The 144,179-nt window shown below is 49.0% G+C and overlaps 2 protein-coding genes across 2 annotated transcripts; one reads left to right on the forward strand and one right to left on the reverse strand.

Annotated features, from left to right (window-relative positions):
* Positions 1 to 2,371: 2,371 nt before the first annotated feature.
* Positions 2,372 to 7,423, forward strand: ccne2 (cyclin E2). Its single transcript, XM_018762896.2, has 11 exons — positions 2,372 to 2,493; positions 2,837 to 2,915; positions 4,580 to 4,636; positions 4,811 to 4,956; positions 5,368 to 5,503; positions 5,714 to 5,860; positions 6,026 to 6,121; positions 6,205 to 6,339; positions 6,437 to 6,548; positions 6,748 to 6,905; positions 7,173 to 7,423. Exons 1-11 carry the CDS (start codon positions 2,480 to 2,482, stop codon positions 7,278 to 7,280), a joined length of 1,188 nt encoding a protein of 395 aa, XP_018618412.2. The 5' UTR covers positions 2,372 to 2,479; the 3' UTR covers positions 7,281 to 7,423.
* Positions 7,424 to 13,169: 5,746 nt separating this feature from the next.
* Positions 13,170 to 116,950, reverse strand: LOC108940568 (neural-cadherin). Its single transcript, XM_029260063.1, has 33 exons — positions 115,880 to 116,950; positions 65,509 to 65,697; positions 61,290 to 61,515; positions 60,649 to 60,853; positions 59,204 to 59,315; positions 55,832 to 56,081; positions 54,854 to 54,996; positions 53,698 to 53,870; positions 52,408 to 52,576; positions 51,068 to 51,238; positions 49,269 to 49,441; positions 46,964 to 47,131; positions 40,057 to 40,306; positions 38,228 to 38,355; positions 37,828 to 38,014; positions 37,542 to 37,685; positions 31,659 to 31,942; positions 29,299 to 30,916; positions 28,699 to 28,792; positions 25,842 to 26,026; positions 25,324 to 25,559; positions 24,435 to 24,712; positions 23,771 to 23,985; positions 21,781 to 21,908; positions 21,424 to 21,551; positions 21,214 to 21,337; positions 19,722 to 19,902; positions 19,193 to 19,359; positions 17,344 to 17,608; positions 17,066 to 17,246; positions 16,640 to 16,893; positions 15,731 to 15,888; positions 13,170 to 14,712 (listed from the first exon to the last, which is right to left on the reverse strand). The coding sequence occupies exons 1-33, from the start codon at positions 116,733 to 116,735 to the stop codon at positions 14,257 to 14,259; spliced, it is 8,496 nt and encodes a 2,831-aa protein (XP_029115896.1). The 5' UTR covers positions 116,736 to 116,950; the 3' UTR covers positions 13,170 to 14,256.
* Positions 116,951 to 144,179: the final 27,229 nt, after the last annotated feature.

The raw sequence follows: 144,179 nt of genomic DNA on the forward strand, positions 1-144,179 counted from the left end.
GTGGTGTAGGAGGTAGACCCACCACCTTGGATTTGGAAGGTTCAAGTGCTTTTTTTTTTTTTTTTTTTTTTTTTTTTCCCTGCTAAAGTGTCCTTAAGGTACTTTACATAATGTAACAGAGTTTCAATAAAAAAAAAGAACCTGCTGAATAAATGGGTAAATCAATGTAAGTAGCTTAGTGCAAAAACCTGTGTGAGAGTGACAGAGTGTGTGTTCCAGTGATGTATGGATGAGTGACCCAGTGTAAATAATGTATCTAGCAGTGTGAGTCACTGCGGTGAAAAAAGGTGTGTGGGCTGATAACACTACAAGAGTTCCAAAAGCACTTCCAATGAAAAGTGTCAAATTTATGGTTTATACAAATGCTTTACATGACTTTCACAGTCATACTGAGGGTCTAATAATATGACTTGAAACTAATAAAAAAAAAAATAAAGGAATATCAACACGCAAAGGAGTATTCAGTAAATCAGTGTCTGCAACGCAAATCACATGACTTTGCCATGGCGACTTGACACACACATTTTCTGAGCCGACTTGACATTCAACACACACACACACACATTTTCAGAACCGCTTGTCCCATACAGGGTCGCGGGGAACCGGAGCCTACCCGGCAACACAGGGAATAAGGCCGGAGGCACACCCGGGACGGGACGCCAGTCCGTCGCAAGGCACCCCAAGTGGGACTCGAACCCCAGACCTACTGAAGAGCAGGACCCGGTCCAACCCACCGTGCCCCCCTTACGACATTCAACACATTGTTTCATAAATACGGCGACTGGTAGCGTGGTGATTAGAGCTTGGAGCCAAAAGGCTGCAGGTTCGAGTCCCACCTCCAGCTTTCTATAGTTATCCAGTTGTTTGAAATACATTGGCGTGTCTTTTTGGGCAACAATAATAACCTCGCAGCCTGTCCCAGCTGCCGTCCACGGGGAGCATGTGTGCCGCGTGACAGGAGCTCTCGCGCCTCAGCCTCGCTTTGTTTACATTCTGCTCGAGCGCACGTTGTTCCGCGCTACCCGGAGCCCCATTGGCTGCCGCGGCGGAAGCTCCTCCCAGGGGCGGAGGCTGTTCGTTGCAATATTCCCAGTATGAGTAAAATTGAGTGGAAATGGCGATAAAGGGAAGAGTTCGGCTCGAGAGGGTGCGGGAGCGCTTCGGCGGAGGCTTTCCGAGGCGTTTGCGTTTAACCGCGAAACAAAGAAAGCCCTCCTTTTTTCAAATCTTCAGCAAGAAATCCCTCCTTCGGTGAATAACACCCACACACCCACCACCCCCGTCCGTTTGTGAAAACAGCTTTAATAAAATAAAACACTGACGTCGGCGTGGACCCGATTCCACAAGGTAAGTTCAGCGAAGAGTCGCCGTTCTTTTTTTCTGGTATGTAAATCCGTAGTTTTACACCGAATGATCAGATCCCTCCACCTACGGAGTGGCGCCGATGCGCATGCGCTTGGCGCGCGCTTATAAGACTTGGCGCCGGCGCCAGCTGATGCCTTCATTCATTCCCTCTGCTGCACTGGTAAGGAGCATTAGATGGCGCCGATACAGTAATATTGGCTGTGTTTTTTTTTGGTACTGTAGAGTTCAACGGAATTCCGATATAAAGTAGGCGGAAGAATATATTGTTAAAATGTATAGCGACGATAACGGTGATGTATTCGGATCTGTATTTGGGCTGGTCTCCGGTTGTGATCAGTGGCGGTTAAATTAATTTAGGTTAACTTACTGTGACTCCATATTTCCGCATTCTCCATGTTAATATTAAAAATTCAATTTTGTTCTAGTTTGTGTGTGATCGGTTGTCTTCTTAATTTAATTTCCTATCCCCGCCTAACTCAGACTGTGAGGGCGCGTTTTTTGGCGGGGGGGACACGACAAACTGAACACTTACAGGATTTGGCGCTCTTTTCTGTTACTTGGGACTCTCTCGGTGGTGTGGATGGTTGTGAGAGGAGTGATGAAGCCCAGATGAGCGGTGTGGCTCGTACTTTGTGCGGTAATCGGCCGTTTGGACACCCTCTCTGTGGAGGGAAACGTCCCCGTACGTGACAAAGGTTTATTCCTCCCGCCCGGCGAATTGGCGCGCAGCGCGCGCTCGCAAACCCGCAAAAATATCCCTCTTAAAGTTCACATTTTCCACACTTCTCGCGAAAAATGTGCCGTTCAAAGTGCATATTTCTCCCGGGGTTTGCTGTTAACTTTGTTAATTTGTAAAAGTCGCCTGCATTTTGTGTGAAGAACTGCGGTCCCGATATACCGCCACACAGGACGGAGGGCAACTTTGAAACTTTGCCGCCTAAGAAACAACTGACTGAAATCTAAGCTTAAAATATTACAATAACTGTACTTGTTGTCGAACTTCACTCACTGCGATTATTTTATTGCCCTTATGATAATTTAAGTATAATTTTTCGCGGTATTTAATGCATTTTTTTTCCCTGTCTTAGGAACTTCGGTGACTGAGGCAGTTAGAATGTTAAGACGGAGGTAAGTTTTCTTTTTATCTGAACTCCCAGGCTATTTTTCTTTTCTTTTTTTAGCGTTAAGTCTATTTCTTTATTACAGTCTGTTTAAACGTGTTACACGGAGGTCCACGTCGTTGTAACGTTTTTTTGTTTTTTTTTTTTTTTTTTTTTTTGTTTTGCGACACTTAATCCCCACTGTGTTTCGTTTTGTTGCTTTGTAACTTCTCGTTTTCTTGCCCGGACTTGTTTCTTCTTAAACTACTCAGCGATAACAAACATGTATTTTTTTTTTATTTATTTTTTTTTCCTTCCTTGTTCTCACACAAATATCGTTGAAACTTATAGCTTCTCTCTTCTTTACTCAGTGGTCGTGTGACACTGCAACAGAAGGATGGAAACAACGTGGTGCTCAAAGTAAAAGTGGCCAAAAGAAGGAAAGCAGGGGTTTGTACAAACATCTTACACTTTTTTTTTGTGTTATTTAAACAATTCAAATTCTCACAATGCAAGAAGACTAATTTATCCAGGGGGATGTAAATAAAAATTACAAAACACTCCAATAATCAGACATTAACACCTTAAAAATATTGCAATTATTAGTCTTAATGGCCTTATTACACTGTGTGCATATACTGCTTAGATTCTTTAGGAAAAACAGAATTTTTAAATGTGAAAATCTGCACCCATATATTTGGCTGAAATGATTGATAAATTTGATATAGGCCCGTTTCTCTGTAATTATATCAAAATGTGAGAATCCAAACGGCATATTCATGGTGCAAAGCAAAATTCTTGGTTTAGCAATGGATTTAGAGACATCTCTAGCTTTTTGGCCTAACAGTGCCAGAAGAGGTGAGGCACAGTCTGAGTGCAGGTTACAAAAAGAACAGTTTACACCTACCCCATGCTTGAATTTTTTGAGAAAATACTTTACAGGGTAGAATTTGTGTATAATCTTAAGATATTTCCTTACTCTTGCTGGAGAGTACAGGCAGTCCCCGAATTACAAACGAGTTCCGTCTGTCTTTAAGTCAGATTTTGGCATAAGTCGGAACAGTTGGGTATGGGGGGTATCCAATGTCAGTTTGTCAAGTGTTTTACTTAGTGTATAGTGTACCCTTCTATGCATTAAAAAAACAGTAAACACTTTGGATACACTAAAACATCTTTAATATAACAATACAGTAATAAATCTAAGTACAGTATTTGTAATAGACATGGAAAGAGATGATGATGATAAATGTCACTTCTCATGATGAATAGAGGACTGTCATGGAGAAGGCTGGACCCAAGTGCAGGATCATCTTTTAAGAGCCAAAGAACTAAATGTGTTCTCTTGGTCGGCTTGCGAACTGAACAGAGGCAAAGACCTGAAATCCTTGAGGAGGGACAAGGCGGGTGGTTGTTATCACAGAGAAAGTGTGTGTGTGTGTGTGTGTGTGTGTGTGTGTGTGTGTGTGTGTGTGTGTGTGTGTGTGTGTGTGTGTGTGTGTGTGTGTGTGTGTGTGTGTGTGTGTGTGTGTGTGTGTGTGTGTGTGTGTGTGTGTGTTCCATTGGTGTTTCACTGTACGTACTCTTTAGTTTAAATTGTGATTTGTTTCCTTTTCCTTGGATGCATCACCATCACATTTATGATTTGGAGGGTAAAAGCAAAAAATTAAAGCCAAATAAAGTAACACGACACTGTTAACGGGAGAAGAAGGAAGTCTGTCCTACCTTGGGCACACACGTCCTGCCCATGAGCTGACAAACTGCTTTAGATGTGCAATGTTTTGATGTTCTCGCCAAAGTGGCGCCTCTTTATTATGAACTATATATATTATATAATAATTCCAAAAAAAGTTTTTATATATATATATATATGTAACTTTTTATATCTTAAGTTTTCATTTGATTGTTACTAAAGGGTGACAAAAAAAAATGAACTTCTGGTTCATAAATTGGATGTTCATAACTCAGGGACTGCCTGTATTTGTGAGTCAGCAGCCAAGCTTTCTCCCATGAAACATTAAAAGTATCATTTATTACTCTTATTGCTGGTGCATGTACTTGTAATATTGGTTAAACTTGGGAGAATCATTTAAAAACTGATGTCCATCTTGTTTCAGAAGGGTGGCAGAAAGAAAGTTCAGCTTTCCAAGAAAAAGCAGAGTTACGAGATCCAGGTTAGACCTTTTTGTTTTTCAGTTAAATATTATTTTCACTTAAATCCTCACTACCTGTAGTGATTGCTTTGCATTTTTCACCGAAACTAATGTCCACAAAGGATAACGTTAAAGACACTGTCATCTATAATAAATATTGTGTCTGTGTCTGTGTCCTTGTCCTTCTGCCATCAGAACCTGTGGTCTGAAGAAGGGGCTGGCCCTTGCATCCTAATGGAGACCCCATACAAAGAAGTGAAGTCAACAAATGACCTGTCAGGGTTCAAACAGTTTAGGTTCAAGAACCTGTTTGTGAAGCCCTCACCTCTTCCCTGTGTCAGGTATGCTGTGTTTTCAATCATCCCAGCTGATGTTGTCAAGTAGTGATTAAAAAAGACCTCAATGGCTTCTTGGTGACATACTCAACCGAACAATGTAATGTAATCATCCCTGGTGATAGCTTTGCAATTTGATTATCTTGAGCGTTTTGACCTTTTTACACTGATCAGAGACATGTCCCAACTGAAGACTAGTTAGCTCAGCACTTCTGTATCTATGGGGGGGTGAATGACTGTTTCACATATTTACTGTTCCTCAGCTTTCTAATCTTGTCTTTCCGTTGTCAGTATGTCATGCTAATAAGTATTTGAATATGTAAGGAAAAGCTCATTTGATAGGTGTATATAATTCAAACTTAAGTTCACATTTTTAATGAACTTTTTAAAATTTCCTGTGAACTTTGCTTTTGATAGCTGGGCCAGCTCTGATGATGTGTGGATTAAGATGCTGAACAAAGAACTGAAGTATGTCCATGACAGTGGGTTCATGGAACAGCATCCCAGTCTGCAGCCAAGCATGAGGTCTATTCTCCTTGATTGGCTTATGGAGGTAAGAAAAATGGTGACAAACTGTTCACTGGACAAAATTGGGACTGCAAGTAGTCTTGCGGTGACTCCCCTCTGTATGGTATACTCCTGCAGCACTGTTTCTAGTTCCTCTGTTTAGGAGAGAAACTAAGTTGCTGTGCATTTTAATTGAAAGGCAGAATTTTTTTTTAATGTACCATAATGGCTTTTTTTTTTTTAAAAAAACCACCAGGTGAGTGAAGTGTATACCCTCCATCGAGAGACCTTCTACCTGGCACAGGACTTTTTTGACCGGTTCATGATGACGCAGAAAGACGTCCAGAAGAACCGACTCCAGCTCATTGGAATCACATGCCTCTTCATCGCTTCAAAGATTGAGGTGAAAGCTCTTTTGCATTACTTGATTTGAGCTGTTTTAAGCTCAGTGATCTTTTGGCCTTTGCTTAATGTAATCAAGATGTAAACCTGGAGTAACTTTACAGTCATCCCCCAAACCACTACAGTGTCACATACTTGCTACTAACTGGCCTTTGCCTTCCCCCAGGAAATTTACCCTCCGAAGCTGCATGAGTTTGCTTATGTCACGGATGGGGCATGCGATGAAGAGGAAATACTGGAGATGGAGCTCATTGTGTTGAAGGTATGCCTGTCACTTATGAGAGTTGCATATATGAACTTGTATTTTGTGGTTTGTATATCTTTCTTCCCCCTGATCAATTTCAGGAATTGAACTGGGATCTCTGTCCTGAGACGGTCATTTCATGGCTGAAGTTGTACATTCAGGTGGCTTCCTTGAAAGATGATGACAATCTTCTAGTACCTCAGTTTTCTCAGGAAACATTCATACAGGTCACACAGGTGAGTGGACATTGCTAGTGTTGTGCAAAAAACAATGATCTGAGGTTCTAGTATATCATCTAACTGGGCAGTAAATGTTCTCTTCTCCCTTCTCCAGCTTTTAGATCTTTGCATACTGGACATAAATTCCCTGAAGTTCCAGTATGGCATATTGGCAGCTGCTGCATTTTGTCACTTTACCTCATTTGAAGATGTTAATAAAGTTTCAGGTAAGGAAACCCCTTCAACAAATGTTCAGATTTGGACAGCAACAGTACAAAACTGTCCTTCTCACCAAAATGGGACTGGCTGAGAAGCAAGTCTCAATTGCTTAGTTGGGAAGTTTTTGTTTTCAAATGTTTTGTATCTGTTTGGGCTAAATACTGATTAGGGTCTTTGACTGTGTCTCTTCCCCTCCCTGCTAAAAAGGTTTGAGTTGGGACAGTATGGTGGACTGTGCAACCTGGATGCTCCCATTTCTGCGAACCACTCGGGAACGTGCGCGTGTACAGCTGAAGGACTTCAAAAAGGTGGCCCCAGAAGACCGACACAACATCCAAACCCACGCAGACTACCTGGCCATGCTGGTGAGGACCTTCTCTATACTCTTCTCCAATTGGCACATATTATGTAGGCCACTCTGTCAGTGACCATCTTCTGTTGGTGTCCTGTATATCAGCAGGATGCTGAAGTGCTCCTCCTGCAACATGTAGTTTGCCAGCAAGTTCAGATGGGTTTTCTTCTCACTGATCCTTTACCCATCTGTCTCCTATAGCAGTCTTCAGCTCTGGTTCTGAAGTTTTTGGTTCTTGAGTTGATCAGGATTCCTCTTAACCCATTAATTCTCATTCCAGAATAATGCTCACCACAAACAGCAGGAAAGTGAGGCCCAGCTGTCACCTCTGCCTGTTGGTGGAATTCTGACTCCACCTAAAAGTACAGAGAAGACCACCATTCACTGAGCCTGGAGTTTTTACAGGGAGACCATCTTACTTGAGCAGGGTGGCCTTTGTGGCTCCCCCTGCTTGAGAACAGTTATTCCAGCAGCTTCTGTTCTGAAGGCAGCTATTTTAATTTTTTTAATTGAAAGTGGGAAGATTTTAACTGTATACAGTGCCTCCAGTCAAGACGACAGTTTTTATCAGTTTACTGACATTTACATTCTTAGGCAAAAGCATAAGAAATGTGCTCAGGAAGACCTGAGCTTTTCATGAAATGTGTCCCTTTGGATGGCAGGTTCTCATACCCAGATGGGTACAAACACCTTGTTTCCATACCAGGAGTTGAGCCTCTGGTTTCCTGTTTCACATGCAATACTAAAATGCAACCTGTTCCACTAGAGGTGTGAATGCATCAAATGCTCAAACTTTGAGTGTTTAGCAGTTTCTCTTTGCAAGCAAGTCTTTTGATGGGAGAACTGTAACACTAGTGTCTTTAAAGAGGATTTTTGGAAGTTGAAATCCATTCATACAGAAGTTTATTTTAAAATACCTCATTGCAACACAGCAAAACTACTTCAGTGCATGTGCCAATCCTGGGCTTTCTGTTCATTGGGATTTCAGCTTCTTAAGAATTACTCAGTTTTTAAATCTTCACTTTACCATACTTGTGTTAAAGGAAATTTACTTTATTTGAAGAAGGTGCTTATTGGGGAAGGTGTGACAAAGAAATTGATCTACACCACCTAGAGTGGATTGGGGTCCTTATCCTTTGGGAACAGAGTTTCCTGCCTAACTTACTGGTAACTGAATTGGAAGTTTATACAAATTTTTTTTTTTTTGAGCTGCTGGCAGACCTTTTCTTTACTGCAGTGTTTTACAGTATTTTAAAAATCTGCCTGGTTAAATTGCCACAAGCTTTACTTTTTACTTAGGGTATTAAATTGGTGAGCTGTTACTACTGCTGGAAAGGTGTTGATGTGAGCTCTCAACAGGTATGCAATGGTGCTTTGCATTTTTGTGTTGTAACATTCCTGTAAGACTTGACTCTTTTCCTCCTTATTGGAGAAGGTTAAATAGTACAAAATTAATACATCTGATATTTATTGCTGTACCTATTCCATATTTGTTCATCTGTAAATGTAATACAATATGAATTCAATTTCCCCATTTAACACTGCCAAAGGCAACTATTTAATAGCAAGTACTCATTATTTATGTCTTTCTGTGACTGGGCTGCAGTCTGAGGTGCGACTCAGTGCTGCGCTGTCGGTTTATCCGCTCAGGGCTGCTTCTCTCTGCCGCAGCAGTCAGGTTTCTACATCTTGTACCGTTTTCAGAGCTGGAGTCCAAGGATAGGAGCAAAATCTCAATAAGCAATACACTCATTACTAAGCTAAGCAGCATCAGTGCCTGCTCACACCACAGTAAATGATATGAACCATGTAAATACAATGTATATTTGTATAATGGGCAAATGTGAAATTGTATATTTTAAAATGTAAAAAAAAAAAGAGCTTTAAAGATTTTGCATCTGTGTTGCAGTGGTCTTTTTTTTTTTTTTTTTTTTTTTTTTTTTTAAAATTAAAGCTATGTTCTGATTGTCCATCAATGAACCTGATGGGGGGACTTATTTTCCACATGTCCACTATCCATCCCAAGAAAGCTGGGAAGATCTGTGTTTAGTATCTTTAGCCTTTATCACAGTTCTCTGTAGTCACCCATCTGTATAAATTTTTTTTTTTTTTTTTTTTTTTTTGGGGGGGGGGGGGGGGGAATGCTACATGAACTTGTGGTTCAGTATATTCCTTAATGGTACCAGAAGAAGAGTTGCTATTTTAGACCAACTCTTGAGTGTTTTGTGCCCTAATAAATACTGCTATACTATAAATGCACCCAGAGAGCACTTTAGTGTCGGCGTTCTTCCTGAACAGTCTGTTTTTGGCATGTGGGAGGAAACCCACAGGAAGAACGTACAAACTGCACCCGGACAGAGGGGGAGCCACATCTGAACCTGCAGCCGCCCAATGTGAAACCTTTTCATGGAACTTGTCAGGCATCAGTATTTGCCATCAGGTGTGTGGGTGTGTGTGTGTGTGGGTGGGTGTGTGTGTGTGTGGGTGGGAGAGAGACATAGGTTGGGGTCGTGGTGATCTGAATCTGCAGGCCTGGCCTCCTACTTGGAAGTCCCAGCGCAGCATGGAAGGGGCAGCCGGTGTCACGGGTCGTGCCCAAAGGAATCGGGATTGCTTTCTGAGGGCAGCTCTTCCTGGGTTTCCCTGCAGGGGGTGGGCATGGATCTCAGTTGTAGCGGTTGTGTGTTTGGATCAAACCCTGACCACCTTTCTGTGCCTGTGCTCTGGCTCTGGATGTTTGATGTGGCCTAAATGGGTTTATGAACCACCTGTGTACTTATAGATATTTTAATTGGTGGCTATTTAGAAAGAATAGTTTTTATTGAACAGCTTGTTTAAAGGGAATATTCTAGAACTGACAGCTGAGTTTTAAAACTGTGGAAAGTCATCTGATGTTTTAATCTGGGAAGGAAACTATGAACAGATTATCATTTAATTCTGCATATTTATTTTTAATGAAGATTTTTAATGTACAAGGAAGTGCTTATGTGGCATGTATTTAATTTTAGTTAAACAAGTTATTTTTTTTTTTAAAAAAAAGGAAAAAGCAGAGCAACTGGTAATGTAGTGATTAGAGCTGCTGCCTTTGGTCTGAAAGGTTGCAGGTTCAAATCCCACCTGTAGCTGTAATAGCCTTGAGCAAGGTGCTTACCCTAAAAATTGCTCCGGTAAAAGTACCCAGGTGGGTGAGTGTAGGTGGGTTGACACTAAGTCCCTTTGCAGAAAACTACTGGGTAAATGTAAGTTTTTTTTTTTTTTTTTAAACCTTCTAGGTAAAAAGAGTACAATACAGTACTAGTGGAAGGAAAGTGTGAGCAGATTAGATGAAGGTCATTAAAGCACATATAGGTTACAAGGTACAGAAAGAGGAAGAGCTGCGGTTACAGAGGCGTCGGTGCCGCTCCCTGCTGCCTTCGCATGTCCAGACAGGAAGTGTGTGTTCGTACTGCGGTCGATTCGAAGGCGAGATGCGACTGCGAAACCGACCCAAAGTGTCTTTTCCAAGCTTTGACAAACCAGCGAAAATCCATATGGTTGGATGGAAAACACTGTTGGTCTTTTTCAATAAAGAGCATCGAATAAGGGCGAGCGCTGGAGGGAGGGGTCATCGGGTCACACACACGGGAAACGGGTCGTGTGCTGTGCATCATGGGAATTCATATGTTGGTGACGACACCCTGGATGCCGCCCTGCATACTTTGCCTGCTGGGAACTTTGTCTGGGGGTGTGGAATAGACATTTATGAAAACCGGGAAGGTGATGGGGGACGGGTGACTGGGGGGGGTTTCAACAGCCGCCCCCCACCTCCAAACATCTTAGCCCCCGACAATGACTCTGTTGTTTGTATGTTATTGCGAAGCGATGCGAATGAGGGTCACCCCCCCATGGTGGGTGAGTTCTAACCCCCTGTACACCAGCGATTGCAGACACATTGCCCCCTCCACACCCACACACACAAAAGACCCATAAAGGCAGTGAATATGCACACAGTTTTCACAGCCATTGTCCTCATTCAGGCCGACTCAGAAGGAAAGTGTCCCGTGAGGAATGACGAGTCTCTAAGGGCACAAGTGTGAAGTCCAAATGTTGCGACGCCCGTCTTCAGGCCACTTGGAAATGTTTCGGAGGAGGAGGCAGAGGGAGGAGTGGTACGGCGGCACAGCGAGTAGCGCTGCTCTCTCACAGCCCCTGGGTGGTGTGAGAGGATGTGGGTTCAATCCCCTCACTCTGTGTGGAGTTTGCATGTTCTCCCTGTGTCTGAGTGCTCTGGTTTCCTCCCACACTCCAGAGACATGCTGTTCAGGTTGAGTGACAGAGAGAATATGCTTCACCGATGTATGGATGAGTGACCCAGTGTAAGTAGTGTATCTAGCAGTGTAAGTCACCACGGTGAATAAGATGTGTGGGCTCATAACACTACATAGAGTTCATTGGAAGTTGCTTTGGAGAAAAGTCTCTGATAAATAAATAAATGTACATTATTTCTGACGATGATCATTTCATGGGTCTGATGTGGGGGGGGGGCAGTGTGTGTGACCTGAAAAGACCCCTGATTTACTTTCTGCAAATTCCTTCCAGCTTGTTTTTGAACTTGTATTTAAATTGTCATAATGATCTGACAAATTGTTATAATGATGTGTTTTGCATATATGTTTCTGACAAATTAAGATTAATTATATTTTACGTCATTTCTATTTTGTGATGTTGTATCAATATGTAACCACTAGGTGGTAGTGGGTCCTTGTGAAAAATCCCACTTCCACGCTTGGCCATGGTTCAGGATATCCCAGTTTCCCCCCCAAATCATTTTCTATTTTTCATATAACTGGCTTTATAACGTTTTGACCAATACGGTTACGATATCGAGAAAATTCTTGTATTTTGTCTTCTTTGGTTACCGATTTTGTCGCGTGTATTATTATTTTTGGCTGCTCTGCATCTTTTCCAGGAGCTTCGGCTCAAACAAAGGTCTGACTCCCATAAATGGCCTGATCAGTATCTACTTGAGGTACAGCCAAAAATCCCCTCTTCACATAACCACCTGAGACCCATCCAATCTTTTTTGTCCACTGTAGAGGACATGTCTTAGGTGTGCCCTCCAAACTGTATGTGCTACAATACTAAAAGTCCCAATGCATCTTATAGGAAACTTTGTGTACTTTAAAATGATGATGACCATGATTAGAGGGTGGGAGGGCTTGGATCCCTTTATAGCGATATATCCAAAAACTGTATTTTTTTGTGATGGGGCTCAGGAGGATATGAACCTGCAAGCCTTTGGTTCTGTTCTTAACCACCACGCCCTGTGTCTCTGTATACATTTTTGCCAGATGTGAAAATTCATTCCCTGTGGAGGAACGTCTCCAAATAAACCCAGCAACCACCTTGAGATTCTTTCAGGAAAATGTTTTTATTAAAATTCATATACAAAAGGAAACATCTGATGTTAGGCTGCTATAAAATAACAGTATGTACACGATATAGAAGAGTGGAGCGGACTTGTCCCCACGTGTGAGAGGAGGATGGTCACCAGGCAGGGAAGCGTCACCGGGAGACCGACAACAGATGACAGTGTACACAGAGCATGCATCGGAGGCTGGCCAATCATAGGTTCTGAGTGCTGCAGAGTGGGCAGGGCTCAAGAGATGGCTGGCCAATCACAGGTTTTGAGCGCTGCAGAGTGAGTAGGGCTCAAAATATGGCTGGCCAATCACAGGTTTTGAGTGCTGCAGAGTGGGCAGGGCTCAAGAGATAGCTGGTCAATCACAGGTTTTGAGTGCTGCAAAGTGGGCAGGGCTCAAGAGATGGCTGGCCAATCACAGGTCCTGAGAGCCACAGGTTGGGCTGTACTGTCCACGGAGGACAGAAAGCTAGACTGGTTCATGGTGTAGGATGTTTTTTTTGAATGGATAAAATATGGAGGAGACAGAAGCTTTTAAGTCGAAGCTGTTGTGTTGCAAAGTTCTCACCTGTTGGGAGACATTGAGCTCTTTGTGTTCACAAGGTTGTGTGTTATGAGCCCATGAGTGTTGAGTTGTACTGTACACCTTTACACCTCTGTGGACAGTTACTCCTTTTTCTCTTTTTAATAGTAATGCAAAACATTTTCTCAGAGTAAAAGTTGGTATAGATTATACATTTTTAATAAAAATATAAAGGGTAAACACTTTGGGACAACATTTATCAAATTTCAAGTATATGCAAATAAAAATATATGGATTTGATACCTCAAAACAAATTGTCATTAAATAGATTTCTGTGATTGTGTTTTCCGCCTTTTCATCAATTTCTCCGGGAAAGTCATGGAGCCGACGTGGTCTCCTTCGGGCTCCCGGGCCACCAACATGCGGCACGTTTGTCCGTGACGACACCGCAAGGTGCAACCGTCACCAGAAACAGCAGCACCTTCATCGACTATTTACACACATCTCTGCACAGGAGGAACAAAATTAATGGTCATGAGGAAATATTGACACAGTGCACATCCAGGGAGGAATGTATTGGAGTATAAAAATAAATCACAATGCCACAGGTGACACTGCGTCATTAGTGTCGGCAGCTGATCTTCTTCCCGCTCCACCTTTACGTCCATCAGCATTTGTAAGTCAGTATTTTTGGCAAACCGGTTGAGCAATTTGTTCGCCGGAGGTCGACCGTCCTTCACTAGCGCTTCTGGACACAGATGAAAAGGAGGAGTTTGGAAATGGTCACTGGGGGGGTTGGGGTGGGGATGGATTTAATGGGTGGTCCAGCAGGGGAGCTGTGCGAGTCGCTGTAAACACTGGAAACTGAGGGTTTGGGGTCTCCCAATTGGTCAACCTTCCACCACGTGTGGCAGACATCGGTGTGGCCCACTCTTGCCTAACAAAGGTTACATCACTTCCTCCCTCTGAAATACATCCTGGCCCTCTTCTCCATCCTCGAAAAAAACTCCCGTCCTAAAGGCCCACGCAAGAAAATGAGAAGAAAAGTCTTTGATTCCCCCCGAAGGGATTAGCCAGCGCACGGCTCCTGGTTTCCTCGGGCTGCTCAAAGCTACTGCCTCCAAAAAAGGATTGTGGGATACTTTCTGTGTCCCTGTTTAAATGCCAAAATAAATACAGTACATTAACATTTCACCGGTAAAAAAAAAAAAAACTCCATAAATTAGACCGCGCCTGATCCCTTAAGCTCTGCGTGCCGACGAAGCCCCTCACAGATAAAACTCTGGTGCTTCCCTTGCGGAAGAAGAAAAGAAACTAAAATTCGTTCACAGGGAAGATTTCTCGCCTCTCATCTCAAACGAACAGCGAGGATCTAAGTTTAAAGAATAATAGAGGACGCAGGTAGCGATGAGGAGGTGGGTGCCCCGGCAGACTGCCGCATCAATGGGGGTCCTGGCTGTGGCTGTAGTTGTGGACGGCATCCCTGTAGGTGAGCACGAACTCAGGCTGATGGTACAGCTCTCCCAGCACCTCGAACTTGGGACCCCATTGGCGCAGGCAGTCGTAGCTGAAGGCAGCGTCGGGCGCGATCGAGCCAAGCGAGCTGAGGCTGCCGGCGGGCGAGGCTCCGCCCTCAAAGCAGTACATGTGGTAGGTGTCCGCCGGGAAGGCCTCGCTGTCGTTATCTGCCTCCCACACGATGCGGGAGACGTAGCCCTTGAAGTCCATGGGGCAGCCGGCCGAGTGGGGACAGGCGACGGCGGCGATGGCTCCGCCCGGGTGCACTTCCTCCTGGGAGCCCTGGGACGACTTGATGAGGGGGGCAGTGGTACAGGAAGAGGACTGCGATAGGCTGGAGCCCAGGGGTCGCTTCAGCTCGGTGATGTCGTAGGCATTCTTGAGCAGAAACATGACATGCTTGAGACAGCATCCATAAGACAAACAAAAAGCTTTAGTAATATTAACAGATATAAAATGCACTTTGTTCCATAGAGTTCAGTCTTTAGTACACCCATTGCTCCCTAAATGGGTTCATTCCTTCCACAAAAACAAATTCTCATTGTCAGGGGGTTCCACTAGTGAAAAACCTGGCTCTTGGACGAAGAAGATGTCAACTAAACTTAAAAGTTAACCAAAATACAATGATGCATGACAATGATAACTCCAAGATATGTAACAATATTTGTATCAAATGATTCAATTCTGTAACTTAACGTTTTTAAAAGTGGTATTGTGTTGTGTGGGAGAATGAATAATTTTAACACCATTAAGTGTCACCTTTGCATTCTTACTTGTAAACTGCAAGAAAAAAACTAAAATAATGTATTCAATTTTACAAAGCTGTACATGATTTAAACAATTCAGGTCATATTTACATCCTTATACACTTAATTTCTAAAAGTCTGTGTTCAGTGTGCTATTTTGGTTGTGAGCTAGGTTTACCGCAATCAGCGCTCTGATTGGTCGAGAATGTCAGTGTGACAGGAAGTAGGAAGTAGGAAACAGGAAGTATGTACAGTAATTGCTTTTGTGCACGTTACAGAGCGAAGTACACGGTAGGCAGAGAATAAATTGTTTTGTATGTAAAGTTACCATGTTATCGGGAAAAAAAATGCTGTTACACTGAATAATATGCCTGTCGTATAAAAAAGGTGTGTGTCGTAAGGTGGTTTTTTTTTTTTTATTGTGTGTGTATGGGACCCCATTGGAAGAGGGAAGGGTATGCTGAGGCCACTCCATCAGCCATCTAGTGCTGCCATCTAGTGGTCTCAGAAAACTGCTCTGTAAGTAAGATAAAGACTAGATTTTTTTTTTTACCATGGTTAAAGGTTCAGCACCATTTTAGAGGATGCTGGATAATGAGTATCAGCTGTATCAGACTCATTTGCAGATGTTGTCCCGTCGGTCGGCGTACCTGGTCCTGCTCGCCCCCGCCCTCCTCGTTGTAGTTGAGGATGTTCTCTCGGATGTCCTCCCAGCTCTCGTGCTCCGCCGGGATGTGGTACACGCCTCTCTTCTGGAACTTAGTGCGGCTGCCCTTCTGGTTCCACACGGTCACGGCGACCAACACAGCTGCGGGGCGGGGGGTGTAGAGGATATGACACATCGCAGCGGAGTGGAGTGTCCCTGCCTGAACTCTCAACCCAAATGCGCAGCCCCTACGGGATGACAGCAAGTGCTCCTTGTTCTTCGCACCCCCCCCCAAAAGCGCAGGCGCTTGTTTATCCACAGCTGCTTTACGGATGACAACACGCATCTCTTCTCTTTTTCAATTAGGAGCGGTGAGAAGCGGCAGCCGACAGTCCATGGGGGGGGGGTTCACGGAATCAATCGGATTACCTGGTGAGGAGCGCCGCGCAGCCCAGTGCCCTGGATCAGCTTTCTTTGCATCTCAATCTTACTCATGTGGCGGTGAAGGGAGAGGGACGGAATTACTGAAACTGAGAACAGAAGTCCTACCCACTGGTCCCCCACATCGGTCCCACTCATCAGTCTCACCAACTGGCCCCACCAACTGGTCCCACCCACTGGTCCCCCACATCAGACACCATCCATCAGTTCTACCCACTCATCATCCACATCAGTCCCACTCACTTCTCCTGACCCATGGTCCTAACCATTGCCTCCACCCATCGGTTCCACATATCAGTGTTACGTTTCTCAGAGTTTACCCAAAAACCCCTGTTCTGCGCTTTTGCACACACACCTCAGCACTGTCCCAGTCTTTCTCCTGTGTTATCAAAATGACCGCGCTGCCTTTTATTGCTGCCGTTTCGCTACCAGGTGAGGGAATAAGGGTCGAAGCTTTTGTCTCCATAGTTACCGAAGAAGACGAGCAGGCACATGCTGATGGCCAGGATGGAGCTGGGGCTGAGGGCGGCCAGGCGGAGAGCCTTCACCTGGCTCACCTCGCACCACTGGCCCCGGAAGCCGTCTGGGCAGCGGCACTGGAAGCGCTGGGGCGACTGGGCGAGGCACGTGCCTCCGTTTCGGCAGGTAGAAGGTCCACAGGGAGAAGGGGCGCAGCGTTGGAGCCCCGACGCCTCATCGGGCACCGTCACCTGTCCAGCTGGGCACCTGGGCACCCAGCAGGCAGGGCAGAAAGTCATGAAAGTAAATAAGCAGGAAGAGGTAGAGAGACTAGATGTTTATTAAAAAGAAGCTGACAAAAATGCGACGAAGCGGCGCCGTGTAATTGTACTGAATGTTCGGCTCAATGGGGCCCCCCTCTGGCGGCCCTGGGGCTCACCTGCACTCATGCTTCCTCCACAGGTCGACGCAGTAGAGGGGGCTTCGGCAGGGTGCGGCGCTGCAGGCGTTCGAATGGCAGCCGGGCAGAACGCCGCGACGCTCCAGCACGCCGCTGAATTCCGTGCTCTGGCCGTCCAGCGGCAGCGAGTGTCCATTGAGCCTCACGTCTCGAAGGCAACCTGGGGGGGACACGCGCTCAGCCTGGCCTCTGAAGCTGCCTCTGTCTACAGACCACACTCAGTGCACCGTGGGGAGGTAGTCATGATGACAGCTTACCCTGGAAGTCTCCCTGGGGGTGGCGGAAGGGGCCACTCCCCAGCTGAGCGCCGGAGGGGTGCAGCGCCGCGTCACGGTCACGCCCCAGCACAGCACTGGCCTCACGCGCCCCGCCGCCCTGCTCTAGCCGCAGTGTGAACAGGTTGTCATAGCGCTGGAGGCTGACGAAAAGCCACTGGCCACGGTCCACCCGCTGACCGGGCAGCTGCAGAGTGTGGTCGCCATTACCCAGGTTGGCTCGCACGCCCAGGTGCCCGTCCACCACCTACCGAGAGAGAGACAGAGAGAGAGGAGCTGGAAGAGCAGTCACTGCATGGTTAACATCATACGCAACCAAAGACAATGCACTTTAACAACCCTGCCATTTTGGACTGTCTTGGCTAATGCTTACTTTAGGGACCGTGCTCATACGCACAGTTGCTGCTCAACCAAACCTGCCTATACTTTTAAAATAGTTTTTTAAAATCAATTTAGGCGGCATGGTGGCACAGCAAGTAGCGCTGCTGTCTCACAGCGCTTTGGTGGTGTGAGAGGGCATGGGTTCAGTCCCCGATCAGTCTGTGTGGAGTTTGCATGTTCTCCCTGTGTCTGTGTGGGTTTCCTCTGGGTGCTCTGGTTTCCTCCCACACTCCAAAGACATGCTGTTCAGGTTCACCCACAGTGTGTGAATGAGAGAGAGAGTGTGTGTGTGTGTTCCGCTGATGTATGGATGAGTGACCCAGTGTAAGTAGTGTATCTAGCAGTGTAAGTTGCCACGGTGAATAAAGTGTGTGGGCTGATAACACTACACAGAGTTCATTGTAAGTCACTTTGGAGAAAAGTGTCTGATAAATAAATGTAAATTTTGCAACTCTGCTGCTTAATTTTAATGTGTGACGTTATCTCAACAAATTTATACGAACATAACTATACTGCATATTGCCTTTTCCTCACTGCATCCAAAGAACTGAAACGGTACCAGTTGTGTCCCCCAAGTGAATGGTTATTGGACAAGTGTGGTCGCTGGCGATGGTTCTGTTCCTGACACTGACATTAACGGGCCAGTGACTGTTACGTATGATAAGAGGGAAACACATCTGTAGACTGTCTATACAAAGAGAAATGTATGAAAGCAATAGTTCTGTTTTTGTCATTGAACCCATCTGCCATTCCTCTTGGCACGGCTGTTAGGACCGTGATCTCTACAACTGTTACCACACTTAGCGCTCCCCAATAAAATCCTGTTTCACTGTTAGATTCTGAATTCCCTATCCAAGTCTTGCCACCTAGGGCTTTTGAAGGATCACTTGCAGGAAAGAGGGGAGAAGATAAAAGCGCAGGGAGAGATTATGGTTGTTTATTTATTCTGCTTTTGTATTATGCAGCAAAATGAAGCGAAGCAGCTCAGCAGGTCAACACCTCGTAGCACAGAGTGACCGAGAGGGGACACGCAGCTACACTGACTCTCCAGCCTACGGCCAGAACTGGAACTGGAACTCTGTTCATAACTTGTTTTGTTTGTAACTCCAAAGTTACAAGTCAAACGTTCAATGATACAGATTTCCCACAATTTATCGTTTTAAAACCTCATATATACCTATAATAAAAGGTACTTTCTATTATTATTATGTGGGGGGCGCGGTGGCGCAGTGGGTTGGACCACAGTCCTGCTCTCCGGTGGGTCTGGGGTTCGAGTCCCGCTTGGGGTGCCTTGTGACGGACTGGCGTCCTGTCCTGGGTGTGTCCCCTCCCCCTCCGGCCTTACGCCCTGTGTTGCCGGGTAGGCTCCGGTTCCCCCGCGACCCCGTATGGGACAAGCGGTTCTGAAAATGTGTGTGTGTGTGTGTATTATTATTATTATTATTATTACCTCCAGAGTGATGTGCTGGTTGGCTTCCCTTGAGGACAGGGTCAGCAAGCTGCCATTGGGGCTCCGGGTTCGAAGCAGCAGCTGGGCGTGAGTTCGTCTCGAGGTGCTGCCACCCCGCAGTTGGTAGCGCAGCATGCTGTCCCTCTCAAAGGACCACTCAGGGAGGGCTGGGCACGGGAGCAGACAGGATGGGGTGCGGGTCAGGGTATACTGCCCCCTAGTGAACCGCAGTCACAACTACTTCCGTTTCCATTCACTTTTTCCTCCAAAGCAATTTAAAGTGTTAAGCTAATAACACTGATTTACCAATTTATACAGCAGGATTATATCTTACTGTACTGGCGTAAGTACCTCGATCAAGGGTATTCCAGCATGCTGTGGGATCCAAACCCTGTTCCTAGCCACAATACCACATGCAGCATATATGCTATGCCCTTCTGCATCCTTGGTAATGTTAAAGATTAAAAAACACTACTGACTGAACACACGTACATGTACACACACGCATGCTAGGAGTTTGAGTACTCACCTTGCTCGCACTTGTGTCCACTGAAGCCTGGGTGACAGTCACAGCTAAACGAGCCCCACTCCCCCAGGCACTTGCCATGGATGCCACAGGAAGGCCCCCCAGCGGTCAGACACACCCCGTCCGTGAGGCTGCACCCTGGAGTGCTGTTGAGGCTCTCGGCAGGGCTGCCAAGGTCATATATCTGAAGAGCAGACAGAGCAAAACCCCAACGGACCCTTTAGCTTTGCCGTTAGAGCACTAGCCTGGTGATCTTGTACACCTGGGGCATCTACACTGGCTCCTTGTGTTATAAATAACTGAGTCACCATTTTCAGAGATTCAAACATTTTTCCGGATATTTATTTACTTTTAATTGCATTTCCTTCACTTATCTGCCTAAAATTTCTTCTTTGTTGCAGAGTGAAAGTGATCGCTGTGTGCCCACTGAGCCAATAGGTGGCGGTAAAGAGAACTTAGTTATTTTAAATTAGTTTTAATTTACATTTATTCATTTAGCTGACACTTTTCTCCAAAGTGACTTACAACGTTAAGATTACAATTATTTACACATTTAAAATGCCAGGTAATTTTTCTGGAGCAATTTAGGGTAAGGATCTTGCTCAAGAGTACTACAGCCTGAGGTAGGGATCGAACCTGCAACCTTTGGATGTAAAGGCAGTAACACTAATTATTACACTACCAGCTATTCCTGTTCAATAAACTGAAATTTCGAAATGTAGTTTTCTTCCGTTAATGTTACTGCTACACCCATTGCTCACCCGATGGAGTTAATTTGTTCCACTCCATTGACCCATCAAGCAAATTCCCCTTCTTAAATGGCCAAATGAGCCTTTTCCATTGTTTGACTTTTATTTATTTATACACTTATCATCTAAATGATAAAATGATTATAGCCAGTACCAAGAAATGCGCAGGACAGTACAGCAGTTTTGCAAGAGAGGTGTCGAATTCCCGTTATTTCTAACAGAAAAAAATAAGCGAAACACTTTATTTAAAAGACTAAGACCTTTCAGGTTATAAAAGCTGTTTAATTATTAAACAATTGAGCTAATACTTCCATGTTTATACAGTTCATTTCAAAAGTATTCAATATGCTGTTTTGCTGTTTTAGTAGTGAGTTAGGTTTACCACAATCAGTGTTGTGATTGGTTGACACTGTCAATGTGACAGGAAGTAGGAAGTAGGAAGGTGTTGTTATTGGTTGACCCTGTCAATGTGACAGGAAGTAGGAAGCAGGAAGTACGTGCAGTAAATGGTTTCCTTACAGAAGAAGCAGTGAGTGAAACACCCAGTAGGCAGCGAATAAAACACTTGTTGTGGATGTGAAATTACCGCATTAGCGGGAAAAATGCCATTGAACTGAATAATAAGCCTGTTGGATAAAAAATGCTCTGCGCTGTATTTTTGTTAGACATTGTAGCAGTTTCATTGCGCAGGATGCCTATATGAAGGAAGGGTGCGCGATGTGGTAAGGTTGCTCGGGTGGAAATACCTGGCTGTCCACGACCAGGTTCCTCACGCAACCCGAAAAGCTGCGAAAGTGTGGGTGTGTGTGTCGGAACAGGGAGTCCTCCTTCACCCCACCCAGCTGCAGGGGCTGGTTCACATCTAGGAACCTGGTGGACGTCACGATGCTTAGGAGGACAAGCAACACGGCATAACGGGGTCCAGAATGTGTCCAGCAGGGGTCAAGGTCTCCTACCTGGCGGAGCCGGGGGTCTCTCCGGACGCCCTGCAGGTGGACTGGTCCGCCTCCAGCGCATCTGCACCCTGGCTGTCCGTCTCGCTGAGCGCGGAACCCGCGCAATGGTCCAGCACAAGCTGCACGGTCTGCAGGAGGACGAGAGCCCTGTTTTGTGACACCACTCCCTTGCGCGAGGACTGAGTCCAGCAGGGGGTTTGTGGCCTTATTTTACTCTACTACCCCTTACAGGATACGATCCAAAGGCAAATCGCCCTTGGTGGCCCCACCCCCTGTGCTATGCCCCACCCCCTGTGCTAAGCCCCACCCCCCAGTACTATGCCCCACCCCCTGCTGCTCCCTGGTGTGGAAACCCACCTTGCCATTGCTGGCGATGTCAAGGCGGTGCCAGCGCCGGTCGGTGATGGCGGCCCGGGAGGGCAGCTGCAGGGTCAGGGTGCCCGAGCCATGGCTCACGCTCAGGGACGGGACCCCGTTCTTCAGCTCTGGGTGGGGGGGAGACAGAATAACATTTACCTTTATTCATGAATGTGACGCTTTGGTCAAAAGTAACTTACGCTGTTAAACTGCTTACACTGATTTACCCATTTATGCCACAGGGTAAGGTTCACTGGAGCACTTTAGGGTAATAAACCCACTTACTGCTGCTCTCAGCCCAGCTGAGAAGGAAACCAGTAACCAGGCAACAAAATGTACATTTCATGTGCACATGACTGGACCACAGGGGACCGTACACTGGAATGACCACGTAGTCCAGTACGTCACAATATTATTTTTTAGTATAGTATTTTTAGACAAGTAGAACAAAAAAACATAATTAAATAGTGACTTTTGCACATAGAACTCAGAACATAATATTTTTTGCAGATGCACAATTTTTTGTGGTATGGTATAGGGCTAAATGCTGCACATTGTGTTAAAATTACTTAATTTCAATGTTTCAAGTGATCTGCAAGCAAAAACACCAAAGAACACAACACACTTTTTTAAATTATACATTTATAACTTAAAAATTAAAACCTGTTAAAAACTGTAAAAATAGGTATAACAAGCTACAATCATGGCAAACTGAAAGAAAATGAGATAATTGAGTGATGGATCACGTGACTGGACCCCCCCACTCCCACTAGTTTGGTCATGTGGGGTTGAACTGTACTTTAATATTTCTATTACGTATGCTGTTTTGATCAGGAAATCTATGAATACACACTGCCCTGCTGATACTGAGTGCGGTGCTCGGGGGGCCCTGTATCGAACTGCGGCCGTGGAGGAGACCTTGCCATGACCAATGGCGCTCGCGTTCGATTTTCTGTCTGCGATGCGGCAGCCTGTGCTTGGCTCCGCAGACACAGAACACTTAGGGACCCCGCGGCAAACTGGCCGAGTCGGCAGGACATTACCGCGGTGCAAATCCTTGAACCTCCTTCAGTATTTATCAACACAGGTGTCAAAGCAAAATTCTGTGTCTCTGTGTATTTGACACTTTTCTCCAAAGCAACTTATAACATTAAGCTGCTTACACTGATTTATTAATTTATACAGCAGGGCAACTTTTACGGTATCAGTTCAGGGTAAGTACCTTGATCAAGGGTAACACAGCAGGAGGTGGAACTTGAACCTGGGTCCTTTGACTGAACGGGCAGCAACTCTAACCACTGGCTTTACCTGATTCCCCAGTTATTATCGCTCTTATTAGTAATGCTTAGAGCTGCTGCCTCTGGATCTAAAGGTTGCTGGTTCCAATCTAACCTACTGCTGCAATACCTTTGAGCAAGGAGGTATTCACCACGAATTGCTGCGGTAAAAAAGAAATTGCCCAGCTGTATAAATGGGTGGCTCACCATTATAAATCACTTTCAAGAAAAACATTAAGTAAAATGTTATTAATTGTTTAGCTACTTTGATCCAAAGAGACTTACAGTATTGTCCCTTCTATACAGCGTGGTATTTTTATTGGGGTAAGTACTACAGCAGGGTGTGAGAAATGAAACAACAGTCTTTGATTACAAAATCAACATTGTTAAATGCACTACTAACACTACATGGTGCTCAGGTGCTCTCTATTATATTATTTCTATTCATGTCTCATTCACTTTTTCCATAGCGACTTACAGCGTTAAGCTACTTACACTGATTTACCCATTTATACAGCAGGGTAGCTTTTACTGTATCAGTTCAGCATAAGTGCCTTGCTCAAGGGTACTACAGCAGGAGGAGGGATGTGAACCTGGGTCCTTCCAATGTTAATTATTATGCCACCTGCTGACCTGTGGAGTATTTGGTTACCGTGGCGATAGTGTGCCAGTTCGTGAGACGGTAAACATCACTTCGGGTGTGGGCTCCTTACCCAGGGCTATGAAGTCCTCGGGGTCACCAGCCTGCGGGACCCCAAGGGGCCCATTGTAGAACAGCAGCCCATCAGGGGACTCGGTGATGAACTCCAGGGAGATGCGACTCTGAAAGCAGGGTTTCAGTGGCGGGAACCAGGCGTAACCGTGACCGCGGAACGTGTGCTTGGTCTGTTGGCACTCGGGCCCGTCAAACATCGGTGGACACTGGCACCTGCAGGGGACGAGGACGCGTCACAGTGAGGCCCCCCTCGCCCTGCCCTCGGACCGTAGAGTCTCCGCTGACGAAGGCGCCCATAGGGGCGCGGTCACACGCGCACAGCGGCGCTCATCGGCGCTCCTCGGAAATGCTCGCGTATCACAGAATGCGGAGAAACAATTCGACAAGTTGGGAAGTTGCGAAGTTGAAGAAGGCAGTTTGGGCCACTGAGGAATTTGTGCTAAAAATGCACGAGATGAGAGGACGAGCGAGGCACCGGCAGTCGTTGTGCTGATTCACCTGCCCGGGTGCAGTGCTGCGCACCTCATGAAATAAACATGTGGCTGAATGCGCTTTGAAAAAGTCTGCTTCCTCAGCGCACTTCCTGCAGTCCAAAGAGCCCCTCGAACTTGGGCAGAGATGGGGTGGGGTGGGGTGAGGTAGAGTGAGGTGGGGGCGGTTACCTGTAGCCCAGCTCGCTGTCGAGGCACGTGCCCCCGTTGAGGCAGGGGCCTCCGGGGTACGAGGAGCAGGAGAGGTGCTCTCTGTCCCGGCCCTCGCACCCGCACCGCGCCCTGACGGAGGGGGCGAGCGACACCAGTGCCGTGGCCCCCCGGCTCAGCGCACTCGGGGCGTCGGCGAAGCTCACGCTGCTGCTGCAGCCCCCCGTCTGGCTGCAGTCGCTGTAGGCGCACTCGTCCACGCCCACCTGGGTGATAGCCACGCCCAGGGCGGCCTCCAGCTGAGGGCAGCAACATGGGGTGAGACTTCATAGTGGCAGCGAGATGCAATACCCCATTCAGATGGTATTATTATTATGATTATTCTTATGATTATTATTATGATCATTATTATTATTATTATTATTATTACCTTTTTTCCAACATGCCTTACAGTGTGAGATATGTACATAAACCGATTTACCAGTTATATGGCAGAGTAATTTTTACGCCATAAATTTGTACTAAGTACCTTAAGGGCACCACAGCACGATGTGGGATTCGATCCCAGTTCCTTTGTAATTTGAAATCTCTAACCAATACGCCACCTGCTGCCCCACTTTTTAAAAAAATATATCATCATATTGGACATTTAGTTTCAGTGTCATCACTGTTATGTCTCAGTTGTTATTACAAAGTAAGTTATTATTATTATTATTGTTATTATTATTATTATTATTATTATTATTATTATTATTATTGTTGTTGTTGTTGTTGTTGCTGCTGTTGTTATTGTTATTGTTGTTATTATTTTTATTATTAAGGTATGGAAAAGTGCATCTAAGGGTGTATTCAGTGTGTGTGTGTGTGCGTGTGTGCTGTGTGTGCGTGTGTGCGGTGTGTGAAGAGGTACCTTGGCCTTGTACACGGCCACGTTTCCATTCAGCTTCTCCGGCTTGTAGTACGGTGAGCCATGGGCTGCATACCACACGCTGACCTCTCGGGGGCGCCGTCCGCCACCGCCAGCTGCGCTGAAGACGTGCACGTTCTCCAGGTCTGCGCGCAGGATGCTGGAGAGGAGTCGGCGCAGGTGTGAGAACCTGCTCTCCTTGCCAGGAGGCGCCGAGAAGAACTCCTCCACCGTGATGTCTGGGGACAGCAGAGAGGAGTCACCACTGGACGGTGAGCGGAGTCCCGACCTTGACACGCCCATTCCCTTCTACCTCGTACTTTCCCAATTTTATCAGAAATATGATGATCTGAAAACAGCACAGCCCTCACTGCCCAGACCTACTAAACCCAATTTCATGGTGTGGAAGACTGCAACTGTAAACTTTCAGAACCCCTCAGGCCTGTAGGGCCAATGGGCGTGGCTTGCTCCGCCCTCAACGTCAGGAGTGGGAGTGGGGTTCGAGAGTGGGGTCCACTCACTCGCTAGGCGCAGGGAGCCTGCATTCCGCACCGCCTCCTCCTCCAGCGCCATGACGACAATCTCCACGGTGGAGGTGACGTCCGGCCAGATGCCATCCGCTACTCGGACCTGCAAGCTGTAGGTCCCGGGAGGAGTGCCGGGCTTCACGCTGAGCTGACCGGAGCTTTGGTTCAGAACGAAGTGTCTACGAGACCATGGGGGATGATGGAAAAGTACAGATAAACACACACATACACACACCTTTACTGCACATGACATTACTTACAGAAGTCAGACCAGGTCACACAACACAAACAGTACTAATGACGCAAAGGTCAGCAGAAATGCTCCCATCGGTCACATCAGACTCAAAGATGTGTTTGTGTTCAGGGTTTATTGGGTTTTTCTTGCTAAAAATGTTCACGAGATCATCATCTTACAAGCAAATTTGGGACAGGATTATATCAGTTGGTAACTCGATTTGTTGGTAACTCGATTTGTTTGTAACTCGATTTGTTTGTAACTCCGTAGTATTTTTTACCACCAAGTCACAGTCAATAAAAGCTGAATAATACACATGTCCGTCCAGCTTCTTAAGGGGTTAAGTTCTGGGAGAACCATCAGACGACGGTGTCAGTGTCAGCGTCATCAGCAAAAGGCAGGGAGAGGTAAAGTACTGCACAGAGGACGTTTAGTTTTACTGTAAAGGACAACTGGCCCTGCCAGCTCGTGAATCACGGACGTTACATCGAAGCCTGACGTGCATTTATTACCAAATTTGGGCCCAGCAGAGGTCTTCAAGGCGACCTGGGCACGTATTCAAATGAGGTTTTAAAAAGTGCCATCACGGTTTCATAACGAGAACTGAGCTTCGATGTGGCGGTGACCTTCGGGGGCTGAGCCAAATTAAGTAATTAACTGTCAAGTAAGCAAATAAAATAGGGCCCAGATCGAAGAGCTGCAGCTGAGTAGGACGGAAGGTGCCAAGTCCGGTAGGAGACGGAAACAGCGGTACAGTAATACACTAATGAGCCCATTACCCACATTAAGTGGGACAAATCCTTTCATCAGCACTCAGAATGCAGAAGAGCGGGTTCGAGAAAGGAGCTCTTCTGACTGTTATTTAACATGAGGCTAAAGAGTCACAGACACGGTGCTAAGCTATGCTATTAATATGCTGAAATTGTAAGATATGAATTGTTTGTATGATCTTATGAGGGTATTGATGTGTAACAAAAAAGAGCGGTTGAGCAGAACACGAACGTAAATGGGACCAGGAGTCGGTTCATAATTCATTTTGTTTGTAAATGAAATGTCACGTTTACCGCTAAGTCACATTCAGGAAAAAGTTCAGAATGCAGACACTCCTCAATTTGTTCACAGGTTAGGTTCTGTTTCACATATATTTGTAATAAATAAAAGTACGTTAATATTTTAATTGATTTTGAGTTACATTCAAACTCATTTTACATGACTCGGAATAAAAATGTGTCCTCTGCCCAAATTCCTGCTATGTGCTGATTGCTGACCAATTCATCCCATAATCACGTACAGCATTTCTCAACCCCTTATTGATCACGGACCCTCGAAGGCTGGTCACGAGCTGCGAACACTGCAGAAGTTAAAGCGCTCACACACTCCTATTGTGTTTGGGTGCTCTTCACCGCCACCTATTGGCTGGGAAGGTAAACACAGGTTGCGTTCACTCCACTGCAAACTGAAATTTTACATAACGGAAGAACACAGTTAAAAAATTAATTAATGATCCAGAAAAAGCTCTTATATTTAAAAATCCATAACTCAACCATTCCTGATGTATAATTGTTCAAAAAACAAATATGGTTATAAAGCACACTGAGTTAAGGACAATGACAAATATTATTACATGTAGGTGTTAATTTAGCTGACTACGAAGGGAAACATCCTGATGGCAAACTGAAAATTTTGGGTTAAAATTTATTCCAAATATGTTATTCCTAAACATTTTTTAATGCTATTGTTAGGTAGTTGTCTTGTACTTCTTCTACAGAGGCTGAATGGACATTTAGTTCACTAGTTATTTACAATTACCCTTCACAATGAGGTTCATAACGTCATAATATCTTCCATCCCTCTCATCTGAGAAGCGCACATTATAAACCATATGCACTTTTGAACGGACACTAAGATTCTGCTCTCGGTATCCAGGTCTTTTTAGCCAAGGACAGTTAAGACTTTGCACTGTTAACGCAGAATAAATCCTAAAGTAATATTTTCTTTAAAATGTCACCTAGTAGACTTGTTTATATTTAGCGCTGCTGATATTTTCACGTTTTTTTCCTTCATACCACTTAGATATGCTCATACACATTCCTATAAATAAGTGTAACATTTGGATAGTATTTATAGCATTTTCTTCAAACTTCAAGAGCAACACTTTATTACTTTGATGTGATGTAATGTTTATAATCTCCATTGTTCTTTGTGTTCAACGTGTGTGTATGAGCATCCACCCACACCAAAAATCTTGCACATGCAAACATTCTTGGCCAATAAAGTGTTGTATTATTTTGGAATAATTTTCAGTGAAAACCAGACATTTGTACTCAGTTTTTTTTTCATATATGCAGCACGCTGCACTCCTTGACGGATCAAGGGTTAGGGGTTAAGGGTTAGAGTTAGGGTTAGGGGTTCAGGTCACAGTTGTAATGGATGACAGGCTCTGCAGAGCGAAGCACGCAATAAGAGTCCCTGTCTTGCTGACGGTGAACTCATCATCCGCTAATGTGTGTGCCTGACGTCAGGCGTCACATGCTTTCCCGGGCCACATCTGAGCTTTCTGCTAAGTGGCGGGTTTCATCGCAGGCAGATTCGAACTACAGCGAGAGGTCAAAGCACCTGGAGGGTGTGCCTTCCAATCTGTACACCTTGTCATTCCAGTCGTCGAGGTCCGGGGACTGGACCTGTCCAAGAGCGCCACTGGGGAGGATACCTGGGGAAAACGCATAATGGGGTTACAGAGCAGAATCCCAGATCGTCCACCAAACACCCACCACCTTGAAGATAAAAGATAGAAAGAAATGAGGTAAGGTAAAGGGGGCATTTTGTATATATCAACATGGTGAAACATTAGAGCAGGCAAAAAATACTTCAGCATGTCGCATTCTTCGTTGTCCAAAAGCGAAATGCAAGGCTGTAATCCTGTTAGGCATGAAATCAGCAGCTTTTAAAACAGGCCCTGTTTATGTGCCTATTATAACAGAGACTTAAGTAAATTGTGTGCTTCATGGCAGTTTAAAAAAAACAGACAATGAATTATTATTAGGAGGTTTGATATTTACGTCTAAAAATACATCCAGCAATATCTCCTTGAACCAGGTGCGGTGTAGTCAGCGGGTAAAAAAGGGCCGAATAAAAAAGAAGAGTGAATAAGGGTTGAAAAAATAGATTTTCCACACCGTTGAACAAATAAGCATGGTAAAAAGATCTGACACTTACCATTATAGCTGTACACTATAAATTCAGTGTGACCTGCTGTATGAGGGTGGTCATTGCGGTCTCCAATGGTGACGGTCAACGTGCAGGTGGAGCTCATCGGAGGAGTCCCACTGTCAATCATGAGGATGGGCAGGAGGTACTCCTTCTGCTCCTCGCGGTCGAAGGTGCGCAACGCTGTGATGATGGCGCTGCCGTTTCTCAGGTCGGTCAGGTTGAAGCTGGCTGCATCGCGGTTCGACGTCAGCAAACGGATCGAGAAGGGCCCGGCGTTGGGTGCGGAGTCCTTGTCGGTGGCATGCAGCGGGATGGAGGTGTCGTTCATGCGGACCACCTGTGGTGCAACCGAGTTCTCCCACACTATCGGCTGGTAGGGCGCCTCGAATTCTGGGCCATTGTCATTGACATCCTGCACGGTCACCAACACGATGGCGGTGCCCGTCAACGCTGGGTTGCCCATGTCCGTGGCATGAACCATGAGGCGATGCTGAGCCATCTTCTCCCGGTCCAAGGAGTCGGCCACCACTACCCACCCATTCTTGTCCACCAGGAACTGCTCGTGAGGATCAGACTCAGGTGCGATGCTGTAGAAAAATTTCCCGTTCTGCCCGGAGTCGAGGTCGACGGCAGTGACCTGAGCGACAATCGTTCCCATGGGAACATCCTCGAACATGGTACCCGCTTCATAGAACTGGGGGAAGAAAACCGGGGCGTGGTCGTTGGAGTCCTCCACCTGGATGACGCAGTAAGCCAGGCTGAAGAAGTCCATGTCCTCCACTTTGACAGTCAGGTTGAAGGTGCGCTCGTGGGGCTTCTCAAAATCAATCTTCTTCTTCAGCCGGATGGTGCCGCGATGGTTCACCTTGTCTGTCTCGATGAAGAACTTGCGGTCATCATCGCCGCTGATAATGCTGAAGGTCATCAGAGCGTTCTCTCCCTCATCTCCATCCGTTGCAGACACGACCAGCACCTCGCTGTTGATGTCCAGGTTCTCTGTCATGGACGCCATGTACACCCTCTGAGTGAACACGGGAGGGTGGTCGTTGATGTCTGACACAACAATGGTAGCAGTTCCAGTACCTGAGAGGCCTCCTCCATCTCTGGCTTCCACAACCACAAGGTAACGGTCCTCCACTTCCCTGTCCAGCGACCGCAGCACTGTGTAAATCGTGCCAGTTGAGGGGTTGATGGAAAAGAGGTTCAGATTGATCTCGTTGCGCACGTTTTGTACAATTCGGTAGGTCAGGACTGCGTTCTTTCCTGCCTTGGGGTCGTCCAGATCTGTGGCCCTCATTTCCATGATGGAGGTGTCGGCAGGGGAGTTCTCGGGCACGTGGCCCACGAAGCAGCCGTCCACGGAGCACAGGAACACAGGCGCGTTGTCGTTGACGTCTTGCACTTCCACAATGACGTCAGCAAAGCCCGTGAGCCCTGCCCCGTTCTCGTCGGTCGCCAAGACCAGGAATCGCCACACGGAGCGCTCTTCGCGGTCAAGCTTCTTCCGGGCATGGATCCGGCCCGTCCGTTCCTCGATGGTGAACTCGCTCCCCGCACCCTGCCCGTGCAGGGAGTAACGCAGAGCCGTCTGGTCGGCCTCCTGATCCGGATCGGTGGCCGACACCTGCGGGGCAAAACATGAGAGGCAAACTGTCAACCGCTATCTTCCGAAAGGGAAGCGAGGAGAAGAGCATTCAGTTTCAAAATACCCACCACAAAGCTCAAAACACAATTAAAAGTTAATATGCACTGTAAAAGAAGTTCCGTATTTTTTTTTTTTTTTTTTTTTTGCCATCTTTCGCCGGAGGGTTTGTTTACGCAAACCTTTGAAGTGTTTCCCTCCGAAAAAACACAACGCAAGACATGGAATGGTGGAGCACGCGATGGATAAAACCGAGGAAGCCAGATGATTCGTTCCAAATTGGAGTTTCAAACATACCCGGGTGCATTAATAAACAACGTGGAACACTTCAAGGGGCTACGCCAGCAAAGACAGAAACAATCTGGTGCATTATTTGAGCGCACAGCTTGGCAAATCACATCTGCCTGAGAGGAAACAGCTTGGACTGAAGCATTCTTAACTCACGATTCCGTTCTGCAATGCTTCTACCCTTCTCCTGTGCTTACTTTCTGGCCGTCCTTTCCACAGAGATCAGGGAATAGATTTTTTATAACGCTTTGCCCTGGTCTCGTGTGCTAGTTGAAATAGTAAACTAAAAACGAAAGCAAAAATTAATTGATTGTGGAATTTCCTGTGAGACCCTAAGGCTTTGAATAAATCAGAAAAAAAAGCTCAGGTTTTTGTTAATAAAACCAAAATATAGCATTATGAACAGTGCCTTCTAGGGACCTGGATGACCACTGACCTCGAGAACCAGAACGGGAAGCTCGCTCAGTTCCTCCATGACGGCTGCATGGTACTCGGTCTGGCTGAAGAGTGGTGCCTCGTCGTTGCGGTTGACCACATTGACGATGACCAACGTCTGGTTTTCCCACTTGCCGTCGGAGGCGACCAGGCGCAGCTCGTAACGTTGCTCCATCTCATAGTCGAGCCTCTGAGCGATGAAGATGGTCCCCACCTCGGGCTCCACGTCAAACGCACCCATCGCATTGCCCGACGTGATCTGGTAGCGCAGCTTGGCGTTGGCCCCTGTTGGAGCGAAGGAGACCGACAGCTGGTTTTCCACTTGAATGAGTGAATCTTTAACCAGATATGTGTTCGCCACCTGCACACGTAGCACACGTTAACATTTTGAATAAAAGCGGACAAAAAAACACAGAAACTGGACTTATGAGAAGTGGAAGTTATAGGGAAATGAGTCAAAATTTGTAAGAACCGACCAGGCACTATTTGTAATACACAAAGAGCGTGAGCGCATGAGTTGTGCCTCCTTGGCTCCCACTCTTTAGCATGGTGGTGGCAGTGTCATAGTATGGGGCTGCTTTGCTGGTCAAAATGTTGCTAATTTTGACATAGACCGTGACAATATCAACCAACACTGGTACTGCAGAATTGTTCAAAGGCCATTCAATCAGCATTATGGATAGTCGGGCAGAAATTCCTTCTTCAGCAAGATACTGACCCAAAATACCCCTCAAAGTTGTGGAAGAACTATCTGGTGAAGAAGAACAGTGAAGGATAACTCAGACTACTGACGTGGATGACAAAAAACTTTCAGAGAAAAAACTAGTTTTCAGGGGTTGTATTCTTGACTCTGTTTCAATTTAAAAGAAACCCAGAGTTTCTCCCAACTTTCCAACTGGACCCCCTTCTGTCTCTGGCTTATAATGATTAATCTGGATTCAACCTTCTCTTAATATCATCAAAAAGAGACTGGTCATGGTCAACTTTAATTTTTCTCAGAGACAAAAAACATTTCACGAGGGACAGCTATTATCCTACTCAGCACCATAGCTGGATATTTTACTGAGAATTTCATCACACTGGGCCTTATTGTAGAGAAGTGAGAATCATATTTTACTTGGCCAACCTCTTCTCCCCTGCTGTTCTTAATCTGAGGACTCAAGAAGAAAAGATGCTCGCTGAGATTCTCCGCCCCTCCAGAAATTGGATTTCCTTTGTAATTTTCACTTTTATGCGGTCTGTTTCACATGCCAGGAACAAAAGCCTTATTATTGTTAAATGTAGAATTCCGATTGGGAATTGGCTACTTACATTTACATTTATTCATTTGGCAGACGATTTTCTCCAAAGCGACGAACAGCTCAGCGTAAACAAAACAAATTCAACAACAGACTTTAGACACAGGATCAAAGCACAGCTTGTCTGTCTGATACTACCATGTTGCTGGATCACATCCCTCCAGTAGCTCCTATAGAAGTGATGTTCAAATAGCAAAGACAGATTGAAATATCAAATACATAGGTAATCATAGCAGATGATGTAGCTGTCAGGAGATCGCGAGAGAAGTGGCTCTGAAAGAGATGAGTTTGAGACCCTTTTTGAATGCTGGGAGGGATTCAGCAGCTCTGAGGGACGGAGGGAGCTCATTACACCAGATTGAGGCGAAAACTAAGAACTGATGGACTTTCAGTTGTGAACCCTTAGTAAGTAGGGCCACCAGACAGCCAGAGGTGAAATTCTTCACATCTGGCTAAGAAAGACTGAAGAAATCGCTTAACCTCTCAGGTGAGGTGATCTGGCCTTAATGAGATCATCATGCAGAAATCAAATGAGAACCTGAGCTTTGGTGGAGTGGACTAATTATAGCCTAAAAAAGACTAAGAGTGACTCATGTGTGAAGTGTCTCACAGCTGCTAGGCCCAATCCGGTGGCTCCTTCTGGTCCCTGGTCAAGGAATGCCTGTAGCGTGGAGCAGATGTGCTCAAAACGGAGGCGGTGTGGACCAGCTCTCGCCGCCTCCCAAATGTCCTCGTGATCGGTGGTCCAGGAGAACGACAGAGAGGGAAACCGGTCCTTCTCCGACCTGGTTTGCCGGCTGAGATCAGATTCTGTGAGACACGCGCCATCTGGGTGGGACGCACGGTGGCTCGGCGGGGGAGCATCGCGGACGCCGTAGCCCGTGTTCGTCAGAGCGGCGAGCGCGATGCGCCGTGACACTGGTGGACGGGAGCTCCGGCACTTTCGCCAACAGCGGCCCGCTTAATGAACGGGCAGGCCATATGGTACAACCCCAGAGCGTGAGCCGGGCACGTGGGGGGTGGTAACAGCATCTTCGCCCAATTCTTCCGTTTCTCTCCCCGCCGCCCCATCTCCCAGAACCCGTCTCTGCTTCGCGAAGCAAACCCATCCTCTTCAAGTTCATCATTCTGCAAATTTTCCACCTTTGATGAAACTCAATCCCTGGCTAAATGGAGATTTGACAAAGAACGTGAAACTAATAAGCTTTAGGAAACATTTAAAGGGACCATAAAATTCCTTTATTCCCTTTGGATCCGTCCCTAATTATTCCAATCCCCCTTTTCCACTCTGACTGTAATAAGAAATATTTAGATTTAATGGAAAGCCATTTGATGTGCATTCAGCGGCGGGTGGGGGTAAAGGGTGATACAGGGGATCTCATTCCGATTAGCATTTTGCTCGTGACACCCATGAAATATTAGCTGATTGGCCACAAGTTGGTTATACTTGCCGAGCATCTTGAAGGAGAGCCCGAAAATGGATCGTGTCCAACGGGAAATGTCCCAGAGTGCACCTCATTCACGGAGCAGCGCCGCTCACCTGACTGCGACACGAAAATGCAGCTAATATGCACGTATTTATTTCGTGCTTGTTTTCCCCGTGCGTTTAAGTCACCCTTAGCATCGCAAACACGGCGCTGTTTACGTTAACAGAAATCACAGATTTCTTTTGTGCGAACGCAGAGATACCCCGGACCTGCTAAGACTGGGTAATCCTATTATGCGCGCGCCTCTCGTTGACAGCTAGCACACTAGCAACGACGTGGAATTGATGTGGAGGTGGCGAGACACGCAACGCGTCAAGATAATTCCTCCCGGAGCATCCGCGCACTGCATTGTGGGATACCGTGCCACGCAACAGCACAGGAGCTCGTCGGTCTTTATGCATCTGCTGTTATTTAAATGTAAATAGGTACGCTATTTCTCACATGTTAACTTTTGTTTAAAGGTCTTCCAAAAGTTGCACTTGACAGCCTTCCCTTCCCCTTCAAGGGCTCGGGGAATCGTATCTGGTTTTCGGGGATCAGCCGATCCCGTGTTTTTGCGGGGCTCTGAACAAAATGAAAGATACGCCCTGTGAATAAAATGTAATCGACTGAGTTGATGGAGTTCTGCACGGGACGGGGAGAGGGCCCCCCGTGGACCGGGACCGAAGGGTCCCTCCCGAGCCGGGCTCGTCCCTCGGAGCTCACGCGTCTCCCGAGCGCGCGGGAGCGGCGGATGCGAGTGAATCAGGCATGCTCTGTTATCTCAGGACCTCGGGGTATCATGAATAAAAGAGGGACGCTTCGCTTCAGAGGTCAAACAATGCGACGCGTCGCTCTATGTGTGCTGTCAGCCGGCCCCGCCGATCGGTTACGTCTCAGCGGCCCTCGCGCACCGTTCCCCCTCCTTTGCTCCCATTTTCTTGTGCAGCTGCTGTGTCACCGATCTGCAGCGGTGCTTGAAGAGTCCGACGTCCCCCCCGGGGAGACGACCGAGGGAGGTTGCCGTGACTACCGTTTGGCAAACGGGTCATCGCGGCGGTCGACCAGGAGAAGGACCTCGTGTGGAGCAAACGACCGTGTTCTTAGTTCCGGTCCGCAGAGCAGATTTGCCCAGCGATGGGCACCCCCCCCCCCCGGAGCAGTTTCCCACCGCCTCCGACGCAACAGCAGAAAGAGCGAACCCACGCGGGGCCCCAGAAAAGCTCAGGAGCGCTGAGACATGCCTGATCAGCAAACGCACCGCCTAATGGGATCAGATCATGTTTTATGGATTATCTCCAGCTAATGCAGATCATCTGCCTCGTCGGACACCTGGGCTGGGCAGCGGGGGCGAGGGAACCGTGGGCTTCGGGAGACGTCGAGCTCCTCTTGAAAAGGGGGCGATTTCGCCGGCGAAGAGATGGGAGCCCCGCTCACGCTGCAGATTTGGCGAAGCGTAGGGCGGTGGGGCGAGAGCCGAGAAGCGGGCCTACGCCGGAGCCTTCGCGAGGCTCGTTTACCCATCCGGCGTCACCTCGGCTCTTTAGCTCTGCAAATCTACAGAAAATGAGGGAGAAAAATAGTGCCTTTGTCCCGCGCTCAATACCGCTGCGAACGCACGGCACCATTAGACCTTCCCTCCGTGTTCGGCGCTGGGGAAAGGAAAATGTTTATCCAAATTTGCACGCTTTTCCCTCCCTCCTTCCCTCCTTCCCTCCTTCCCTCCACCCCCCGTCTCGCTCGCGTTTCGCAACTTTGCGCCAAATCAGATGTCACTTCAGATGCCACACGGGCGTCACGAAATGTGACATCGCACAAAAATAAACCCGACATCGTTTTCACACAGGATTTACCACTGCCATTAAAGTATGCGCTCTTATTTATTTATTAATCTCGCCAGACAGCTTGGGACAAAGAAAACAAAGAAACATCAAATAATTACCTCGGGGGTTTGAATCAGTAACTCCTACATTCACCGGGGAGATTTGCTAACAAGCTCCGAGGAAAAAAAAGGAAAAAAACTGTTGCTTTGCCAAGGTTTCCCTCACTTCATTTCAGAGGCTCTGTGAAGCCCGTTTGCCGGCAGGATCAATTTTCACCTCCACGAATCCACCTGGCAACGCAGACAGTTTGCCTCGTCTGCCGAGGCTCCGTCGCCCCGACAGGATCGCGTGTGGTGCGACACCGGGAATCTGGGCGCTTTTGTGCTTTCCGTGTCACCGAGAGGAAGACGGCATGCTGAGACCCCTGCCAACTGGGACCTAGATTGTATTCAGGCCCCCCTCCAACCTTCAGGCACCAAACACCTTCGATCGCAGCCTTCTTTGTTCATGCAGAACACCCCTGACTTCGTTCAGACTCTTCTAGGTTCTTTCAGAATCTTCAACTTCTTCAACCTCGAGTTATGTTCCTAATACTTTCATTCAGACCACCCTAAACCTTCAGCCAGACCCTCTCCAGCCTCCGCTTAGATACCTACACCTTCATTAAAACCATCCGATACTTCCAACCAGACCCTCGGAAACCTTAAATTTCACACCTACTCCTTGACTCAGACCAGCCTGAACCTTCAACCAGACCATCTCCAATCTTCAGTCAGATCCCCGGAGCTTCATTTAGAGAAACCTAGACCTTCAACTGCACCTTCTTCAGCCTTCACTTAGATACCTCCACCTCCGCTCAGACGACCCTATGCCTTAAACTAGGTGTTCCGCTACTGTGCCATCATTTAGACAGCATATAGCACCTACATTCACACACTTTCCTACCATCATGCAGACCCCCTTTGTCTTCATTCATACCTTCTCTTGCCTCCAACATGATAGCATATACCTCCGTTCAGTCCCTATCCTATGTCATTCGGACAGATTATACCTTCATATCGACGTCACACTACATTCATTAATGCACATGATTCCTTTATTCAGAGCCTCTCTTAGTTACATCATCCCGATCACCTCCTGGCTTCAGTTATATTCACTAAACCTGCAGGGAGAACTACCTGCACCTCGATTCAGACCTTCGCTTAGATTTAATGATACCCCTCAGACCAATCTATACCTCATTTCCAACCATTCCCAACCCTTATTCAGACCTGGCCACCGTGTGAGCCAACCCTACCTTCATCCTCATCATTGGCAGTGACGGTGATGACAGCGAAGCCCACTTCCACGTCCTCCTCCACGCTGATCTCATAGACGGGCTGAGAAAAGGCAGGGGCGTTGTCGTTGACATCCGTGACGAAGATCCGCACGTAGGCCGTATCTGCGGGATGCACAACGGGCCATGTGACACGTTTCTGAATATTTATTTCATAAACTCATAAACCCCTCTTTGCACATCTGTGCTGGAGCACCACCTACGCTGGGAGTTAAAGGTGTGAAGGGTGACTGGGTGAATCACGCACCTGTGTTGGGCTGCCCCTGCTGGCCCGGTCGTGCTGACTCAGAACTGTCCTGAGACTGGACCTCGATCAGGTAGGAGCTCTTCTGCTCCCGGTCAAAGGAGGCACGTGTGTGGATGACCCCCGTGTAGGAGTTGATGCTGAAGAGCTGCGAGTCTCCACTTTGGTCCTTGAGGATGATGTAGTTGATCTAGAGCCAGTGGGTCAAAGCACAGTCAGACTTGTCACCCGATGTGTAACGTGGGTCATAATGTTATAAGATAACATTTCTGTCTGTTGGGGGAATGTTTATAAATACAACCGATATTAAAATGTGAACGAAATCGAAAATCAAATCTCGATGCTGTATTTCCTGTGCCCTGTCCCACGGTATTTCAATGGAGACCCAGTCAAGCAATCTCACCATCCCGTGGAGACCGGAGTCCAGGTCTGTGGCGGACACCTGGACCACCGATGTCCCAATTTCTGCCCCCTCCGGTACAGTCGCCTCGTATGTGGCGGACATGAAGAAGGGCACGTTGTCGTTCACATCTGTGGAGGGGGGGGCGGGGTTACGCAAAGTCGCCCCAAACATTTCTGCCTTTTCCGAAGTTACCCACATTCGAAAGCATGAAGTGAAATAAATGTGTATAATTTTTTTCTTACAATACGCATTCAAAGGCGTGGAGATTAAAGGTGACTCGGGTGCGACCCATTGAAAGGCTTTTAACTTTGGTTTCGGCAGATTTGAAGACCCTCGCTTCGTGCCGCGTGACTCATTACACTGGCGCGCTGGCGGGGTCCTCCCTGCGGACCGCTGATTACACCACATCTATAATGAGCTTTGAGGCTCCTTTGTCTTCCTTTTCATTAGATTTCAATTTCCATTCTCCCCTTAATTAATGATAATGTATTTTCAAGTGCGGGGCCTTGCTGGAAAAAGTGCCCCCTTGGTTCCGGCGGCCCGCCACTTCCTACAGCGCCCCCATCCCCCAACCTTCACGCGCCCTGCATCTGAACAAATGCCAGCGAAGGCACTGCCACCTTATCACTAAAACATGGAAAAAAATTACATTTGGTACAAAATAGGAGAGATTATGCCGTCGCTTTCAGGGTGGCAGGTAGGGCACTCGTGGATTTTAGCGGATTTTGTGGGAAAGACTCACAAAGGGCTCGGCCTGGGTGGTGCCAGCAATTCAGGTCACACTTTTCCAGCCCTGGCCAGAGGTCGGCTGATTTTGTTTTCTGAATAAATTTTTTTCCACAACAAGTGATGGAATGTGCTCCTTCTGATAGATCTTATCATATGCTTTTTGTGAAACGAACCTACGGCGAGCTCATCAAGTGAGTTCCCATGAAGTCCAGATACAGAAGCTCCTCATGTGGAAAACCTTTGAGTTAGGAATTTTTGAAGATAAATAACCTTTTACGGGTTATTTATTTATTTTTAATAGCCTTTTCCACACCTCTCTGTTGAACTTCCGTCTTCTGCTGTGCAAAACCTGTGATTCCACTTCCTGCCATTAGTTGGCAGCAAAACGCACCCGAGCTGAACGGGATTCGCTCGCGAGTTTCCGTAATCAATAACAAGGAACGTGTTACTGGGAAGAAGTTTTTGGAAAGAGTGTATTTTTATTTTCAGTCATATTAAATGAATTTTAATTTGAATGCTCTTCAAACTTAATAAAAACATAAAAATATAAACCATACAGCGTATTTCACATTTGCATTAGCGCTTTGTCCGGTATTATTAGAAAACCTAACCTGTAAATACAGTAAATTCACCAATGCTAATTTTGTCAAGCTTTTACGGATTATGTAGATAAGAAAGAAAGCCCGTAGTGATCAGAAGCTGATGAACACGGAACACATACAAATGTGTCATCCATTAGCACTGATTGGATGATTGTGGAAATGGTGCATTTTTATTTTCAGTAATTTAACTGTAAAGTTTATGTTATTTGGAGTTAATAAAAATTTTTAAATCAGTGTAACCCAGTATTTTTCATGCATTACAGCTTTATTCAAGGTTTTAACAAATCCTACCAAGCAGATAAACGGAGGGACGGATGGATTATTAAGATCTTGCTGATTGGTGATTTAGTGGTAAAAGGGACTTTGGATTACCAAAGAAATCGAGTTACGAACAGTTCTGGTTTTGTTCATAAGTTGAGGAGCTGGCGTACCTAAATGTGTCAGCAGGCCGCCAGGAGGGACCGTTAATGTCAAAGGTCAGCGGGCAGCATCTCTCACCTGTGAGGTTGACGTAGACCGTGGTGAAGGAGGCCAAAGGGACTGCCGCCACATTCTGCACACGGACCCGCAGCGTGAAGAACCGCGTGGTCTCAAAGTCCAATGGCTCCGCCACCAGGATGGACGCCGAGCCGTCCGAGCGATTGGGTTTGATGTAGAATCTCACGGGCATGTTGGTCTCGGGGACCTGACCCTCCTCCAGGTTGTAGGTCACTCTGGGGTCACCAAGGGGCGAGGTGGCCTTAATTGTCTGTAAAGGTAGCGAACAGGGGGCGCGTGTGTGAGCACGGTAAAACTGGGGCAAGAACTGCTTCTTGTGCGATAATCACTGGAGGACATTTTCAAAAAGAAGTTTTATTAAATAAAAATAGAAAATGACTCAGAAGTGCAACTTCTGCCAATCCTTACTTAAGATAATTAGCATTATTAGTGAAAGGGCTTCCTAAATCAGCACAAATATCAATCACTGCTCTGCTGACTCTACCGCATGAATACATTAGACACACACCACGTGATCCATCTAGCGTCTCACTGAGCTCATATCGACACGTATGGAGTTCCCTTCAGCTCAAACGTGCCCTGCTCTCGTTCCCGGTCCGGGCTGTAGACGGGCCTCTCGTGTCCTTCTCGTCCCGCGATTCGTCGCGGGGTGGAACTGACGTGACGGGCCGCGACACGAGGAGCCCTATCGCCGCACCGCACACCTGGACACGGAGAGTTTCGCCAACAGGATTTCGCTCTCCCGCTCGCCTTAATGCCAAACGTAGCGAGCGCCGCCGCCACATGCTCGCATGCAACTGAAGGGGGGCTTAGAAACGTGTTGGCGTGTCCTCAACGCTCCCACAAACCCAGCAACCTCCCAGCGTCGCTCAGCTGGAGTGACTCCTTGGTTGGGTGATCTACCACGGAAAGTGACAGAATACCCTGGTATGGGCTACGGTAAGACAGCGAACGATGTATTAGGAAAGAGAGCACACTTCAGTGTCTGCGCACAAGCAAATCCCTGCAGGTACAAAATGACGGCAAAAACCCGCTAATCTCCGCCTTCCCCGACATTCTCCCTCACCTGCTCGGCAGGGAAATGTATATCATTATTATTATTTCATTGTTTTGCTACTGTCTTCCTCCAGAACACTTATTTACGACATGTATACAGCACGATCCACTAGCTCCTCTAGTTACAGATGCCTGAGTTATGAATTTTCCAAGTTACAAACATTTCCCAATTTGTTTTTAATTCTATTCTCATATTTCGGTTTTCCACAATTCCTGCTTGCTGCGCATGTGTGCGAACGCGACAAGTTTTTCACATCGTTTGTGCAATAATATATGAGGTTGACGTGTTCAACGATAAAAGCGTGGGACTGCCTTCGATCAACTCATCGCCACAGTGTTTACAGCTCATGTCTGGGGTTTATGCAATGTAGAATGATATAGTAAAACGTTATACAACGCACTGTCTGTACTGCTGACCTAAAGTGGTAAATAACCAGGATTTACACAATAACTGAATCATCTGCACCAAAGCTGGGTTCTACCCCGCAGAAATGTACTTGAACTATTTAATCCATAGCACACAGTTTCTGTGTGGATTTCGTCTTGGTGCTCTGGTTTCCTCCCACACTTCAAACACATCCTGTTCAGGTTCCCCCATAGTGTGTGAGTGACAGAGTGAATGTGTGTGTTCCACTGATGTATGGATGAGTGACCCAGTGTAAGTAGTGTATCTAGCACTGTAAGTCACCGCGGTGAAAAAGGTGTGTGGACTGATAACACTACACAGAGTTCATTGGAAGTCGATTTGGAGAAAAGTGTCTGATAAATAAATAAATTTATCAGGGTACCAGGATGTGACCGTGGCACCGGGGCCTTCCTGAGCTCTCAGTGGTGCCACCTTTCTAGCGCAGGGGACACCAGATGGTGCTTCTGTCCAGCTTCACGGGTCAGTGGCGTTGCAATGCTTCTCCCCCCCCAGAGCTCCGGTTCGACCGCCGGGCGGCCGACTCGCTTCCTTCTGCTTCGGCGCACGGCACGCGCACCGCAGACCGGACGAGTCCAGCGTGTCACGCAACTGGTCACAGCAGTTGCACGGACACAGCGTGGGGTCGAGGCCAGAAAGTGCATCCGCAGCAACTTACACATCTTATGGTTTCGTCATGTACAGAACTGGACATTCACATCAGGAAAGGTACAGATGGTCCTCAGCTTGCGACACGTGACGTCCAACCACCAGGACTGTCATTTTTTTCGAGTCCCGACCGACCGCTCCATCGATACCGTCGATAAAGCTTCCATATCTATTACAGATGGCAACTGCGTATCATTTGGAAAAACTTTAATTTACAGAACGTTTTCTTTGTGATTCCATTCAAAAGGCTATTTAAAGATTTTGCATGAGCTGTAAAGTGAAAATGTGAGTGTTTGTATTATTTTAACATTAATAATGAGTGCAATTAGTGAAAATATATAGCGAACCTGAGTATACAATGTAGCGTTTGTTTGTTTTGTTCATATATTTCTATTGTTTGTGTTTATATTCTTACTGTTTATATAACACAGTATAAGGGTGGCTGTGATTTACCACAAAGGCCATTGGAACGAGAACCACCTGCCCCCCCTCTAGAGTACAATAGCAATGCCCAGAGGAACCTCTCCACCACTGCGCCACCTGCTGGCCACAAGGCATTTCTACACAGAGTAGCACCAGGGCCCTTTACCACTATGGGGTACAGTTCTTTATTCCGTTGCCATGGTTCCGAGGTAAAGCAGACGTACTGCCTGAGCACAAGAACACACACCTAAGAGTGAGATTATACGTTATGTATGCCGGCTTGGAAAAAAAAAAGCGTTTGCTAAGCAAAATAAATAAATAAATAAAATGCACTGAAACGTGAGGGAGTATTTGATGGGAACGAAAGGCGACGAGCGCCGACGCGCGCTGTCACATTCACCTGCGCGGGTATGACAGCGTGCGCTACCGTGATTTTTTTTTTTTTCTCATTTTTTCCGGCCTGCTCCATGAAAAGTCAAATTACACGCCACGTGATTCAGTTTGGAAGAAGAGCGAGTGCTGAGCAAATAGGGAGTACGAGATGCTTTGTCGTAGCTGGGAAAGAGCGCGCCGGCGTCTGTAGAAAGAAGTCGTGGGTTCGTGGCAGGAACTGACAGGAGGGGGCCTTGACCTAATAACCACCTCTTCATGCTGCTTTACCGACGGGCTGAGGTAAAGCTCAGCGCTCTGTGGCACCATCATTCAAGTCACTGGGCAGAAGGGGGCGCAGTTGTTAGAGCCATCACCATGCAGCTGAAGGACATGGGTTTGAATCTCACCTCCTGCTCCAGTACCGCTGATCAAGGTACTTAATCTATGAATTGATACAGTAAAAATGATCTTACTGTATAAATGGGTAAATCAGTATAAGGCAGATTAATGCTGTGAGTTGTAGTCAGAAAAACGAGTGGAGCTCTGGTTAGAAAAGCTGAAAATGCTCAGTTAATTTTCTGTAGTTTCGGCATGTGGCGACTGTCCTTGAGAAAACGACATTTTATACAACAGTGAGACATAAAATTTATATTTTCTTATTATCAGACGGTTTCCTCCAAAGTGATGTACAGCTCAAAGTAAAAAAAAATGTATCAGTAACAGATGAAGAGCTTTAGACACAGACACAGGATTATAGACACAGCTTGTGTGTCTCACACCACCATGTTGCTGGTTCACATCCCTCCAGTAGCTCTTATAGAAGTGACATTCGAATATCGTAGCAGTTGGTGTTGGACTCATTTATGGGGCTGTCAGGAGGCCAGGAGAGAAGTGGCTCTCAAAGAGATGGTTTGAGACCTGTTTGCAGGAGGGATTCAGCAGCCCCGAGGGACTCATTCCACCGCATCGGGGATAGAACTGAGAACCTACCGGCTTTTAATTCTGCACCCTTGTGAGTGGGACCACCAAGCGGCCAGAGCGATCGGGGCCGGTTGGTATCGGGGTGCAAATCCTTCGACCGTCTCGCAGGCTGTAACCAGAGCGTTGGGCTTCCTGTGGACCACCAGCTAGAGCAACATCTCCTCCTCAGTTACCGGGGTTCACTATTCAAGATACAAACCTTCCCGGCCCTCCTTGTCCAGCTTCACGCTGCTGACCCTCGATTATTAATTTTGATATCATACGCAGCCGGACAGCGTGTCTCTCCGACACCCCCGCGCCCCTGAGCTCCAGGACTCGGCCGACGGAGCTCTTCGCAGTTATCCGGAAGGTTCCTCCTTTCCACCCGAGCGCTGCATTTACTCCCCGGTGCGGAGTAAGTGCGGAAAGCGACCGTTAACGCGCGCGCTGTGGTTTGGGAGCCCTCGGTAATTCATCCTTAGAACTCTAAATACAAATTAGGCTTGTTAAACACCATAATGCATTCATTTGCAACACGGCGGCCCCGTTGTCTGCGCGCCGCTCCATTCATCTCCCTTTTTTTTCGCCCTTCTATCTATTATCTGTGTCTCTGTCTCCTAATTAAAATTTTAAATATCAGCCGTCTCGATGCGGAATAATCTCGAGGAGCGGTGATTAGCAAACTCCAAGCGCCATAATTGCAACCTTGAGTAAATAATTAAGAGGCGGCGCTGCTCTGCACGCAGCGGATGATATTGTTCCCGCCGAGTGGCCGTGGCGCGATGCGCCGAATAATGGCGGGGGCGAATTAACGAGGCGGGCTTCCCGAGGCCGGACAAGTTTGTATTTCGCAGCAGATAATCTAAATTAATTATTTAAATGAACTCTTGCCGTTATGAATATTTAAGAGTCTTCTGAAGCAGAGGTTTAAAAATACATTCTGCCAAGCGGTGTTGTGGCAGGCCGCAGATGTGTGTGTGTGTGTGTGTGTGTGTGTGTGTGTGTGTGTGTGTGTGTGTGTGTGTGTGTGTGTGTGTGTGTGTGTGTGTGTAGGGGGGGGGACCGTGACTGAACTCCCACTCAACTGGAGGCTGACATCTAAGAGCTTTTCGGTGTAACGTTTTTTAGGTGTTTTCCGTCGTTAATCAAGCAGAAGGAATAACCGACATGCCCCCCCAAGCCCCCCGCTGCCTAAAGCGGATGTTTCCGTTGGCGATTCGCACCGTCGTAAATGTGCTTCTCCGTCTGACTGAGGCATCGCCCGTGTGGATCAGAGCTCCAGTCCAGACCTTGTCCAGTGGGCATTTTAAACTGGACTCGTCACCTAAACCCCACGCTGATCTACCGTCACCCCCGGTGCAGAAGAACATCCGTATCAATTCATGCGTCTCACCTTTTTCCCAACACAATATAGTGTCAGGTGAGGGGTCCTAAATCCTGAAACAAACTGGAACAAACTCCCTCCGTCCCTCAAGGCTGCTGAATCCCTCACAGTGCCCAAGAAGGGTCTCAAACCCATCTCTTTCACACCTCTTTCTTTACTATATCAGTTCATGATAAGTGCCTTGATCAGTGGTACTATAAGAGGAGGTGGGATTCAAACCCAGGTCTTTCAATTCCAAGGTAACGACGCGAACCACTGCGCCACCTGCTGCATAAAGGGGAGGGGAAGACACTTCCTGACTGGCAGCCCCCATCGCTCATTTCGTAGCACCTGGGAATCCATCCGAAACTGAAGCACCAAACCGCTTCGCACCCTCCCCGGACCGAAAGGCCGACCTCCCACCTCGGACCCCTGCCGAGACGCCAAACCACTGCGCATCTGCATCTCACCCACGTGCCATAATTAACGCATCACATTAGCGCTGCTAAATTTAAACAACGCTCCACCTTGGTAATTAAGGCGCGACGGCGGCATTTGAGCAGAGGAGGTAGTGGGAGGGGTGTGAGGGAGGGGCTGCGATCAAACACACCGTCGGAGGCCAGCGGTTGGAGAGCGTCAAATGCTGCCGTGGAAACGGCATTTAACGCATGATACGAGCCCTTAGTGGATTAATGGGCCGTTCGTTATGTTGAGCGGGGTACCGACAGGGGACGCTGACAGGGGGAACTGACGAGGGGCACCGACACTCAGCCCATCACAGAATGATCACAGGAATTAGGCCCTTTTCTTCTACACGGTCCGGCACTCTAAGAGCCCGTTGTGGAACTCGACCCAACGTACAGACCACTAAGCAGCGGCTGCCGGTGCGAGGAGTAACGCTCTCACTGGCTAATGAGACATACAGTTAGCGATTAGTAAGAGCGCCACGACTGATGTGCCGTCTCGGATGAGTCGGACGAAGGTGCCCGGTTGTGTACTCCGAACGATATTTAGCTCAGCCCACCCAACACGCTCATGCGGCGGAAGGAAAAGAGCGCCGGAGGGGGGCTCCTCCTGGCCCCGTTTCACGATGAATCGGCAGGATGTGGGGACAGGAGCCTCGCAGGGCTCGCTTAAATAGAAGGGGAACTTAACAACGTCTGCACCGGCACGCTGACGTCTCGATCGGGCCGGGGTGCGAGGTGATCGGGGTGGGGGGTAGGTTCCGGGAGTGACGCAAGAAGGCTGCGGCACGTTTTTCAAAGGGGGGGAGAAAATATTTAAAAACAGCAGCTATGGGCTCACATTTTAACTGCGCGAGCAGTCACTTAACTCACCTGCACATCTGTTTTCCCATTAAAGCCAGTACTTTACCTGCTCAATGTGCTGTATGTATTAAACGTGCATTTATATTTCTTTTTCATCGCTTAAAATGCAAAAAAAAAAAAAAAAAAAAACAGAATGCTGCGACTTTTGTCTTTTGATCAGTTAGTTTTGTTTAATCAATTATTTTATTAATTTTGTTGCAGGCTGGTTCTCTTGCAACCCTGTAAGTTGCCTTGGATGAAGGAAACAGCAGCATTATAATGATGATGATGATGATGATGATGATGATTGTTGTCGCCATCCTGTTGCAGGGTGCGACCGGAAGAGCCACTCACCACAATCTTGGTGTCCCGCACGGTGTTTTCCGGAATGGTGACCCAGTACTCGGCCTGCTCCCACTGCGGCGGCTGGTTGTGCACGTTGGTGATGATGACGGTGAGATCCACCGAGCTGCTGCGGTTCCCACCGTCCGTGGCGATGATCTGCTGGCTGATGCGGGACGTCTGTCGGTTGGGGTTGGGGTTGGGGTTGGGAGTGGTCAAGCGGTCAGAGACACCCATGTAAAGTCAAGACAGCCGCCGCAGCATGTTTTCTAGAACACTCTACAACTGACCTGCTGCACCCCAGGCCTCCCACACAAAGTGCGGCTTTTAGCCAGGAGCGACTGCGCCGTGATGAGTTACCGCTCACAGGGGCGTCCAAACCTTTCGTTAAAAATCCCATGAGAGCGGAGAAAACACTGACATTTGGAGCTGGGAAAAGGCGGCTTTGCCCTAATGGGCAAACTTCAGGAGGGGCTGCGTCGTGGAGCTGCCGCCTTCTTCGCTTCTTCATTCGACTTTCAAGACCAAAGAAGAGCAGAAGGAGGAGGAACCTCCTCCGGTGCCGACTTTCACAATGGGGGCAGCGTGGGCCAGCGGTAAAACCCGGTAAAACCACGGTTACTAATCTGATCATCATGCGCTGTCCACCAGCCCCCGATTATATTTCTACTTATGCATGAATATTGCTACTGTCGTTGGAGCTAAGCTCTGAAAGGACCCGGGTTCGAATCCCACCTCCTGCTGTAGCACACTTGATCGAGGTACTAACCCTGGACCGATGCGGTAAGAATGACCCTGCAGTATAAATGGGTAAATCACTGTACGTAGCTCGGTGTACAAGCCTATCGGTGTAAGTCGGTCTGGAGAAAACGCATCCTCTAAATGCATGAAAAAAATAAAGAAATAATAACAGGCTGAGGAAATCAGAGTAAACTCCAGGGTGGGCGGTGCTCTCTCCCTCGGGGGCCTGTCTGAACCAATCAGAGTCTCCGCAATGGAGACGACCTAAAAGCTCAAAGGTGTTAAATTTGAAATCTGTATGAATTCTGACCAGATTGAGATGATTATAAGAGCTGAACGGCGAGGAGAAAAAATGGTCCGAGTGAAAGGCTGACAGGTCAGCAGCGGGGTTCGAGGGCTGACGAAAAGGCTCATGTGCCCTGGTTGGGTGTTGTGGTAACATGGGGGGGGTGGCGTCAGGTGGGGGGGCCTATACAGGAGGGCGGCAAACACATCATAGTCCCCCTGGACCCCGTACACCCCCATGCTGACGGGAGGGGCCGCAGCTCAGCTGAAAGGAGAGGGCGCTCGCGTTTCCAACACGCCGAACGCATGCACGCCCCCCCACCCCACCCCCGAACCTGGAGAAGTGAGTAAACAGCGAGCGGCGGAAAGAGGCCACGCGCAAACCCTATAAATAAAATGTCAGAGCGCAGTGTCACTTCCCTGCCGCCCACAGCGAGACGACGAAATGTCGGAATGTGCGCTCATTAGCGTGTCTTTCTGTTCGAACGCAGGCTCCTGCGGCTCCTCGGGCGAAGTCTGCGTGTAACACGTGTATTCCGGCTCCTCGGCTTACAGATACAGCTGGGATCGGAAATGTGTTCCTAACCCGTTTTGTTCGTAAGCGCAACACCATGTTTCCCACGTTGCGGATCTTGGATATAGATCTTTACAAAGCAGGGGTGGCACGGTGGTGGTGCGGCGAGTAGCACTGCTGTCTCATAGAGGTGCAAGAGGATGTGGGTTCGATCCCCACTCGGCGTGTGTGGAGTTTGCATGTTGTCTCTGTGGCTTTTTTCCAGGTTCTCTGGTTTCCTCCCACAGTCCAAAGGCTTTTCGCTCGAACACTTCTATGAACTTTGAGTCAAAACAAAACTAATGTGAATGAAAATAAACGGTGCCAATTAACAGCGAACTGATCACTGACACTCAGGAACACCAGACAGGAGCCGTAAACACTGTGGCGGTGAGTTGAATCAAGGCGGCCCCACAGCCCCGTATCCAGTTTGGATGTTCTTTACTGCCATCTGTTGGCTTGGTGGGTAAACATCACTCACTCACACTGCTTTGTCGCAAAATTTTAGGAACGGGGTAATTGAAGAAAGTGCAATAAAAAAACAAAGTGGAAAATGTTGGCATTTTCTAGAACTCATAATTCGAATTATGAGTTCTAACAGAGTCCAAACACAGCGAGAAAGAAACAGGACCGGCGGTTTTCTGTGCTGCGCTCGACAGGAGTCTGCTGAGGGTGAGGATCCGGCCGGCAGACTCGGGTTCGAGCCCCGGTCAAGCAGACAGGCGACACTTGACTTGCCTGCGAGATGGGGTGATTCACGTAGACCCATCCTGTGCTCGGGTTGATGTGGAAGTAGGCGGGGTGTTGGTGCGACAGCGAGTAGCTGATGGCCGCGTTGGTCCCCTGGTCGTCGTCGTGGGCGGCGGCACGCAGGAAGCTCGTCCCCACGGGCGTGTCCTCCCGCAGGAAGTCTAGGGACGGGAAAGGGCCGCATGTCATCAGCACCCCCACAAAGAGTTGAGAAAGACACCCGCGTCCCAGAAATCACCGCGACCGTCCCGTTAAATACTTAATGAGCATTTCTTCATCAGCAACTCAAACTGCATATTTTTCGCATTTTCAGACATCAATCTTAAAAACCATATTTTATGCACATGGCAAATGAATGCGGTTGCGGAGCTAAACAGCTCTTGAACCCCACTCTCCGACGCGCTTTCCCACATTCCGGGGATTAAAATGTTCCAGCCGATGATATGTCTTGATAAACGCTTCCCCCACGCAAAACATTTTGACCCAAAAAAACATGCAGATGAGGTACCCCCCCACCCCACCGGAATGGCAACGCTGTGATTTCGGAGCTGCTGATCCAGCAGAATCCCGACCTTGACTCGGAGCTCCGGTAAGAGGTGCGCCTCTAAATCTTTAAAGAAAGAGTGCCGAAACCCATCTGGGAGCTCATGCATGAACTTTCCAATCAGGCCGTAGCGCCAGTTTAATACCAGCGGTCAGAGGACGGGTCATATTTACTCGCCGCATTGTTTTTGTGTTATAACATTAAACTTTAATCGGGGGGGCACACACTCAGCAGTGTGCGGCGGGACAGGAGCGAACAAGGGTCACGGAACAAATAAAGAGTAGAGAACCTCTGTCCTTCCAGTGGCAGCCAGCAGGTGGCATACTGGTTAAACGTTGAAGGACTTGGGTTCGAATCCCTGTTCCTACTGTAGTAACCCTGATTAAGGCTACTGATTACCATAACTGACAGCAGTAAAATGAAAAAAACCCAGCTATATAAAGGGATAAATCACTGGAAGCAGTCCAACATTTTAAGTCACTTTTAGGAAAGTGTGAGTAAAACAATGAGTAAAAAAAAGAAAGTAGGTATCTGAATATTGTAAGTCACTTTGGAGAAAAGTGTCAGCTGAATGAATTCATGTAAATGTAAAAGTGTTTTTAAAACTGTTTACAATTTTATTTATTTTGTAATGCTAATGTAAGCATTTAAAAAAATATTTAGTTCATTATTTTTATTTATTGGTACTGTAAACGTCAAACAGAATTTTGCATGCTCCTAGCATGTTTATAGTAAGTTAAATATTTAAGAAGAACTAAATACACTCAAAGTGTTGCTGGTGTCAAGTATTTTGCTGCTTTACTGGAGAGCTGCGGGTGGACAGTTAATTCTAGAACTAAGTTCTACAAAGTTTGAAATATATTTTAATAAATGCCAGTTGATATGCTGAGTGAAATGCTAATTGCGTTTGCCTCGTAAACTAGAGAGCGCAGTCAGCAATGGCAAGTATACAGTGACTGGGTAGATAGCGTGTTTCGGGGGGTAGCCACACACACACACACACACACACACACACACACACACACACACACACACACACACACTATGGGCAATTTAACATCACCACTTCACCTGAACTACATGTCTTTGGACTGTGGGAGGAAACCAGAGCAGACACACCGACTTGCTTTGGAGAAGAGCATCAGGTAAATCAAGGTACGGTAAGAGTGAAGAACTGCAGAGAGAATGAAGGATCGCGCCGACGTGGGACGGGCTGGGCTGCGAACCCCGGGTGCCCCCTTACACTGGTAGCGGCTGTTCTCGAACTTGGGGTCGTTGTCGTTTTGGTCGGCGATGAGCACGGTGATCTGGCAGATACCGATGAGCGGCTCCTGGGCGAGGTCTGTGGCGGTGACGGAGAGGGTGTACTCGCGCTGGCGCTCGCGGTCAAAGCTCACCGTGGTGCTGATCGCACCTGGGGTGGAGTGGGATTTGGGGGGGGCACACAGCACAGTTGCATAAAAACATCAGATTACTTGTCTTGTTATCGCCGAGCTGTTTTACCTCGTTTTACATGCTTTCCCCTTCACACCAAGCTACCACAGCACAGTTTACCTCACGCTACCACTAAGGTACTTTACCGCTGGCCACCGTGGTACAATACCCCAACACTCCTACACTCCAGTACTCCAGTACAGCTGAAGTGCTGAGTTGCCACCATGATGTAAAAACACTGGATATCCAGCCTTGTATTTCAGCAACAATACTTTGTTTTACTTTGCTACTCTTTTACAAGCAGGGCAATATACACACACACACACACATTTTCAGAACCGCTTGTCCCATACGGGGTCACGGGGAACCGGAGCCTAACCCGGCAACTCAGGGCGTAAGGCTGGAGGGGGAGGGGACACACCGAGGACGGGACGCCAGTCCGTCACAAGGCACCCCAAGCGGGACTCGAACCCCAGACCCACCGGAGAGCAGGACTGTGGTCCAACCCACTGCGCCACCGCACCCCCCTGCAGGGCAATATAAATATATATTTATCCAGCAGGGTAATGTTTACTGTATCACTTCAGGGTAAATACCTTGATCAAGGGTGCTATAGCAGAGGGTGGGATTCGAACCTGAATCTTTCGAGCAGGTGGTTGCAGCTCCAACAAGTACATCACTATAATTACAGGAGCATATTAGCAAATCATGGGAGCTCACGAACAAGGCATCGAGCTTTGGCGACAACAGAGGGTTCGAGTCCCTTCGTGGTCACTAAGGTGTCTGGAACCTCCCTGGTACCGTGTTCAGCAGTAGAGATTTCATTAAGAGCCTTGCGATACACTGACTGTACCACTTTGGGGCAGCAGGGGGCGTAGTGGTTCGAACCATCATCTCTCACTCCAAGGGCCTGGGTTTGAATCCCCCCTGAGCTGAAACAGTATACATGACCCTGTTGTATAAATGGGTAAATCAGTGTATTCGTATAGCTTGGTGTACAAATGTAAGAGTGTACGGTGGTTTGGGGGGAAGAAAACATCTGATAATTAGTGATAATAACAATCAGTGTCAGTAGTTTTACATTATAAGTCACTTTGGAGAAGTAAGTAGATGTAAATGTGACATCGGTACGACGGCACATCCGCGCACCTGTATCGGGATCGATGGCGAAACCGGAAGACGTGCCGTCGCGGTGCATGATTCCGTATCTGACCTGGCCGTTGACCCCGATGTCAGCGTCGTGGGCTCGAACCCGCAGCACAAAGGTACCGGGGGGCTGGTTCTCCAGAACCCAAGTGCTGAGGCTGTAGTTGTGACACTGAGGCGGGGGTAGGAAGGGCAGAGGGTGTGTTGGGGGGGCTGCGGAGAGGGGGACCTGCTACAGCCTTTCAACATGACCCCCCCCCACACGCACACATACACTGACAGCTCCAACCTCTGGTAACCTAAAAACCTCTAGCCAGACCTCGTAGAATGTTTAGAATGGGTCGCATTAATATTTCAGGTAAAAGAGCGGTAATTTATGAAAAAATAATTGTGCGGCAGCAGGCGCTGCATGGCGCTGGTCCACCAAGATCTCGAAGCCTCTTTCCTCCTGCCAGCCCCAGCGATGCTGCGCGTTCCCATCAGAACATTGGAAACCTCAACGGGGAGTTTGCGTTCACCAGGAGGTCGCTTAATGGACCTCGACCGCAGCGAGCGACGATGCTCGGGACGGTGAAGCGGAGAGGGGAAGCCGATGCAGAGCTCACCTCTAGTTCACCCAAGTGCCTTGTTCTCCAGACTCGAGTCAACAGAAGGAAGATGGATCTCTGCCAGGTTCTTCCCACGATCCTCCTGGCCGCACTCTCTTAGTCAGTTAAATTCTCGGGTTCAGCTCGATTCTACGCGATTAGAGCGACGAACGAAAATCCATCAGCTCCTTCCTCCCTAGATGTCTTCATCCGAAGAGATGTGCTCTTTCCTCTCTGGTTTACGGAACTGTTTGTCCGCACTCCTTGGCTCACGCGGGCAGCTCCTTAACCACTGCGCCCCCTGCTGCTGGACTTCCGTCACTTACGGCCTCTTTTCAAATTCATCCGCTGCGGCCCTTGGTGATTCGCCGCTGAAATATTCATCCCCCCCGGAAGCGGTTGGGGCATCTCCAGCCTGGAACCTCACATGTCGTGATGAAGCTCCAGCACAGAGACTCCCAGTAGGGTTGGGGAGTCGCTCAGATGTTTCCACCACCAGCTGTCACCGCTGCAGTTTTAGCCACCCCCCCCAACTCCCCAATGGGCCCAGAGCGAATGAGGTCCAAGGCTAGACCCTCATTGACAGCAACCAGAGCACATCCACATTGCAAACACACTCAGATCCTTACTGCGTGTGTGTGTGTGTGTGTTTGTGCACATCCTACTGACCATGTGCCTACGTCTGGACGTACGTGGCTCATCTCACCTCGTCAAAGATGGGCTTGTTGTTATTGATGTCGTTGATGCCCACGATCACCTGGGCGGAGCTACTGAGGGGGTGTGGCCCGCCAGAGGCGTTGTCGTCCGTGGCCGTGATGTTCAGGACGTACCGGGGCCCTCGCAGCTTGGGCGGGGGGCTCTTTCGCAGCTTGATGATTCCTGGAAGAGGGACGCGCTTAGACCGATAGGGTTTTCCGGCGCAGCACCCCCCCCCCCCCAATCCCCCCCGGCCGCCCGTCCGCTCGCCCCCCAGCACAGGGCTCTACACGGCCACTCCGTATCAAACGATGCTGAAAATTCCAAATCGAGTCGGGCCTCGGCCTCCGAGGATCGCATTAAATTGAAGGGGGGGAAACCCACACAAAGGAAAGTGTTTACTGTGAAGGGGAAATATTTGCCTTTATATAACATCCTTTACAATCTGGTACAACAGGCACTTTGGCTCGGTACATCTTTGATGCCTTTCCCCCATGAAGCCTCTGCGGAGAAATAAATAAATATGTGTGGGGGGGGCGAGAGGGTAGGAAAATAAATAAAACGCCGCTAAGTCTTTGAAGTGACAACTTTTCACAATTTAACAGTGAGGAAGCCAGGGGCCATCTGTTTTGTTGGCCTGTAATAGGCTGGATGAGGAGGCAGCGGAGCAGAGCCGCCGATAAGCAAGGGAGAAGCTTAGCATAAGGTACGGCTTCCATCTCTCCGGCTAAGGCGCTCGTAAACAAACGATAACCAGACGCCGCCGACAAATGCAGCCTTGACTGTGAAAAGTGCGCGCGCCTCTTCCCTTTAGCCGGCCGCCGAGATGAACGGCTGCGGCAAACGAGAGCGGGCCGAGGTACGTGCGCATGGAAACACACGGGAAGCACGTCTCTGGGCGAGTTCCTTCGTACAGCAGACAAACAGGGGGTCGATCGGTCAAAGAGACAAAGGTGGCGAAGTGGGCGGGGCCCGAGGGACGGGAAGAATAATGTGCGCGAGTGGTCGGGATCAGATGGGCGTCATAACCGATCGCTGGTCCCGGAGCAAGTGCGGCGGCTCACAGTATCGGGAGGCTGTGGTAACCGCAGCAGGTCTCGCCGCAAGGGTTCGAGGAAGCGGGGACCCTCTGTCGGAGCCACTACTTCACCTCCTTTTTTGCTCACCCTTCTGGTTGTCTAGCTCAAAGTTGCTGTCTTCGTTACCGCCGGTGATGGCGTACGTTACAGCATCGCCGTCGGGATCCTTGGCGTGGACGATGGCCACCAGAGTGTCGGGCCCAGCATCTTCGGACAGGAAGGTCTTGTAGCTGTGAAAGGAAGCGAAACCTCAGACTCGGTGTCCGCAGCAGAATGCGAGGAGTAAAAAAGGAGTAAAAAAACGCAGTGCCAGCTCCGGTGCACCATGCCCCCGAAGACCAGATCCCCCTCTATCTTAAACACGCCTTCGTTACCCTTCAGACAGAGCAGAAGCCTTTTTATTTTGGAGCCCCGATATTTCCCAGTGGCTGCAGTTGGCATTTTACATCAGGTTATTTTGAGTGTTCGTCCAAATCGCCCCCCTTCCCTCCGGGTGGGCAGAGCAAAAGCGGACCGACGGCGGCAAACGGGAGTCGTGCTGCAGCAGCGCCGGCACGATAGTTACAGGAGCGGTGCATCGCAATGAGCAGAGGATCAACGCTACGGTCACCGCAGGAACGCTGTTACTATGGCTACAGGAACAAATCTACCAAGGCTACATGGACAATAACAGCTAGAAGTGCAATGTAACAATAGCTACAGTAAAAATGTTACCATGGCAACGGGAGTAATGTTGTGATGACCACATGAGCAATACTACACTCACCATGGGAACGGTGTTCCTATGGCTACAGCGACAATGTGATGATGGGGGGTTTCACAACTCAGCAATGACAATGTTACCATGGTTATGGGAGCAATGTTACACACTCTACGTGAATAGTGTCGCGATGTCTGTAGGAACAATGTCACCATGGTTACAGAAACAACGCTGCAAGGGTTACGCGAGCGATGCTACGGCGGCGACAGGAACGACGTCGCGAACGAGCGCGGAAGCAGAGGTCTGATGGCGGCAACATCACGTAGCAAAAACCTCCTAAAGAGGCAGAAAGGTTGAGGACTCACACAGCCTGGGAGAAGACGGGAACCTCATCGTTGGCATTGGCCATGCGGATGCGCACGGACGCGGTGCCGGTGCGGGCCGGACTGCCCCGGTCCACGGCCACCACTACGAACTCGTACATGTGGTTCGGCCTCTCGTAGTCGAGCCGCTGGCTGGGGGTCACCACGCCCTGCGCGCTGATGTCGAAGTCCAGGCTCTGGATGAAGTAGGAGATCTCCGAGTTCAGGCCGGTGTCGCAGTCCCGAGCCAACACTGAGGTGGGAGGAAAAGCCAGACATTTTTCATGAGGTATTTTTTTGGAGAGATGTGACCGGGCTGATATTTACTCAATATTTATTTAATACTCTGGGAAAGCAGCAAGACATCTCAGAACAGGTTACGAGGCGGCGGCATCCAAATACGCAAGGAACGTGTGAATGAAGCTCCACGCTCCACCCAGCAGCACTCAGAGCCACCGGTGGTCAGTCCTTATCATCACAACGTGGATGCGACACGGAGCAGCGTGAGGACCCCCTTCAGAGCAGGGACGTTTTCATTCTCCTGACGCACTGCGGCTTTGTGAATTTTTATCGGGAGGGAAACGTCGGGTTTCCGAAGCACGCCGTCTCATGTCCCCCGATCGGACAGGAAGTGCTCCTCAAGGGTGACGTGGGTCCCGGAGGCGGAGGCCCCATCTCTATCTGCCCTTCTCCCACCGGTATCTCCTCTGCCGCTCGGGACGCAAAGATCTTTCATTTGCAGCAGGGGCTGCTGGATTTGTACAGTAAGTGCTTTTTTAATTAAGTACTCTGTCATGTTAAAAGAGCCAATATTAATTAAAACTGTGTTGCGAGGCCAATTCTTTATTTGATAAATTTAAGGGCCCATCTGCCGGAGATGCGGGGAGAGCTGGTGTTGACTCTCGCAGATCAAAAGTGAAACTTCAAGAAGGGTTTGCTGTCATTAGGCACGGAGCCAGAACCGGCGCCAGGATCCGACGGGCCTGGCTTCATTATAGCCCGGGCAAGCTGTCATCGGACCCGGCCAGCACAGTCGTTTGGTTCATGCAGATGAGGGCCCCTAATCTCCAAGGCAAATGCCGAGCTCGGCACCCACAGATGTGGCCGGCGCACACCCGACCCACCTCTCCCCGGTACGCGGGGCAGGAACGTGCTGCAGGTGGAGGCGTCGCGCGTGGTGGTGGTGGTGGGGGGGGCATGTGGACAAGGGGAGGGAGGAGGCTGGGAGATATTGCGCACGGGAGGAGGCGGCGGTGCAGCAAGGGCTTCGGGAGGAGGTTCAAACAGAAGGTTCATTAAAAATACACAGACTAATATAATATCACTTTGGGCTACCTATTACCATTTTTAATGCATGTGCTGTAAAATTGGAGTCGCCGTGGAAACTAAATTAAACATCGGAGCCGAAGCACGTTTGGAGAGAACTGAGGGATGGCGTTGGAGAGACAGGTGGAGGGTGGGAGGGGGTCAGTCGTGGGGGGTGGGGGTGGCATGAGCGACAGCGCTTCTTTAGTCAGTCCTTTCTTCCAGTTTTTCCTTGATAACTGGAGTGCGTTTTCAAACCTGTCCCCCGTGCCACCCATTAACGGCACAGCCCGATTTACTGAGCCAAATCCAGGCTTAAAGTAAATATCAATAATAATCTTCCGCCGTGCTTTTCTCCAACCGGTCAAGGGCCGCCGATTTGGATTGTTTTTTATTTTTTTACAGCTTGAATTTAACAAACAAATACCCAGGTGGTGTTGCATCCACGTGCCGCTTTCCCTGTTACGTGCCTCGGCACCAGCGCCAGAGGCCAGAGACCGCTGCTTTGTGTTGCAAGGTGTAGCGAAAGCGATGTTGTGAAGCCAAATGTCGGATCCACCACATTTGCATGCAGATGCAGAAACACCGCAACACGTGCGGAAAAGGGGTATAGGCTGTCGTTACAAGCTGGAGGCTGAGTCGCCGTAACCGCAGCACCAAACTGTGCAAGTGGGGTGTCCGAGGGCTTCCGGATTTTTGACATCGGAACAAGAGAGTATTTACAAGCTTTACACTCTATGAATACTTACCACACTTTTCTTAGGTATCTGGAAAATTTTTTCACGATTTGACATTGCTCGGAACACAGCTCTGATGTTCTCCTCTTCTCTTTCATAAAAAGCCCAGAATGGTCCCACTAGCACAAAATACCAGTTCCAGTCCTCAGTGAAAATTCACCGCTGTGTGAACACTCACCGTAAGATGTTCCCTGCGAAGGCTTGATCTATCTCCCTCTGCCTCTCGCACGCGTACCTGGACGTCTCAATGCCGACAACGACTAAACTGGCAGAATAAAGTGTCTATCTAGGTGATTGCACATGTGTGCGCATCCCTGTATCTGTGTTTTGCGTGCATAAAATATGAAAGGATGCAGCTATCTGTTCAAATGCCAGAACTGCAGGCCAAACCCCGGGAGGAACAGAGCTGCTTGGAAACACAACACATCATCCATTTTTTAACAGACATAAAACACTTTCAATTACTCAGATAGGATCACGGGTGCGTCGGGGGCACAGATAACCGGGCCCAATCCCATTAATGCTTTAGTTTAGAGCAGTGCCGCTTGTCCTCTGCCCCTGCTCACAGTCCAGTCCCGTTGGCCCAGTAATCTCGGTGCGTGCGGATCGGCGCTGTCGGTTGTCGTACCATTTGGCTTCTCCGGTGCCCCCGCCACATCTGAGGGTTTTGAGACGGCTAAGTGCCTGGCAAGCCACCTTCGCCTCGAAGAGTGCATGCATGTACAAGGTGTGTGGGGAGAACCGGAGCAACGCTGGATGGTACTACGATTTAAGAGAAGTCGCACACGCACAGCCAAGCCACGGTGACACGAGTGCTATTGAGAGTATGTCTCCGCAATGGAAGTGATTACGCATGTTGTGAGAACGCAAGAGGTCTTCAGCCAGATTGGAGTCATGAGCAGGCTTTGATTGCATCCATTTGCCACCCAGAAAGCCCTGCTGTAATGAATTATTTCTTCATTATGCTTTGCACGACACCGTTCCTGCGTAGCTTGGTGTTTGGGAAGCCAGTGCGGCCCTGTAGTTGCACCTGCTCGGGGTTGAGGAAACCCAGGCTTGAAAATGGATCCAATTTGGTCCTTATCAGAGTCCTACTGTGAAAAACAAGCTCAGGATTCGACTTGAGCGCGGCTGATTGTCTGCACAAAGTTGTCCCTAAAAATAACCTGACGGCATTTTAGTCCATTTTTACTCTTCAAATTGACATACGTACCTTACCCATTGACACTGGTGCGTGGGCATAGAAGAAAGGTTTAGCATCCCATTCAAGGGTATAGCGACAAGGTCTGAACCCACAGGTTTGCACCTACAAGTTTAGGACACATTATGGTACCTTGTAGTAAAGAGGTTCCGGGCATGGTGGTCTCTGGAATGTTGTCCCGGCTGTAGATGGAATGCATGAACTCCGGAGTGCAGTCATTCTCGTCAGTGATGTGCACCACTACCTGCAACGGGACAGAAGCAATTGCGTTACGGGGTGGAGGCAGGGGGCATGTCATCGGGCCGAGTCCCCTCCTTCCGCATCAGTTCAGGCCACCGCGTCTCACCGCATCTGTTTTTCTGGGACGTGTCGATGCGGTCAATGCAAATTAGCGCGTGGGAGCCGGAGTCCGGAGACCGTGACCGACGGGCCCGGCCGTTTGCCCCAGGCTTTGCCTCGACACTTTGCGCATCCGTCAGCGCTCGCCCCCGGCCCGCCTCCGCGGCCCGAAAACGCGCTGGCCAAAAATGCGATTTCCTTCTCTCCCTCTGGGCCCGACCCCATCCCCCTTTCTAACTTCTCTCTTGTCTTTCGGTCCCTTGCTATTTGGACGGCTGTCAGCGTGCTGCTCCGCTGAGCGGGGAACTGGGGGCGGAGTCCAAAGCCAACGTTAGTCATGCTGGTAGGAGACTCCCGGTCGGGGGCTTATCGCAGAGCAACAGCAGTGCCAGGAGGGGGGTGAGCCCCGGTCAAGACTCATTGACTGAGGACTAGAAAAGTACACTTTCTTTCAGTCTCACTCAGTGTCGCATTCTTAACCCAAATATACAGTTATTGCTATTTATTTGGCTAATTTGCATGCGGTTATTCTAAACGTACGTTGAATGTATTTCCGCCGCTAAACTCAGCCACACACTTACGTTGAAAGCTCTCCTTTCGAATCGTTTAGATCCGTCACGACCATTGCGGAAGGGTGGCAATTAGAAACACCTGGCCACAGGCGCCGCTAGCGACGGACAGGTGAAGGCAGGTCCCGCACTGCCAAACGCGTCGCCAACCTACAATTAACCCAGGTGGCCAAGAGGGTGAATTTGTGATGAGATTGAGAATTCAGTGTGATTTTGAATCCAATTTGCGATTGTGGATTTAAAGTGTGATAACAGGTGTGATGTGCGCTCTTCTCACGGTTGCATACGACGGCTGCGGAAATATCTCCTGAGCCACGTTGCTGCGAATGAGAAACCGTACAGCTTGGACTCTTGTCTTGTTAACAAGTGCAAACACGCCTGAATCCCGTAGAGGTGAAAACTTAAGCAACCGCTGGGCCGATAGCCGTTGAAAGCTGGGGGCTATTTCGGCAGGCCGCACCTGAGCCCTGCGGTGGCGCTGCGGTGACTCCATCATTCATTAACAAGCTCCGGAGCTGGAGTTTCTGGTCTGCGTGGCCGGATAGAGCGCCGAAAGGGATTCTGGGATAGAGGCCGGGCCTTTCAACGTTTCCCTACGATGTATGAATTTGCCACTCAGCGGAGCGGTGCTGGTTTGCGTTGCTCTGGGCGCGCGTGCCGGGATCCTACCTCTGCCACGTTGCTCAGGCCAGTGGACGACTCCGACGCCCGCACCTGCAGGTGATGCAGGTTGTGGCCGCCCTCGTAATCGACAGCCTGCGTCAAGCTCACGGCGCCGCTCTCCTGGTTCACGCCGAACAGGTTGCCGGGGTTCACCAGGAGCATGTAGGAGAGGGCGAGGCGCTGGAAGGATATAGCCTGCACCACCAGCACACTGCAGACACACACGGGAGACATGTGGATCGGATGACATCTCCGTTCACCGAGACAGGTGATGCCCAAAATGAGGAGCCGCCAATTCGCCCGGGGGACTTGAGAAGCGAGGGCGCTAACCACCTGTGAGCACATCCCTTCCCGGAGACGGTCAAGGAGACCTTTTCTGGCAGCGTACGTCACCGAGCCGCTTTAGCCCTCATTAAGCACCCTGCTGGCGGTGCCTAATATGGCGCGTTTTCCGCCAGCGGGTCCGTCTCAGACGCGTCGCTTGATGTTCATCTCCAACGGTCTTTTCATAAATGCTGGAGCTCGCAAGACTTTGGAATCTGGAGCCTCGAGATGACAGTACATCTTAAGCCCCTGCTTCGCCCTCATCGTCTCCTCCCACCTCTCCCGCTACCCTGCCCCCCCTCTGCCCGGTAGCTGGCACTCACGCCTGGCCTGCCGCCGTGTTCTCGGGTACGAAGGCCGCGTAGGAGGTGTTGCTGAACTGCGGAGGGCGGAGTCCTGCCAGGATGGCCACGTTCGCCACGGGACCCTTGCGACCCTGCGTGTCCGCTGCTTGCACCTTCAGCACGTACTCCTTGTTGGGGGCCAGGGGTCGACCCGTGGTCCGTATCTCGCCCGAAGTCCGGTCTACCTCGAACCGCCCCTCGCCCCCTGGGTCAAACCAGCAGGCGGAGAGAATAAAACACAGTGAGAAAGGTCTGAAGGTGCACAGAGTGTCAGATGTTTCAGCCTTCAGTGCAACAAACAATGGCAGCGGTGCTGAGTTCAGGTGTTGCTGATGACGAGTCCAGGCTTTTTGGAGACACACTGAAGGTCGTGGACGTTTGAATTCGACAGATATTTACTGTGTTGCACCTTTCCGCTCTGAAAAGTACCGTGGGACAGCTGGTAGCGTAGGGGTCGGCGCTGCTACCTTCGTGCCCCAAGGTCACAGGTTTCAGTCTCCCTTCCAGCTGCGGTACCCTTGAGCAAGGTACTTACCCTAAATTGGTGCAGTAAAATTACCCAGCTGTATAAATGGGTAAATAATTGTAATTTTCTTTGGAGAAAAGTGTCTGATAAATGAGTGAAACTAATATAAACATGAAAAGACAAGACCCAAAACTGTCTCAGTCACAGCGGTGTTTCATTTCCTCTTATTGCTGGGGGGCTTTGTCTCACTTCCACACACACGCACACACACACACACACACACACACACACACACACACACACACACACACACACACCTCTTTTACAGCCCTGCAGCCCACTTCCAAGAGTTTACCTCTTACGAACCTCCTGCTTCTTGGACATCTTGCAGAAACACCACCGAATGCAGAACAACAGCATGTAAAGATACACTTGTACATACAGTAAATCCTCAATTTAATGCCACATTTTAAAGGATTTTGGATTTTTACCGGCAAATTCCCTAGGTTCCTAATGTTGGTACTTGTCCTTACTATCTGGTTGATATATCAGTATGTACCGCATTTACTGTACCTGAGTTGTATGCATCCCGGAGTAATTCTGAGCAGACTACATAATGTCTGTTTTTTTCCTTTTACAGCAAAGTAGGTAATTTGTGGTAGCAGTACGGTGGCACAGTGAGTAGCGCTGCTGTCTCACAGCACCTGGGTGGTGCGAGAGGACAGGGGGTCGATCCCTGCTCAGTCTGTGTGAAATTTGCATGTTCTCCCTGTGTCTGTGTGGATTTCCTCTGGGTGCTCTGGTTTCCTCCCACAGTCCAAAGACATGCTGTTCAGGTTCACCCATAGTGTGTGAGTGACAGAGAGAGTGTCTGTGTGTTCCACTGGTGTATGGATGAGTGACCCAGTGTAAGTAATGTATCTAGTAGTGTAAGTCACCGCGGTGAATAAGGTGTGTGGGCTGATAACACTACGTAGAGTTCACTGGAAGTCGCTTTGGAGAAAAGCATCTGCTAAATAAAAGCATGTAATGTAAATTTATTCATGTTTACATCTACAGCATTTATTGTTTATATTTATTATGTTTATACATATATATTAATTGTTTATATTTATTATTTATTGTGTAGGTAGCTCTGAGTTGTTTCTATGTAGCACCATGGTCCTGGAAGAGCGTTGTTTTGTTTCACCGTATACTGCACCAGCTGTATATGCTTGAAATGACAGCACTTTGACTTTGATTTTCAAATGCATGACATGTAATACATGTAGTAAAATTTGTAAGTTTTGAAGTAAATACAGGTAACATTGTGCTTTGAAATGTATCATCTATGTAAAGCTTTTCTTCAAAGCCACTTACAGTGTTAGGGTACTTCAATTATTTACTCATTTACACACCTGGGTAATTTTACTGGAACAATTTAGAGTAAGTACCTTGCAGGGGTACTACAGCTGGAGGTGGGTTCACACCTGCAACCTTTGGGTACAAAGAAAGATCTCTAAGCACTGCGCTACCAGCCGCCCCGTCATCTGTCATTTCACAGACTTTGCTTCATATAGACATTATTTTGCAGCCTTAACATCCTGCAAAACGGGGCACCCCGAACCCCAGTTATTCTGTGAATCAAACACCTCCTGTGTATATAAACATATATGATTTAAAGGAAAAAAACGTCCATGACCATGGAATAAAAATGTGCAGGATTAGGGAGAAATTTATTAAGGATTAAGGATAATTGTTAGATAGTGAAGAATTAGATTATTCTCCATCAAATCAGTGTTCTGTTGTTTGCGGCAACAAGTGCAAATGTCCTTGAGATGCATTCGGAACGTGACCGGTCAGCCAGCAGGGTATTTATAAGTGTAAAAACACACATGAAAGACAGGAGAACATGATCTCCGCTCTGTGATTGTCTTGGTCCGGCTGCTCCCCACCTAGGGGAATGGGTGGGTGGGGGAGGGGGGTCTTGTAGGCTCCCATCTGGCAGCTGCTACAGTGTCGATGGCGGGGGGGGGGGGGTGAGGACGGTGGCAGGCAGCCGGGTCGTTTTAACCCCACGTCCCTCAGGGATGGTCGACAGCACACGGAGGTGAACAGCTGCTTCCTTCCGAACCCGACTGCAGAGCCCGGGGGTCCGGCCCGCTTTGGAGCGCTTCGCCACCGGGGCCCTCATCAATCCTACCGCGCCGTCCTCGCGGTCCAAGTTGGTCCCAGTTCACAAACATAGCGGCGCCGAAGGTCCAAATTGGTCCAGTTTCAAAGTCATCGTGATACCAGGGATCCGAGCTGGTCCAATTTCACAGTCCCGTCGGCACCGAAAGTCAGAGCCGGGCCAGTTCCGCAGCCTGCGGGCTATGGAATATGCTAATGAGGCTGCTCATTACTAACCAGATTCCTCTTTAGTACCGGGAGGCAAACATCTCTGATCTCCGCGTCCAGTCAGGCTGGAGAACAGCACAGGACATAGTGACAGCGAAATTTATGATAACTAGAATGAACCTTGGATATGATTACTGTTCATCAGCCTTTTTTAAGCAGGACTTATACAAGTACAGAAAGCTCCCAAACTGTTGCTGTGATTTATTTTCTGCGAATGAATGAGTTCTGAAGAGCATCGCGGAGGTACCAACACGGCTAGAGAATCCCAGCATTTGTGGTTTCTCGCGACCAGATAAAAAGATTCCGAATCGGCGAAGGCAGCAAAGTAATCAGTTTAAATCTTGGGCACGCTGACAGCCCCCATTAAACAGTGGTGCGAGCGGTTATTAAAAATGAAACATAAAAATTCCCTCTCTGCCAAGGTGCCTGTCCACAGCTGTCACACAATAATTAGCGGCTGGCGTTGCTGCAGAAATTTCCGGCGAGCCGGCAGGTCCGGGAGCGGAGCGTTTCCCCCACAATGCAGCGCTGGAGCACCGGGAGGCCGCGTCTGACAGCTCGGTGCCGCACTGAACAGCGGGGGAAATTACTGGGAGCGTTTAGCAAGGACAGCAGGATGTTTACCACTCTTTACCCCGGTTCGGTAAGGAACTCAATTCAATAGTCAAGGTAAAGATAATGTGGTCTCCGCTATAAACACATCATCAGAGCAGCGGGCGACATAGTAGTTATGGCCACTGAAGGAGCAGGGTTTGAATCCCACCCCTGTTGTGGTACCCTCGATCGAGCAACTTACACTGAATCGACGCAGGAAAAATGACCCTGCTATATAAATGGGTAAATCAGTGTAAGTAGACTGCCGTGGAATAAAGTGTTAGATAAATAATGATTTAGATTTGTATATTTGGCCGTGGAAAATTAATAATAGTGGTAACTATGACACACAACAGGTCCTAAGATAATTACCTCATTTTGGTTCATTTGCATTAATATAACTGCTTAATATTTTTAAAGTTCTTTTAATAGTTTTACAGTTTTAAAATTCTCATGGCTGCTGTTGGGTCTCTGTTACTGCTCTATTACACTAATTTACCACGATTTCACCATTTTTCTTATGCTTCATCCATGATGACTACAAACTTATGAGTTAACGGTATCATGTTCTAGACACTCGGCGTATGTATATGCGTTGCTACGGCGACGGTGTGGCCGCCTCGCTCCGCCCACTGTGTCTCCCTCGAGCCTCGACAATCGCATCACGGAGCCGAGCGCGTTCGCCTCTTCATTGGACTCACATCCTCCCTTGTCCGGTGCCGGACGGCATTCTCACCCCCCATTCGCCAAAAGTCTTACCCTCCACCAACAGGAAGTGGGAGGCCCCGGGGACGGAGTCGGCGCGACGGAGAGAAAGTCGGTAGACCGCGGAGCCGGGGGCAGCATCGGGGGCCACCGCCGCCAGGTAGGGGTGGGGAAACATGGCCCACTGGAGGTCCGACACGTCGGGGATGCTCAGGGCCAGCCGACACAGGTACCACTCGTCACCTGCCGGGGGGGGGGGGTGGGACGCAGGGAGGAAACAGAGTGAGAAAGAAATTTTCAAAAAAAAAAAAAAAACATGTCAGCATGTTTCCGAAAGCACTTCCTGCTTGGCGACTTGCCCAGATTCACGGGGCCTAACTGGGGGCAGCAGGTGGCGCAGCGGTTAGAACTGCTGTAAAGCATCAAAGGTTCGAATCCCCACTCCTGCTGTACCGGGGGTATTTAGTGTTTACGTTTACATTTACAGTCATTCATCTGGCAGATGCTTCACTCCAATAAATAATAACTGAAACCTTTGAGGGAAACACCATCACGTGCCCCCCAATGTGCTCAGGGGGACGTGTTTCGTCCAGCGCCGTGGGGCGCGAAGCGAACGTTTGTCCTCTGTACCCGCTTGTCAAACGCCCTGTAGCTGCAGCGAGAGTCACCTCGATTTTTACACCACCCGTGTCTCAGCTTGGCTTCGCTCTTCCCGTAGCGCCGTTCCCACGGCGTTCCCTCCAGGAAACTCATCAGGATTCCGGTCGCCCGTCGCAGGCGCCCCCCCCTCCCCCGCTGTAGGCCGCCCGGTCTGGCGCTTGGCGCCCCCCGCGGTCGCCTGCGTCTTTGTCGTTTAGCCCAAGGACTCTTTTGTGTAGGAGAACTGACATTTCTGTAGAGCACATCAGGTCCTTCTCTGTAACATTTTCTGTTTTGTGCTTTTTTCCCTTCGAAAGGCAACATGATAGATGCCGCCAGCTCTCTCTCTCTCTCTCTCTCTCTCTCTCTCTCTCTCTCTCTCTCTCTCTCTCTCGTGATTTTGGCAGATCAGAGGACACCGGGGGGGGGGGGGGACCGATTCAAACTGAGGAGTTGGCGGAGAGGGTTTTGTTTCCCGACTCTCGGCACCCCGCACGGATAGGAGAGGGGCTCACATCCCGCAGCTGAGGAACGGCTTCAACAGCAGCCGGTTGAAGTTGTCAGCAGAGACAGAGACGGAAGACCAGAAGAACACCTGACTGCGCACCTTTCATGCCAAATTTCGAGTTCGGGGCCTGGGGTGCTCCTTCCAGGGGAACGTCTGCGGCCGGCACGTGCGGGAGAGGGTTCCGGAACAACTGTATTGAAGAACCTTGCTGTGGGGTGACGGCACCTACTGCAGATCCACTATCAACTCCCAGCAGGGGAACCGATGTGAATTCCCACAATAAAATTCCCATCAATAAGCAGGACAATGCAGTGCAGGGGCAGCAGGGGGCGTTGCGGTGAGAGCTGCCAGTTTTAGATTCAGATGGGTCAGGTTTACTTCCCACCTTCTGCTGTACCTCCCTTAACCACGGTACTTACCTTGAAACGATAGCGTAAAAATGACCCAGCTGTATAAATGGGTAAATCAGCACTAGTAAATTAATGCTGTAATATAATAAGCTGCATTAATGCATATATACTATGTACAAGCAGTCATGATGTGCCAGTAAGAGGCAGTACAGGTAATCAGACTTGTGAGTTAACATGGGATACATAATATGCACAATATACAATTTTAACAGTATACATGTATTGCACTAAGCTGTACTATTAACAATTTTCAAATATTATTAATTATTCATTTTCCTGAATCACTTTTCTCAAATCACCTTGCAGTCTTAGGTTACTTACAGTGATTGAACCCTTCATACACTTGGGTGATATATTTAATGCGTCATTTCCTAGAAGCACCTACTCAGGGGTACAGCGGCAGGAGAGGGAGTCAAACCCAGGACCTTCAGAGGGTAAAGCAGCAACTCTAATCAATAACTGCTAAATACCTTGGAGACTTTGGATACAAGCATCTGCTAAGCAGAAAAAAGAATCCAAGATGGTTTCTGAGTGACTGATGGAGAGATAGGCTCCAACACCGCAACACACACTTTCTATGCAAATATATATGCAAATGCTGTGTATTCTGCATTCTGTGTTACATATTTGCTATTCAAATGGGAAACGTCACATCTCAGTGGTTAATCGAGCTTTGATAATACTTTATGGCGCTGGGAGATTCGGGATCTGGGTGCCGCACAGGCAAGGAAACACATATCCGAATGTAAATAGACATGCGTGCCATGCTTGCGTGCAGCATCTGCAGGCTGCGCTGTCAATCCAGGGGGACGGGGGTCATAACTCATGGCAAATGATTCATCACCCAGGGTGATGAGGCAACTCACGGGGCAGCTTTGTAAGAGGCTGTAGGGGAATGTGCCGGATTCGTAACCGAATACATGAATAAGGCTCCCAGGGGCCTGGCGGAGAGCCCGGTCTGTGGCCGCCGGCCTCGTTGGCACCGTCTCTGCAGAGCGACCGGGCAAGCGCTGTCCCTCAAAGTCACAGTGAGGGGTGCCAGGACAGGGGGAGGGGCCGGGATGCCTCATCGGAGCTCTGAAGAGGGGATCTAAATGCCTCTTTGCATTCAGATGTAATACACCCCCGGGTCACATGACTGATCTCCATACCTCTCAGCACCACCCTGCAGCCACCAGCTCCTGAGATTGCACTGGACACCACCCAGAATGAAAGATCTCCAACAGGTTTTTTTTCGTTTAGGGACTCTGGATAGAGTGAGCTCATCATATAATAAAAATAATAGAGTCATAACATTTAATTATCTGACACTTCTCCCTGGCAACTCACAGCTATTTACCATAATTTACCCATTTATAAAGCTGGGTAATTTTTACATTACAAGTTCAGGGTAAGTATATTCATTAAAAGTGCTACACCAGGAGGTGAAGCCAGAACCCGGGTCCTTCAAGCTGAAGGCATCAGCTCTATCCAGAACTCCAACTTCTGCCCCAACTGAGCTGTAAATTCTCTATAAATATAACTGGGAGATAAACTGTGGGTTCTTTTGATTGATCACCGGACAAAATACGATCATCGACGTCCAAACAAACAAAACGGCCTCAGTGGCCTCCTCACATTTGTAACATATTTACATTTAATCATTCAGCAGATGCTTTTCTCCAAATCGACTTGCAATGCGAAGTAAACAAAAACAATATATTAATATGTCCATTTCATACGTGCCCAGACGATGAGGAACTTTATTAAAGTACATATGAAGAAGCAAGCGATGGCTTCTGGAAGGACTGGGTTCCCCATCATTCGGGAGGCTGTCATCCCCCAACACACACACACACACACACACACACACACACACACACAGCCCCGATCTAAACTATCAGTATTTGTGAAGGGAGATAAAGAGCACAAAGGAACTACAGAAATCACATGCCATACATGTGTTTGTTTATTCCTCTCTAATCCCTTTAAGCCTGAACGGCAATGAAGCAAAATGCCGGATATAATATGGACTATGTATAAATAGCGGGTGAATTTAATCTGAGACTGTCCAAAGCTCTGTTCTCATTTGAATATCAATACAGAAGATGTCATGGATTGTTATGCAAAAAAAAATGGAAACGCGTTTGCCGACTGCCTTTTTCTGTCCACTGATTCGATATTCACTGAGCTGGAAAGACTGCGCTGCAAAGACAACTATGTATAAATGGGGGGGGGAAATTACACCGCATTCTAATAATGTTCAGAAAGCATCTGATACAGAGATCAAACAACATGAAGGAGGGAGCGTGAGCCCCCCCGCGGAGCGCAGCGCAGTCTAATAAAAGCATTTCGTTTGCAAAAGACTTGGACTTGCGGCCACGAAAAGGTAGCGTAACGATTGATTAACGAATACCGCGGTATGGTGACCCCGAGCGCAAGGTAAGAGTCGGAGCACCACGCTCCAAGAGCGTCTCAGCGGCTCGACGTTCCATTTGCATTCATTCTTTAACGTTTCATTATTTTTATTTAACGACGCGACGTACTATAATTTACCTGTATGTACAGGAACGTGACAGCAGGTGGCGTAGCGGTTAGAGTCCCACCTTTCGCTGTAATCCTCTTGAGCAAAGTACTTTGTGAATCGCTCCAGTAAAAGGTGACCCAGTTAGCTGGATGAACAAACTTAACATCGCATGGTAATTTCACAGTATCAGTTCAGGGTAAGTACATTGACTAAGGGTACTACAGCAAGAGGTGAGGTTCAAACCCAGGTCTTTGAGGCTGAAAGCAGCAGTTCAAACCGCTGTGCCACCTGCTGACACTGAAAAACAGAGCTATGGATTCTGTTTGCCTTTAAAGTTCTGTCCTGAGGAGTCGTACCCAGACTCGGTGTCTCGGCTTCCTCGACCACACGGCCCCCTGCAGGCAGGACATCCAAGACGGTAAAGGATCTCATCGAGCTCCTCCAGCCTGGCTGCTGTCGCAGTCTTTCCAGGGCTGGAGGGGAGAGATGACCGAAGCGCCGCACTCCTCCCACGCAGGTGAGGCCACGGACAAGCCGGGCACTGCCGTTCCGCATAATTGCCCCTTCAGCGCTCAGCGTTTCGGTAAAAAAAAACCTCCTTCTCACGCTCAATTAGCTACTCGATGATATATATCTCGCTGTTGTTCTGATGACACGCATGTGCGGGGGGGATGTAATTAAGTTTTCAAATTAGGGCCTTTTGTCATGTTCGGTTGTTCTGCTCTGCGAGCGCAACGGTGGGCTTCCAGCTCCGGGGGGGGGGGGGGGGGGGGCAGCCAAGTGAAGCCTCCCTTCAGAGAGCGACACTGCGAGACCCCACAACATAATGAAGAATAGCGTGGTACGGATGATGAGAACGAGGAAACCCGGTGTCCTTCTACCGGTGCGATCCAATCCATCCATCAGGGGAGTGCATTTTACACTGTATGACCGCGGTAAGGCAACACCAGTGACAAAAGGGACAAAAAAAGAGTCTTTCTCATCGCTGAAGGCAGCGGTAGTCCTGAATGTTGCTTCTACGCAGGTTACAGTGTGGACTGGAGGTCTGTTTGTAACTCATTTTGTTCGTAACTCCAAAGTCACTTTCACCACTAAGTCACCGTTTCCAATCCTGACCGTCGCTTCAACCCATAAACATGTACAATGTTTTTCATCATGTTACCAGTCGCATAAGCTGAAGAACACCAAACAAGCGATGTAAACACTGCGGAAGTGAGTTGAAATAAGGTGGTCCCACTCTTCTATTCTATTTGCTGTCATCTATCAGCTGGGTGATGGAAAGCAGGATGAGTTCATTTCACAACAGGCAGAAATGTTACCAAACAGATAACTGAAGAAAAAAAACAATTGGAACAACTGGAAACTCGTGTTTGTAAAATGTCAATATTTGTATTTATTTTTGGACATGTGTTCATAACATGAGGAGCTACTATAGTACTGCACTTGGAGTATTCGTACAGCATCCCATGGTTCAAAGGGCACAGAAGAGGAGGACTGTGAGGACACAGCCCATGTGCGGTCGTGGTGGTGGTGATGGGGGGGGGTCCAGGAAACCGGGCCCTCCATCAGCACCCTGGGAGCCCGCGGCCCGGAGCGCAGAGCACCCTAATTAACACCGTTATAGACCGGCCCGCTTCCCCGTCCGCACTGCTGGCTTCCTGCAGGCGTCCGGCTAATTAAGCGGCATCTCTGACCGCTGCTCTTGGGAGCGGGCTGGGGGGTGATGTTTGTGGGCCGGGGGATGGGCAGAACGGTGGGACGGGAGCAGAGAGACGTTTCAAAGTTTCGAAATAACATTTGCTTAGCGGTCGTCGCCCCGCACACGGCGAGACGTCCGCAGGGAGCGGCGTCTCCAATGTGAGCAGGTTTCGGCAAACACCTGAGCATCCGGCAGTCCGGCGGCAGGCGACCGCGACGTCCTCAGCCGCACCTCAGACCCCCAGCTACCGCACACTAATATGTCATAACCACACTGCTCACTGTCAGCAGCAGCAATACGAGCCGCTCAAAACCGTCCGCCAACTTTTTTTTTTAAATCCCAAATTATTCAGAGATATATTTTCACTGTAATCATTTTGTTAAACAATTAGAGAAGGGAAATCTCGGAGGCTTTCGGATGTGCTTTGAATGAAATGGGATTTGGAAACAGGAAAATAACGGTGATAAACAAAAGGCAACGGAGCAGACCGCGGTGGAATAAAAATAACTCGGAACGCGGAGAAAGATGAATATTAATACAGTGGCAATTTCACAGCTGAGAGACGGAGCGTCCGTGTTGGCGCACTCGCTCGTTCCGGGAGCCCGGGGCTCCTCCTGCCCCCCTTTCGAATCGACTTATGAACACGGGGGTGTGGGGCAGGGGCTCGGGCCGCGCCCCCTCCTGTCCCCGTCCACCCCCACCCTGCCCAGCGGACGTCCTTTCAAACGGGTCGCATGACCACGTTTTTAGGGCAGCTTGTCCGATTGCTGATGCTCGTGAGGTGATCGGTTGTTCGGGAGGGTGGTGGTGGGGGTGAGCGGGGGGGGGTCAATCTCAGACAGTGCCCCCCCCCAACTCTCCATCACCACCACAGGTAGCTTTAGTGTCCACTGACACCCTGACATATAGAGCACATCAGCAACTGGGACCTGTACTGGTGGAACAGTGGCTAGAACTGGCGCTCAAAAGACGGGGGTTCGAATCATTTACATTCCTTTATTTCTCCAAAGCATCTTACACTGTTGAGTGGATTACACTAATTTACCCATTTTAACAGCTGGTTAATTTTTACTCTGATTTCAGGAGGTACCTTAAGCAAGGGTGCCACAGTAGGAGGTGAGATTCAAACCCAGGTGTTTCGAGTGGAAGGAGGCAGCGCTCACCACTGCGCCACCTACAGGAGGGCTCTGATCAAGGCGCTTACCTTGAATTGACTTGGGAAAAATTACCCCATGGAATAAAGGGGTAAATTAGTGTGAGCAAACTGAGCTGGCTGTGCGCTGGGAGCGTCTCCGTCCCGCTTGAGGAGACCACGCCTCCCCCTTGCTGTGCAACAGGTCTGACACCGCGGGCCTCTCTTGGAGCGGTCGTCACCGACTCAGACGCGGTCGAACCACGATTCTCGTCGAGGTCAAAGGCTTTTTCTGGGTAGGCGCTGGGTGTGGGGGGGAGGGGGGGCGGCCGGGGCACCGCGGTGCTCAATTACAGCAATTCACCGCAGTGAGCCGGAGTCACGGCTAATGAGGGCGATCAGGCCCATTTCCGTCGGAGCGCTGTCTGCGCTAACCTCCGACTCCCTTGTCACACCCGAGCGGTTTGTCACACGCGGGGGGTTGAACTTCTTATCAAAGGGCTCCTTATTGAGGCTGATGATGGTGTTGGTATTCAGCGGGGCGGCGTCACACGAGGCGCCGCTCATCTACACAGGGCTCACGTCGGGCTTTCTTCCCCACGTTCACGGGTTCGACCTGTTTCATGTGGAAACGCCGAGGTGTCACTCAAAGTGACGCGACCTGCCTCGGCGAGCGTTTGAACGTGGGAAACGACGGGATTCTGCTCAAACTGAATCGCTATGGCAACGGCGATGTGTCCCACGCCGCTGTGAACGTGAGCTCCCGGGGTTGGCACTTACATGCGTTTCACCACCCAGCGGAAGTGACCGGACTGTCGGGCGGTGTGGCGCTGCAGGAACTGACCAGAAAGGGCACGGGTTCAAATCTCAACATCTGAACAGCTTCTTCTGCATTAATCAATGCTGTTCAGCTGTAAACAATTAATAACTCAAACCTGTTTCCTCAGTTTCCCAAAGACGGAATTGGTGAACTGGGCAAAGTTGAGACAATCACGCCCCCCCCTCTGCTGTGCCCACCGTAGTGCTGCACGCTTATTCATGCAGGAACTCGGGTAAAGAACTGCAATTTATCGTGTGTTATTGCCAGGAGCACATGGCAGGCATTCGATAATGCAGCATACAGGGTATTCCAACACGGTCACCAAATACACCCTCTATTCCGGTAATCAAACACACTCTATGCAAATAGTCAAACACACTCACCCATCCAAGTAATCATACACACACTTCAACCCAATAATGAAATACTCATTCCATCCCGGTAATCAAACACACCCTACAGCCAAGTATTAAAGCAACTCGTCAGCTCAGTACTGAAACACACTGACTCACTACCGTAATAAAAAACACCCCCAAGATCCACCGCACTTAACTCCCTACAATCATTCAACTACCTGTACAGCATGGCAATGTAACACACATAAACACACAAGAGTAATACTGAGTCGCCAACTGATCTGAAGCATATGTCTCTGGACTGTGGGAGGAAACCAGAGCAGCTGGAGGAAACCCATGCAAACACAGGGAGAACACGCAAAACTCCACACAGACTGAGCCAAATTCAAACCCAGGTCCAAAACCGCAACACAGGAGAGGTGAGGCACCATTGCTACAGTTACATTTATTTAGCAGATACTTTTCTCCAAAGCAACTTCCAACTAACTCTATATAGTGTTGTCAGCCCACACGCCTTATTCACCACAGTGACTTACATTGGGTCACTGATCCATACATTAGTGGAACACACACACTCTCTCTGTCACTCACACACTATGGGGAACCTGAACAGCATGTTTTTGGAGTGTGGGAGGAAACCAGAGCAGGCAGAGGAAACTCAGCAAGACACAGAGAAAACACACAAACTCCACAAACACTGAGCAGGGATCAAACCCACATCCTCTTGCACCACCCAGGCACTGTGAGACAACAGCGCTACTCGCTGTGCCACCATAATCCGAAGGACTCGGTGACGCAATGATCAAACTCACTGCAGCTACAAAACTCCCATGGTTATTAAATTAAATACACCCTCCAACCAGAGTAATAAAGACGCCGACTTGCTAATCAAACTAAGTGGTGCAGTAATCCAGCCGAAGCGCCCACACTATCACTGCTCTCTGAGTCTCTATATGGTCCTTCTTTCTAAGATGTACAGAATTTTGCTGGAATAATAATAATAATAATAATAATAATAATAAACATTTCAAACATAGCGATTGTCCGATTTAAGGACACACAAACTGACAGAGGAGAGTATGATGTGACCGCAGAAACGAGCGAAAAACAACCCTCACCCGCTGGACCCTTGGTCATCTTATCCCCTTCGCTGACTTTTTGATGGACGTGAAAGGCATGGTTACCTTAAAAAACACATCGGCTAAGAACGGGAGATTCCCGGTCAGTCAGGATTCCGGGCCATAAATATGTCTTCTCAAAAAATATATAAATTATAAAAGCTGGCGTGTGGGAAGACCTCAGGAGGATCCCTGTGGACATGGAATGGGGGGTGGACCATATTCCCCTGTCTAGGGACAGATGTGGACATCGGAGTTGGGAACGTCACCCCTGATCCTGGATTCGAACCCAGAGCTCTGCGGCTGTTCCTCTTTGTGTGAAAACACAACAGCCGTCTCTGGCGGTAACCGAGGAGGTCCAGGGAAAGACCACGTCACCCACCTTCTTGCTCAGACCCGCCGCGATCAAAGAGCATGACGGTCAAAGCTCCAAAATTCGTGTCGAGATGCGAGCAAGAACTTCCCCAAAATTTGCACGAAAACACAAAATGAGTCATTCCGACATTCCCACGGAAACCTGCTACCCCAACAATGATTTCTTGTTACTGAGCATCTCTGAAAGCCACAGGGCCTCCCTTCGTGTGCCTTTCGAGAGCACGCCGGGGAATTTCGACGGTTTCATCACAGGTGAACCTTGACCACCACTTATTTATTTATTTTGTGATCATATTCGAACTTCCTGATAATCCCATCCGATCAAAAGAAAAGAGAGAAATGACGGGACTAGTCCTCGCCCGTGTGGCTCGATGCGGAGACGGGTTCGCCGAGATGAAACGAGAGAAAAGAAAGAGAACTTGAAAGCGCAGATAAGACCTTCCAAAGCTCAATATTCTCACCATATGTAATGAAACTGGCTCTTTTTTCCACGCAACTTTTTCAAGTTTTTTTTTTTTTTTAAAGTCACCTCAAAGGGAGCGGTTCAGAGAATGCCTTGGTGATTTTGAGCAGAGGTACCCGTTTATTGTACGACGCCTCTGTTTTTACAATAAATCACCCTGCACCCACAGGACACATCTCAATAATTCACGGGCCTCACATTTAAAATAAGGGGTCCGTGTGTAAAAACTATTTTGGATCTCGTTTCGATCATTAACCCGGTGTCTCTGTAGCACCTTCTCCGGCTCTGAAGAAACAGACTATCTGAAATATGGAAACTGTCATTTAAATTATGAATATCTGAGGACTTTTGTTCGGCATTAAAAAATAAAACTTTCAAAAATTTATGCGCAGACTCATGTGTTATTCATGATTTGTGTCAAGAAATTCTTTTTAAAACTGACAATCGGGAGCGCTTGCGGTTGGGGGTTTGGAGGGGTGGAGACGTTGAGTGGGAAGGGGTGGGGTGCAAGGGTGTGGTGAGCTGGGCAGGTGGAGTTGGGAGGTAGATATGGCTTGGGTTGGTAGGCTGTGGGATGTTGGAGGGGTGAAGACAGGAAATAGAAATGGGTGGGTTTGGTGGGGTGTGTGGGACTGGGAAGGAGACAGGAAGTGAGAACGGGGGCATAGGGGGTGTGGGCTGCAAGGGTAAGTCGTGCCGACCCCACGGACCTGCAGGCCGCTGCGATGCCTCCTCTAGGGAAAACTGGCCTGGTTGCATCAAGTCGCCTTTTGGTGAGAAGAAACGAGACCCGTCTGTCACCGGCACGTCTGCCCCGAGCCCGGCGGGATCGTGCAGCCGGCCCAGCTGCTTGCCCAGAGACTCCCCCCACCCCCCTTCCCGAACGCAGACCGCACAGCTGAGCTCTGCATGGGACACTAGTGACCAGGCTTTGGTTGCACAGCTGTGGAAAATGTGGAAAATGCGATTAGAGAAGAAGTCTTTTCTTCCATGATCGCCGTCGGTCACCAAAGCCCTCGGTCAGGCTCAGGTGAGCAGGGAAAATCACCCAGAGGATCCATCAAACCCCCCCAGGCCCCCTGACCCCTGGGTCCCCACAAGCAGCGAACATCCCTCCGACTATAGGTGGAGCTTTTTAATCCTCTGCAGAACAGGCCGAAGGTCTGCTGAGTCGCACGTCCATGCAAAGCCACTTTGTTCATGTCCAAGGGTTCGATGCAGGAGGTTTAGGAAGAGAAAGAATCCCCGTCCAATACTCCGTCTGCAGATTCTATCCAAGTTGTCATAAATTCAGCGAAATAAAACGCACAGGAGGAGTGAGGCTGTGCTCCGACACAGCAGGAGAGGCACCGGAAGGTCTTTGCATCTTTTGTTTTTTTCCAAAGCTGCAGGGAAGCAAGGACCTACTGCCGGTCATCCTCAGGTCGATTCCTCTTCTCTGATCGTCCCCCCGACTCTGGACAGAGCGTCCCCGTGGGCACCAACCTCCGCCACCCTCGAGCTGAGCACCTTTAAGCACGTACCACTGTCAGCTGAAAGAGATGACAGAAAGAGATGAGAGGAAAGAGGCGAGCGAGGAGGAGGAAGGGAGCCTGGTGGGGCACTTGTGATGCATGCTGGGAAGGGTCTTGGCTTTCCATTTCCTGCTGCCCTGCAGGGTCCCCTGTGCACTAGCGCTGGAGCTCAAGAGCTGTTCAGGGTAAAAAGCTCGAACCCAAAGCAGATTTTCCACTCAAGTAGCTCTGTATGGCGCCGGGGTGCCCCGGACCCCGGTGGCGTTGAGTGCCAACGTCCCGTCTGCCTGCAAAAGAGCTTGAACCTCTGCCCCTCCACTCCCGATGCGGAACACGCACACAGCCGCACAAGCAAACAAAACACACACACACATCCCCGGGAGCGAGGTTATGGCCCAGCGATCAGAAGAGAAGATTTATCCCATTGTTGGGATAAATGTCCTGCAAAAGCTGTTAAAAAAAAAAAGCTAAAGCCATCCCTAGGTATCGGGGAAAAATTCCAGAGCATTGTTGCAGCATGAAGACTGATTTACCGGCAGACAACAATGGCCGAATGAATCGGTAAATCTCCTTTGACCGGGCGAGCCGCCACACCAGCTTCTCCTTCTCCGGAGGGCCGGTGTACCACGGGAGATGTTGAGTCCTTGTACCCAGAATGAGTTTCCCTCCCGCTCCCGAGTCTTCGCTCGTTGACCGAGCCCTGCGGAATTTTACCGCGATTACGAGTGCGGCTACACACTGATAGCGTATAACCGTTTCTGCTGAAGAGAAGGACCCCCCCCCATCTCTTTGCACCCTTTCTCACCCTCCGGAAACCCTTTTTAGTTGTTCCCCGCACATCTCGCTAAACTCTTTTTCCTTTTTTCCCCAATTCCAGCCATAGCTGCAGTTCAGAAGCATACCGCTCGAGAAGAGACGCTAATTGAAAACCTCAGTCACATTCGCCTATTTAAAAGATCTGCACCCCCACCGGGGAGAAGGCTGATAAGAACAAACCATTTGCACATCTCTCGCCCCTTTTCTTCTTTCGCGATAAAACTGTTTACCCCCCGTCCCTCGGCCCAGCCGCGGCCTCCCGTGTTTTCCCTTCCTGCAGCGCAATACGATCGAGCGCCTGTTTCAAGCACACCCTCCTAAAATATACTTGTCCTGGGAATAGCAGCATTACGCTGCTCCTGGCATCTACACATCAAAAATGTTCCTGAAGCAAATAATTAATCTTGAAGCACAAGATGATTAAAAAAGCTGAGAGGAATGCATGTTCTCTAATGAGAGCAGCTGTCTAATGGCGGCCTTTGATACGTCGGGCTCCCTCAGTCCTGGCATCTCTGCAGAGGCAGCGCTGCCACAAATGAATTCCCTCAGTTACTCTTGACCAAAGAACCCACGAGTTCTCTTAACATGTCCACTGCTTGCCAGTGATGGGAAGAGATCCTTGTTCGCTGGGCCTTCTGGGAATGAAAGCCTCCGCAGAGGGCCTTCAGAGAAAGAACGTGCCTTCAACAGGCCTTCTGGGAAGGAAACATCTTTGTTGGCCCTTATGGCAAGGCGAACCTCCTCGATGGGCCTTGTGGGGAGGAAAATATCCTTACCAAGCCTTCTTGGAGGGAAAGTCTCCTCAGTGGGAAGGTAAACCTCCTTGCTGAACTTTCTGGGAAGGATAGGTTCTTTAGCAGGCCTTTTGGCAAGGGAAGACTACCCCGCTGAACATTATGGAAAGCTAAGTCCTCTCATTTGGCCCTCTGGGGAGGAATACCTCCTCACTGGGGTTTCCGAAGGAGAAAGCTTCCTCACAAAGATTTCTGGAAATAGAAGCCTTCTTGCTGCGATTTCCAGGATGCAAAGTGTCCTTGTTCATGGTAAGGGAAGCCTCCTTGCCAGGTCTTCTGGGAAGAAGTAGAGTTCTGTGCTGAGAAAGAGTCCTAAGATTCTGCCTTGAACTCCATTTCTCCTTCATCACTCTACTCTGTGTCCTGCAGCATTGGGGAGAACTTCCCATAATTCATCAATTATGCTGACGCTCGTTGGCTAGCTAAGACTTGGCGTGGCACGGTTGATTTAAATTCGTACGGGCCTCTGATCAGATGGCTGGAGACAGTCGAGCACAACGGGGATCTAGCTGTCTACCAGTAGTTGGCGTCAAATTCTCATCCTCTTATCAGATCAATAGCAGCACAAAGGCAACCCAAAAGGCCAAGATCCCAGGGAAGTGCAGTTAAATCCTGTGCCACTCCCTGGGGAAGTTACCACATACCCAAAACCGCGGGTTCCCGACCTGTTCACTGTTCCTGAACCCAGGCTGCTTCTGCAACTACACCACCGCGCACCACAAATGTGTGCGAATGTGAGTAGCAAGTTGCTCCGGATATAGGCGTCCACCTCGGCGGAATGTTATGCCATGTAGCCGATAGCAGGGAGAAGCCAAAGCTGCTCGGAGACCTTACATTAGGAAGCTGTGCGATTCCGTCTTTGTAATTGCAGCCCGGTGCGGCTCCGAGCCGTTGAGCACACGGAAGACCATCGGAGGCATCTATCACGGCAACATGTGGGACCCAAGGTGGAACGAGCTCGCTGGCATAAGGCGCATTTGCAATTCAATCGCAGCTGGAGACGAGTGCATTTAGCTGTACGCTTTTTTCCCCTCCTCAGGTGCGAGGCGCGAGCGAGCAGGAGATAAAAGCACGAGAGAGAGAGAGAGCGAGAAGAGAAAGGGAGAGAGACAAAAAGATATGTTAATGGAGCTTCCTTCTGGAACTTGCTGCTCGCTGTTGTGTTAATGAAGACTTGATTAATGGCGGCCGGTGCCCGCGCTCGCTCGACATGCGGCAGGATGCACGTGCCGACGCCCTCGCGGTAAACAGCCCTTCCCCCGCCGGTGACACGCCGATGCTGATTAGAGCGGTCCGGCCGTAAAGCGGGAGGATCGCTCGCCGTTTCATGAATTATTGAGTGCGGTGTTAGCAATTCCCCTTCTTTGGGGAGGTGAGCGCCGCGGACTCGCCGTCCGTCGTCTCGGATGCATCTCGTTCCAGAGCGCCCACCCTCAAGCGCTTCCTCTAAGTGGCGTTGATTAATAACGGGGCTGCACCATCCGCGTGGGCCCATCCATCTGCATTAGGCCGGCGTTTGGTTTTTTCATCCTTTCCGCTCACCAACTAGCCCCCCGCCTCCCCCTGCCTCAACCCCCGCTGGCTGACGGAAGGCATGGTCTTCAAAGTGTGCTACAACAAGCGCCTTTTGTTCTGTAAACAAACTACGGGGATCTTCTTCAGGATGAACTTTGCTGTCGCCTCCCACTTAAATTCTTTCCACAGGGGAAACGGTAGGGGTTTGTCGGTGGGGTGGGGGCCGAGGGGATGCGGTTGAGGAGACGGCGAGGGTGGGAGGGTGGGACCGCAGCGAAGGCTTCCCCCACCGAGGTAGAGGACGTGCTGGAGACGAGTCAGCGTTTAGAAGAATCGCCTCCGAATCCCGTCCGTTTAATCAGGCCTTTTACTGTATTATTTCCGCGCCCGAGTCGGGTAATGAATTGCTCCGGATGGGCCGCGTTCGAAAACAGCCCAGTGACAGGAGAGAGGAGAGGGCTGCTCTCGAAGGGGTCTCCGGGTCCCCGGAATCCGACCATTAAAGTGCTCCCGTGTTTTGTAATTCACTATATTAATATTCAGCACCTCTGTCGAGGTCACGAGTGTCCGACCAAAACAGCGCTAATGATTAAATGGAGTTCCCTCCACTTTTCGTACAACTAATTATCCCTCCATAATTCCACTATCTTGACGAAAAAAATAAAAGCCCTCTCACCGTTTTGCTCGCGACTCGAAATGAAAAGCGGGAGCCCTCGTTAGAGGAGGCGCGGTGCTCGGGCCGGCCAGGAAAAACACACACACACACACACACGCGCGGACACACACACACGCGCACACACGCGCACACACGCACGCGCACCTTTTCCCCACTGTGCCGAGCGCCTGCTTTGTTTGTTTGTTTGCTCGTTTGTTCGGCTCCGAATCTCAGACACGTTTCCGCGGCGAGCGGGAGGAGCGCGCGTTTGGGGGGGAACAGAGAAACCGTAAAACAAAACAGAGGAGAACTCCGCCGCAGTGCCGCATACCTGTTCGCCCTTCTGTTTACTTTGATAACAGGAGGAAATATTTTTGCATATTAGTTTAAAAATAAATGTAATAGGCCTGCAGCTTTCGCCAAAAGCCTACAGACACCATACTTAATTTTACATATATTAAAGCCGAGAAAGTGTAGTGTATTATTTATCTTCATTCTACAGAGAGGGGATTAGCTGTGATTGATGTGTGTTTGCCTTTGGGGACACTGCCAGCACAACAAGGTTTGAATAATAGCGCAACAGCAGGTTCGAAAGTGAATCACAACTAAGGAGCCTCTGTGCGGAGGGGGCGGGGGCGGCGTCCAGCTCCAGCCCAGGGTCCGAGCGGCGGCCCGGTGCGGATTTCAGACGGGCTACCCGGGCTTGCATCATGCGGCCCGTGGCCTCACCTTGGAGACACCCACCTGTGCGTCTGTCCGCGGGGAGGGCGCGCGCTCTTGCTTTGATATTTATCGCGGCGCGTGCCGATTGGCAAGCCTTCCCGTTTCGCGCTTGTTTCCCTTCATTAAACATCGTCTCCCCCTCTTTCCGAAAGAGTCGACGGCTTCCGTAATGAGTTTAGGGAGCGTTTCTCTTGCCTGCTGATATGCGAGATCGATGCTGCTTCTTTTATGTCGGAGCTGGAGAAGAATAGAGGCTTTCGCTTTCCCACGGACATGCGGGCTGCGATACCGTGAAGGATGGCTACCCGGCAAGGAATGCATGGCGGTGAGGTGCGGTGTGGTGCGGGGCGGGGCCACCAGCGAGTGCTGCGACCTCTCTGTGTTCCGGTCCTTTCTCAGCAATAGGCACCCTCTGGGGAGAGCAACAAGGCGGTGATGGGGCGGTGGCGATGAGGTGCGGCGGTGACAGTCTCTGACAGTCGGGCTCACGTCTCCTTCCACTCCGTTGTGCTCCAGGGCGGAAGGTCAAAGGTCACATCACATGGACGGACAAATAAGGGCCGAAAAGAAACTAAAGCGTAGCTGTCAGGCGCCAAACGGCCGCCAACAGTTACAGTCGCTGCTCTTCCATTATGGGTCAGTGTGACTTGCACTGGGTAAAGTTCCCAGACGGCTTGGCCGAGGCCCTACGGGAGAACAGCGCTCTAAAACTGCGCTTCTCAAACCACGTGAGAAGGAAGCAAGTGGTGTAGCGGTTCAAGGTTTCACCCTAAATTAAAGGACCTGGGTTTGAATCCCATCTCCATGCTGTAATACCCTTGATCAAGGTACCTGTATCCTCGATACCTTAAAAATTACCTGCTGTACAAATGGGTAAATCATTGCAAATATCTAAGAGCTCAACCCTCACAGGGTAAGTCACCTCGGAGACTTAAGTATCGCATTAACGAACAAATAATACTGGTAGTCCTCGACTTATGACATATGTGACTTACAATGACTCAGATTTATGAGAGCTGTCACGTCAAATTTCTTCTATTATTTTCGAGTCTTGACGTTTAGTTGTAATGTCTAACGACGACCACTCCACCTGCTGTACGATACCAGCGTCTGGTTCTCATTGACTCAGTCGGTGTGTCCATCAGCGATTCACTTTTACTAACAAAAACCTGACTGTTTTATTTACAGAATATTTCATTTTGGATTAAAGATCCTTTTTTTTTTTACACTGGGCACCAACTGAAGTGAAAAAGCAAGTGATGCAGAAAAGAAAAAGCAAAAGAAAACTGTGAAATTAAAAGTGCAGCACAAAAATATAATACTGTCCTGTTTTTCTATCATTATTATTCTGTTACTATTGTTTGAACATGAATAATGTGTGAAGCGACTGAAACAACACACACACACACACATTTGCTGAACCGCTCCTCCCATACGGGGTCACGGGGAGCTGGAGCCTACCAGGCAACACAGGGCGTAAGGCCGGAGACACAACCAGGACAGGACGCCAGTCCGTCGCAAGGAACCCCAAGCGGGACTCGAACCCCAGACCCACTGGAGAGCAGGACCCGGTCCAACCCACTGCACCACCGCAGCCCCTCTGAAACAACACAACAGAGCCCTATTACACAACGCGGCACTGATGCAAGTTAATTGTTTACATATCCTGACAGTTGACATAATACAGCATAAGGGGGTTTACGGTGAGGTCAAGAACCACCTGCAATAATAAAACCACTGGCAGTTTCCACCGTCGTCGCTTGACTTTTCCCTTCAGCTCAGTGCACTTCGGGTTTGTGCGGCACAACAGGCGGCTTCAGAGCACTTAATAAATAATTATAGAAATAATCAGATTTGGCGCCATGCTGATGTGCAGCTAGAGCTGCGATCGGTTGTTTCCCGCGAAGGCGGTGAAAGCAGTGTTCGGCTCCACGCCCCGACGCGACCCACAGTTATCCGGCTGACCGGTTTTATTCCTGAGCCCCCGCCTGTCTGATGGCCTGCCTCGGAGTGACAGGTACACGCACCGCAGCACGGAGCCTCTCGCCCGCGGGGCGGGGCGGGGCCCACGGATCCGGCGCGCGCCTCCGTGCTTCGCATTCCGTGAGCACGAGTGCCGTCGACCGCCGCCGCTCCTTTTGTTTCCCCTTAATGCCGCTCTTCGTCTCGCGCTCGCTCCTCCCAATTACGGCGAGGCCTTTGATCTGGCCATTACCCCGCGCATCAATTAGTCAGAGCCGGAACAATTCAGGTGAGGATTGATCCGGCGGCGGAGTTACAAAGTGGAAACAAGGCTTTTAATTCTTTTAATTAAACTGGGGCAAAACCTTCCGTGTTTTGTAGCCAATACTGCCGAGCGCCGCGATACCGGCGGGAGCTGAACGAGGAGGACCGGCGGCACCCTCGGCGCGATCCGCCGCCCACCCGGCCACCCGCCTGCTTAACGAGCCCGGAGAGAGCCGGCGTTCGCCTGCACCACTCAAACCAAAATCGAACGAAAGCGGTGCGAACGGCGGACCTTGCGTGGGGGGCGGACTGACCGCACTGACCGCACAGACCGCCTGCGACCGCTGCTACGCTTATCGGCGTCTGGCAGCTGCCACCAGGCTCCATCTGCCGGGTCCCCCAAGCGGGATACCGCCGCTTCCCGAACCCGTCATTAAATCTAGAGCCGCTGAGGGCGGCTGGATGCCCGAGGCTTCGCTGCTCTTTGACTTTTGCGTCAAGGTCTCGGGGCAACTAAGAGGAAAGCAGTTAAGGAACCGGACTTATTTTTAAAAAATGCACTCCCTCCCACTGTACCCTTGTAACGAGGCAGCTGTGATTGGCCCATTGTTTCAAGGGGAGGGGCATCAGCATTCACCGTTTGCCAGGAGCTGCACCCGGGGTGCAGGGTTAACGGAGGGTCATTAAAGCATGTCAGCGCTGCGCCCGGACACAGGATCCTCCGCTTGACCCAGCAAAACGAAGGTTACCGATGGATCGGGGGACCTCTGGGGGCCGCTAGGTCTCACCACAGCTTCCATGCTGCCACTCACACGCCCTCCCCATTAAACTCCCTGTCACGGACATTACCCTCTCCTTCACGCCTGTCATCCAGCTCCCACACATCTAGGATATGAGTGACTCTGTGGGGCTGAAAGGACAAACCGGCACATAATACGGGTGAATAGAGTAACGGCGGGGGTCTCGTTTGTTTCGGGGAGTGGAAAGTGTTTTACATATACGACATACACAAGGACACAAATAGCAGATCCAGCCTACAGACCAACCTCTCAGACGTGACATGTATTGACAAATGTTGAGGAGAATCTTCAGTTTCTGACTGTCACGAACCCTAGCGACCTTACTTGAACAGCCGAGGCCCACGTTCCTGGAGTTCCAGAAGCTTCTCATGCACATGTGGCACCTATTGCGCAATGAGTACCGCCTTTAAAAGGGAAGCAGGCTGCAGAGGCTCCTTGCAGAACCTTGTTTTCACCGGTAACCCTCACGGAGCATCTTTGATTTCGTCTTTCTTTTACAGAAAATATTTTTGCGGGAGACTGCACCGCGTTCACCAGAAACAAAAACTCCGCACCTGGACTCACTCTTAACTCACCTGTTTCAAATCATTAAACTGACTCGTTTTGCTTTGTTGCATGCCACTGTCACCTATCGCTCTCTCTCCTGCACACACACCCACACACACTCACACAGAGGGAAGAAACCCAGTTTTGCACCCCGTTGCCTCCTGTCCATGGCCCGTTCTGTTTACCGGTATTGCTGCCAATGAGAAAAGAGGCAGGAAATCCCTGCAATGAGACTGGGCAGCACTGGGAGATTTACAGTGGAAACCAGTCCTGACCCATCTGGCGCGAATTGTGCGCGAACCACCGAACGACACGACTCACCGTGGACGGCTCTTCAAACGGCAGATGGGACCGAGCCTCTCCGAGCACATCGAGCCTTCGAAGAACTCTCTCCGTTTGAACTCACCTGCTCGGACTTACCTGTTTTCTGGGTGTTTTTACATCACACACAACAGACATTCTTCAATAACACACTGACAACAACTCTATGTTTTGTATATATGGTACCGGCAGCAAACATAGGTCTAGCTGGGCAACCTGGGCAATACTTGTGCGGAGTGATGGTGTCACAGTGATCGATGATCAGGTTCTGCTTCATGGGATGGGAATGAGTCAGGCGGTCAAGGAGGGATGGTGACGGAGACGTACGTTTTCGTCAACGGGAGGCTTGGTGCATTCACGTCATAACACCACACCACCTAAAGGGCTCCGGTTTGCTCTCCTCCCTCTTTGTAACTTTTGCTTTTATATTATCATGATTATTACCTTCAAGCCCTGTACTGCCCTTTGCATTCTTCAATTTATATTATGTGCATTATTTAATTATTGATCTCTCTTCTGTTATGTTTGTCCAATAATTATGAAATCATAACCCATCACTTTGTAGCTGTCATGTCTTTTTACGTAGTCTATACCCACGGTGATGGAAACTTCCAGCTGAAATCTTTCTGTGCAGTGCTGCCCCCCCCACCTTTTTTATTCCAGTACCTGTATGGGGCGAACTGGACAGGAGAATGAAAGCAAAGCAGCCCGCAAGCATCCTACATCTCTACAGAAGAAGGATTGGGATGACTTGTCGCCTCATTTCCTCATCAACGTCTCATGAAAGGACACGAGTTCCCAGCAAGTGTACAAACTCACTCACTCACAGTTCTCAGTGTGTTATAAACGCACTCCTACATTCTGCTCGCTTCCACAGTTAATTTAAGCTGAGGCTCAATGCAAGGATTTCCTTTACGAATTTGCTTACAGAAATGATATTACTTGTTGACATTGACCCAGTTAGGAGAAGACTGATGGAAAAACCGTCTTTTTAAGTATGAGCCTGGTAGGAATACTGTTGTCCACGGAGTGAGAGCAATCCCACTTTAACACCTTCTCCATCCTGCAGGGCAACATAGTTCCCAAAGGGAGAAGGGTTCGGGCCACAGGTACGGTAGTCCAGACTAAAAGGTGAAAGAAAAATACAGAAACTGAATCACATCTATATTTCAGACATGTATGAATGCTAATTAGTGAATTTCCACCTATACAAATAGGCAAAACTGTAAGACTGAAAGCTATGTAAGCATCCATGAAATGTAAAGCGCTGTCTCTTTCAAGGGTCTGAGTTGGAAAGATCCACAAAACAAACACCACCATCAGCAGGACTTGTGGGTCAGCAGTGCAACTGTGATTGTGAAGTAGAAGGTGGGGGGGAGTGAGTGGGTGGCGGGTTTACCATGTTAGTCCTGCACACACACACACACACACACACACACACACACACACACATACGAAGTGGCCTGCTGGGACTTGTAGTTCACCAAGCGATCCTCTTTCCTCCCCATCTCGCAAAACTCACCTGAACAAACACACACACTCAGGAAGAAACACCTGCAATTTCCCATCGCTATAAGAAGGACCAGCAAATCAATGATGTCTAAGGAGCAAAACAGATTTTTAAGAAAGTAATATGGACAAGATAGGAGAGGAAGATAGAGAGAGGGAGAAATAGAGAGGGAACCAGGAATCCACTCATAATGAGGCATGGCCGTTAACCTGATTAATTTTTATCAGTAATAAGACTAATTATTTCCTCTCTCTCCTAAATACACAGCACTAATCCAGTTACGAGGCTTGGTATTTTGGGCCAGTGCTTAATTGGCACTGTATGGCAAGGAAATGGGGAAAACAGCAGCTATAATTATTGGGGCCACTATTTAATTTTGAGTGCAGATAGCAGAAGAGCGTAAGCGGCTTTCCTACATCATTCGACTGTAAGAAATCAATTAAACATGCAATAATAAATGTCGCCGTTTCAATGACACATGCAGCGCCACATAATAGCAGTGGCCAACTCCTGCGTATCCACACAAATGCCCCCTTTCCGACGGCATCGTTCCGACCACGCGGCGCAATCAGGCCCGACGTGGCGGATAATGCAGGCGGTAATGAGGCACGACGTGCGCCGGTTGGTGCTCCATTGTGAGACGCGGTCGAGCCGTGCGGGGAGGGCTCCTTCCCCGTCCGCTCTGTTATTGTCCTCTACGCCTCCGCACAGCAGCGGAAATTAACAGCAGCCAGACGGAAACAACACTAGGACTCTTTTCCTCGACACCGGCTCATCTACCGAAGATCGGGTTCTAGGCGACGCGCGGCACTTGGGCACATGGTGTAAGGTATAAGTGTGAAGGAAGGTCAGCGTGTGCAGCGAAAAACGTTTTATTCCAACTTCCCCATGATCAATAAAAGAGTACCTCCCACCGGCGCTGATCTGTAGAAAAGCTTAGCTTCGCTCAGAGGCATCTTGATGGAGTAGCGGGAGTAGACCATGAAGCTCACCGACCCTCAAAATGAATATAGACTCGATGAGGTCGATCCAGTCTATCGGTCATGGGCTCCCTGGCTGCAGTCCAAACACGGGGCACGACATCGACGCTGTCCGTCTCTTCCTGCTCTGACACCGCAACCTCGAGAAAAAGGTCCGGCCGTTCTTGGCAGGACTGATTCGGGGCAAAGGAAATCCATCCGTCGCTCTGGGGCCACAGGGCCGGCAGCGTTCGGCGGAGGAGAGCAGACGCGTAGGCGGCTTTTCCCCGAGGACATCAAAGAACACGGCGAAGAAACCGGCCGCAGGAGTGAACATCACAGAGATGTTTTTCTATCAAATAATGACGAGGGGGCAGCAGAGGGTCACCAGCCATCTCCTCTCCTCATTTTAAGGGGTAAATTTGCGGCAGCAAGAGCTTGGAGCTGCCACAGCGCTGCGGGAAGAATATGTTCCTTTACGTCGGCCTTGTCCATATTCGGCGCTCCGGAGATTTCAGGTTAAATAAATGGCTCTAAAGGGATTTGTCCACAGGCTGAGCTGGTCACACGGTGAGAGAAGCTCGAGCGCTCCTGGCATGCACGCACGCACGTGCGCATGTTGTTGCCGGCAGGCTATCAGTCGGGTGCATACGTGAGACAAATCGCAGCAATGCAGGAGATGAGCCAACCCAGTGGCTGGTTCTGGATGCGGCCTGCGTGAAGCACAGCTGGCGGCAAGTTTACAGCTGGGTGAACGCTCCAGCGGGGAAAGATAACCAGCGGTTCCAGGAAGGACCAGCTGCGACAGCCCAAGGTTTGAGTCGGCACGGAAACAGAGAGGAAACAACGTCCTGGGGCCTGAGCCGAAGCATCCCAACAAAGCGGGGCGAGGTGCTGAGGGGATGATCGCGTAGGGTTACCATCAGCTACCACCGAGGGCTTTGCCAAGGGTTCGACACTGTGGTCACCAAGAGTGGACGTCAACTTAAAGGCACCAAGGGGGCATCAGGGACACCTTCGCATATCGGGACGACTTCACACACCTGTTTCTGACGTACAGCGTGAAACTTGATCAAACACCTGTTCCGAGAACTCGGACGCCGCGGCCTGTCAGGTGGAAGCAATGCCTGTGGCCTTTTCTTTGGGCATCTTTCCTACTGGTCAGTGTGGAAATCGACTAAGAGAAGCTCTGAACACTGACCTCTCGGGTGCTGCTCGGGGTTTTGATCTTCCCATCGGCTTGTCACACCTCCGCTGACATCCAGTGCACCCCCCCCTGGCATCACCCCCACCATCTCCCACTGCCTAGTGAACCATTAGGATTAACTGTCACCAGTACTGAACGGGTTTGTGACAGGAACCAAAAAAGAAAGGTCTGCATCCCACCTGCATCCAGAGCAAACTTTTCAGCACCCATTTGAAACGGACTCTCTCCACACTGGATGCGGAATGCTCTCACCTTGCACGCTTCATTTGCGAGGAAAAGGGCCCAGATTCTCAAAACGGCCCCTCGATGACAGACCTAGACCTACTGCGTGTCTTGCAGCCAGAACAAAGCAAACATTTGGTCCGTTTCCACCCAGAGCTCCTGGGCTTCTGGCTCAGATCCAGTCACTTCCACAGAGGTAGGAACCTCTCGACTCTCAGCGAAAACACAAATCTGTTAGCGATTACACAAAGTGAGAAGGCACGCCAGCGCAACGAATACACGACACTCGACTTAAGAACAGGTAGAGCGGAGAGCCCGCGAAGGATCAATCCCGATTGATCTCCGATTCGCTCTATTCATAGCGAGTGATCGGCAGGTGCTCTCGCTCTCTCTCGACGTGTGTGCGAGTCTGTGTGTGCGTGCGTGTGAGATTCACCGGCCCACCGCTTTGCGTCTCCCCGAGATGCAAGAAGACAAAAGAGGAGATAACAGCGCTGCGAAGCGAGGCGAGGAGATGCGATGCGAGGCGCACGGGCTTCCAGCCTCACCAGTGCAGCTGTTTTTAATTTCAGATAAGATTTACAACAAACCCACAACCACTTAAAAGCCCGAACGTTTGAACTGGAATCAAAAACAATCTGCTGGGATTAGACAAACGCAACGTTTTCTTTTTTTTTGTGTGTGTGTGTGTGTGTGTTTTCATTCAGCTCCTCATTTTAACATTGCATTTATATTTAAACGGGGATGAAATGCCGGTCATCAATAAATAAATACATCCATGCTTTTGTTGTCTTTCACAGCGTGCAGCCAGTACTGCTCAGCTGTCCTTACACCTCTATAACAAATACTGGCTTGCTCAGCCCCCCCCCCCCCCCCCCATCTAGAATTTCAAGTTTGCTTTTTACCTTACAAAAAAATAAATAAATAATGGTGTCCAAAATGTTATCTAGTCAAAGGCTGCCGGAACAATTTTTGACAGCACGGACTTCAAAGTGGAACAATTTCGATTTTGAAAGGCAGTCGCAAAGATCACTCTGAATCCATTAAGTCTAATGTGCCGAGGAGAAGAACATGCAAAAATCACCTGACAGGGACAAAGCCCCCTCTCTCCCCGAGCACGATAACATACCTAGTCCTCCTTGCCCTCGGGGTCCTTCATGTCCAATCTGTCACAAAGGATACAGAAGCAACCACAACAGCGGCTTCACTGGGCTTCGCGGTGTCCACGAGCATCATGTGAGCAACGGTTCCTCCTCTCCTTGCGTGAACAATTCATCAAACCCAAGGCAGATGGGCACTTCGGCTAGAAAAGCAGGCTAAGCAAGAGAGGCACCGCCAATGCTCTGCACGAACTGGAGCTAATGGTGCCGCAAAGCTCAGTACCGGGGCCCGTGCTCTTTCCAACTCACACACAAACCATTAGGGCAAAGCCAACGGTGCGGTGTAAATCCAAGTACAGGTGGTCCCCGACTTACGATGGGGTTGTGTTCCACGACACCTATTGCATGCGCACGCACACACACACACACACACACGCACACACACATTGTTTGAAACCGCTTGTCCCAAGCGGGGTCGCGGTGAGCCGGAGCCTAACCCAGCAACACGACACCCATCGTAAACTGAAAATATTTTAAGTTGAAAATGCATTTACAATACGCCTAACCTACCGAACATCGTACCCTAGTATACGTGCGATGGCCATTACGGGTTTGCCGCCGTCGTGCTGGGCAATTAGCCTGAGTTTCTCCTCAAGAGTAACTGCCCTCCTTTTCTTCTTCCCTCCAGTAGCAGGAGACACAGATGGGCGTTTCTGTGACATTATGGATGCACAAAACACAATGTAGGTACAGGGGTGTATCTGTATAGCGACCGCGTGACAGACTGGGAGATGTGGATCTCTGCCGCTGCCCAGCATCGCGAGAGAGCATCGCTCCACATATCGCTTTCCTGGGAAAAAAATCAAAATTAAAAATTCAGAGTACGGTTTCTACCGAATGTCTATTGCCAGATCAGCATCGTAACGTCGAAAAATCCCAAGTCGATCCATCGTAAATCGAGGAGCAGCCGTATAGCTACGAAAGAAGATGCAAGCAGAATGTGAAAGGTGAGCTGTGATGAAAGTGAATGGAAGAACTATGTTGTACATGTAAATGTTGGTCCGCAGAGCAGAAGGCTGGTGATGGGAGGAGCATGAAATGACAAAACGGCCTGCAAACGCCTGCAAAACCTGCAGGGCTAATCACAGATCTTCAGGGGTTATTTAGCTAACACTTTCATCCAGGATGTCCGACTGTTCGCTGGACCAGCTCACTTTCAACACCTCTCCCAAGTACATGACAGGAAGGTCCCTCTTGGGCATAGTTCTGGAAATTTCCAGCTCCTTGGCCACGCCTGCACCTCTGGCTCTGTAGCGTGCACGTACACCTCTGAGCTGCTATCATCTACAGTTCTTAGCCTCTGTAAACGGTAACGCAAGCTTAAAAACCTGTTCGATTTTACTGTTTTTCCACTTCCATTTTTCATACGTTGTGCAGGTCCAAACATTACATTAAAATGCATCAACCCTCAGAAGGAAAGAAATGCTGCAAGTTGTGAGCAACTCAAAGAGCACTTTAACTCACGCTGAGCTGGGGCAACGGCACACCAAAAGCCCGCTAATCACGACTCTGTAGCAGCCATGCTGACGAGGGATTTTTACCACTCGAAAGTTGGCCCCGACCTTGCAACGGCACGTCCTTACCGACGATCCTCTACACCCCATCAAGTATAAATATACAAAAAAACTGCAAAGATAAAGGGCAGGGTGGCCGGAGTGTATGCTGTGATTTAATGAAACATGATGTTTAATGTTTGCTTAGCCTTGGAGTAATACAAAGAGTTGGAATGCGCCTTTAGGGCCACCACGGTAAAGATGAAATAATACTGCCAAAACTAAGGGCCTTTTGAAATAAATGGGTTATTTTGCTATGCATTAAACAATGGGTTCTACTGTATTATCTTGCACACTGGGGCTTAGAAAAAGGGACTATGTGCATACAGGCGGTCCCCGATTTACGACGGTGCGGCTTACGATTTTTTCAACTTTACGATGGTGAGCTGGCGATAGACATTCAGTAGAAACCGTACTTTGAATTTTTAATTTTGATTTTTTCCCGGGAAAGCGATACGCGGAGCGGTATTCTCTCGCGATGCTGGGCAGCGGCAGCGATCCGCATCTCCCAGTCTGTCACGCAGAGGTGTGTATTAGGTTTATGAAATGCATTTTTACTTAACTATATTTTACTTAACCATATTAACTTTACGTAACGATATTTTCGATTTCCGATGGGTTTCGCGAAACGTAACCCCATATCGTAAGTCGGGGACCACCTGTATATACATGTATATATACACGTACGCAGAATTACATGAGACTGCAGGTAGCGCAGATGTTAGCGCTGTCAACTTGCAATCAGAGGTTCAACTCCCTGATCCTGTAGTAATTCCCATATATTGATACGGTAAAAATTATCTTGTTGCATAAATGAGTGAATAATTGTAAGTGGCTTAGTATTATAAACAACATTTTAGAGAGATATGTGTCAGATAATCAAATAAATAAACAAATACATAAGAGTATACATGTAAACATATGTGTATAATAAAAATTCTGTTTATACCGACACACAAAGTACTTGGTATATAGATAATGACACAATATATATGTAAAACTACAGATGCCTACATACAGAGTTACGCCGATGATGGAAAAGTAACATGACCGTGGATATCCGGACGGCTTAATGAAAGAGCCACTGTTCTTGGGCAGGACATCATCCCCACCCTCACATCTGGGAATTTTTAGCCAGGTGGCCCTTCGTGGTGGGCAACATGGTTCGACATCAGCACCTTCTCAGTTTTCAGGGCCAGCCGATTTGCCTCGGTGGTTTCGTGAGTTCAGTCGTAACCAGAACATGGGCGTACCTGTCCTGGTCACTTCGTACAACAACCCCCACCCCAACGGCCACACACGGGGATGTAGACAAATGTTCAATTCAGTTTATTTATACAGAGCGCTTTCCTCACTCAGGGGGGTGCGGTGGTGCAGTGGGTTGTACCGGGTCCTGCTCTCTGGCGGGTTAGGGGCTCGAGTCCCGCTTGGGGTGCCTTGCAACAGACCGGCGCCTTGTCCTTGGTGTGTTCCCCCCCCCCAGCCTTACGCCCTGTGTGGCTGGGTTAGGCTCCGGCTCCCCACGACCCCAAATGGGACAAGCGGTTCAGACAGTGTGTGTGTGTGTGTGTGTGTGTGTGTGTGTGTGTGTGTGTGTGTGTGTGCGCTTTCCTCATTAAGGTGACACAGAGCGCTGAACAAATTTCAGGATATTATACAAAATACAATAGAAAGATACAATACAGAACAGCAGCAGTTTTACCTGCTAACTATTAGAATAAATCAGCCAGCAGCTGAGGAGAAGAAAACAAAAAGCTCCCACTGCAAAGAAGGTGGGAAAAATCCAAGTACTGGTGGCTCCCCCAACATATACAAGGTAACTGCAATTTGTTTACAGTTTTTATATAATTTCCAGATACTTTTTAAGCTACCTTCATATATAACCCTAACAGGCAGTTCCACCTCACTGGACACTCCTATCCACACCCCACTCCAAGCAGTGACAGTCTGAGCTGCTGCAACACTCCTCATTGTGCAATGGCAGCATGGGGGTAGTTGTTAGAGCTGCTGCCTTTGAACTTAGAGGTCTCAGGGTTGGATCCCATCTCCTTCTGTTGTTTCCTTGATCCACGTACTTACCCTGAATTACTCATGCAAAAATGAGGGATTAATCGTAAGCGTCCGAACACCGGAAGTCCGCAGAAAAACGTCATCTAAATGTAACACAAGGAGGTTTATAGCTGCCAACCGAGAGGTAGGAGGGTTAGGACCCAAGAGAAGCCCTACGTGGATTGAGTTACTCAAGCAAGACGCTCAAAGATGTTCAAGTTGCTCTGACTGCGAAGAACACAAATAAAATTCACGACACATATAATTGTAGATAAACTAAAATATGTGTCTTTTCAGCCACAACTTGTTTGGTCTTTTCAGAAGTCTAATTCAGCCTAAGCGCCGTGGAACCCCTCAAGACGTTCACGTGTGATCAGCCCCTAACAGGTGTTTCCATCACGATCAACAGCCTCTTTAATTAAAAAAATGCAACAAAAAAATACGTAACCCGCCTCTTAACCTGCCTTACTGACGTTGACGTGGCGAGCGTTACAAAGGAATACGGTAAAACACCACAATCGCGATTGTCCCCCCACACTTTGCTTGAAGACAACTCAGAAAGCTTGAAGAAACTCGGTGACGGAGGCTGCCAGGGCTTGAGGCGGTGTTTCGGCGTGTGCCGACGGGTGGCCCCGGGCTCTCCGCTCCGTGGCGGAACTCCGGAGCGCTTCTTCAAGCGATGAGACTCCGTTTGATCTGGCAGCGCTTTGGACACCATGCGAGGCCGGCCTGCGACGCAAAGAGCCTGTCTTCTTATCGCCTCGCCATGGCTTGAAAGGTGACGGGCTGACAAGCAAAAGAGAAGAGAGGCAAGAAGCAGACACTCCGCGCTCCTCGAACACACGCGCGCTTAGAAGGGTGTGTACAGTTCGCTGTACGGCGCACGGATTGACATCTGCAGGGAGCTGTGAAGAGTCGCGCGTTATTTTGTTCGGATCCCGCATTTAAATGTTTAGTTCCCTAATGCATGCCTTGGCGAGCTGTCAGCAACCGTGCCCCGCAGTGGGTCTGAGCTGCACGTCGACCTGCGTTCCACGGAAACCGTTAAACGTTTCTGAAATAAACGCACGTGAAGTCAGATGTCAGACCCCAGGTTCCAGTCACGCTGCGCACCTCAAGTCTTGTTTTGGACGACTCTTTGAGCTCCGCTTGCACGACAAGCCCGGTTCTTTCCACGGTCACCTGCTCAATGGGCCCTTGAGGTACGCCATGGGGCCCGGGGGTGGGGTAGCGCTCGTGCAGTGGGTCAGGGGTCGGGTCGGAATCAGGCGCTGGGGACATGGCATTTGGCGAGCGCGCCTGGAAGAAGTTGCCAGAGGTATTTCCCGCCTGTCCTGGGATGGCACCGGTCCAACCGCTTTGGCCCCCGTCCACCGACAGCTGGGTGGCGGTCCATCTGCTGCCGAGCAATGCGGCCACGCTCCAGAACTGCTGCAAAACGGCCGGGCAGGCCGACAAATTCCGGGACCCGCTGTGTCATGTTCCAGGGCAGCAGATTGTCTGCCCAATCCACAGGGGGTACGACAGCACCTGGAGTATCCCACTGTGAACACCAATAGAGTTCCTTTCAAATCCATTTTTATAGTGTGCTCTTCTCAGCAGAGTCAAGTAGAATGTTGAATAAATGAGCACGAATGACTAGGATGAAAAAAACTGCAGAAACAGTAACCGGCTAAATAACCGACTAACCCTATCCCTAACCTAACCCCAAACCGAACTGTCAGCTGAGGAGAGGAAAACAAAAACTCCTGACTATGAAGAAGGAGGCCAAAGAATCCTCTGGGGGTCCGAGCACCACCGAATGTCCACCCCTCCTGGGCATCCTAGCCTAATGTGTTGGGGTCATAAAGGTAGAGTCCATAACTAGAAAGACCAGGGTGTCGAGGCAAGACAGAACTATAAGGAGAGCGGTCATGGTCCAGCGTTAAGGTGGCTGACCCAATGGGTGTCGTGAAATGGGCATCAAGCCCAAGCACCAGGCACTGGCGCTGCCCCTTCGCGTGCTCCACAAACACAGCAAGACACCGGTGCCTTCGAGGAAAGGGTTCGCATCCCACCGCGAAGTAACGTCCTCCGTTAAGCGCTTCGCTTCCGATCGACTCAGCACGGATGGAAATTCTGAGCTCAACCGCAGCGATCAGAGGGGCTGCGGCAGCGAAGAGGAGAGCTCGACGCACGACGGAAGTGTATTCAAATGTCACGGCGCAGGAGAAACTTTGCGCGAGTCCTCCGTGTCTTTCTAACACATGACAAAACAGGTATGAAAGGCTCATCTGCTGGCAGACGACGAGGTTCCACTCAAGCCTTCGTGAGCGAGAGACGTGCGTGCCTTCATGCGTCTCGCGTTTGAGATTTACATGCGGGTGACAGGCGGGTTAAAAAAAAAGGGAGATGAACCACCGCTGAAGCTCTGAGGATGTGTCATTCGAGGCTCGGGTTCGGCTTCGAGCTCCAGCGAGCGCAAACAAAAGTCGCGTTCTCTCTCGGCATCATGGGAAGTAGAAAAACAAAACAAAAAACAGCGCAGCGTGTGTGCGCGACGATGAAACGGCGCCTGCGCTCGACAGCAGGGCGGGAGCGAGATGAGCTCTGCGCCACTCCTAGTGGCGCCGTCGACTACCTGTGCTGAGAAACACGCAAACAAAGCGACCGGAGCAGCGCGCCGGCTCTGTTCTCATTACCCACAATCCCCAGCGCCGGGGGCCCCGCAGAAACACTGCGAATCCTTTCACCTGGAGCCCCAGCAGTCCTGCGCAGACCACCATCTAGGCGCCTCCGATTACCGAGAAATTAGCTGCTTGCAGAGCACAAAAGGTTGATGGTTCTTGATGGTTCGAGTCCCTGCTACCGCACCCTGCCACGAGACGCTTCATCTCTAAAGTCACTGCTCTACTAATGTGCTTCATATACATGTACAAAAATCCAGATTATTAGAATTGTGTTCAGTTAGAAACACGATTATAATGAGAAACAAAAGTGTAATTTTTTTATTACAAATAACTACAATCCATGACAAAAAAACATGTGCCAAATATCTAGATATAGATTTATTTGGGCGACGAAATTACGTTTCCTTTTAAAATAACCGCCCCAAACTGAATCTGCCTTTTAAATATTTGAATCTAAGGGACAGCAGGTGGCGTCGTGGTTTGAGATGTCACCTGGCGATCGAGGATCATAGTCCAACCTCCTGCTGATGTAACCTTGATCAGGGGACTTTTCCTTAGCTGATACAGTAAAAATTACCCAGCAGCATAAAAAATATAATGGAAACATCAGGTGGCATGGTGGCACAGTGAGTAGCGCTGCTGTCTCAGCACCTGGGTGGTGTGAGAGGATGTGGGTTTGATCCCCACTCAGTCTGTGTGGAGTTTGCATGTTCTCCCTGTGTCTGTGTGGGTTTTCTCTGGGTGCTCTGGTTTCCTCCCAAAGTCATGCTGTTCACCCATACTGTGTGTGTGTGTGTGTGTGTGTGTGTGTGTGTGTGTGTGTGTGTGTGTGTGTGTGTGTGTGTGTGTGTGTGTGTGTGTTCCACTGATGTATGGATGAGTGACCCAGTGTAAGTAGTGTATCTAGCAGTGTAAGTCACTGTGGTGAATAAGGTATGTGGGCTGATAACACTACATAAGGGTTCATTGGCAGTTGCTTTGGGCAAAAGTGTCTGATAAATAAATAAATGTAAGCAGCTTTGTGCACAAACCCTCACATTGGAAGTGTCAGATAAATGAAGAAAAGCATGTTGAGTTGCCTTTGACAACAGGTTGAGGTTGATTGTTGAAAGGTGCAGGAATAAAGGCCCTAAGACTCCCCTGGTTGTCCATGAAGGCACCTGTTCCATCTGATGACTGCGAGCATTTTTTCAGCCCTGAGATAAAAGAAGAATGATGGTGATCCCCGAAGACCACGAATCCTCGGGAGCGTGATTGAATCCCAGCCCCCTGACCCTACGGTGCCAGGCCTGATCTGGGAGCTCTGGTCCCCATGGCGCCACGGCTCGCTGGCAGGAATGGCGAGTGGTTCGTGCGCAAACGGCGGCGAGGACGCGCCGCGGCCGTCGTTTCCTCTACGAGACGGAGCGCCGCATTGTCTTTTATCTCAGCCTTCTCAGGCCAGGAGGTATCTAATGCATTTTCCATCCAGTCTCTTTCCTGTCAGGAATCCCAGCAGAACGGCATCGGGCGGCGAACATCAAAGCCGGCGCGCTCGCTCGCGAGGAGGAAACTTCAAACGTTGGACTTGCTACTCGCTGCAAATATGTGTGTTCAGCTAAAGCTCGCGCCGATAACGCTCGGTACACCGCGGCAATTTCACGCTCATCTCAAGCAGTATTTCGACCTGAGGATTGACTTCTGCTGTGTAATTAAAAGTGAATGTTTAGAGAAAGATTTAAATATCCGCCGCGTCCTGCGGCTCTCGGAAACCCCTCGGAACGTTCGCCGAAAGCCACGCGCCGCGCGCCTCGTCGGCTAACCCGTCTCTGGGCCCCAGCGACGCCCAGCGCAATGGGGAAAAAGGAGGGAAAAAGAAATGGGCATTTCTCGGAGCACCCCTCGCTGACATGATGCAGTGTTGACTTGGGGGGATTGGACAATAAAACTCTCATGAGGCGCCACTGAAAAAATGTATTACCTCTGTTGTGCTCCTCCTGAAAAATGTGACACGAATACAAGCTAACAACGGCGACCAGAAAATTGCTTTCATAGTGCAGATAAATTAGGCACCGGGGTGGACGTGATGTGGCAGAGCCCGACGGGGCTGGATGACAACAGCGCCATGGTTAGAGCTGCTACCTTGCAGCCGAAGGATGTGGGTTTGAATCCCACCTCATGCTTTGGTCCCCTTGATCAAGGTACTTTCCCTAAATTGACAGAGTAAAGAAATGGGTTTGAGATAGTGAGGGATTCAGCAGCTCTGAGGGATGGAAGGCATTTGTTCCACTACATCTGGGCCGAAATGGGGAACTTGCATGTTTTCAATTAAGACCCTTTAGCTAACATTATAAAAGGTCTTACCCAGATGTGTAAATGGGTAACTCAGTGTAAGTAGCTTAGTGCACAGATTAATATTGTAAATTGCTTTAGAAAATGTGTCTAAAAATATTGGCTAATAATAACAGTGCAGGTGCGTTGTGCAGTCATGGTTACACATATATGAAGGTTCGCACCATATTAAGCATACACTGCTTTGTAAACCGTCGCCCCAGAGGCACGGACCACAGACCCACATGTAGAAAGACACGTGTGCGGAACTGGGATCCGCACAAAGAGGGACTCGGCAACAGAACTCCCAGAAGAACTTCACTGGTTCTAAACTCTAACCTTAAAGAACTTTACTGGTGCCCATTTTGACTGCAGCCCCTCAAAAGGGCGAAGAAGATCCTCCCTCCTGTGTATTGTATGAATGTTCATGGTATTTAATGACAGAAAAAAATCAGAGCGTAGATCATCTCATTAGCAAAATGAAATGATGCTTAGATGAGTGAATGGGTTCTGTCATGTTTATGCTGAGAGATGTTTTTATGATGAAATGTTTGGGTGCAATTTTGTGTTTGTGATGTAGAATTTTGGAGGGTTTTAACTCATTCTTATGGTATGGAATAAAGTTGGGGGAACTCTGGTCCATCTGATTTGATTTTGAGGCTTTGACATCCATGATGTTCCCCAAGTCTTGACTGCAGTCGTGTTTTTCCGTTTACCCGTCCGTCCGGAACGAACGGCTCGGCCCAGTGCGCATGCCAACCCATAGCAGCGAAACGGTTATATCCGTATCCCGCGGTTACGCCTCGTTCTGATGATGCACCGCACAGCTGCCGTCTCAGCTTTGCTCTCCGTGGCGGGTACCAACCCTCCATCCTTCCCCCACGCGCTCCCACTTCAGTTCCACTTTCACACGGCTCGCACACGAACCGCCTAGTAAAGGCGATTAGCAGAACCGGAGCGCAGGCAACTATTGGACATGTCATCTGTCCCAGGGACTCAGAGGAGCCTCCGCTTCGAAGATCGCTGTGATGTAAATGCACAAGCACGCGGTCACGCACACGCACGCACATACGCACACTCCGGAGCACGTGCTCACGTCCACGCTTCACGCGGATCTCGGCAGCACGTCCACCCCCCCCCCAGGCCGCCCAGATGACATGCGGACGGAACGGCGGGAACGGAGCAAGGGAGCGGACTTTGCCTTCCCCCAGCGCTGGGATTTACATGCCGAAACGAGCGCCGTCAACAAGCCTCGCGCCCGCAGACAGGCGCAATAACCAATAAACATGTCTTTTTACGGCGGCTGTAAAAAAGTCCAACCCGGCGCTGCTGAATGCTCAAGATAAGGCAGGAAGAGGCGAAAACCTCAGGTGACAACCCCGGCGGAGCGGAAGGAGTCGCGATCTCTGGCAGCGCACGGCTTCGCTCCCCCTCAGAGGGGCATCGTGGGAAGGCGTTTGGATGGCCAAACGGGGGACTAAGGAGTCGAGGTGTGCGACTCCACATAATAATACTGCCGAAACACGGACCCTCGGAGCGGCGGTATTTCCGCGACGGAGGGGAACGGCTGAGGCCGTGCGGTATCTCCGCCGTGTCCCAGCGGTGCTCTTTCGCACGTACTTTACGGCGCAGCGTGTGGTGTTGACAGGGCAGATAATGAGCTTTTCATGTACACACACGGCAGCTGCAGCGCGACTTTATGCCCCGTCTCCCGCATTATGGCGGAGACCCCAGAGCGTAGGAACCCAGCAGATTAATGTGCGGCGGGAGGCACAAGCCACATGTTTAAATCCCGGCACTGGAAATGACTCCTGCTGTTGTACCCAAAGTAAAAACCGTACTGCTGCTGCAAAACATCGAGGGGACAACAGGGCTACGACATCGGGGTGTATCTGGAAATCTGCGCAACACCGTAAAAATATCCAAACGAATGCATCAGTTTAGAGCACACTTTTCCTTGATTTACCCATTTAAACAAGTGGGTAATTCTTACACCATCAATTTAGATTAAATACATTGGTGAAGGATATCACAGTGGGGGTGGGGCAGAATTTGAACCAAATAATCCAACTTTGAAAGGTGGCAGCCTTAACCACTACTCTGCCCGTTGCCTCATAGCAGTGGGACAGTTATTATAATAACAATAATAACGGGGCAACAATAAAAAGAGCGACAGCAACGGGAAAGTCGGTAGTGTAGTGGTTGGCGCTACTGCCTTTGGATCCAAAGGTTACAGGTCCAATCCCACCTCTGGCTGTAGTGCCCTTCAGCATGATGCTCGCCCTAGAGTTACCCAGCTGTGTAAATGGGTATGTAATTATAAGTTTATAACTATGATCTTACCACTGTAAGTTGCTTTGGAGAAATGTTTCAGCTAAATGTAATAATAATCTTCATTTTATTTAGCACCTGTGAAAACAGCCCCTCGCGCTCCCTGATGGACACCTGCACACCTGGGGAGTCACCTGTATGATGACGCTCAGCTTTGATGCAGAGATCTTCAAGTGGCCACATGTCCATCCTCAATATACATGCTATGCTGCTGGGCATTCTGGGGCGGGGGTGCAAAGGGAGAGAGGGGCTTGACCCCTCTCACCTGGAAGTCCAAGGTCCTCCCCTTGACTATGCCTTCTTCTTGTCTCGCAGGGTTGGTCTGCGGTCCGGCTGTTCCTTCTGACCGTGGGATGCGGCTTTAACGGGCTTCCAGCCAGCAGGCGAAAGAGGAGGGAGATATTCCCTATTCCATAAGTCCCGGATTTAATGCACGGTTCTAAGTGGATTATAAAACAAAAAAAAAAATGTATTCCAAGCTCCTCTCGAGTGCACCAAGTGAAAAATGAAGCGAAAAAATGATGGACCGCTGAAGAAGAGAACCCCTGATCCCTGTAATGAACGCCGTCTCGTTTGAACACTGAATTATTGATGACAGGGAGTTGTCCGATGTTCGGAAAAATAAAATGCTCTCAAACTAACATTGCTTTTCAGTTTTTACAGCGTGTGAAGGAGATAAAAGGCTTCCGGACAGGAGGAGAAAGCGCCCTGAGATGGACCCCTTCGATGGGACCTGGTAGCGTTTGTATCGCGGACCTCAAATAGAAGATCTAATCATACAGTCTTGGCAGTGAGACCCTTGAATTTACATTGATTCCTTTAGCAGATGCTTTTCTCCAAAGCATCTTAAAAATGAGAATAAATAAAAGCGTGTCAATAAAACACGAGGAAGTCCAGGTACAGACATGCTGATGCACAGGGTTTGAGACCTTTCTTGAATTCTGGGAGGGATTCAGCAGCTCTGAAGGACAGAGGGAGCTCATTCCATGACACTGGAAATAAAACTGAGAACCTACTGGCTTCTGAGTTTGGAGCCTTCTGAGTGTGACTGCCAAGCAGACAGAGGTGAAGGGGGATGGCGCTCTTGCCGGACTGTAGGCCGCGATCAGGTCCTGAAGGTACCGGGGTGCAGATCCTTCGACCGCCTTATAGATGTAACCAGAATGTTGAACTTGAGAAGAACATAAAATGAACATTTGGAGGATGCTCCAAAACAGGGCTGTCAGTAGACAGCAATAAATATGCCCACTGAGAGTTTGAAACTCAGAGACAAAAATTCCCAGTTGGAAATGTTCATACAATCTGTCAAATGGTGTTCGGCGACCGCGACTCGTTTGAGAATCCCACCATGCCGCACAAGAGCATGGCTCAAGCGAAGGGCACGCTCAGCTGGACCAAATTTTTACCCGGCACTTTCCTCTTAGTCACATTTGCTGGGGTTTTGGCATCTTTAACTGGGAGTTGTGTGAAAAGCCCCACTGGGGTCAAAGGTCAGGGGATCCCATCAGGCTACCGCTCCCCTCCGATGCTCAGGTGTGGATCCCACGGCGTCCAGAGCGCACACTTCACAGGCTCCTCTTTCTAAGGACCCCGATCGGATTACCTCCGCCTGTCCATAAATCAGCGGTGACGACTGGGGGCGGGGGAGGGGGAGTCGCATGCTGCGGAAAGTCCAACTCCATCACACAGCCAATAAAACACAAAGCACGACCCTGTCGACCCCAGTCTGCGGGGAAACTTCCCTCGCTTTGATCCCGGGCCCACTGGGCAGGACTCTCGAAAAGGCCCCGGGGAGGCCGTCTAGTAGGGCAAGAGCGGGATGTCCAGGGTTGGACTCCTTGAGCGCTCCTCGAACCATCGAACGTACCCTCCAGTTATTCCCTCTACTGCTTTTTAAACATTTATTTATCAACGTATGTGTTCTTTCATCTCCCAGAGTGTTTCATTTGCAGCGGTGAAGCTCATTAGGAAACGAGTTTTTGAGTCTTAGACGCGTCAAAACAAGCTACTGATCATCACACTTTGCACCAGGATGGGATCCTGCTTTACGTGCTGCTGGGCACAGTGATGCAATAGGTTATGTGGAACTTGGAAACGCAATGAGAATGAGAGAATCCACGGGGCTCATCAATTGAACCAGGGAAACAAGATCTGGATCATCATCATCATCATCATCATCATCATCAAACACTTTCCTCCAAAGCAACTTGAGTTTTGTCTACTAAGCAACCAACAGCCCATTTCTCAATGGAGTTTTTACTGGAGTAATTCATGGTAGGTACCTAACCGTTCCACCAACCGTTATAGATCAGTTCATTGTTACATTTTTACCTGCAATCCAGGTGTATCCACAGACCTCTAAAAGCAGCGGTCAGTCTCACACTCGCATGTCCCGCTGAGGGATGATGGGTAATTTTGCGTTACGCATTTTCCTTGAGGTGGATGGAGTGTACAGACTGGTTTAGAAATTAAATCAAACTTTTCTATTCGTGTCTTCGATCAAAATGTGAACAATGATTCCAACATTTATTTCAGTTCTGAGTGGTCTGTTTTTACGGGGGAGCAGGAGGAGTAATGGTTAGAGCAGCCATCTTGCAATCAAAGAACACGGGTTCGAATCCAGTTGCCCGCTGCAGTACCCTTGATCAAGGAACTCGACCTAAGCTGAACCAGCAAGAATGAGGGTACTGTATAAACGGGTAAATCAGTGTAAGCAGTTTAGTGTAAAAACCTCTTAGCGTAAGCTTCCTTTGAAAGTGTCAGATAAAAAATGATAATGTGATCAAGTAAGAAAGTGTCCTTTCTGCCCACATTGAAAAACCGTGGCGAACTGCTTTATTTTTAACCAAGGCGGACCCCCTGTTGGGACCCCCTGGTTCGACCCTCTGGGTGTCGGTGACAGTAGTAGAACCTTGAGGAGCAGTAGGTGGCATTCTGGCAAAGACCGAAAACCAGAAGGGTGCAGGTGTAGGTCCCATGAGGAACTCGGCTGCATCTGCAGCACAAAAAGTCATGAAAGAAGATGCTGCACAGGGAACTTTCGACGAGTATTTGGCAGGAACGAAATGTCAACCTTTGCCATCGACCACGACAGCAGAGGAACGTCACACATCTTCTTTATGTTCTTCCAGTGACCTTCAAAGTGCAAAGGAGCACAGCAGTTATGGATCGCAGATGTTTGTTTCCTGCTGCTATTCCAAGGGCAGAAGTGATAAAGTAAGCGGACGGAGTCAGGCGAGCTCTTTGTGGAACCCAGCCGTCCTCGTTTTACCACGATGGGATGATCAGAGAAACGTGCCGATTTCTAGTTTGGGGGAGGAAAGGCTCTTGAGCCAGATTTTCCATCACAACATCAAGGGAAGAGCAACGTCAACGCCAACACACGGATCCTTTCCAGGGTCATCCAACGAGACGATTGGTGATCGCACTGGGGAGTTAATGAGGACCGGGACCAGGTCCAGAAAGGTGCCGGGTTCTACGCCAACCCATTGCAGAGATACATCTTGGCAGACACCTCGTGGAGCAGCCTGACCTGCCTCAATGAAGCATGGAGCTTGGCTCGAATATTTGGACGGTTCATCCCTCGGCGGGGGTGTGCGGTACATCGTCTCAGGAGTATCTTCTTACACCGCGTTACACCACAATTAAAATGCCTTCACCCGTTCTCCTCACCTCTACTGTTGGTACACACAGGTGACATCATTCTGACACTGAGTTTGTCTGATCGCTCGTGTTTGAATTGATTGGTCAGAAAATTCCAGGTTCTTCTGAAGTTAGGGTTAGGGTTAGGGTGAGAGCCTAGCAGAAGTGATGAATGGAGATTATATCTGTTGTGTTGGATGGTTTGTGTTGCCAGACACTTTTGATGTCAAAGTAGTCAATTTTGATCCATTCAGAATAAATTAATAAAATAAATAAATAAATAAATTCCAGGTTCTTTTGAGTTTCAATAATCAGCACAAATTAGCTTAAAAATGGTTCATTAGAGCTCTGCATTCTCCCCAGACGTTACCCCATTCCTGACATTTGCCTGGCTACAGTATCTCCACTGCTTACATACCCCAAATGCCCCTTATCTATTTCAGACCATAAAACAGACCATTTAAGGGTCTCCTAAAAAGAAGAGACTGATATTCTAGAAATTTCCACGACAGACAAAGAATAGGAAAGGCACCACATGTAACGAAAGACATACAAGTAGGATACAGTAGAATGGAGTAAAAACTAAAGACATAAATGAATACCATACAGTATGTAACAGTAACGAGTAAGCGGAGAATAATTAGAAGTAAATCATTCTGATATAATAGAGAGCAAATGATAATGTGATGTGAAATAAGTAACGCTAATGTGGCTTTTTTTCTTGCCTTGGGATTCCTCCTTGCTCACTATAATTGAAAACTAAAGCATTAAAAGATAAGCATAGCATCTCTTGAAACCAAAATTAATCAGTCCATCCAATCCAAAAGGAAATCGTCATTGTCTGCAGTACCATACTTTGTACCTTTCTCACCTGGTTTTCTCCACCGTGGTTTTGCTTGTTCTGTTTTTACATGATTGTTGTCCACGTTTACTTATGTAGCTCATTTTTGTGTCCAAGACAACTTACAATGTGAGGTTTGTACATTAGGCTACTTACGGTTCTTCACCCACCGAATGGGTAAATAATAAGTAGTGATGGAACAAATTCCCTCTACCCTCAGGGCTGCTGAATCCCTCAAGATGTTCAAGGGTCTCTAAACACAACTCTTTCAGACTCATTTCTTTACTGGATGAGTTCAGGGTAAGAATACCTTGATCAAGGGTACCGCAGCGGGCGTGAGGATTCAGACTCGAGATCTTTGACTGCAAGGTGACGGCTCTTTATGCCACCTACTGCCCTTGATTGTTTGCTGTTTTTCTTGCAGCAGAAGCAGTTCTGGAACCATCCAAGATCATGTTCCACAGGGACCCAGTTTGAGGGAAGTTAAGCACTGGTATTAACCCAGTGCGGTGGCTCACATACGATCTGGTCAATGGTGCAACGCGCCTCTTGGCACGGTCGACGCTCCGCACTCAGCTCGGACCGCCACGCACCTCCGTTTGACGGGAGAAAGAAAAGCGAAGAAAGCCCCAGGTCCTCCTCCTGTACCGTGGCGCTTTTACCCCAATGTTTACCCCAAACCTACAACCTGGTTCGAGCCAAACGTCGGCGCGAGAAACAGGCGCTTCTTTTCGCTCGGGGCGACGCAAAGAAAAGAAGAAGAAAAACGAGATCCCCGGGGAAGAACATATGGCTCACAGCTGGTTTAGGGCCGCAGTCACGGGTGGGCGGGTCCCGGTAACGCGGCGAGTTACTCCGCACAACGCCCAGTTTACTCTTGTTTGCTTACTTATCAAAAAGAGCCCCGATTGAATGTGAAATCTCAAACTCGCTGTATTTGTTTGTTGATTTTCTGCCGAGCAAAACCAAAGAGCTCTTTGCTTATTTGCTTAATTGATTTATGCAGCCTTTAAATCTTTAAACGAGCTCTTTTTTCTGCCAGTTTATTTCCCCTTTGAAGTTGGCATTTCAAACGAAGGGCTGTGCAGCAGTATGCAAATGGCTGTCTATGACTTTATTGCAGTCCCGTATGAAATCAATAATAACACAGGAGGGGTTTCACGGCCATGCTTACATAATATTGATTTCCCGTCTCGCTCTGACTGCCCGCGAACTTTCATGCGCCTCTTTTTCCCTCCATTTTTTTTAATGCCCTTCCGCTTCCTGAATATAAGAGAGGCCTCGGTGCGGTGGGTGGAGGATGCTGCGGAGGCCTTCCCGCTATTTACGGGTACAGATGTGGGGCCGGATGTGAACAGCTGGCGCGAGGGGCGTGAGATGCTGCAGAAGGCGGAAGGTTCGCGCAGCCGTTTCCTACAGCAGCGCAGGTGTATCTCGGTCCTGAGCCGCCTCCGGGCGTCCCCGTCCCCGCTACCCCTCGGACCCCATTCACAGCAGCGTGGTTATTAGAGTAAAAGTGCAGACAGACCACTCGCTCTGGTCCATCCGCACAAGAGTGCATCTACAGGTTTACCCTGCTTTAGAGTCGCGCCTGCCCTGTTGCGCCTGATTTTCATTATGTGTACTGCTGGTTGCATGGAGTTTTATGAAAGCAGATTCTTTCGCTGGCATTGTATATTTGGGTGTTTTAACATTTTTGGAATTTAGTAAAGTTGGAAAAAAAATGTATGGTTGCGTGAGGCCAGAAGATGGCAGAGCGGTTAGACTAGTCACCTTCCACTCGAAGGACACGGGTTTGAATCCCACTCGCACTGTAGCACTCTCGATCAAGGTACTTACCCTGAATTGATGATGTTACTCGGCTGTATAAATGAGTAAATAGTATAAGCATCTCAATATTCTAGGTCACTTTGAGCAAAAACCTCAAGTAAATAAATCACGGTAAATATAATGTAAGCGGGTGGCCTGATCCACAGGACAGGATGGCGCTGCCTCTTCGGAATGCACTAATTAAAATGTAAGTGGGGCTGCCGGGCGGCTTGCCGAGCCCGGTCAGCGCGCGTGCGAGCGGGACGCGTTCCCGCCGTTCCGCAGACGCGGCGAGGCCTCCGACGATGGGGGTGCGTCGCGTTCCCCACTAATTGCTGTCTGTCAGGGACCCACCGATGCCTCCGCGCCTTTGATTTCCCTGACGCCAGCGGAGGAGAAGCAGGGAGGACATGCTGATCGCACGGGTTACATCAAACCGCGGCGAAGGGAAGTCGCCGCCATGCAGGCTTTGTGTTAATGAGACCAACTGTCACCGAGTTGTAGGGGAGCCCATCCGCAGGGTGCGTGCGCGATGCAGCGATACGGCGAGACAGATAGATACAGCGAGGACAAGATAACACAGGGCTCATGAGGGTGGTGAGAGGGAGTTTTGCCACCAGATTTACTTGCTATTTTCTGAATTAGAGTAGGTGGAGCATTCCATAATCCATAAGCCATAATCCATAATAAATTCTGGAGTGACTGGCATCTGATTACCTGTAATGAATAAAGAGTGACGTACAGGAAGGAGATTATAACACTGATGTGCCCAACATGTGTATGTTATGACTTCGTATTATAATAAATTCATGTACGGCTCTGAGTGCTGTCCTATTTACATTGTATCGCACTTGTTCGGCAGGATGCAGAATCCACTGCAACAATATTTTTTTCAGTTGTTGTCGTGAGCAGCAGGTGGCAAACTGGTTGGCTCAATGGCTCGGGTTCGACTCTTCACTCCTGCTGCAGTATCCTTGATTGTGGTACTTACCCTAAAATCACTACAGTAAAAACTACCCCTGCTATTCAACTGGGCAAATGATTGGAAGCTGCTCTTCAGAAGAGCATCAGCCAAATATGTAAATGAGGATGTGTTATTTCTCACTGCGTGGAAGTGGAAATAACTTCCAACAGAGCACTAATTACACTTATATGTAGAGATTATCTTCGGAAATGGACAACTGGCTCGGACCGGCGCGTTAACCGTGCAGCACAAAGCTGGTGTGGAGTGCGAACCCAGCATGGTAACACAATGATGCTGCGTAATTCACATCAAGGGGGCTGCAAAAGGTCCCGCGAACGGCAAACGTAGTCATCTCACAATTTGTTGCCAATTTGTTCTGATCTCCATCTTTTTTTCTTTTTTTCTTTTTTTACAAGGGGATCATTTAAAGCCAAATCTCCAGCGCTGCCGTAGTGCTGAATTTCAAAGAGCGACACCATGTGCTCCAGGAATTAAAAAAATCCCGGCGAGCATGTCGAATTCTGCAATTAAGATCAAGCCGGCTGCGCGCCGCTCGAACCCGGGCCGCCAAGGGTTACTGGTGCGGCCGTCCGGGCAAGATTCCGATGACCTTGTCCTCGTTCATCATTAAAAATGCCAGCCCCCCGGGGCCACGGCGCAAACCCTGTCAATAACCTATTATAACACAATGGCAGAGCGGCAACGGCTCTGGAATGGAGCTCAATTAACAGAACGAGGCTGCGGACAAAAGGATGGAACACGGAGGATGTACAGCAGGAAAAGGGGGGCTCGTGGGCCTCGGGAGGGGGAGAAGTGTTGGAGTGATGTCACTTAGAGTCACCTCTGTAGAAAGGGGCGGAGCATCATGCCGAATTGATGCCACTCAAAATCTCGACTGTGCAGCAGGGTCAGGAATGGAGTTGGCATGATGTCACTGGCAATATCCATTGTGAAATGGGGCGGGGCAAAGTGACGGATTGACATCACTCACAGTTTCCACTGTGGAAAGGGGCGGAGCATGATGCCGGACTGACATCACCGACAGTCTCCACGGTGAAACAGCGCAGTGGGGAGGGGGGTAACTTTGCCATCACAAAGCATCAGCCCCACCAGTGATGCACAGCAGGGTTGAGTACTCACAGTCTAGCAGCAGTGTGTGTGTGTGTGTGTGTGTGGGCGGGTGGGTGTGTCCTGACAACACAGATTTCTGGCAGTAAGTGAGCAATCACCGCATTGCTCTGAAGGCAGGGGGCGCGGCGGCCAGGGCGCGGTCAACCCCAGACAGACCCCGTCGAGCCGAGCGGCCGCGGCGCGTCCTGACCCCCCCGACCCTGCCCCCCACAGACCGCGTCCCCAAAACGATTCCCCGGGCCCTCGCCCCGCTGGTAGGTGAAACGCTGATCTCAGCCGACCTAAAAAGTCCGTAGGGCTCAGTGTGAGAAGAATAATAATTAAAAAAACCACATAAAGGTTTTTGTCTTTACAGCGATACATGCTGCAGCCCCCCTCAAGCACAAGCCCTATTTTATCAGCTCTGACAGCAATGTGAAGTCACCCACAGCTGTGCCCATCTGTAAAACGAACGCGTCCATAACGCTGCACTGTATGCGCAGGCGTGTTCCTTCGCCGCCACCCGAAACAGGGTGAAATACCAGTCAAACGGCTTCTGCCCGCAGACACAGCGTCACCTGAACTGGAGACTTGGGTGTCCAACCACAAGAAGTTCCAAAAGACAGCACGCTGACTTCATCCGTATACGTACTTTCATGCTTTCATCGGACACTTTTTCCCTCCGAAGTTTCTGACGGCGTTAAGCTACTTACACTAGTTTACCCATTTAAAGAGCAGGGTAATTTTTACTGTATTAATTCGGGGTAAGAACCTTGATCGAGGGTGCTGCAGCAGGAGATGGGATTCAAGCCCGGATCCTTTAAATCAAAAGCGGCCGCTGTAAGCGCTGCACTCTTTGTGGGGGCTGTGCTTATGTGTGTATTATATGTGACAGTTCTTATGTGCCATTTATTTCACTTTATTCACCGAAGTTACGGGGGAAAATATTATGTCTGCTTGAGCGTGTATAAAATCACATCTCATCACAGAACAACGGAACATCAATGGTTCAGCCCATTACAGTCATTGACCCCCCTCTTGGGAGACCCTGGCGAAGCAAAGGAACCTGTCTGCTGCGGGCGGCGCCGCCTAGGGAGGACCCGGCGTCTCGGCATGCCGGTCCATCTCTGGTTCTGCTGGTCTTCTTGGACCGACACCGATCCTTGTTTTCATGTCTGCCAAGATTTCTGCCGGACCTGTGGGCTCACCCCTGATAGACGCCTGGGACCCCGCTGGCCCTCAAGCCCCGCCTTCCAGGGGAACAGTGGGAAAGAATGGGGGAGGAGGACAGAGTCCAGAGACAGACTGCAAACCAGGATGTCAGAAGCTGTGCGCAGCCATGTGGAGAGCCCCCTATTTGACAACAAAGCTCCAGAAAGAAGGAAAATGAGTAACCTTCAGGGTAGGGCCAGTCCACCATGACAGAGTGCCCCCTGCAGTACAGGAGTGGTAATGCAGGAGTGACACACAAGGACCCTGCTGCAGGTTCTCCAGAAAAAAGGGGGAAGTGGGCAGGTTGCACTGCTTATTAATGACCAGGAAGGAAGGCAACTGTTACTCCACAGACCATCAAACTCGGGCCTCCGGGGGCCTCTACAGGACACCATCTATCGGCCGCCAACAAAGCGAGGTTGGTCCTCATAGATCATCACCACCATTTACGTTCCAACAGGGGCATCAAGACAGGTTGTGAGCTAATGAAATATTTTTCGTGGAATTTCATTTGTCTTCCTGCCCTACTCATTTCTTTTTCTGGAGCCTTCTGCGTCTTTCTGTTCCCCTCCTGCTTCCTCTTCGCACACCCCTCTCTCATCCTCTCCTTCTCTCTCTCCTCCTTCTCCATCTTGCAGACCCGAGGCGAGCGCTAAAGCAAAGTATTTTTGGTCTTCCGGGGAAGAGTAAGTTGTTTCTCAAACTTTCATGGGTGCATCTACCCCCTGGAGGGGTGGCGGGGGTGCGGTGTGTGTAGGGGTAAATCATTTATCGGTGTTTACCAAGCCAATGGAGGAAGCATGAACAGCAGGATTAAAAGAGCATCTTCAGTGCCTATCACACACACACACACTTACACATGTATGTACACATGCACGCACACACACACACACACACACACACACACACACACACACACAATCCACCCAGTACGAGTGTATGGGAGCCTTTCTGATTTGAGAACACGGTAGCTGACGCAGCAGTGACTCATCAGTTCCTGAGCCCCGATCTGTGGGTACATCAGCATCTCGCCGATTCTCGCCGGTTCTTCACACGCACGCATGTAAGCAACGCACACACACGGCGCGCAGGCTTCCGAACAGACACACAACGTCGCTCCTCGAGACAAATCTTATCTTTTTGCACAGCATGTAGTACATCGCTGCTGTTGAGTAGATTAAATGGTGATGTGTGTGTGGGGGGGGTCGATATCAAACTGCAATATTTCCGTGCGTGCCGGATGTTACAGGTGCTCTTAAATGCCGGCGTTTCTGGTTATTTCTGAAAACTCCGGTCTGCTCGACTCCTTCAGATGGTATTTCAGGAGCAGCATTAAGTGTCAGAAATCATAAACAAAGAGAAAGGAAAAAAAAAAAGAAAAAATACACACACATGGAAGCATTAATCTAATGTTCTCATATGAAGGGGAGAAAGTAAACACCGCTCTTCAAAACGTTCAAAAAGAATGTGCTAGAAAGGGGCTAGACAAAAGTTTCAGGAATAATTATCTCCCCGAGGACCACTGGGCTTGACTCCCTTTTCCCCAAATGTATGGAGAGCGAATTTCTTCACGGAGGATCCAAACGAGACGCCGGAGACCTGTAGAAACGGGCCCGAGCGCTGCCCGTAATTGGCTTTTAGTGGCGGAACCCGAGACCAGAGCGCGGCCCGGAGTCCTCGGACGACCGGGAGATTCGCTTCGGGCCCAGAGGCGCGAGCAGGAGCCCGGGGCTGGAGAGGAGCTTACACACTGCGAGATGATGAGCTCGGGACTACAAAGTCTTCACGTTTAATCTCCCCGGCCTCTCCCGAGATGCTCACCACCAGCGCCTCCACTTTACAGCGTAATGCGCTTTTCCTTAAAAGTAAACAGCAGCGGCTGTTCGGCGAGAACCTGAGCTGCATCGAGCTCCTCTCCGTGGCCCCCAACAGCCAGGAAATTGCCTCCTTGTGCCAGAACATTAATACCATATCAATACTTACCACGGAGCACAGCACCAGGGGCTATAAAAAGACAACGACCTATGTGGGAAGACCATAATGGCAGCTCACATGCAGTAATGATCAGTTTATTTCTTACGCAGCTCTGCGTGCATTCAAGAAGGGTCTCAAACCAATCACTTCCAGAGACTCTTCTTCGGATCTCCTGAAAGCTACAAAAATGAGTCCAACGCCATCTATTCTGATTATCTATATATTTGATGTTTCGATCTAACTTCCACAAGTAGGGTAGAATGAACTCCCTCTGTCCCTCAGAGCTGCTGAATCCCTCCTACATTCAAAATGCGTTTAAAACCCATCTCCTCCAGAGCCACTTCTCTCCTGACCTCCTGACAGCTCCATAAATGAGTCCAACACCATTTGCTATGATTATCTATATATTAGCTGTTTGAATGTCACTTCCATAGGAGCTACTGGAGGGATGTGAACCAGTAACATGACGGCATCAGACACACAAGCTGCGCGTCGATAATGTTGTATCCTGTGCCTGTGTCTAAAGCTCTTTGTACGTTGTTGCTGCTATTTTGTTTACTCTGCTATACGTCGTTTTTCAGCTAAGTGGCTACAAAATCAATAAATGTGTAATGTAATGTGATGTGTCTGCGGCGCCTTGACAGAACCAGTGTGTTCAACTTCACAGGCAAGAGCTCCATGTGCGTGAAAATCCTTTTGCGGGTTTATCTGAGAAATACACATGGAAAATGTTCAGTTGCTTCACTTTCTGTTGGTTTTAATTTCACTCAAGTTCCACTTCTGCATTGGATACATAGTGACGGCTTCAAAGAGTCCCCCCCCCCCCTTCATTTTGAAAAAAAAGAGCGTCATGGGGGGGCTAGGTGGGTGGGGGGTGGGGGTCTTGGAGTAAACTATGAGGAAAGGTCTCTTAAGTAAGCAACGTGTCGCGCCGGCGGGGGATTGTTTGGAAGTGCGGGACCACATGCGGGGCGCGCGAGTTTCCAGGTGGATAAATATGACTAATTAGTCCAAACAAAGAGCGCGCGCGCCCGCCCGCGCGGGGGGCTCTACTCGGGTCTCGTGGCCCCGTTTCCCCGAAAGCCGCACAGGCAGCACTTTTGCGGGATTTTTCCACCAAATCCCCGCATCCCCTCGCGCCTCACTCAATATTTACCTTGACGGGTCCCAATTTCAGCACATGATAATCATTCTTGCCGCTCGCGCTCCGGCTCCGGCCCTGTATATTTCTTTGCGGGGTTGGAACTCGAAGCACGCGAGTAAAATACTGTATATTCCAAAATGTATGTGTGCAATTCCCAGTTAGTTTCGCGGGAAGTGAAATTAATGTCACTGAAATGCATTTTTCAGGCACCTCGAATAAATGAGACGGACGATGATGAAATTCGACGCGCTCCGCATCTGGCCGCGATGTCCCTCGACAGGAAGACGCGTCGCGCGAGCGGGAACGCGGCTCCGCGGGCTCGCGGATTGCGCTGGAGCTCGTCCAAGTGCGCGCGCCCCGGTCTCGCGCCTCACACAACTGACAGTCCGGTGCAAACAAACAGCGACGGGAGCGCGCAAAGTCGCCCGTCCCGACGAGGCTTTGAAGCGCTCGGACTGAAGCGGTTAATTGTTTTCCTGCCCCGTCCTGTGTGAAGGGGAAAAACAAATATTTGCCGAGGCGTGATTTCACCCGGGGGTGTAAATAAACTAAAAATGCAGCCCGAGACCGACCTATAAATTACTGCAAAAAAAAGGTGCAAAAGACGTGTGGAAGTATTTGGTAAAACAGACTCGGGGTATATTGGACATTTTATTCTGGGATCGGGTTACGTCCATATATGTGTATTGTTGTATACTTCAGCCGTTAGGAGTTATATTCGGCTATATTTCATAGTCGGGTGTATATTTTGAGGCATATTTCAATGACAGGGATTCGGGTTGGAGATAATATCCCAAGTGTTCAATTTTAAGTATATTTCACGGTTATGGATAGATTTGAGCGCACATCTGAGGATTAGAGCGAGATTTTCAAGTGTTTTTTCTACAGTCGGGACCGGATTTGCAGGTGAATTTCAGGGTTGGGATGAGATACTAGGGTAAATGTTGAGACAGGGTAAAATGAGGAGGGATACCTAAGAGTGAGGGTTCGCTTTGGAGGTATATTTCAGGACACTTACATAACAGCGTTCGTGCTGCTCCGAGCGTTTAGGCGCAAATATTGACACTTCGGGGCCCGTTAATTAAATGGCAGTGTGATGTGTGTATCACACACTCCGTTATCAGGCTTCAGCGCTTCGGAGCCCCTGCGTCATGGAAAAACTCGGGGATCCACTTCTCATTACAAGTGTCAAGGGGAAAAAACAGGACATGCCCATCATCATCATCACAGCCCAAAGAGAGGAAAGTCACCAATCCGGAAAATCACCGATGATGATAAATCACAGAGACCCATTTTCGTCGGGAATCGACTGCGTTTAGGTGCGATATTTAACACATTTCAATTATTTACTAACACTCCACGCAAAGGCTGAAAAACACCAGGCTACTGGGAATTAGGCACAAGAGTTTGAATCTGAATGCATTACCCAGTTTATAGGTTCATCATTTATTGACTGAACAAGTTAATCCGCCTTTTTAATTCTAGAAACTTTTTTTTTTTCTCTCAGCGAAACCGGTCTCTGGGTTTTATCTTATCTTTGTAGCACGGCTGTGAATTCACGCCAGCTGTCCGGGGGGGGGGGGGGGGGTCGGAACCATCAGGAAATCCATAATATAAAAACTGCAGTAATTACTTGTCACCAGTTCCCCGGGACAAAAAACAAATCATTTTTATTTTATTGAAAGAGCGCGTGCGGTTACATCACTCGCTTCTCAATGCACATTTTAAGATGTGCCAGGAGGGAAACGCTCGGATCGCTTCGGGTTTACCACATTTACCACAAATACTGGGTAAAACATGGGAGAAAAACGCAGACCGTGTACCTCTGAGGTTGTGGATTCTGATGCGCACGTCGGCCGGACTCTGCAACCTTCGCGTTAAGGAGATTCGACCCGATTCCCTCTCCACCTGCACCGGGGAGTCTTCTCCTCCAACCTCCTCGAACCACTTCTTCTCAAACCTGCTGTCAGGAACCGTGAAGACCACGTCTCCCACTTCCACGTCTTGGGAGAGGGCCACGGTGTAGGACAGCTCCTCTGTCACTGCTCTGGGCTTCCTCGGTTCGGAGCCCCGCAGGGTTGTGGGGTCTCTGCCCAGCAGCATCTCATCTCCTGCACCCTCCACACCTTTCAGGGGTCTAGCAGTTGTAAGAAACGCAGCTGCACTGGGGTGCTTTGCATAGTGAAGGACTCCGGCTTCACCTGAGGTCCCACTCGGTTCGGAACCCACTCGGTCCACTTCTCCCGCTTTATCTTCTGCGATGGACGGAGGTTTGCTGCCGTCCACTCGGAGAACTTTGACTTCGACCTCCACGGTGCTGCTAAGGCATCGAGGTCCGAGCGCCTCGAGGCAGTAGGAGGACTTCGAATCTCGTTCCAGAGCCCTCGTTGTTTCCAGAAAGAGACCCCGTTCCTCGCGCCGGTAGACCAAACGAAAGTCTGAGGCTCCTTCCCCTCGAAGGGCGACGTCCGATCCGGATCCTGGACAGGAACCACGGTGGGCTTCTGCAACGGGCACGAGCAGACCCCGCACCCGCGTGCGCGCCGGCGCGTTCTCCGCGATGTGTCCACGGTAGACCGGCAAAGCAGCATTTACGGAGGAACATGGAACAAGAAGAACTAAAAAGAGAAACAGTTCCCAGCCGGTTAGCAAGTCAGCACCTTCCCGACGTGGCTTCATGATGATGCTGCCCGTTAACTTAGTCACCTACTCTTCCCGGTAAAACATGAAACTTTCCCTTGTGGCTCAATATTCAAAATTCGTCCCAGGATTAATTTACTGCACAGATAGAGAAGCTTCCTAAAAACGAGATCTGGGAGAGAAACAAAAAAAAGTTGTTGCATGTGCAAACGGAGGGGATGCGCTCCCACTCGGTGGACAGAAGCGAAGTGTCAAAGGAGCTCCGCGCCGTCGGAGCACGAGGGGCAGCGATGTCCATGTGGTACGGGGATCGCACCGCCCAGCAGCTCGCAGCCAATCAGAAACGAGGCGGGGCGGAGTCAGCGCGTGTGAGCCCGCCCATATGCAAATGCGCCTTTGTGCGCTGCGGAGAGCGAGCGTTATGGAAGTTAGCATTCAGGTCCAGGGTGCGAGACCGTTACAGGAAATCGCAGAACCTCTGCAGAGTTTGAATAACCGGCCTTTTCACCTCGTCGACTTTGTATAATTCACAACTGTATGGAGGTGGGGGTGGAGCCAAAAGTGGCACGAGATTCCGAATAAGCAGTCCATTCCTGTAGGCTGAATAAAATTTTAAATGTACACAAGGAATACTGTTAGTCTCCCCTCCCGCCCCCATGTCCTTAATAAATGCTGCAGAAAGTTCCTAAAAGTTACTTTAACAGCCATGGATGACAGGACACAGCAATCACTGCGGACAGTTTCGATGTTGTCCATGTTGACCTTTTTCAGTTCATGTATTTACCTGAGGGGGGGTGCAGTGGCGCGGTGGCGCAGTGGTGCAGTGGGTTGGACCACAGTCCTGCTCTCCAGTGGGTCTGGGGTTCGAATCCTGCTTGGGGTGCCTTGTGGTGGACTGGTGTCCCGTCCTGGGTGTGTCCCCTTATGCCCTGTGTTACTAGGTAGGCTCCGTGACCCTGTCTGGGACAAGTGTGTGTATTTACCTGAATTCTGCTTTGTTTAGCTCTAAAACTAGTGATTAAACTGAATTGTGCCTTGACCCTCATGACCTGTTTAGGTCACCTTAAGTATTTAGGGTCTGTTTGTGCAACCTTCATTAATTTACATTTATTCACCATCCAATGGAGACAAGGGTTACATTGAACTTAACCTGCTTTATAAATAGAGACGTAAGACAGTTATTGTAACACATCACCCTGAAGTGGATCCTTCAAAAGAAGTTTCTGGCATCAAAGTAAATATACCATGGTGTATTTTTTGTCACAAACACAAAAATCAGATCAAACCAACTTTTTAATGATCTCAGACCATGGCGAGAAACATGCGACGCTGTCCGAGCAGAAACACAGCTCACTTGAGCTCAAGCATCATTCATACTTTATACGTTTGTGTCACGGATTTGTGCTTTGTTGCATCTTGGTCAAATCACCATTCATTTTAATCACCAGCGAAGATGTTACGTTGATTATTTATGTATGTGTTGATTTATTTAAAGATATTGTATTATTTAGAGACGTGCTTTATCATTATTGAACAAAAAACTTCACTGCCTGAGTTGAGAGTCTTTGCAGAATTTTCACATCTCACTGACAAGTAAACCACAAAAAATAAGTACGGGCAGTCCCTGGGTTATGAACGTCTCACTTACGTACCACCCGTAGTTACAAAGCACCCCCCGCAAAGCCTACTATATTAAAAATCTGAGTGACATACAGTGATTCGGAAAAACAAATGGAGCTACTTTGCGACGTACATCAAAACGTTGGGCATCTACAACGGTTCGCCGACTCGTCGATTCGTAGGAGAAAGATTTCCTTCTTTTCAGTCGGCCCACGTTGTTGTTAACAGTGTCCCATGTGTTGTTGTATTTGGCTTTAATTTTTTTATTTTTACTCTCCTAACCATTGCACCAAAATGTAAAGGTGATGCAAGTGATGGTGATGCATCAAAGAAAAGGGAAACAATCACGAGGGAAACTAAAGCAGAAATAATAAAGTGATCGAAAAAAGGTGAAACGCCAGTGAACATTGGAAAGCATTAAGCTACAGTTGGCCAACAATCGGGACAATTTTAAAGGACAAAACGAAAATAATGGAGCGTGTAAAAGGTTCTGTCCCGACGAAATCTACAATTATCAAACTTACGTACAAATTCGACTTAAAGACTGAGGATCGAAGAATTTGGATATGATGTATTGTAAGTAGTGTATCTAGCAGCGTAAGTCACCGTGGTGAATAAGGTGTGTGGCTTGATAACACTACATAGAGTTCATTGGAAGTCGCTTTGCAGAAAAGCATCTGTTAAATAAATAAACGTAAATGTAAATGTGAGACAGACTTAGGAACGAAACTCGTTTGTAATCCGGGGACTGCCTGTAAATAAAAACCCATTGGAACGGTACATAAAATGGTACATCGACAATGAGGGGCGGGTCCAAAGGGCGTTTCTCCTCCCGAAGTCCTGCCTCTTACCGAGACACGCACACCTAGCAGGGCCGCACAACACGGGTCCCAGTTATTCCCAGAGGAGTACACAACAGAATGGTAATTCGGATGAAGAAATTGTTGTCCACGCTCTTTCAGCTCCTGACAACCGCACCGTGTCATCATAACTTAGTTCCAATTAATTCAATCTAGGGGCTGCGGTTTGGGGCCAAAACCTGTCAAATTTCATTAGGGAGCAGGTGGCATACTGATTACATGAGTTCAGAAACTACATTTTTAACAGGCTACAAGTCCCTCGAGGAAAACTCCACTTGTACCCTTGAACAGGGTGCTTACCATGAATAGATTAAGAAAATTCTCCGCTATGTACATTTTTATGTGTTTTAAAAATAAAATTTTACTTCATTTCATTTGGATTTTACAAAAATCCTGCTAAGCAAGCGCAAACATGGGGGGCACGGTGGCACAGTGAGTACTGCGGCTGTCTCACAGAGTGGTGCGACAGGACATGGGTTTGATTCCCCGCTCAGTCTGTATGGAGTTTGCATGTTGTCTATGTGAGCTTCCTCTGGGTGCTCTGGTTTCCTCCCACAGTCCAAAGACATGCTGTTCAGGTTCCCCCACAGTGTGTGAGTGACAGAGAGAGTGTGTTCCACTGATGTATGGATGAGTGACCCTTTGTAAGCAGTGTATCTAGCAGTGTAAGTCACCACGGTGAATAAGGATGTGGGCTGATGACGCTACATAGAGTTCATTGGAAGTCACTTTGGAGAAAAGCATCTGCTAAGTAAGTAAATGTGATGTGAATATAATGTTCACATGCATCCTTGGAAGAGGATTAGTGGTGAATATTCATGTTATCCTCATTTAAAGAACTTTCGATTATGTGGTCATGATTATGACCTGCTTATGTGGATGCTGTTTTATTGGCTTCTCTCGCCCAAAGGTACAACAGTAGCATCGCATAAAGGGTCTGAACGTCACGTTTTCAAGTCTGTCTCTGTCTGAGGCCTCTGCACCAGGTGCTGAGCAGATGTTTCTCCACTTTACTTGGCTCATTCATTGGGCTCCATGGTGTCCAGTCACAGTCTGGTATCCCACAGTCTGATCCACACAAACCAAGACCTTTCAGAACTGCAACATTCCAGACGTACATGTCTCATCTTTTCAAACCTGTAACATTCCTTCCTTCTGGACCCATCAGGATCCTTTATTCCGAACCTACAAATCTCCACCCTTGTGGATCCACGAGACTTCATCATTGCGAACGTATGAGCCGTCATCATTCTGGACCCTCGAGTGTCCATAACTCCGTAGCCACAAGTGTCCATCGCTCTTTACAAACCGCCGTCATCCGGGACGCGCGCGTCTCCGTCATTCAGCACCCATAAGCCTGCATGATCCCGAACCCAACAAATCCCCGTGGTTTTCGACTCACAAGTCTCTGTTATTCTAAACCCAACAAATGTTCATCCTTCTGGGCCCAGGAGTCTCCACCACTCCGAACCCACAATTCTCCCTCATTTCAAAGGCACTATTCTCCACTGCTTCTCTTTTCCTCCAGGCTCTCCTGTGAGGCTGCTTGCAGCTCCAAAGACCATCTCATTAAAAACAACTTCTGAAAAGGATTTCTGAGGTGCAAAAATCTATAGATAAATACCAAGCCGGCATTTCATTTACCTCCCAGTGCAAACAATAATAACGGTATAATGGAGCGTCCACTCAGGAGGAATATTTAAAACATCTGAAACGGTGTGGCTGGAAAGAAGAAGGAAAACATTATAATAGACAGTGTGTGTGTGTGTGTGTGTGTGTGTGTGGGTCCATGTATGTGAGAGGTGCATGTGGGCACGGTTGTGTGTGTCTAAGATAAAGTGCGTGTGTGTGTGTGCGTGCCTGATGTATTGAAGTGTGTGTAGAGCATCCGCTCGTGTGAATGGCATGTGCGTGTGTGCATCTGTTTGTGTAAGAGTGTGGGTGTGTGCTGGAGAGGTCGCGGCGTGTGCAGGTGAGTGCAGGTGAGCGTGTTAGTGCGGCGACGGCGGGCGCAGGTGGGCGCGGGCGCATTTCGGTGTCGGGGTGCGAGGGGTTAAGTTTCCCAGCAAACCAACACTTAATTATAGAAACAAAAGAACACATTTATCTCATAGAGTGCATTAATATGCATTGAAAAGCTGAAGCAATCAGTCATAGTGCTGCATTCAAATAATGTAAAATAAACTACTGTAATACATTTTCACAACATCGCCGCTGCCGGGCGGCGGCCTGGGAATAAAATGATATGATTTGGAAGGAGGATTCGCAAAGACATCGCTTATGACCAGGGTTCCTTCGCTGCTTTTAATTTCTCTGTCGAAGAAAGACAAAAAAAAAAATCATAGTTTCTCGCCTCGTCCTCCCTCACACTAACATACATAAGAGCTGCATGCGCACACACACACACACACACACACACACACACACACGCAGAGCCCAGCACTTCACGCGCTGCGAAACACGCAAATAATGGGGTGCTTTCAAAATTAAACGTACCTGTCGCATTCAAAAAAAAAAGTCACTTGAAAAGAGGAGAATCTGGAAAGTTCACGCCGGAATACATATGCAGGGTTTTTCTTTTTTTTTTTTTTTTTTTTAATACACCTGAATATTTCTGCCGGTTAATCCGAATTGGTTAAGCTTCGAGTTCCACTCGTGAAATGATGGCCCTGCAGCGAAAGCCCCCACCTCTGCTTGCTTTGAAAAGCGTAACACAAATTACAGCAATTTACCCCGAGAGGCAGTGTGTGTGTGACAGGGGAATGGATCTCCGGCTGACGGTGTCGAATGCCGTGTCACAGGCACTCGTGCCACTCTTTCATCATGCGCTGGCAGGCCTCTCCGCGCAAAAAGTGACAAGAATGGCGAGCGAGGGAAGGCAGCCTGGTGAACCCTGATTGAGTTTCCCCGTCTAAGGTCACCGGGGGAACTGACAGGTTTTCTCTCTCTTCCCCCTCGAGCCACCCACCACCCCCAGCCCCTTCTCGCGCCGCCTTCCCCGGCGCCCCTTAGCCGCTTTCATCACGGCCGCGACTGCGCCTCCTTATCTGAGAGCTGACAGTCAAATTAGAACCAGGTGGATTTCGCTCCCCGCCCGGAGAATTATTCGGCGCTTCAAATGCAGCCCCCCTCGGCGGGGGGCGGAGCCCGATCCGGATCCCTCCGTCCCCACGGCGATGTTCTCTCCCTCGGGTGTTGCGCCCGGGTCGCGGCGCTAGGGTCGCGAGCTGTCCTCGGACGTACCATTAATAGCGAGCTATTAATACACGCTTGGCAGCCCCCCCCCGCAGGTCACCCCGAATTAAAGAGATTTAAATGCGAAAGGAATGTTTGGAGCGACGCGCAGGTCTACAGTGTAAGTGGTTCTTGAACCCGGACAGGAGAAGCAGGCCCCTTTTCGGCATCGGCGTGATGCGAGGGCTTCTCCTCAGCTGACAGTATAAGTCTTCACAGTTGAGATCGACACATGTCACATGACCTCTCGTGTTGACCGCGCCCCCACCTCATGGCCTTAGCACACCCGTGATCATGTGATGGATGACATGTGGTGATGATGCTCAGTTAGAGGGGCCCCTCCCTCTACCGTTAGCAGTCAACAGGATGGTTGTAAGGGGGTTCCCCTTGAGGCTAGTACATCAACAAGGATCTTGTCTGGAGTTTGAGATGTCATCACACCCATGATAGAACCCATCAGAGACCCCAGAGTCGACTCCGTGACATACCGCACGACGGACCTCGGGACCGATCCCGCATTAGACCCCGCCCTCTGGCAAACACCTCTCAGGTTGATCTTGGCCCGGAACGCGCGGCACGAGCTGCTGAAACGCAGCGCGAGGGCAGGAACGGGTCAACGGAAACTTCCAGAAGTGGAATCCAATTCTGAACTGCTGCACAACAGCGATAATTCTATGAATACAAATGCTGTACACTGGGAAATCGCTTATTCCCCGTTGAATCGTGAAACACAAGCCATTAGAGCATAGCAACATAGTTTATTCTGGGCGGCCCTCTTGGGCAGATTCAGCCTCTGACAAAGCTATAATGTCGGGTGTTTTTCTTTGCATATTAAGGGCATGAGGGAGCAGGAGAGAGGAGAGCGGGACGGGGACGCGACCCGCTAGTGTATCGGCCAGCCCGCGGGAGAGGCGTGAGTTCACGTGCCAAGGGCGGCCTTTTGCGGCGCTGCTACCGGCTTCGCCGGAACCGCCCGTAGAAAAAAGATTCCGAGCCCAAAAACGCTGAACGTCAGGAGCCGGATATGCAAAATCAGCCGGCGTTTCAGTTCCCCAATTGGTCCTTCCGGATGTCCTATTTCTTTTCATGTCACTTACAAAAACATTCAAGGGAAACATCCCGACGACGACAACAACAACAACAAACAAGCAAAAAACTGCCTGAAAGGTAAAAAGGAAAGAAATGCTTATCGTCTTAGGGGGCTCATCTAATAATAGAATCTCATGACTCTGTTGGTTTTACAAAGCAGAGCCGCGGGCGGCCGATTCTGCGTGCCTCAGTGTTTGTGGGACGCGCGGCGTCACGTTCCCGCTTGCAAACAACCCGCGTGCGTTCGGCTCCAGCGCCCGCGTGCGCGCCCGGATCCCGGCTCCCGGAGCATCCCGAGGAGCAGCGTCCTCCTTGGCAGGCGCCACGACAGAAGCGAGAATGCGATCGGCATGAGCTGCGAAGAGTCTGCGCTCCTGCCCGTGTTCCCGAATGGAACGGAGAAACATGGTCAAATTAAATATTAACCCCCCCACACACACACAGGTCCCCACACCCATCACTGCAGGTTGGCATAAATCACAGCAGGGAAACTGATGGGTAAGGCAGGAGTATGAGCTCAGGCGGAAGAGCAGAGAGGACAGGAGCGCCGCCAGGCTGCCCCGGAGACAGGAGCCGTCCTGGAGGTACGGGACGTGCAGGAGAGCCCGGTGTGGCAGGCCGGGGTGCGGCGTGTTGTCCGTGGCACATCGGTCCGAGGAAAGCGCTTATGCGTCGTTGCAGAGGAACAGGACACACGCGCTTGCGCACACGCACATGCACACACACACAGACACAGGCAAACACTCGCAAGCAAGAGGGAGCTGAGCATCGACTTTGGATGAGATAAGAAAAGACAAATCCGGGGCCGCTGTCGAAAGCTACTCAAAAGTTCCTTTGATTTCTAGTTTAAATAAAATGTTTGGAACCCCCACCGTAAAAAAAGTAAGTAAAATACGAGAAAGTGTTAGAAAAAGTCAAGTGCAGGTCAGTCTAACTCTGCATGGCTCTTTGGTGAATCTCCCGTCTAAGCGCTCAGGGACAAGCGTAGAGAGCACCTTAAGTCCATCCGTCCATTGTCAGCAACTGTTTGTCCAACGCAGGGACGTGGCGGTCCAGAGTCTATCCAGGAAGAGCCGGGTGTGAGACCGGGTACACCCTGGATGGGATGCCAGTCCATCGGCAGGGAATCACATACACTGTTGCCAATATAGAGTCACCAAACCATCTGAAACACATGTGTTTAGATTATGGGAGGAAACCAGAGCACCTGGTGAAACCCACAGAAACCTGGACAGTACATGCAAACTCCGCACAAGCTGCGTTGGTTTTGAATCCACACCCGAACCCGGTTCTGAGGACCAGGGAAACACGCTGTTCTAAAACGCAGCCCCACATGTTATGTCTTGAAATGATCATTGTATGGTGGACGAAAGATAAAAGACTTATTTTGGGGCTCTGTGTCTCTCTTTGGGACATTGTCAAGGAAGAAGGAGTCCAGCTAAGGAAAAGCAGTGACGGTCAAGGAAATTTAGCTGTGGTTGTATATTTCGCCGTTGCTGAGGTGGTCCCGGGTTTGAACTTGACTTTGCTCTCTTCTGCTCTCCCGAGTGACCAGCGATGGTGGAAAACGCTCATCCTCGGCCAGGAGTTTCCATCAGCTGAAAAGACACGTTCCAGCGTGGACCTGCCACGTACCGGTCAGGGATGCGAGGTTCCGCGTTGCAGAGACGGGATGGGAAATGTCGATTCTTACCCAGAATGGACAGCAGCTGAAGTGTGAGGAGGGAAACAGACGAGCCTTTTGGAGAAAGGTCTCCGAAGCAGAATTTTGAAACGGTGCCACACAGCATCAGGGCAAACTTGTACCCGATGTACTTTCTAAAAGTCATGGACGTTTCTCACGGTCCAGCAGACCCGAGGACGGAGTCAGCAGTTCACTGGGCGGCTTCGAAAAGTCCCTCCCCAAGCAAAAAGTTGGCTGCGGAGGAGAGGAGGTGATGCTTCTCCAGAAGTGTGAAACTCTCAGCGAAAGAGAACTTTTAAATTGTTGCACCCTTCTTCGTCTTAAGAGGCCTTTCATCGTTTTCATGAGGTCCAGACGCTCGAATTTTGAGACCTCCCAACAGCTGATCGTTGCGAGACCAGAGCCGCCATGAGCTCTTCTCATCGAGCTTTCGGTCTCCATTCCCTCTCGTCTACTAGTCTCACCTGCTGTCACCTCAGTGACCATGGCCCCCTTTGGACTGTCCACACCATGTCCATGATGATTATCATTGTTTTCATTGATTTCTTTTGATTTCGTTGATTTCTCTTCAATTATCATTGTTTTCATTAGTTTCTTTCGCCCTCTGTTCTGTTCATTGCTTTGAAGGATGAATTAATACATAAAGACTAATTATCCTGTGTATGTACTTTTGTCTTGGGAGTGTGTATTAATTGGGGGGGGGGGGGGGGGGTCACAGCCTAGTCCCCGTTGCTCACAGCCTGCTGCTCGGAGGGAGCCCGTCTCCACCCGGCTGATGACAAACATCTGCCTCGGCCAGGTGTCGGCATGGCAGCATCGGGTGGAACGGCAGCGGGGCGACGATGAATGTGTGGGTTTCACAGAGCGTAGCACCTGCCCCACTGGCTCGCTTTCCGCTTCTCGTGCATGAAGTGGAGAATGTGCTCTGGGAAAAAGGGCCCGGTTTGTTATGGTCCAGGGACACCAACATGTGTCCAGATGTGGAAGAACCACAAAGTCATATGAGCGGATCAGATCTGATGTTTTTTTTCTTCATCGATTTATTATAATTGACCAGTTGTCCGATGTAGGGTCATGGTGATCCAGAGTCTATCCTGGAAGGGCAAGGTATGAGGCAGGTTACAGCCTGGACAAGACACCAGTCAGTCACAGGGCAATCACACACACACACACACACACACACACACACACACACACAGTCACTAATCCATGTGAAACATGTCTTTGGACTGTGCTAGGGAACACGGGGAGAACGCGAACACTCCACACACACCATGCTGGATTTGAACCCACATCCCAGGAGCCGTGAGGCACCGGTCGAGCAACGTGCTGCTCCGTCTCACTGTCAGACACCTTTAGCTGCGAGCGCTACACGCTCCCATAAGTGCTATTATTAAAACGTGCCAAATTTGAAAGAGAATGGAGCCGGACCGCTCCCCAGCTCCGGCGAAATGAAAGTACAATTGCGGCTCACGAATCGAGGTACAAGGAGGCGGAGAAGCAGCGGTGGGGATGGGGGGTGGGGGTAATACGACCCACAGCGTAATCCCTTTATAAAAAGCAAATTGCAGTTCATGCTTGAATACGACTCAAAAAAAATGACCTGAATCCAAGACATCAAATATATGGCAAAAAAACTCCACGACAAGCAATTTTCTGAGACTTAAGTAGTTTTTTTTTTTTGGAGACTTTAGGCAAATGCTGCGATGGCCTCTCTCAGGCCCGCGTGCACAGGGCAGCAATATCACTTTAAAGCTCATAATAAGAGCTGACAGTTTCGGGCAGCGGAAAACCTAAGGTGTTATTAGCCTGAGAAAAAAAAAAAAGAGCAGCGCACATCTTTTCATCTTTTATCGCTCATCGCTTTAATGCATTTTTTAACTTTTCTCTCTTTTGTGGGAGTAGGTTTGTTTCCGAGGCCAAATGACGGAAAGATGACCTAAAATGCACTGTGTGGTTTGCTGTGTGACGGCATCAGACTTTTCTCATTAAAATTATTTTTTTTATGTTAAAACTATTTACTATTTTTATTTTTGATGCTTTTATCAAAAATGACTTACAGTGTTCAGTTTTCTGAAGGTAAATGATCCATGTGTACAGCAGGACAGTTTTTCCTGCACTAATCTAAGTTCGAACCCGGATCAGGGCTTCTATAGCAGGAAACTGATTAAAAATGGATTAAAAATTAATCAGTTTTACCGTATCAAAAAGAACTTTAAAAAATGTGTGATTTTTAACGCATCAATCAGATGCTTTTTTCCATTTCTAAAGGGTAGCGGTCCCAGACACTCCTCTCACCTCCACTCTCTCTCAACGGCTGTTCTCTTAGACAAAAAGGCGGCGAGTCCTTCATCTCAGATGACTGACAGTTAAAACGCCAACTATGTCGACGCCTGATAAATGGTCATCCCACAAAGTGGGCGGGGCTTCAGGGGTCTGGGTGTGGATGACAGCCTCCAACGTCCCTCTCATCCCTAACTGAAAACGGATCTGACGGTTGAGAAACAAAAAAGGACCCCCCCAACCCCTACCCCCCGCGAGAATGGCTCTGACAGGAGTAACAGCTGTTAACCTTTAGCGTTAGCAAACGGCGCGTGTGCCGTTCAGGCTGACGGCTGACGGGACGAGACACACGGTACTCATTGTATGATCTTGCCAGGTCTTGCCGTGACCATGTGTCTGGGAGCTGATCCCTTCGCCTGCTCGTCCGTAGCACATCCAAGGGCCCGGATCTTTACTGTCACATTCTCAGGGCTTCACCCTCCTCTTTGGCCGACTCTGCTCACCTAACCCTGGTAAGCGGCCCAGCCCTGCAGTACTGTACCATGAAGCAGCAGCACATGATGCCCAAAGGTGCTTCTCCACGGATTTCTTCAGCTGCAGCTCTCCAGCAGGTGGTGTCGTGACCAAGGAGCTGAGCTAAATGTCCCAACTTCGAGAGCCAGCAGGATGCATGGAGTTTGCATGTTCTTCTTGTGTTTCCTCCAGGTGCTCTGGTTTCCAGTCCAAAGACTGTGTTTGAGGTGAACTGGTAACTAAATTACACTTTGCGTGTGTGTGTGTGTGTGTGTGTGTGTGTGTGTGTGTGTGCGTTTGTGTTATTGCTCTGTGACCGACTGTGCCCTTTCCAGGGTGTACCCTGCTTCACACCCTATGCTTCTAGGATAGACTCTGGACCACCGTGACCCTGCGCTGGACAAGTGGTAATTGACAATGAAACTATAAGGATTCGATAATACAAAGACAGACAATCGCAATATGAAATTCTAATGGCCATGTGGTCAAGGCACCTCGACAGGGGGTGTTGTTGACCACCGTTCACACATCTACACGCAGCTGGATTGCTACGTGTCACAAAGAGGATATTAAGTGCATGGAATTATAAAAATTACACTGGGAGAAAAAAGCAGTAAGAGGGCGGGGGGGTGTCCTAGTTCGTGGTTTTGTTGTGAATATAATTGGAACTCACACAGCCAAAGGAAGGCGCGTTATGAATGCATTCGTGCTATTTGGTTTCATGAGGGATGACTGACAGAAGGGGAAAACTACTTTGGAGCAGAAAGACAAGGTACAAGTTCCGATGTCTACTGAGTGGGTGGCTTAAACCGGTAAGAATAAGCAGGTGTGAAGGGTCTTCCTGGAGGGACAGGTTTCTTTCACTGTTCTCCTGGGTTTAGTACAAATATAGGAGAGACAGGGACGGGGGATGGAAGCAGAATCACTGGAACCATTATTCACCTCGATACGCTTCCCTGAGTGCAGGTACAGCACCCTGAGGACAGTGGGTATGGAGTGGGTGTGGAGTGGGTGGGGCCAAGTCTGTAGGCCACTCCCACAGTAACAAAGATAACGCTTCTGGACCTCCCGGCAGCACCAGTGGCTAAAGCCAAATCTCAGCGTGCGTCCAGCGCTGGTCCGTCACCCACACCTTGGAGTCACATGTCACATTTCCAACGTCACACCTGCGGATTACAGGGAGAAGGAGACTTCCAGAGAGAGAAATCCTTTCCCACACATCTGAGGGATATCAGCCTGGAAATGACACATGGAGGAAGAAATGAACTTTAGGAGATGCACCAGCCACCCGGTCCCCCTCTGCGAAAACGCGTAACACCAAACGGCACTCGATGACCGCTAACAGTAGCAGAGGAACACTAGAAATGCTGTACGCCATTAAAAACGGGAAAAAATGCAATTACACACAGAACAATTAGTTTGATGGCGCTATGATGAGAGTGGTGATGCCGTCACTCCTAGAATTCCCCCCATGTGGGGTAGACACCTGTAAGCAGTTTTATCAAGCGCATTATAAAACACATTATGAAACACTAGATGTGCGTTTTCGAGAGGCGCACGCATCTTTAAAGACCCCGTGGGAAGTGGGACTACGGCACTTCCGATGGGCCGAATGAGAACCATCTACTTAATTCTGTGGCTTTTTAAAATTTCAAGCCCTGCACTAAAATCAATGATGCGCCAAATGGGATTCGGAAAAAAAATGGCCATAATAACAGCAAACAACAACAGCAACAAGAACAAGAACCGCAACAGTTTGCAGCACTTGATTAAACGTATAGCAAAGAAAAAAAAATTTGTTCCAAGATTGCTTTTCATTGTTGAACACAAGGAATCCACAGGAACCCAATCAGAAATGGCGGTCCTGAATTCACCCAGCAGCCCGTCTCGTTGCCTATCCTGTGACCGTAGGCTCAGCGGTCCAGAAAGGACATCGACAGACAGACAGGACTACAGGTTTGGACCACGTTATTCCACCTCCATCACACTCTGCAGAAAATCACCACCTGACACCTGGGGACAGTGGGTGGTGCAGTGGTTAAAGACACCGCCTTTGGAGTCAAAGGATCCAGGTTGAAATCCTACCTTTTGCTGCTGTACCCTTGACCATGGTACTAACCTTGAACTGGTATAGTAAAACCCTTGAGCAAGGTACTTACCCTCAATTGCTCCAGTAGAATTACCCAGCTGTATAAATGGGTAAATAACTGTACATAGGTTAACTTTGCAAACCCCTTTGGAGAAAAGCAGTACATTAATGAATAAATGTAATTCAGAGTATGTACCTTGGGAAAGTGCAGCAAGAGGTTGGATTCACATCCTCAAGTCCAAAGGCAGCAGCTCCAGCCATAGCGCTACCCGCCACCCCGGCTTCCGGCTTCAGCAGTATTAGAAATGAAAACCTACTGAATTCACGCTTTTGTCTCATTGGTTGAATCGCGATAAGTAACTTAATACTGTAAGTCGCGTTGCATCAAAGTATCGACCAGATGAAAAACTGCAAGTGTAGACTGGAGGGGCTACAGGAACTACATCTGAGGGCCTGGAAGTCTTCTGCAGTGGAAATGTACCATGGTAAGTTTCAGCCGTCTGGGTGCTGTATCCAGGATACCTGACGTACGCACCGGAGGGACACCCCTAAGGGTGAGCATGGGGTCCGTGGGCCGGCGCTGTTTGGTGGATATAAGATTACACCACGGTAAAGCGATATTACTCTGGTGCTCAAGGCGAGGCATCATTTTGATTTGATTCCTTGAAAAAAGCAATTCAATTTTGCAACGATGCAATGTTCCCATAATGGCAGAGGCAAACAATGATCCAAATGTCTATTCCCGAAGATCCTGCAGATATCTGACCACACCCCTGGGTGTAATAAAATGTTTTATTAGCAAGACAATTTCAGAAAGGCCTCAGTAAGCTGAAACTGGCAGACAGATCGTGCCGGAAGGCGACACGGAAAAGCGACGACAGCTGCTCCGCCACTGGCTCTCGGGGAATGGCGTCCTGCCTCGGCGCTTCCTGCGTTTATTGTTGCGTTTTTAAATTGATAATGGAATAAAACAGAACCGGGTCATGGCGATATGGAGACAGAGTCAGCATACCGAGGAGATGTAAATGCACGTAAATGCAGGTGAATACAGCACGGGGCGAAAGGTTGTGATATTTAGCAGGGAGGGTCATGTGGCAGTTTGTAAAAAGTTTCAGGAAAGTGAACACACACACACACACATTTTCAGAACCGCTTGTCCCGTACGGGGTCACGGGGAACCGGAGCCTACCCGGCAACACAGGGCGTAAGGCCTGAGGGAGAAGGGGACACACCCAGGACGGGACGCCAGTCCACCACAAGGCACCCCAAGCGGGACTTGAACCCCAGACCCACCGGACAGCAGGACTGCGGTCCAACCCACTGCACCACCGCACCCCCCGGAAAGTGAACAAATCTTCCAAAATTCATCAGAACTTTGATGCAGGTTGATCCTTAACTTTATAAGTAGAAGAACATTGGATTCTTAAGGTTAGAGTAAAGAGTTAAGGTTATCGTTTGAGTTAGGGTTTGGGTTAAAGTCAAGGTTAAGGTTAGGGTTGGGGTTGGGGTTAGGGTCAGTGTTAGGGTTAACTCGAGGTGAGAAGAACACCTCAATGTTCTCCTGTCTTTGAACACTGTACCGGTAAACAGGAATTCATGCCAACAAATTCTGACTAGGGGTTTCATTTGAGTCCAGTTTAATTTGTGACTGGAGGTTTATATTGAACGCCAGCTGTTCTGTCTGTCAATAATAATCTCCACCTCACATTGCAGGAATAGCCTGAAAAGGCACTGCTGGGTGCAACATATATACCATGAGCCAAGTTTTGTGGTGAAAAATCTTTGAAAGGTCCCTTTATGTGCAAATGTATTGGCAAAAATAAATATTAGTACTGTTCAATCAATGGTCAATAACACTGTATGGAGGTGAATGTGGACACTGAAGAAGCAGGACAAGAGAAATGTGGACTCCTTTGAATTGTGTTGATGGACAGTTAATGGATGTTGGAGCAAATCAAGCCAGAACTGCTGTTGGAAACACATCTGAGACTGAGGTTTTCAAACTTTGGATATATCATGAGAAGATCAGATTCTCTTCTCAAGATATTGATGAGTGGAAAAGCTGAAGAAGAAGAAGAAGAAGAGCAGCAAACCAGACGGATGGACTCAATCACAGTGACAGTGGACAAAGCTCTTTCAACACTAAGGACACAAGTGCAGGACAGAACATTCTGGAAGCACTACACATACAGTATGTGGTGATGAAGAGTTGACATCAACTCAATGGCACTTAGTGACAAAGGAGAGTAAAGCACTCTGGACATGTACCGTGTACCATGAAAGGTGCTCTTGCTAACTTGTCATTTTTTGCATCCGTGGATGCTTGGTGACTGAACATGAGGGTTATGCTGTGAGCATCAGCCTTCAAGTAGGGTACAAACCCATAGCCCTCGTGAGAGGATCTCAAAGCTGTCGGTCTGGGGTGGCGGTGAGGCACCTTGTTTCTCTCTCATCCTCAGACGCACACCCTTCCACCTTCGAGGCCCGATCACAGCGCGTGAGCCGTGAGGTCTGTACTGGAGTCCTAATCTCGCACCCAGAACCAGGCAGCGCTGCATTTACCCTTCCGCATTCTTCTATTAACCGTCTCCCCTGCTCATTAGAGCGAGGCGGGAAAGCAGCTCGAGACGGGATCCGAAGACCAGCTCAGGTGCCGTCTTAGGAGATCCGCTGTCGGAAAATAAATAAATGAAAAACAGAGAGGGCTGCCTCCATCCCAACTCTCCAACACACACTAATCCCATTATTACACTCCACTGTCTGCCTCCTGCTTTTCCAATCATTAACTTTACACCGGCAGGATTTCCCGGCCCCCGGTTCTGGGCACGCGGATGGAGCGCCGATGGATTCCAGCAGCTTACAGGAGAGGGGGATTTCAATACATGCACACCGCCTTTCCTAATGAGCGTCACCCAAACTCTGAGGATAATCTGCTCGAGAGATGCTCCGTCAGCTTTTTTTCAGGGGCTCCCAGACGTCTTCGTGCCGTCTGGTGTTTTTTGGAAGGGGGTTTTTACCTCCTCCATTCGCCAACCCAAAAGCAGGGAGCCCACGCTGTGAACGCAGGGTATGGACACGGTGGCCTCATGGTCACTGGATAGAGCCTGTTCTAGGGGCGGTGATGTGTATATGAGGTGTGACTGGTAAAAGTGTGTGTGCGCGTATGCGTGTGCGTGCGTGTGTGTCTCTTTGATATTTGAGAACTTTTACGTTCATATATGACGTGAGACTGCTGCGTGTGAGTGAGTGCCCTTGCGCGTGCGCGTGTGAGGAATGTATTTACGGATATATGAAGTGTGTGTGACTGAACGTTGCGTAAATGTATAGACGAGGGGCCTCATTAATAAATCATTTGTATGTGCAGATGTGAATGTAACTTCTAATAATTAACGTTATGCTCCGATGTGAGCCGACACAGATTTATGGAACTCCACACCGAAGTGAAAACACCTGTAAACACCACCTTCACAGCGTCTGCACAAGCGCTATCTTGCCGTTCCTCACGGTCGCCACTCCGGTACTCGGACGTCAGAGTTGGGAAATCCTTCCCCTGTCCGATTTTTGGGACGCGCTCAGGTTTAACGTGCAATCCAAGATAATTCAGAGCGTAGCGCGCGAGGCGTGTCGGCAGTCCTCCCGGCCCCTAGGGGGCGCCACCGATCCCACTGTTTGGTGGGCAAGTTCACTTAAGGACTGAGAGAACTGCAGCCTTTTGGCCCAGTTTTTGTGTTTCCGAAGCTGCTGCAGAACGGCGGCGTCATGAACTCTAAACTGGGGTGGCAAAATGCAACCTTGCTGTTCTTGCCGACGTTCGGCAGCTTCCACCAGTCAGCAGGATGCGCTGGGGCAGAAGGAGGTGGGGGGAAGGGTGGGGCGGGGCAGGGCAGGGCAGGGCAGGGCAGGGCAGGGGAGCGCAGGGACGAGCATCAAACTGTTTATCCGTTCATCAGTCTGGCGAAACCTTCTTTCCGTCAACTGGTGACCCTCCCAGCGTCCAGATGGACAGTGTCCCCGGGGTGCAGAAGGAGCCTTTATAGAGGAGGCAGCCTATACTGTAGTGGATAGAACAACTGCCTTTGGACCCAAAGGTTGCAGGTTTGAGCCTCCCCTCTGGCTGTAGTACCCTTGAGCAAGGTACTTACCCTCAATTGCTTCTGTAGAATTACCCAGCTGTATAAATGGGTAAATAATTGTAAGTTGCTTTGGAGAAAAGCGTCCGCTAAATGAATAAATGTAAATCGAGGCACTCGCTCTCCTGCAGCACCTTTTCAACTACTGCTGTGTCTTAGAGGGGCAGCAGGTGGTGTAGTGGTTAGAGCCATCTTTCACTTGATAGATCTTGGCTTAAATCTCCACTGTTGTTGTAGTACCTTTGACTGAGATGCTTGCTGTGAACTGATGCGGTAAAAATTGCCAAGATACAGTGGGAAGTGACAAACTGGAAGTAGTACATTGGAATGGAAAATGGAAAAAGGAAATAGGGAGCTGGGAGCAGGAAGTGAGGATCTGGGTTGGTGAAACCATCCACTCCCCTTTCATGGGCTTCTGCTGCCAGGTCAAGATCGAGAGGCTCCGCTCATCCGCTGTGCGGCACGGAGATATGTTATCCTTTAAAGGTGAAAGTTCCCAAAGAGTAAACCCCGAGTGCATAATGAGTTTGGGTCGGGCGGCGGTGGTGGGGGGGGGGAGCTGCTGCGGCGACGGCTTCCAGCGTCGGCGTTAGTTGAAAGTGTGACCTTGCCTGCTAAGATGACAGAAGGAACCGGCTCACATAAGTTCCCTTCTTTTATTATTCATGGGGCCGCCTTGATTTTGGTCGTTCGCCCCACATTTTAAATGCCAGCGCATCTAATTTGGATGTCGGCAGCCGGAGAGGTGAGGCTTTGTCACTGCATTTTTAATACGGCCCTTTTTTTGTTTAGCTATTCTCTCTTTCGCCGCCTCCCTCCCTCCCTTCCGTGTTCCCTGGCCAGCGGACGCTGCCGTTGGCCAGTAGCTCTCCAGCCCTTTCGCCGCCTCCCGCACCGCTCCCTTTCCACGACTTCAGATACGTCCTCAAGTCCTCCGGCGACGACTTTATAAATCTGCTGAGACTTTCGTCACACATTCGAAAGGTAAAAGGTGAGGTCCGCGCACCTGGCTCATAGAAGAGCTGTGGGAGGGAAGCACTGTGCCGTATTAAGGAAAGTGCTCTTGATTTTTTCATAAATCGTAGGAGCGCAACACGTTCGTGGGAAGAGGAAAGCGAAACAAAGAGAAAGAAGGCGATAGAGGGAAGAGAAAAGAACAAGGGGGGTGGGGGGTAGAGAAAACATTTCAATAATGCATCGCTGGCCCAGGCATCCCAAAAGTTGTGCCGAAGTTAACCTGCAGTCTCAAGTAGAATGAAATATTCAGAAAGGAGAGCGTGGCAGCAACGTAGGGGCACAGTCGCAGGGCCCACTGCACAGAATGAATGCGTGCCAAGGAAACTGTGGATTACAGGCTCCGTTGCGGCTCCATTGCGGCTCCATTGCGGCTCCATAGAGGGAAAAAAAGGACTGACATGTTACCTCTTAGCTGAGGTTGGCCGGAGGAAAGGGGGAGCTGCTAGGACGGAGGAGTGGTGCCCATCAGTATTCTGCACGTCGGTGGGCTCCAGCTCCCATCCCCCAGCGGTGGCACCGAAACATCCCTCGCTGCTCCGGTGGACGAGGCTCATTTTCACTCCGCCTGCCTTATGAATTGTTTTCAAACCATGACAGAGCAGTTATGTGGAACATGCATTCTTGACACCCAATGGCTCACCAGAACACGAGGGTGGGGTTTTGAGGTGTGTGCAGTGCAGGGTCTGTGTCGGCACGGGTCCCCGCGAAGCAATTACACTCCGACGCAGAGAAAAAATGGGAAGTCACACTAGGTACAGCATATAAAGGAAACGCTCCAGAAAATGACTTGGACATCGAAGGACATGCAGTGTATTGTGCTGTAGTATAAAAACACACACACACCTCTCCGACACCGTGGACTATACCAGTGAGACTTTTCCAAAACTGCTTCCTTAAATCTAGCACCCTTTGCATTTAGGTAATTTTGATATATTTTAATTGCTTTAGACACTTTTATGCAAAAATATCTTGCATAGTTTGTTGTTTATGATAGATAGATAGATAGATAGATAGATAGATAGATAGATAGATAGATAGATAGATAGATAGACTTTAATGATCCTGGAAGAAACTGTACATTTTTCTTTATGCCAGGCAGTATAGGGTTAATACCTCCTCAAGAAACCAACAACAGGTTCTCACGTTGAAAATGGATCCCCTCACTTCGGCTGGAACTGACTCAGTTTCATAGCCACTCCGCTGTGAGGAGCCTGTAGTCACCGTGGTAACCACAGCAAGGCCAGGATGCACAGACTCAACTCAGTACTGCCTGCGTTGGGTCACTTGTTTACTTCCGAGCTGCAATGGATCCAGATGTGTCGGGGGGGGGGATAAAGGTACATGCACTGAATTCTAGTTAGAGACATTAGCCCACCTCAAAATCCATCTCTAAATATTCTCTTCCACAGCAGAAACAAGAGTTTGGATTTGAGAGGGACTGAATTTGGAAGATTATTTTGAGATTCTTACAGAGGTGATTCTGTCTCCCCCTGCTGGCTGGATAGGGAAGTGCAGGAAGAGGGCAGCGACCACACAACGACCCCACTCCTCCCCTTTCCATCTCTCCATCCTGGGAAATGGTGAGTAGGAAGAGGGGAGGATCTGATGCTGATGGGCCGTGGACCTGTCTTATGGAAAACCCGACCTTCACCTCCTCTAATCAGGGCTGAGTACCCGCAGGCGGCCTGGACTCGGCGGCCCTCCATCCGGGCCTTTTTAAGCCATTGCCTTGAGTGGCATTACAGAGGAGCAATTCATTTCCCAGGGAACACTCTGTGCTCGAGCCGAGGCAGCGGCTGCATGCGGGACGAGGTCGGGATGACCTTGCGGCGCCGCTCCGCGATTGATTCGCCTGCCCGCGAAAGCCATTTGTAACAGGAAACACATCTCTCGCGCCACGCCACAGCGATAATGAAAGCAGCAGCGAAGCGCCCGCTCAACACGGATTAACCGCTAAACTTTAAATTCGTTCCACAACATGAAAACACAAAAGAGCAAACCGCTGGCTGCCTTCTCTCGTTGACCACTATGAGCCGCCGGAGTGTGTTTGTTTCTCTCTCCGAGCCGCACTGGCGGATGTTAGTCGGTCGATACCCACATCCGATGTGTCGTGTTCCACAGCCGGCTCTGCGTTTGTGTTCCTCGGTTTCCAGCAGGCCAGCGGGGACATGACCGCTGCCCCCCCAGGACTAATTTACCATGCTCTGCTTTGCCATGGCCGCAGGGCAGTAATATCCTCCCCCTTCCATATATTAATTTATCTGACGAGTTTCTCCAAATGAACTTACGAGTGAAGTTTGTACACTGCTACTTACACTGACTCACCCACTTATACACTGGGGTAATTTTTACTGTGTCAGTTCAGGGGATGTACCTTGATCAAGGGAACGAGAGTAGAAGCAGGATTCAAACTGAATTCTTCAAATGGAAAACAACCCCGCCCTTCAGCTAGGGACCTCAGGTTTGCTGATCCCCGACACTCGTCCGCATTAGTGAAAAAACGTGATCGACCGAGTCTCCCTTTCGAGACCTTTAACTCGACCTCGAGGCTCCTGAGCTCATACATCTGAAGCCCGGTAAGAAATGACCCTTCTCTCTCATACCCTTATTATTATTTCACTGCTTGGCTGACACTTTTACCCAGAGTGTTAACATTTACATTTATTCATTCGGTTGAAGCTTTTCTCCAAAGCGACTTGCAGTGTTAATCTACTTACAGTTATTTACCCATTTAAACAGCTGGGTAACTTAACGAGAGCAATTTAGGGTAAGTACCTTGCTCAAGGGTACAACAGCTGGAGGTGGGATTCAAACCTGCAACCTTTGGGGCTAAAGACACCACTATGTGACCAGCTACCCCAAACATTTACTATATATATATGTATTTCACTGCTGCAATTCAGGTTAAGTGTTTTTTGGAAGGACAATACATTTAAGGCCATGTGAGGCTGGAACAGGCAACCTTCAGGTTATATATGTATTTGCTATTTGAATGTCACTTCTATAGGAGCTACTGGAGGGATGTGAACCAGCAACATGGTGGTGTCAGACACATAATTTACATTTATTCACTTAGCAGACACTTTTCTCCAAAGCAACTTCCAAAGAACTCTATGTAGTGTTATCAGACCACACACCTTATTCACCACGGTGACTTACACTGCTAGATACACTACTTACACTGGGTCACTCATCCATACATCAGTGGAGCACACACACACACTCTCTCTGTCACTCACACACTATGGGTGAACCTGAACAACATGTCTTTGGAGTGTGGGAGGAAACCAGAGCACCCGGAGGAAACCCACACAGATACAGGGAGAACGTGCAAATTCCACATAGACTGAGTGGGGATCAAACCCATGTCCTTTCGCACTACACAGGTGCTGTGAGACAGCAGCGCTACTTGCTGTGCCACAATGCTGCCCAAACTTGTGTCCATTATCCTGTATGTGTATCTGAAGTTCTTCTTCGGTTGCTGACGCACTTTGGTTTACTGTGTGAGAAATTAATAAATACTGTAATTAATAATGCAAACATAGATGAAGCCAGTTTCCAGACTGCGCCTTAAAGTTGAGGTGAACGGGGTGATTCGCCATGCTGTGCCGTCACAGTTACAGTTAACGGCGCCTGCTAATGCGTGTTTCAATATTGCACGCTGTCAAGAGACGTGATTAATTCAGCGTCCGTGCTGCTGATGTCAGCTGTGGGAATGGGAATGTGTCTCGGCCAAGCGGAGGAGAGCAGCGCATCCCTGCCGTCCCGCCTCGCTCTCCTCGAACCCCCGATCCGTCCGGCCAGAATGTTACTGAGGACACTTTTAGGAGGACTGGACCCTGCCCTGCCCCTATACTGGGACTCTCCTTCCAGGCCATGTGAGGACTGTTTCGAGCAGAGCCTCTCGTACCCGGGCCCTCACACGCCCCGCTGCCGTCTCGTTCTCCGTGACTAACGGGGGGGGGGGGGGGGGGGGGGGCGAAGATGTCTGATAAATAATTGAGTAAATCTCTTAATAAGTAATAGTAATTTGGCGGTGAGTGATCTAAAATGCAAAGCATGCGGTGCGCATGATTCAGCACCCCCTGCGGAGGTGACGGGGGGTTTGCCTCCGAGCTCCACCGTCCCCCCGCTGGACCCCCACCTTAGGGGACAGGTAGCATGGTTGACATGCTGCGCGCTGTCAGCTGCGATGAGCCAGAAGGGTGGCTATCTCCTCACTCCATCAATGTGTGTGTGTGTGGAAGGTGGGATCTGAGGCCTCAAGGAGATATGCTGACACTTCTTCAGCAAGGAGGGGGTCTCATTGCAGAAATATTCATTGGTGGACCCCCCTGTCCCACAGCAGGTTTCATACAGAAGTCCAGAGGACCCTTTAAAGGCATACATTATTGTTATTATTATTATTATTATTATTAGTCATTTTTCTGCCTATTAATTCCTTTTTTCTTCATGCAACTTGTAATGTTTGGTGTGTACAATTAAGATACTTACACTGATTTACCCATTACCCCTGCAGGGTCATTTTTACTGTATCAGTTCAGGGAAAGTACCTTGATCAACGGTGCAAGAGGGGAAGTGGGCCTCAAACCAAGGTCCTTCAGCAGAAGGGTGACAGTTCTACTTACTACGCCACCCGCTGCCTGTACATTGCGTTGCAGCCGCCAGGGTGGATGCGCAGGGGAGAAGAAGGTTCTGGAGAAACAAAACTTTTGTCTTGTGTGCGCGCGTGTGTGTGTGTGTTTTTTTACGCCGTTGCGCATCTGCGACAACTGAAAATAGCTCCCGCGTGGCAGTCGTACCTGGGGCCACATGAGGTCCACTGGAGAGGTGGATAATGAAGGGGGGCCAATTAAAGCTGGTGCCAGATACACGGGAATGTGTGTGTGGGAGGCACCATCAATTTTCTGCGCGCGGAACATTCCGGATGCACAGGAATTGTCCCTGAGTTCCCCTGCGTGTGGCGCTACCACCAGCGGACGGAAGCAAAAACGTCAGAACAGCTCATAAAGTCTGACACCCCCAGGGAGAGGGGGGTCAGCGTCACTGAGTGTGACCAGATGATGTCGTTGTTATTAGGATATTAGCGTGTGGCCAACAAGAGGGGTCCGGCAGGTGTAGCTCACCTGAATATCTGAACACATCTAACTGTATTTTCACGAAACACGAATTCATCGAACTAACTTGTAATGAAAACCATCGGACTTTGGATCAGCATATTGAGGAAATAATAACAGTATTTGTAAAGGAAATATGTAACAAAATAACAACAGTACACACACACACACACACACATTTTCAGAACCGCTTGTCCCATACGGGGTCACGGGGAACCGGAGCCTAACCCGGCAACACAGGGCGTAAGGCCGGAGGGGAAGGGGACACACCCAGGACGGGACGCCAGTCCGTCGCAAGGCACCCCAAGCGGGACTCGAACCCCAGACCCACCGGAGAGCAGGACTGTGGTCCAACCCACTGCGCCACCGCACCCCCATAACAACAGTATTCAAAGTGAAATAATAAGAATGACAATCTATAAATCCATAATAACAATAATAAACCATCGATCCAACTGCTTGTCCAGTGCAGGGTCACGGTGGTCTGGAGCGTATCCTGGAGGCACAGGGTGCGAGGCAGGGTAAACCCTGAACTGGAGAATAATGATAATAATAATAATACATTTACTCATTTATCTGATGCTTTTCTCCAAAGCGACTCATAATTTTAAGGTTACAGTTATTAGTTTACAATTATTTACCCATTTATACAGCTGGGTAATTTTACTGGAGCAATTTAGGGTAAGTGTTTTCCTCAAAGGTACTACAGTTGGGATCAAACCTGCAACCTTTGGATTCAGAAGCAGTAGCACTAACCACTACGCTACCAACTATGCAATAATAATAATAATAATAATAATAATAATAATAATAAAAATAAAAAGCTCTTTACACTATTATTCATCCACACTTGGCAGCAAGAGGGATGAGCCCCCCCCCCCACACTCCTATATTACTTCCAATAAAACCTCGTCTGAGTTCAGCCTCATCTAGGATGCAATAACCACGGGCTGCAGCGTTTATCTGCGTTCTAATGAACACGGAACAATTGTCTTGTTCCACTGGTAGAGCAAACAGTTTCTCAAGAGTCTCTTTGTGTGGCGTGTAAACAAGGCGCCGCCACGTCGCCCTCCTTATCGGCACCCAAAGGGTTGGGGGTTCGAGCGGATCGCAGGCGGGGCCATTTCCCCTTTGTTTACACTGCAGAGTGCACCAGGACATGGACGTGCACACACACACACACACACACACACACACACACAGCTAGACAGCCCCAAACACACTCTCAAATACACACATACTGTATACATATGTACACACTAGACCATAAAGGTCACAACAAAGACACGCATACAGTTGCAGATACACGCAGTTTTAAACTCTTAGGAACACACAGAGTCCAAAACCACTTGTCCCAAGTGGGGGGGGTCACAGCAAACCGGAGCCTGACCCGGCAACGCAGGGCGTAAGGCTGGAGGGGGAGGGGACACACCCAGGACGGGACGCCAGTCCGTCGCAAGGTACGGCAAGTGGAACTCGAACCCTAGACCCACCGGAGAGCAGGACCTGGTCAAACCTGCTGCGCCACCTACTCTCACAAACTCTCCTGAACATAAACACTCTCTCTTACACACACACACACACACACAGACAGTGAACCCGAACAAAACTGATGAAAGATGAAGGTCAACAAATGACAAGATGTTTTTGCGCTTTTAGTTCCTTTAAAAGCTAAAGTCGACTTAAAGAGGTTTTTCGCCTCATGCTGTTGCCCCTGGTGTCGCAGTCTATATTTTAAAGGATTTATTACATATTTCTGGGGGAAATGCACGCACTCACACACTGGAATGGCACTCCAGGATTTGGGCTGAATGACACAAAAAAAATTTTTTAAAAATGGAAATGGTATTAAATAGAAAAAAACATGACAACTTAGGTGGCAGCAGGGGGTCTAGTGGTTAGGGCTGCTACTTTCCAGTGGAAGGACCCCAGGTTTGAACCCCACCTCTTGCTGTAGTGCCCTTGACTAAGGTATTTAGTCTCTTTCACAGTGGGGTGGGGGGAAGAAAGTACCCCCCTCACCCCACAGGCCCCGTGACTCAACTATTCAGCACGATTAGATACCGCGTGTTTCCGACACGCCTTTCTATCATTTTCCATGTGAGCCACTCTGACGACAACATCAGCAGAATGTGCCAATAAAATATCAAATTAAAAAGGGCCCATAATAAAGAACATCATAAAGACCATAATAAAGATGCTGCTATTTGTAACACCTCTTGTTCCAAACATATGAGTTCCGAATTTTCAAAGGCTTTCAAACACTTTACGGCTTATCATTCGTTACTTATTTCTTTACTGTAAAATTTTCTATCCTGTCGCAGTCTCTTCATTATACTGTGGTCTCGAACCACTACTCCACTGGCTGCCCTGTTGAGCCAGCTACTACCTCACGCTGAACATGGGGTAGCACTGGTGTAGCGGCCGTGTCGGCTCCAGCCCCGCTGTCCCTTTCTGACACCCGCACTATGAAACAAGGGCTACTCCCGATCTTGCTTGGAACATTCCAGAATATTCCTGATCACCCATGGCAAACACACCCCATCGAACATCGTCTCCCGGTGCCAGTGTGTATGAGGTCACGCAAACCCTATGGAGACTGGGCAGCATCGCCACTTCCAGCCTATCTTCGAACCTTGCAGCTCTGACCCAGCGGCGAGGCAGTGACACTATGCCATCGGGCCCCTGGGAAGATCTGCTTGCGGGAACAGATCACACATCCTCTGGGCTGCACAGTGGTCCTCTACTCCTTGCAACTTGAGACAAGTTCAGGGTCACGGTGGTCCAGAGCCTATCCCAGAACCACAGGGTGTGAAGCAAGGTACAGCCTGTGTTGGATGTAAAAGTACCTCATTCACAGTGACTACAAGGAAATGGGACTTGAACCAACAACATTGAGGTTGCAAGTCTACATCAGTGGCAGGTTTACTACCGGTTGCCGCGCTGATTTACCATTTATACAGCAGAGTGATTTTTACTCTATCTATCAATCAATTTGGAGCAAGAGGAGTTGAGAGACATCCAGACGATGGAGGCAGGTTTTGAACCCGGATCCTTCAAGGGCAAGGAAGCAGCTCCACACATTTTTTGGTGCTGATAAACACACGCAGGGACTCACACACACATGGACTTGTAGACACAGTATAATCACACACACCTACACAGTGGTGATTTTTAGCTACCCAGGTGGCACTTGGACCCTTGGAGATTTTTTTCTCCCTTGTGCTTCACTTGGGAGTTTTTTTTGTTCCTTTACTCTGTGGCCAGTTGTCTTACTCACAGCTTCAATAATTACATGGTTATTACAGTAATTTAATGTACAACCAACCATTAATTTGCACTGTGCCTCTGATCCATTGTTCAGTACTCTGTGTGAGAAGACACACACACACACACACACACACACACACACACACACACACACACACACACTGCTTGTCCCAAGCAGGGTTGCAGCAAACCAGAGCCTGACCTGACAACACAGGACACAAGGCTGGAGGGGGAGCGGACACACCCAGGATGGGCTGCCAGTCCATTTCAAGGCACCCCAGGCAGGACTCGAACCCCAGACCCGAGAGAGAGAGCAGGACCCAGCCAAACCCGCCGCACCACTGCACCCCCCTTCTGTGAGAAGAGCGCTCTGTAAAAATAAGTTGAACTGACTTCCCGAGTAAATAAAGTTTCTAATTTGAAGTTTGAGAATATAAACTAGTGATGTTCCAGGTTCGAGGAAAACAAGCATTTCCACTTTAACAGGTCCCCAATTCCCCATGAGTTCCTCCACCTCATGTGTGTCTCTCAAACCGCAGGAAAGCGGTTCAGTGGCGCATTTGCACAGCGGTCGCCG

Source organism: Scleropages formosus, chromosome 18 (assembly GCF_900964775.1).
Source record: "Scleropages formosus chromosome 18, fSclFor1.1, whole genome shotgun sequence".
NCBI lineage: Eukaryota > Metazoa > Chordata > Actinopteri > Osteoglossiformes > Osteoglossidae > Scleropages > Scleropages formosus.

Bases quoted from the DNA above. Each gene is read 5' to 3' on its own strand.
- ccne2 (XM_018762896.2), top strand. The intron at 5,861-6,025 runs GTGAAAGCTCTT...GCCTTCCCCCAG, and splicing joins TCATCGCTTCAAAGATTGAG to GAAATTTACCCTCCGAAGCT. The intron at 6,906-7,172 runs GTGAGGACCTTC...TTCTCATTCCAG, and splicing joins CAGACTACCTGGCCATGCTG to AATAATGCTCACCACAAACA.
- LOC108940568 (XM_029260063.1), bottom strand. From the start codon at position 116,735: ATGAAGCCACGTCGGGAAGGTGCTGACTTGCTAACCGGCTGGGAACTG. The intron at 30,917-31,658 runs GTCAGTGGTCAT...TTTGCCCCGCAG, and splicing joins TTCCCGTTCTGGTTCTCGAG to GTGTCGGCCACCGATCCGGA. The intron at 19,360-19,721 runs GTGAGTACTCAA...TCCCGTGCCCAG, and splicing joins TGGACACAAGTGCGAGCAAG to CCCTCCCTGAGTGGTCCTTT.